The sequence below is a fragment of the Peromyscus leucopus genome, chromosome 16_21, assembly GCF_004664715.2.
Source record: "Peromyscus leucopus breed LL Stock chromosome 16_21, UCI_PerLeu_2.1, whole genome shotgun sequence".
NCBI lineage: Eukaryota > Metazoa > Chordata > Mammalia > Rodentia > Cricetidae > Peromyscus > Peromyscus leucopus.
Genome location: NC_051084.1, coordinates 66,172,877 through 66,317,055, shown reverse-complemented (window position 1 = coordinate 66,317,055; position 144,179 = coordinate 66,172,877). Strand labels below are relative to the sequence as shown.

General features: G+C 42.2%; 2 protein-coding genes and 1 long non-coding RNA gene across 8 annotated transcripts in view; all 3 read left to right on the top strand.

Annotated features, from left to right (window-relative positions):
- Adgrf4 (adhesion G protein-coupled receptor F4) overlaps positions 1-25,053 on the top strand; it is a 30,621-nt gene extending 5,568 nt beyond the window's left edge. For 2 of the 6 annotated variants that reach the window (XM_037199661.1, XM_037199658.1), the window contains exons 2-10: positions 3,887-3,986; positions 5,359-5,413; positions 9,032-9,183; positions 10,955-11,230; positions 13,013-14,389; positions 18,440-18,481; positions 18,907-18,966; positions 19,937-19,993; positions 23,786-24,192. In XM_037199661.1, coding sequence (XP_037055556.1) covers positions 3,909-3,986; positions 5,359-5,413; positions 9,032-9,183; positions 10,955-11,230; positions 13,013-14,389; positions 18,440-18,481; positions 18,907-18,966; positions 19,937-19,984 — 2,088 coding nt within the window. In that variant the 5' untranslated portion in view covers positions 3,887-3,908 and the 3' untranslated portion in view covers positions 19,985-19,993; positions 23,786-24,192. Of the gene's footprint in view, positions 1-3,886; positions 3,987-5,358; positions 5,414-9,031; positions 9,184-10,954; positions 11,231-13,012; positions 14,390-18,439; positions 18,482-18,906; positions 18,967-19,936; positions 19,994-23,785; positions 24,193-24,380 lie in introns of those variants that run through there. The other 4 variants (XM_037199662.1, XM_028887254.2, XM_037199660.1 and 1 more) reach the window with 4 other exon arrangements.
- A 4,739-nt stretch (positions 25,054-29,792) lies between these two features.
- LOC119086755 lies at positions 29,793-38,721 on the top strand. The gene is made up of 2 exons (XR_005090108.1): positions 29,793-30,011; positions 37,834-38,721. It is a non-coding gene; the product is annotated as an uncharacterized LOC119086755 (long non-coding RNA).
- Positions 38,722-74,060: 35,339 nt separating this feature from the next.
- Positions 74,061-128,046, top strand: Opn5 (opsin 5). The gene is made up of 7 exons (XM_028887279.1): positions 74,061-74,194; positions 78,094-78,213; positions 88,031-88,201; positions 91,638-91,972; positions 105,098-105,339; positions 108,488-108,545; positions 127,276-128,046. Exons 1-7 carry the CDS (start codon positions 74,065-74,067, stop codon positions 127,351-127,353), a joined length of 1,134 nt encoding a protein of 377 aa, XP_028743112.1. The 5' UTR covers positions 74,061-74,064; the 3' UTR covers positions 127,354-128,046.
- The last annotated feature ends 16,133 nt before the right edge of the window (positions 128,047-144,179 follow it).

Sequence of the window (144,179 nt, the reverse complement as noted above, 5' to 3'; positions counted from 1 at the left end):
TAGAGTGTGTGTGTGTTGAGGGGGATGTTTTCATCATAATAAAATGTTTAAAGTGGAAAATTGTGTTTTTTCAGTTTCGTATATAGAAATCTGTATTTGTATATGCATACTGACTCATATGTATGCTGTTTTCTATTGTGCCATGGTAACAAAATTTGAAAGTCAGGCGTGTCTGTGAAATGTGTGGGAACTTTAAGAGGACTTATACAGGTTCTTCTGGTATTTTGTTTTGTGATGGTTAGCTAACCATCACAATGTCTTCTGTGGCATTGCTCAGCACAACCATGCACCAATCAGATATCGGGGCCTCTTTCCACCCACACTGTAAGATCCTGAATTCTGTGCACAGAATCCCCATGTCCTTGCAAATTCACTGCCATTCCTCAGCCGCTGTTCCTCCTGCTCCTGTATCCCTGCTCAGACTTCCTTTTGATTTTTTCCTTTTATTGAAAATAGATTTTTTTCCCTCACGTAATATATCCTAATTACTCTTTCTCCTCCCTCTACTCCTCCCAGTTCCTCCTCACCTCCTCTCCCATTTAGATCCATCTCCTTTCTGTCTCTCAGAAAGCAAATAGGCTTCTAAGGGACAAAAATAAGATAAAATATAATAAGGTAAAACAAAAACTAACACACCAGAATTGGACAAAACAAACAGAAGGAAAAAAGCCCAAGAGAAGGCACGTGAATCAGAGACCCCCTTGTTTGCACACTCAGGAATCCAATGAAAACACTAAGCTGGAAGCCGTGATGTATACACAGAGGACCTGGGTTAGACTCTCTCAGGTCCTGTGCATACTGCCTCAGTTTCTGGGAGTTCATGCGTTCTTTGACCATGCTGATTTAGAGGGCTTTGTTTCCTTGGTGTCCTCCATCCCCTCTGGCTCTTACAGTCTTTCTGCCCCTTCTTTCACAGAGTTCCTGGAACCCTGAGGGGAGGGATTTGTTGGAGAAATTCCTTTAGGGTTGAGGGTTCTAGGTCTCTCACTCTCTGCATAATGTTGGGTTGTGGATCTTTGTATTTGTTTCCATCTGCTGCAGAAGGAAGTGTCTCTGATTGATAGATGAACAAGGCACTGATCTATAAGTGTAGCAGAATGTCATTAGGAGTCTTATTTTGCTATTGTTATTTTTTTAGAACAGTAGTATTTGGTTTTACCCTGGGTCCCTGGGCTATCTAGTTTCAGGTTCTTGGCCACCTGAGCAGAGTCACATATGGGTTCTGCCTTGTATTGGGGAGCAGGCCTTAAGTCAAACCAGACATTGGCTAGTTACTCCCACAAGCTTTCTGCCACCATTGCCCCGGCGTATCTTGCAGGCAGGACAGCATTGTAGATCAAAGGGTTTGTAGCTGGGTTGGTGTATATGTTTCTCTTTTGATTGCATGCAGAGTACCTTCCTGTACCAAATACACCAGCATGTAGGGATGAAGGTTCTATGTAGGCACCTGCTTTACTTCTCCACGTTCAATGAGTTGTGTAGACATTATCTTCAGCAATGGGGCCTTGCTGTCAGTTTGTGGAGAGCAACCTATAGTCTTGGAAACAGTGTGGGTTATTTGAGGATTCCCATGGGACCCTTTTGTCTAACAATTCAGTTAGATATAACCCAATCTCAGTACTGGAAGCTTCATTTGGTGACAAGTGATGTCCAGTTGTGGCTCTGTCTCCCCCATTATTTGTCGATTTCATTTAGAGTGCCTTCATGTATGTATATATTTTAGGAATCTTCTGCTGTGTTAGGTTTCCATACTGCCCCCTCCAATGACCCTTACATTTTGTAGCTTTCCCATAGTCTCTTCTTCACCCCTCCCTTCCAACTCCCCTCTTGACCTTCCTGTTCCAGCTTCATGCTTGCAATTGAAATGTGAGTTCTCAGCTTCATGCCCCTGCCCCAGTGCCTGCTGCTTGTTGCCACACCCCTCTGTCACCCTCTGCCATGGTGGGTTTGGATTCCTAGGAAACCATAAACCAAAATGAACTCCTTCTTCTGTTGCCTTGGTCATTGCATTTCATCACAACAACAGAAAAGTAAGTGAGACAGCTAGTCTCTTTGGTTTTCACTTTCTCATCTGGTGGCAGTTTCTGGTGAGTAAGAGCCACTTGGTCAATGCTGGCTGTTAGGATGGAGCTGCACTACCTTTAAAGAGATGAATGGGAAAACAGGCTTGGGAAGATCAGTTTATAAACAGTAGACAGGAAACTGGAGCCCAGCTCTGTCTCCAAAATCCAGGCTAGTTTTGCTCTTCTGTATCTGCACCTCCAAGAGAAAAATTATAAGGAAAGGGGTTGGGATTGTTCGTATTTCACATGGACGTGCTACGGTGATACCTTCTTAGGGATATGACTTTGAATGACTGTTAAGGAAAAGGCGAGAAATGCAGACATGGCCACAGAAGAGATAATTACTCACAGGACCTTCTGTCTAGGTGCACAGTAGTTTATTCGTCTACTACAGGGAGTCTCAGCACTTGATCTAGTAGCAGACAAGTATGCACATTAACTTACCTCAAGCTACTTGTCTCCAAGTGACTAGAAACCTGGTGCACAGTATTTGGACAGCCCCCCCCCCCCACCCGTGTGCACATGTGTAGGCCAGAGGATGATATTGGTTTTTGTTGTTTTTCTGTCACTTTGCACCTTATTTTTGAGCAGGGTCTCTACTAACCCAGAACCGGCTGATTTTGAGCAGGGTCTCTCACTAACCCAAAACCGGCTGATTTTGAGCAGGGTCTCTCACTAACCCAGAACCGGCTGATTTTGAGCAGGGTCTCTCACTAACCCAGAACCGGCTGATTCGGCTGGCCTGGCTGGCCAGTGAGCCCCGGGGTTCTTTTCGTCTTAGCCTTCCTAGTGCTAGGGGATTACAGGTGTGACTGAACCATTTTCCCAGACTCCCTAGAAAATTTGATAAATGTTTCTTTCAAGAGATTTCTGAAGTAAGTAATAGGGACTGGAGTTTTGCTGAACATGCATCTTTCTGGATGATTCTTCCATTGTCTTCTTCAGTAGAAGGATCAACGAGAGAAATTTTTAATTTTTTTCACTTTAATTAGACTGAAATTAGGTATTAGAGTCCTCTCCTAAGGAATGTTGTTTTGGTGTGTGACCTAGTGTGCTTTCTATTGTTGTGATCAATGTTCTGACTAAAAGCAACTCTAGGAAAGGGCTTATTTTGCCTTTCACATTCCAACCATAGTCTACCATGAAGGGAAGCCTGGGCAGGAATAAAAGGCAGGAATAGGAACTGAAGCAGAGGCCAGGTAGGGATGCTGATTTCTGGGATACCCCTGGTGGTTTATTTAGCCTGCTTTCTTATACAAGCCAGAATCTGCCTGGGGTGGAGCTGCTCACAGTAGACCGGGGTATCTTTACAGCAACCATCAATCAAGAAAATGCCCCAGACATGTCCCTAGGCCAACCTCCCCATGACTCTAGCCGCACCATTGTGACTTTCTCTGCTATATGTACTAAGTGGTTCACCTTGCTGTACACTGAGTAGGCCAAGGGAAGTTGCTAGGTGCCTCTGCTGCCAATGTAATAAGCCAATCAAGCCGAATTAATAATTCCAGGTTTAATGAACAGAGCAAAGCAATCGTGCGTGACCCTTGAAAAGGCAGTGGAAGAGTCACATAGCAAATATAGCTACCAGGCCTTAAGTAATCTGTGGGCGTGGTCTTGAGCAGCCCCAGGAAGGGGCTGCCTTTTGGTGGGTTTTGAGGGGACCAGTTTGAGAAGGCAGGGCCTGGGGAGAGAGAGGTGGGGCTTCCACCTAATCATCCCAGACTCTTTGGGCATATGATGTGGATGACAGGGGCTGATTCGGAGCTTCTACCAGAAGAGTCCTCACCTTCAGCTGGATCTATCTTCTTGCTTTTCTGTTGCAGGTTCAAGTCTTCATGTGTGAAAATGAAGCTCCAGGTCACCATTGTTTGCTGTCTAGTGTTTTTTCTGACCACAGAATGTTTTCACTTTAAACCCCAAAAAGTAAGTTTGATCTCTTCCTGTGTGATCGATCCCAAGAGAAATCCCTCCGTTACCTTAGATGTCTAGGTATCTGATAAGTAACATGCTAATTAAAATACATCTTTGAAGGATCCTAACTTTACTCTTACTGACAGTCTTTTCCCAGGGAAGGGAACAACAACATCAGAAGTTAAGGGGTGGCAGGAACCAGCCTGGGAGGCCACAGTTCAGCGTGGCACTCACCTTGCATGCCACAGAGATTATATGCAGGTAGCTCTCGAGAGAGGAAAGACCTAAACAGGCAGCAGAGCAATTCAGATTCAGATCTTACTTTAACTTTGCTGCCTCTGGGAGTTGTTTTGTTTTACAGAGCCTTAATTTCTTTATCATATGTCATATCTTTATTATATCGAAGTTTATATTTTAAGGGTATACTTATAATCCTTTACTTGCAGAACAGATTTGTGATTCAACTATTGCAACCCATTCCTAGTTTCTATTCTTTTCTTCCTAATAAGGATGTATTTATGGGACCCGGGGTTTCTCCTTAGCTGTATTCCATCCAGGCAGTCAGTATAGGCAGAGTCTAGCTTGATGATGTAACTGCCATTTCTGTGTTCTTCCTGGATCCTTAAAACTACAAGAGATCCACCCCATCCTGTAGCAGGAATCTTAAGTGGTCTTATTAATAAAAACAAACCTGGAGCCAGGTATTGGGGTGAATGCTGGAAGATCAGAGAAGCAGAACAAGCCACAGCTTCCTCACCTTGACAGTTCCTCAGCTGATCCTGTTTCCTCAGACTGGAAGCTTCTGTGTCCTCATCCCAATGGTTCTCAGCTGAACTGTTTCTTGAAAGCCTGAATGCTTAACCAGCCAAATGCTTCTAGTTTCTGGTCTTCATGCCTTATATATCTTTCTACTTTCTGCCATCGCTTCCTGGGATTAAAGGTGTGAGTCACCATGCCTGGCTGTTTCCAATGTGGCCTTGAACTCACAGAGATCCAGAGGGATTTCTGCCTCTGGAATGCTAGGATTAAAGGCATGTGCCATCACTGCCTATCCTCTATGTTTAATATTGTGACTGTCCTGTTCTCTGACCCCAGATAAGTTTATTAGCATGCACAATATTTTGGGGGAACACAATACCACCACACCATCCACTAACTTGACCTTCAGAACTCGTGATCTTCAAGGTTAGCACTCAGAGAACAGTGTGTCCTCACCTGTGTCTTCTCCAGCAAGTTCCCTCAGAACCATCACTGGAGTCTGCCACTGTTTCCTTCCTGGTCTTGAACACTTTTCCTCTTTACATATACGTGGATCCTCTAAGTTAAATTGAGAGAGTACATTACACAGTAAATTTTTTGGGAATTTGGTTTTTTTTTTTTTCAGGATAAAGATGAACTTCAAATACCTCCATGGAAGCGTACGTTTAGTCATATACAAGGTATGTATGACTATAGAATAGTCTTCATTCATTTGGAGATAGGGCCAAAATAGAGAAGGAGGTGGATGGTGCAAGCATGTCTTCAGACCTCAGGCTTTCCAATGCAATAATAACCTCTCATGAGCTTTCTGTGTTTATCAGCATTGACATAGTGTCTTACAATTTGTTTCTTACATAACTAATCAGGCAAGTTGATAAATATTCACACATGCTCTAGAACAGCAGACTGATACCCATTTTCAAACTTAAAAGGGGAAATGAATTTGTTAAACTCAGAACAGGCCAAGAGCACACTGTTCTTCTTTCCTCCAAAGATATATTCAAGGTTTTTAAATGTATGCAATAGTCTTGTACTCAGTGTTCTGGTAAAGCCAAGCAAGGTGATTTGATGGTGGTAAGACTGGTCATATTCCTGAAGAAGAGGAACAAGAACATTATCATTACTAACATTTTAGCATCATGTGACTTCACCCAAACATTCCAGGTCACTGTGAGGTTTAAGGCCAGTGGCACATGTATCTATGTAAATATGATATTGGACAGGGAAAGAGGACAGAAAGGAAGCTGGCCATTGGTGGGTAAACATTAAGTGTTGTGCAAGATGCTGCCCCATGGCACATCTGCAGCAACACCATGGCACCATCTCCAACGAGTCGGTAGACAGCCATTGTGTTGGTCCAGCTAGACCACAGCCTATAAGCTATTCTAATAAACCTCGTGTGTGTGTGTGTGTGTGTGTGTGTGTGTGTGTGTGTGTGTGTGTGTATGAAGGAATAGACTTACCAGCAAGAGTGAGGACATTCAGGCAAAGAACAAAAGCTTCCTACTTCCCTGTCTTCTATATAGGCTGCCAGCAGAAGGTGTGGTCCAGATTAAAGATGGATCTTCCCACCTCAAAGATCCAGATTAAATGTGGGTCTTCCCATTTCAAATGATTTAATTAAGAGAAAAATTCCCTCACATGCATACCCAGCCACTTGGGTTTTAGTTAATTCCAGGCATCATCAAGTTAATAACCAAGAATAGCCATCACACAGTTTTAAGTTATTTATAGCTTATATTTTACATTTGATCAACCAACACCAATACAGGATTATGAGATTAGTCCTGATATATGAAAAATATCTTCAACTGTTCACTTCACTAACATCAAACTTTATGGTTTTCAGCATAGTCATGATTTCTCTCAAATTTGTTTTGAACGTTAGTACTTCAGTAAGTTTAAAATCATTGACTTCATTTGGCCGGGCGGTGGTGGCGCACGCCTTTAATCCCAGCACTTGGGAGGCAGAGCCAGGCGGATCTCTGTGAGTTCGAGGCCAGCCTGGGCTACCAAGTGAGTTCCAGGAAAGGCGCAAAGCTACACAAGAGAAACCCTGTCTCGAAGAAAAAAAAAATCATTGACTTCATAGCAACGTCTAAATTTGGGGGTTGGGGAGTATTGCTTTGCTACATTCTACACTGTTACTTATGATGCAACTCTTAGCTTAAGTTTTCCTGTCTGCGTGCTACAATTCAGAATGTAAGAAATTATGTTCTACCTGAGATGAAATTTAAATAAGAATGTAATCCCTCTTAAAGTGTTTTACCTCAGGTAACTGAGAACAGTTACCTTATTTTACCAGAGACGAATACTCCATAATTTGATAATATACCATTTTTAACATATCTGTGAGAATAAACACTTTTAGTGAGAAATAAGGGATGGCTGGTTAAATCTGAATTCCAGGCAATGTATAACATTGTCCCTGGAAAAGTGTTTTTGTTTGTTTATCTATACATTGATGACTCACCCTCTCATTGCAGAGTCTGTATTTGCAAATTTGCCTATTCACTGAGAAATACCTAAACCAGAACCCATGGTATCCTTTCATACAAAACAACCATTGTGTTGCCTGGCACACACATGCCCAGTTAGGTTGGGATAAGGTATTGCTCTTCCTTATCACTGCAATTCCCACACTATCCATGTGTCGTCATGTTCTGGTAGGCTTTCTGTTGCTATGGTAAACACTATGACCAGAATCAGGTTAGGAGCTGAAAGGGCTTATTTCAGTTTATACTTCCAAGTGACAGTCCACTGAAGGAAGTCAGGCAGGAACTCCAGTAGGAACTAAAGCAGAAACCATGGAGGAGCGCTGCTTCCTGGCTTGCTCACTAGCTCATGCTCATTCAGCCTTCTTACACAGCACAGGCCCAGCTCGTGTGTCCCCACAGCAGGCCCGCCTTTCCCACATCAATCATCAATCAAGATAATCTCTCCCAAACATAAGCACAGTCCAATCTGTTCTGGACATAAATTTTCAAAAACAAATAAACCAAAACCCAAACAAATAAAATAAAACACCACCACCACCACCACCACCAACAACAACAATAACAAAAAACTAATCAGGAAACATCATTTTGTGCATTGGGACTTTCGGGTGGTGATTTTTCTTTTCAAGCAATCCTCTCACAGGAATGCTGGAATGCTGTTTAGTGTTTTTAGTTCAAAGAAGGCTGTGTTGGTCAGCATTGTTCAGGCTTGAGTAAGAGCACTGTGCGCCGAGAGTGCTGTGTACTATGAGCTCAACTTAAGGAATAAACAATATATATTAAAGACGATGTCTTTATTCGGAAATAGACATAAAGGAAGGCTACAGATGTTGAGACCATCTCAACAGTTGTTGAGAATATCATGAGCAGAAATTCTCAGGAATTCAACTTTATATTCCTCTGAGAACAGTAGAGCAGTGCTTGCTAAGTCAGTATTCGTGGGGACTATAGAGACAGTGACCCCAGTGAATCATGACAAGTGACTGTATCTCAAACTATGCAAAGATTATGCGCATTTCCTGTGTCTTATCCACCCACTCTGCACAGAAAGGTTCACTGGTTCCTGCTCTCTGCACCGGCCAATTAGCTTTCAATCACAGGTGCAATCATGTTTTCTGCTCAGCATTTGTATTAGTTACCTTTCGTTGCTGTGATAAAACACCATGGCCAAAGGCAACTTCAGGAAGAGAGAGTTCATTTGGGCGTCCAGTTCAGGAAGGGGAGTCCATAATGCTGGTGGAGGCATGGCAGTAGACAGCCAGAGCAGGGAGCCGAGAGGTCACATTTTCAACCCGAGAGGGCAAACTGGAGTGGAGTGAGGCTATACACTCTCAGTTCCTCCCCTGAGTGATAGCATTTGTCCAGCAGCACTTGGCAGCCTAAAAGTTCCATAACCTTGCCAAACAGTGCAACCAACTGGGGACCAAGGTCAGATCCATGAGCTCATGGGGGCCATTTCTCACTTGAACCACCAGAGTATTTAAGGCTCTTGTGTCCCTTCCTGTTTTCTCTTCCTTTGCTCCCACCTCAGGGCTTCTCAACAGGGATTTCTGAACACCCTGAGGTCCCTTTTCTGCCTCTGGCTCACTCCCTCTGGATGCCAGCTTTACCATGGATCATGCAGCTTTTTCTTGTTTCTGAGAATGCGGTCCAATGTCATCTCCTTGGCTAGCTGTTCATAAAGTCCCAGATTGAACTAGATGCATTTGTCAGTATGCAAATGGTAATTTGGCCTCTCAATTGCTGATTTTTGTTTTTTTCTTTTCTTTCTTTCTTTTTTTTTTGTCTTCTTGTTTTCAGATAAATGCAACGGATCTTGCATCTCACCTTCCAAATGTAACCAGAGCTGTGATCTGAATTTCCATGGAGAAATAGTATTCACTTGTAATCAAAACAAATGGCAAAAAACAATTGAAACATGCACAAGCCTCTCTCTGGACACCCTGTTTCAGGTGACACTCTGGTACACTCCTGGTGATGGGAGCTGTCTCTCCCTGATTGGAGTAGGAGGGGCAGGCACTTTCATTCTTACCCGTTCTAAATGCCAGTCAGTCTCAGGCTGGGACTTGGGCAAAGCTACCCAGTGGCTTGCATCATGGCTGTCTTTCCTTACCCATGCTCTGATGTACCTGCCTCTCTCCTCCTTTTCCCTCTTGGTAAAGATCAATTCCAGGGTTGGGTGAGAATCCAGCTGAGAAATAGAGATTGTGCTAACTCTAACCTTGGAAACAGAAGGTTAAATAAATCAAGTAAAAGTTACTTAAACTACATGCAAATGATGGCTTAGGATTTTCAACGTAGCTTTATGGGTGGATTTGTATGTTCCTTGTGTTTGTTAACTAATTAATTAAATATGCTGTGAATTAAATTCAACATAACTTCCTTTCTATGCTTTCAATCCTTTAACTAAAGCAGAGAGAATCTAGAAGGAATCAACGGCCCCTACATGTCTTAATCACGATAGAAATTGATCTTGTATACTTCTCCTCCTCACCCACTTCTTTGTGTTTCCCTCCAAGCCCACCAAAGGACACAGATCTCCATGTTTTCTTTTTTTTTTTTTTTAATTTAATGAGGGCTTTATAAAGGGATTAAAATGTTGCTTTTACAGTACAGGGAATTATGGCGAAGTCTCTGTAACTATAGTGACAGACACAAGAGAACGGACATGCTTGCTTATTCAAAGTCACTTTCTGAGGGGGTATAGGTAAAAAAAATAACAGGAAATGGCCAACTAACTTACAATTGGAAAAATGTACATTTTTTTCCCCTGAAATTGTGATTCTTTAGTTTTGAACAGATAACCTCCCCAAACAGTTCTCCTTTGAAATTCCACCTGGATTTTCCTTCTCCCCATTTCTGTAGAATTTGTCTTGTTATAAATCTTGAAGGGCTGGGGAGGATGGTTCAGTGGGTAAAGCGCTTGCTGTGCCAGTAAGCACGAGGACATGAGTTCAGAACCCAGCACCTCTGTAACGGCCACGTGTGCCCGGAACCCCAGTGCTGGGCAGATTCCCGGTGCTTGCCATTCAGCCAGTCTAGCCAAAAACAGTGAGCTCCAGGTTCAGCAAGAGACCTCATTAAAAAACAAAAACAAAAACAAAAACAAAATAGAGATCTGGAGAGATGGCTCCGAGATTAAGAAATCTTGCTGCCAATTCACAGGCCCAGGTTGGTTCCGAGGACCCAGGTTGGATGGCCCACAACTGTCTGTAACTCTAGCTCCAAAGGAATCCAATGTCCTCTTTTGGCCTCTTCAAGAATCTGCACTTATGTGCACACACCCGCACACAGACACACACAGTTATCTATAATTAAAATAAAATAAATTTCTGAAAAATTAATAAAGTGGAGAGGCTGATTGAGGAGGACCCTCAACATTGACTCTTGATGTCCACGTGTACATACACCGGGGAGGGCACCCTCCACCATGACATGTATACACATGCACACACAGACATACTTATAACACACACACACACACACACACACACACACACACACACACACTTCAATTCAAACCATTATTCTGAAAGCAAATTCTAGAAAGGGTCACTAGCGTGATCTCTGGGAATTTTGATGGCGGCCAGGCCTCCTGTGACTGCCTTAAATTACTCTTAGCTCCTTCTAGGACCACCTTGCCTATCTGTTTTTCCCATGGGGGTTGTTTGTGGTTTAGTTCCTTTCATCTAATGCATGTTCGATTATTATTTTTTTACACAGGGCATGAATCCTCCACCTAGCCTTTCTGTGGCATCGTCCTCTGTTTTTCCCATGAACTTAGTAAGCGACACGGTGGTATCAGTCCGCACCGGGAACCTATTTCAGAGAATCCACAAGTCCTGCCCTGAGGACTACGTCTGCATAGTTAATGCTGTGAAATCCTCTAAAGTTACTTCTGGAAATATTGCGTTCATAGTAGAGGTATTAAAAAATATCTCTGCAGGCTTGCAAACCTATAATGGAATACATGGCGACGTGACTCGCGAGAAAATGAAGGTACTTTAAAAAAATTAGTTTCATTAAACACGGGCAGGAGTTTTAAATCTTGCATTTTTCACAGTTTCAAATGTTCTTTTCAGGTTAAAATGTACAACAACCATCACAACAGCAGCAGACGTTTCTGTTCAGCTTTCTGTTTTGACACATTCTTCTTGATGGAAGTTAGAGTGGGAAGACATAGTGATGGCCACACACCAAGGCTACCCGAGTAGATCACATTGACTCTACATTTTTGGAAGGGAGTTGTGCATCACAACAGTAGTTGGTATCTGCGTGTTAAACAAAAGTTAAATGTGCTCCGTTAGGATGGGTTTTTTGGTTTCAGCTTTTGAGACAGGGTCTTATGTAGCCCAGGCTAGCTTCAAATTGCCTATATATCTGAGCCTGACCTTGCACTTCTGATCCTCCTGCCTCCACATGCCTAGTCTTGGGATTTCAGATGCACATCACTCCATCCAGTCTTTGATGTGTTGGGAAGGGGACCCAGGGCTTCATGTATGTTGAGAAAACAGTCTCCTAACTGAGTCTATTCCAGAAATCCCCAGGCCATCTTCTCAGGGACTTGAGTGTGCTCACGAGCACTGGCATTTATTATTAAAGGGAGGGATATAGGGATATAGTATGTATGTAATATTTCTCAAACTTATCATGGAATACACAGATACTTTCCTCCATAAAACAATCATTCACACTTCATGGATCTTGACTTCTACATTCTGTACTGTGAGGATCTTCCTTGGATGCAATAATAATATTTAGATAAATATATACATACATATCATATATATTTTTGAAAAGATTTATTTTTTTATGTGCATGAGTATTTTGCCTGCATGTATGTTTGTATACTATGTGTGTTTAGTGCCTGCAGAGGCAGAATTGGAACTGGAGTCACAGATGGTTGTGAGCTGCCATGTGGGTGCTGGGGACTGATCCTGGGTCCTCCAAAAGAGCAGCCAATGCTCTTAACTGCTGTCTTACTTAGGGTTTCTATTCCTGTGATATAACACAATGACAAAAAAGCAAGCTGGGGGAGAAAGGGTTTATTGGGCTTATACCACTTTCATATCATAGTCCATCATTTGAAGAAAGCCAAGACAGGAACTCAAACAGAACAGGAACTTGGAAGCAGGAACTGATACAGAGACCATGGAGGGGTGCTCTCTACTGGCTAGCTTCCCCTGGCTTCCTCAGCCTGCTTTCTTATAGAACCCAGGACCACTAGCCCAGGGATGGCACCACCCACAATGGGCTTGGCCCTCCCCATCAATCACTAACTAAGAAAATGCCCTACAGAGGGATCTATTGAAGCACACTTTTCAATTGAGGTTTCCTTTTTTCTAATGACTCTAGCTTGTGTCAAGTTGACATAAAACTAGCCAGGACAACTGCTGAGATTCTATTTTTTATTTTTATTTTTATTTATTTATTTATTTTTTTGAGACAGGGTTTCTCTCTATAGCTTTGGTGCCTGTCCTAGATCTCGATCTGTAGACCAGGCTGGCCTCAAAGTCACAGAGATCAGGCTGGCTCTGCCTCCCGAGTGCTGGGATTAAAGGCATGTGCCACCACTGCCCGGCAAGATTCTATTTTTTTTAATATTAAAATAATATTCTTTATATCCTTTTAATTTTCTTCCATTAGTCTTACTAATGCACAATTGCAATAAGTAGTGATTTGAAGAGGCAAGTATCAAATGAGGTGAAATAATTAGATCTGCCAAACTTTCAGATTTTAGAAATTCACTTTTTTACACTAACAGGCTTGTTTCCATTGCAGAACTATGGAAAAATGGCCAACCACATCCTTAACAAGACTGCCATTTCAAATTGGACTTTCATTCCTAATAAAAATGCCAGCTCAGATTTGTTGGAGTCAGTGAACTCCTTTGCCAAGAGACTCCAAATCCACGGTGAATCTGAGAACATTGTAAACGAAACCTTCTTTCAATCGAAAGGCGCTCGCATCTCTCACAGTACCTCAGAGAACAGTTTCAACCTCTCCATGCCTGTGCACAGTGACAAAGAAGATGTCTTAGTAATGATAGCAATTCCCAGACAAGCACTACGCGAGCTGCCGTCCCCTGCCTCCCAAGTCATTGCCATAGCTTTTCCGACCTTGGGGACCATTCTGAAAGAAGTCCATGGCCTGAATACGAATCTCTCAAAGCCCGTAAGTGGTCTGATCCTGTCCCTGGTTTTGCCAGAAGATCTGAAAGAAGTCATACTCACCTTTGAAAAAATCAATAAATCCCAGAGCACTAGCATCCAGTGTGTCCGCTGGCACTCTGAGAAGAGGCAGTGGGATGAGAGCCCGTGTAGTACAGTGTTGGAGACCAACGGCACAGTGAAGTGTCTCTGTAACTACAGCAGAGCTTCGATGTCTTTCTCCCTTCTCATGTCATCCAAGCCTGTGAAGGACAAGGTTCTGAACTATATCACCTTCATTGGGCTCAGCGTCTCCATCTTTAGCTTGGTGCTCTGCTTGGCCATCGAAGCTGTGGTTTGGTCCCGGGTGGTCGTAACAGAGATATCGTACATGCGCCACGTGTGCATCGTGAACATTGCAGTGTCCCTCCTGACTGCGAACGTGTGGTTCATCATTGGCTCCAACGCAAATGTCCTGGAGGACCACAAGTGGTGTGTGGCTGTGACATTTTTCAGCCACTTTTTTTTCCTCTCTCTGTTCTTCTGGATGCTCTTCAAAGCACTGCTCATAGTCTATGGAATACTGGTTGTTTTCCGAAGGATGATGAAGTCTCGTATGATGGCCATTGGCTTTGTCGTTGGATATGGGTGTCCCCTGGTGATTGCTGTCGTTACAGTTACCGTCACAGAGCCTGGAGAAGGCTACATCAGAAAAGATGCCTGTTGGCTTAACTGGAACCAGACCAAAGCCCTTTTTGCATTTGCCATCCCAGCCTTGGCCATTGTGGCCGTGAATTTCCTTGTGGTGCTGGCAGTTGCTGTGAATACACAGAGGCCTCTGATTGGCAGTTCAAAATCTCAGGACATGGCCATAGTTATCAGGATCAGCAAAAATGTTGCCATCCTCACCCCGCTGCTAGGACTGACCTGGGGTTTTGGTCTAGCAACCTTGCTAGAAGGCACACACCTGGTGTTCCATGTAATCTTTGCCTTGCTCAATGCTTTCCAGGTAAGTTCAATAAGGGGGGGGGGTTTGCTTTGTGTTTCTGGCTAGACATCAAAGGATGGCTGTGATTTATTTACCATTAAAGGCTACCAAGTGTGTTCTGTCCACATTTCAGGGATCTCTAAGTGTAGCATCTTCCACTTAGACTGATATGTTTTTCCACATAAAAATAACTATTTATTGTATGCACACTGTGTCCATGTATGTGTGGGTGCGTATGCATGCCACGGAACATATGTGGAGGTCAGAGGACTACCTACAGGAGTCAGCTCTTTTTCGCAGCCATGCAGATCCTGGAGACTGAACTCACGTCATCAGGCTTGGTCGCAAGGGGCTTCACCCACCCAGCCATCTCACCTGGTCCCCTCTGTTCCCCCTCCCCCCTTTTTTAAAATAAGGTTTTTTGTTTTGTTTTGTTTTGTTCGAGACAGGATCTCACTTTGTAGCCAGGGTGGCCCCAAACATGTAGCTGTCTGCCTGTCTCAGCCTCCTGTGTGCTGAGAATTTGGTGTGAGTATCTATGCTTGACCACCGATAAGGCTGGAGTCAGTTGACCAGGCTGTGGGGAAGGGGCGGTCCTTTTTCTCTCACTGACCCTGGGTCCTTCCTATTACGTCAGAAGTTAATCTTCTCATGTTAATGACTGTGCATTGGTCATGGATGTAAAAAGTTGGTCCCTGGTCAAAATAAGCGTAACACTGTCTTCCAAGGAAACTCAGCAAAAATAGACATTTCGGTAGTGTAGCGAGAGGACTTTCACTTTGGAAATTGAACAGCCAGGAATTTTTATAATTCTTTCTCACTATTTCCTGTGAAATAAATGTTAGTTACTATTTGTATATATATCTTATTCTATGTTATCTGGTCTTGGGAAGGCCATTTCCCCCCAGGCCCAACTTTCTTACCTGTCAAAATAAGGATTTGGACATAGAATGATTTCCATTGTATTTTTCCCACTCTAGCATGCATGCTTTGACAAGGTGGTCCCTCTGAATGTTCCCTCTTGCTTCTCAGCTTGCATTTTGGGGATACTATCGTTTAGTTGGATTGTGTTCTCTGCCTATGAATAATAGAAAACCTGGCAGGTTTATAGTCTTAATTATACTTTTAATCGGGCCTTGGAGAACAGCCTTCTGCCTGTGTGTGTAAATAGGGTTTTACTGGAACGCAGGCATGCCTGTTTGTTTATGTTTTCCTTGTAGCTGACTTGGAGCTGTAATGACACATTTGAGTAGTTGCAGCAGAGGGGTATGGCTGACAAAGTATAAATATTTACTATCTGGTGTCTGGGAGAAAGTTTTCCCACTTTCCCCTTAGACAGTGTAACTATTCAACAAAACAGTGAAGCATGTCTGTTGACCTGTCACTACGACTTAAGCCACTGTACAAAGTGTAAACTTACCAGACTTTTTAAAGAAATGCCAGCTTTGGTCCCTTGTGTATCTTACTCATGCTTTTTAATAATTATGAACAACGTCAGTTTCACCCTTCCTGTTACATGGCTTTAAAGAGACAACACTGGATGGGTGGCAGAGGCGCACGCCTTTAATCCCAGCACCCCGGAGGCAGAGCCAGGTGGATCTGTGTGAGTTCGAGGCCAACCTGGTTTACAGAGCAAGATCCAGGACAGGCACCAAAACTACACAGAGACACCTTGTCTTGAAGAAAAATAATAATAAAAATAAAAATTAAAAAAAGGGAAAACACTGACTTTAGCCTTTGTTTTCTTGAACTCAAAATCTCTTGATTGACGTAAATTTCTCTATTCTTTTTGCCTTAAGTAAAAAAGTTTTTTCCTTTATTTTTTATTTTATGTATATGGATATTTTGCCTGCATGTGTGTCTCTATGTTATGTGTATACAGTGCTCAAGGAAGCCAGAAGAGGGCATCAAATCCCCTGGGTTGGAGTTACAAATGGTTGTGAGCTACCATGTGCCGTGTGGGTGCGGGGAACTGAGCACAAGGGCTTTTAACTCTGGACCCCTGTTGTGATCTCAGTTTTTGAGGAAAGATCTTACTCTTTAGCCTAGGCTGGCCCCAAACTCATAGTGATTTTCCTGTCCCAGCCTCCTGAGTGATGGGATTCAGGTGTGAGCCACCATATTTGGCTAATTTTCCCACTCTGGACGTTACTCTTGTGACAAAACATTTTGTTGTCCTCTCCTCTCCTCTCCCCTCTCCTCCCCTCTCTCCTCCTCTCTCCCTTCCCCTCTCCCCTCTCCTCCTCTCTCCCTTCCCCTCCCCTCTCCCCTCCTCTCCTCTTCTCCTCTCCCCTGCTCTCTCCCCTCCCCTCTCCCCTCTTCTCCCCACTCCTCCCCTCTCCCCTCCCCTCCCCTCCTCTCCCCTCCTCTCCTCTTCTCTCCTCTCTTTCCTTCCCCTCCTCTTCCCTCCCCTCTCTCTACTCCTCCCCTTCCCCTGTTCTCTTCTCTCCACCCCTCCCCTTCACTGTCCCCACTTCTCTTCCGGTGCTGGGAACCAAACCAGGCTTTCATAAAGCTCTGCCAGGGTTACCATGGAGCTGCAGTTCCAGACCTCATCTTTTTTTTTTTTTTCCTACTATTTGCAACTTATTTAAACCCTAGGAATCTTCTAAATGTATTTCTTCTTCAGAACATTTATATTTGTCTTTTATTCATTGAAAATGCTAAAAAAAAAAAAGACCAACCTTTTTAAGTTAAGCTAAATCCTCTTTTCTTAGCTAGCATTCCCTGTGACTTACATTTAAGATTTCATTGTCACTTGATCAGATTTTCTTCACAACAAAACTGCAGATAAAGAAAAGATCCTCCCAGCTTCCTGGTCTTTGTACTTTTCATTTGCTTTTATTTAAAAAAAAATTACCATCTCAGAGTCCATGGTTGACTATTTACAAAATGCTTGCTCCAGTTGAAAACAGGCCAGGACACAAGTTTCATTTCTTTAAAGATAACTTCCATGGTTCCCTAGTTGTGATTTTTGGAGGACCAAGTTCCATGTCATGTTCAACTGTCATCATGAGAAAGGTTGGATATGTCAATATTTGAGATGAAATTACGGGATGTTTTAGTGATTGCTCTTGTCTCTGGCATACGATGCCAAGCCTAAGAAACTTAAGAAAAGAAGGGATTTCTTTTTATTCTTAGTTTCATGAGGGGGCAGTACGGGAGCTGGGGCTAAGGTCTTGATGTCAAGAGCTTGTGACATGGCCTTCTATACATCTTCTGTGATCAGGAAGTAGAAAGCTCAGGCTGGAACCTGGTTTGGCTACAGACTTCCAGCCTCACCCTTACTGTCCTACTCTGTACATTAGGCCTCATGTACAAAAAGTTCCACATTATCCCACAGCAGCTCCAGCAGCCAAAGACTAGGTGTACATGAGCCTATGAGGGATACTTCTCCTGAAACCATACAGTAAGGCTGAAAACTCTTTTTCTACATCAGTGGTCATTGAATAGGCATCAATAATCTATGTGTACAAGTCCATGAGGGTGATCCTCATTGCCAGGGAAGGAGGTAGATTAAAAAGAAAGACCCATCAATGCTCATTTCATTAATTAATTAATATATATATATATATATATATATATATATATATATTCTCCACCCCTGTTCATTTATGTGTGAATGCATATACACACATCCTCTATGTGGAGGTTAGAGGACAACATACCAGAGTTATTTTTTCTGCTTCCACCCCTTGGATCCTAGAGATCAAGCTCTGGTCTTTAGGCTTGCTGGCAAGTGCATTTACCTTCTGACTCATTTTGCTAGTCTATCTTATTTTATTTATCTTAGAAACACGTCTTGCTCAGCTACTCAGGCTTGTCCAGAACTCATTATAGACATAGTTGGCCTTGAACTAGAGATCCTTCTACCTCTGCCTCCCAAGTGTTAGGAATACAGATCTGTGCCACCAGGCCAGGCTCTGCCAATGCATGTTCATCTGCATCAGTGGAAATGGATTGCCAATGTCCAGGTGCTGTCCAGGGGTTACCCAGAGGGGTGGGATTAAAATAACACTGGTATGCTGTGTGGGAGGCCATCCCTAATGACTCTTTTGACTTTTACAACAGGGCTTCTTCATCTTGCTGTTTGGCACGATTATGGATCGCAAGGTAATTTTAATTTGCTTCCTTCATTGCCAGACAATTGCATGTGGCTGAGGGAGGCAGGAGGGTGAAACAGTTTTAAGTGGATTCTAGCTTTGCTGAGCTCGTGGGCACAGCTCAGGCCGCCGTGGTGAGGAAGAAAGAAGAGCGCACTCTACTCTCTGTGCTTGCTTACCGTCAAGACAAGCAGAGGTTGCATGAGGATATTGTTTGGAAAAAAGAGAAACCATGGCCATGATTGGAAAAAGTTCTGTGGATTGTTAATAGCACTTTCCGACTTTTATCCAAGTCCCATTGTTTGCTGGGTGCCATGCTGAACCACCTAATGTTGCTCTGGCCAGACTCCCTGGTCTTAAAGTTCTAGGACATGTGTCTGGGCTTTGGAATGCTGCTACTTCCTCTGTTGACCACTGACTGTCATTACTTTTCAGATAAGGGATGCTCTGAGGATGAGAGTGTCTTCACTGAAGGGGAAGTCAAGGGCAGTAGAGGTGAGGTCCCTCCTTCTAATGACACACTGTGGGCCAGTGTCCTTGCTCATGCAGAGAGGGGTGCTGTAGCCCAGGACTCAGAATTTCTTAGCAAAAATGAATTAGTCTTTTTTTTTTTTCATTTCATTCAGCTGAAATGGAAAGCTAGCAGAAGATATCTTCTGAGGGAATTTTGCATGTGTGTACATTTTTAGCTTGACATGGGGCCATTGGGATGAACCCAGAACCAGAGGTTTATAAAAAGTTGGAGCTAGGAAATGAGAAAGTTTAACCCACTCATGTTACCAGAGATGAGTTTAGTTGAGAATTCAATGGAGTATGTGCAAAGTCGCCCATCTTGTTAAAAGTAGAATCATAGCCTGGAGGAAGTGCCAGCCAAAGCCTGCCCATCCTCCATGTCTTGGTCTCTTTCCAGTAGACCACACTTCCATTGACTGGAAAAACCACGTATGTACTGTAAAAAAGACTTTGGAGTTGGCAATCTGTCTTTGAAGGCACTGAGTATCAAAATTTCTGAATCTGCTAAAATTTATTTGTTCAACCAGTATGTTCTTCCTCTGAGCTTTAAAAACAAACTTTCTAGATGTATTGAGAAGCACTATCGATGGCTACTTCCAAGCATGACTTTTAGTATCACACCTCATCAATTTTAAGACGGAAATTTTTTTTACCATTTAACATTTCTTAAGTTAAAATGTACCGTCTAACCAATTAATATACCATGACTTAACTGACTGGTTTTGCTTCTTTATTTAAAAAAGCAAAACAAGGACAATGAGGTGCTCATGATGTTACATTCAGTGAAATACAGTCATTCTATTCTTTGTGGCTGTATCAATTTGGATATTTCTCTTTACAGCTTCATTTTCACATGGTTATCTCAGGGCAGCCTGCACATTAATCTATAAATATGCATATTTTTGCTAGTATCATTACTCATTCGCAACTTTGTTGTCCTCACCCCATTTAGAAGGCATCCTTAAGCCCAGCCAATGGATCCAAAGTGCTGAACCACTGAGACAAAACTGTGAGTACTGAACATGCCAGTAGAAACTTGACTTGCAAGCACAACTGAAGCATTTGTGAGAAGGCTGGTGCCCACTGTGTGGTACCGGGTTGAGATGAGAGGGAACAGGATTGCAGGACTATCATGGGAGGGACACTTCACTATAGCGCAACACAGAAGGGAAGACAGGGCAAGTGTCAGCTGAATTTCTATGACCAGACCCCAGTGTTATGACCTTGGTGAAGACAGGCTGGGACCTTACTTGTGCTAATACATGGTACACTGAGCTATCTGCCAAGCTCACACACCTTAGTTCCTTTCTAAAGTTTTTTTTTTATTAGCTAAATCTGTTCTTTGACAGTTTTATATGTGTAAAGAATGAATACCCACCACTGTCATCTCCTAACTACCTACCCACCTCCCATGCCCACCCTCATTTGTCCCCATGAATTTCTCTCTCATGTTCATGTCTATGTGTTTTGTCTTCTGACCCACTAAGTTCCACTAGGGCTGACTCTGACAATGAGTTTGGAGCTCATCATTGAAGACTGGTGCGCTCAGCAATGAGCACACAACTGAAGACAACAATTCCCTCTCTTGAAGAATCTATTAACAGCTAGTTGTTCAGAGGCAAAGGGCAGGGCATTGTGAGCCCCTCCCCTTTCCATGACTGATTGTAGATAGGGCCTATCCACATGCAGGAAACTTCACAATGTAGGTATCTACTGCCACTGTGAGCTGATGATGGCACTGGACTCCAGAGAGACATCCAGACTGCAGAGAATGACATTTTCAAGACCTCCACTCCATCTTCCACAATGTGCCCCAGGCCTTAGAGATGGTGGTGTCCATGTCTTTTTCAGAGCTGAGCCCACTCCTGATGCTTATTTTGTGCATCTTGGGAGCTGGGAGTCTTTGCCTTCACTGCTGTTCATTGTGAAAGAAGGGCTTAGTTCCTTCTTGTGAATTGATTTTGGCACTTACGGGAACTTCACTGCTGAGACAAAAGCATCGATTGATTCAAGTCGCAAAGCAACAGACAGGCTTGCCTCTCCCCAGTGAAGAGGGGCCTAGAATCGTTCCTAAGAGGGTAGGGGTAGACATGTGGCAAGTGCCTGCTTATCCACCGTTGGCCCTTGAGACTTATTTCTACACAGGTGAAATTGGGGGGAACAAATGTTAGGCAGTGGTGATTAATGTTAGGCAGAAGAGGTGATTAAGTCACAAAACAGCAGCTGGAAACTGGGCCACTGGTAACAGCAGGTGCAGGCTAGACATGCTGGTATCAGACCTTGGCTTGGAGACATTTCCATGGCCCTTCCACATGTACATAGCTGAGAGTTATGTACTCTTTACTCCATCACCAGGAAGTGTCCATGTCTTCTTTTACATTTATTTTTCTTTTTGAGGTTTGGCCCAGGTAAGGGTTTGAAACAATTTAGTGGAGGAAGCAAAGGCACTGTGAGTTGGAAGAAATCTTGGGAAGTTTCCTGCATGACAAACCCCACAAACTTGATATGCTGGCATGGGACTTTGATGCAGGGTCCCAGGAAAAGGAAAGGAGAGAGGGAAAAAGGGAAAAAGTCATCTATGCAGACTAACAGGTGTGGGGTACTGGGACAGCAAAAGAAGGACTATGCTGTCATGTGATCTGGTCTAGTTTAACTGTTGCTGTGATAAAATACATCAATAAGAACACAACTTAGGGGAGAAGTAATTTATTGGTTTACAGATTTAGGTTATGGTTCATTATTTTGAGGAAGCCAAGGCAGGAATTTTAAGACTCAGATCCACAGTTAGGAGCAGAGAGACCAAAGCACATGGATGCTTGCTTGCTTGCTCTCAGCTAGCTTTCTGCCCTCTTACCCTGTTCAGGATCATGTGCCTACAGAACAGTGCAGTTCATAATCAACTGAGTATTTGTACATCAATCAACAATCAAGACAATGCCTTATAAATCTGCCCACAGGCTAATCTGATCTAGATAATACCTCATTAAGACTCTCTTTTCAGGTGATTGGTTGTGTCAAGACTTGACACACCTAGTTAAAACTAACCAGCATTGTCTTATGTTTTTCTATTGCTGTGAAGAGACTCCATGACTACGGCAACTCTTATAAAGGAAAACATTTAATTGGGGCTGGCTTGCAGTTCAGAGATTTAGTCCATTATCATCATGGCAGGAAGCATAGCCATGTGCAGGCAGACATGGTGCTGGAGAAGGAGCTGAGAGTTCTATCATCTGGATCTGCAGACAGTAGGAAGTGACTACCACTCTGGGCATGGCTTAAGCATCTGAGATCTCAAAGCCTACCCCCACGGTGACATATTTCCTACAACAAGGCCACACCTACTCCAACACAGCCACACCTCCTAATAGTGCCACTCCCTATGGGCCTGTGGGGGCCATTTTTACTCAAATAACCACAAGCATAGAGTCCTTAAGTGATCACATTCACATTTGGATTTAATATTCAAGTGTTTAAAAGGTTTACTTTTATTGGCTCTGGCCATAAAATCCCTAGGCTGTGGGATTCATCCACAGTAGAACAGTTTGTGACTTGTCCCTAATTCAGATGAACTACTAAAAAGAGAGCTGGTGAAAAGGGAGCATTAATTGGGGAGATCAGCAGAAGTAGGAGAGAAGTGTCAGGTGTTGTTGTGCAGGCCTTTAGTCCTAGCGCTCAGGAGGCAAGAGCAGTCAGATCTCTGTGAGTTCAAGGCCAGCCTGGTCTACAGAGTGAGTTCTAGGCCAGTTAACACTACATAGCAAGTCTGTGTCTCAAACAAACAAACAAAACAAAAACCAGACAAACAAAACCAGAAACGCTAAAATCCAATTAAAAAATAAAACAGCAAACAAAAGAAGATATTGGAGAGGGGCAAACAACAGTGAATGGGGAGGGTTGAACATGAGAAAAATATATTATATGCACGTACAAAATGGTGTAATGAACCCTATTATATTTAATTAACATCTCCTAATAGAAAACCAGAGCTGGCCTTTCCAGCAAGGCCTCAGTTGCCAGTGACACTCTTAGATTATGTCTGAGGGAGGAGGGAGGCCTGCCTTCTAGGGATAATTTATCCATCCATTCTGGAGAGGAGGGCCATTGATGAGGTCCTCTCTCCTGTTGGTTGAGCACACTTGGTTAGTTGTGGGAAAGTGACAGATTGTGAGACAAGTGACGCACTATACTAGAGTTCAGGAAGGCTTAGATCTGAGCTGGAGGAAGGCTGGGAAGTTGGGCATGTACCTGTCAGCAAAGCCCACTCCATATTGTTATTTGATTTTCTATTCTATTTTTGAACTTAGGTAGATGGTGAACTGAGTTTTGCATCTTTTTGGCTCTGTATGCTCTGCAGGTGCCTCTGTCCCTATTGAATTTTCTCAGTAATTGGGCCTGTGAATTTACACCTACATATACATGGTATTAAGAGGGCTCCGGAACAGCAGTTGGCACTGTGGCAGAAAAAGTTGGGGATCAAATAAGCATTAGTATAGAGATATGAAAGTCACAGTAGGTGACATTTTTAAGTCCAGAATGGAGATCTGGTGGCACAGGGGAGGTGGGTATCTTCCAACAGAGGGGGGTTCCAACACTGAAACACTCTGAGTGATATTTGGTACATGCAAGGCGGGCGTGCAGACGAGTCATGGTGAAAGCAAGCCGGAAGGCAGTATTGCCGCTCTTAAACCATAGGCTAGGTCACAGAAAACAGTAAGTCGAGCTCCAGCTGTCAGTGATTAGGACGGGTTTGGGGATGAGATAGCAGCTCCTACATCATGGACGCTCCTTTCATCCCACCCAGTCATCTCAGGTCAAGACTGCGACAGCTCTGTCCTGAGGCCCACAGTGAGGAAGGACTGCAGAGATCTGAAACTAGGGTACTTGGTTTCAGTCGTGATTCTGAATGGCAGATCCTATCAAGGACCACGCAGAGGTGCACCTCATTCCTGTGGAGGCCACAGCTGCACAACGCCCTCTGCTGTTCACACCTGAAGCAGGCCTACAGCGCCCTCTGCTGTTCACACCTGAAGCAGGCCTACAGCGCCCTCTGCTGTTCACACCTGAAGCAGGCCTTCTGACACAGTGGTCATTTGCCCTCAGTGAGATTTCCCCTAAAGCAGTGGTTCTCAACCTTCCTAATACTGCGACCCTTTAATACACTTCCACATGTCGTGGTGCCTCCCCCCCCATAAAATTATTTTGTTGCTACTTTGTTACTGTAATTTTGCTTCTGTTATGAACTGTAATGTAAATATCTGGTATGTGACCCCCAAAGGGGTAGTGACCCACAGGTTGAGAACCTCTGTCCTAGACTATTGCTTGGTTCAAATTAAGCTGTCAAGACACGCCAGCTATCATTCTTTGTACTAACAAAGTGTTCTGACCTCGTCGTCCAGATTGCTTATTCCTCAGAGATGTCTTGCTTGCAGGGATGGAGAAGGGCTCCACGAGAAGGAACGAAGAGTTGGAACGAAGCGACATCCTCTTCCAGCCGGGAGCACTGCCTCAGTTGGAAGTCTAGCTGAGGCTCACAGTGGGCTTTTCAAAAGACTGAGCCGCTAGCTCTGATCTAACAAAGACCGGGTTTTTGTTCACCTTGTCAAGATTCACAATCCATCTGCAAGGCATTGTACGGTCTCCTTGCGAGCCCCTGGCTGGCGGGCAGGCTGTGGAGTTGTCTGCTTTCACTCCCCAGGATGCTCTGTGGCTCTGGACCCAGACACCCTCCCACTGAGGAGATCCTTGGTGTCTGGAGGACTCAGGTCAGATTCAGTGACGGTGGTAGGGTTGGAGGTCAAATGTGAAGGGTACTGTATCTACTTTGCCGTCTGTCCATGATAGGTTTCCCTCAAATAGGAAAGGAACATCGGGTGGGTGTTCTATGTGCTTATTATTTTAATCCTTGAGTAAAACAACCTGGCTTGTAGGATCTTAGTTTTTTCATTTGTGAGACAGACACATTGCTGTTACAGGCCTTACTATTTATATGTGTATATGTTTCTGATTGTTTCTTTTTAAACAACTGTAAATAAAGAAAATTTTGGGTGTTATTTTAGAAATAAAAATGAGATACACTTACTTTCCCTAACTTGCTCATGTCTGTTGTCTGTCACTCAAGATGGGCTTTTCTGATGCTAGCCCAAAGTTCTTGGATATCAGAAGTGTTATCATCTCAGTTCATGGGCTAAGTCTGAGAAGGCTGACCTGTCATGTGCCCTTGAAGTGCAAACCTGCAAAGGTTTGGTAGATGGCATCCCCCTGGACTGGCCTCCAGACTCGTGTCATCATTAGGATTAGAGATGGCCCTATGTGTCGACCATTTGGCAGACATATTTTGCACAGAACAAAATATTTAGTAACTACAAATGAGGGTGAAGTGAAACCACTGAACTGGACCTCTCCTTGGTTAGAAAGAAAGGTTACTGAGGTTCTAACTGCCGCGGCTGTCTCTTGGGGGGTCAGAGGGAGGAGGAAAATGGTGGAAAGGCAAGCAGATTTTATACGACAGTCAGCAGGGTCCCTGAACTGATGCAGGCTTTTGGGATTGACCAGGAGCTAGAGGCCCTTGCCCAGGGAAGTTACAGATTAAGGGAGATTCCTGGTGGTTTAAAGGGGTTCAGGACGCTGTCCCCAGCACTGCCATTTTGGGAGCTTTTTTGGATCCAGAGGTAACTTTCTCTGCAGGACCACAGCCAAATCTTTTAGTTTGGGTTTAGAAACAAAATTGGTTTCAAAACCAAAGGGTATTATAAAATTATAGACCATTCCTTTCTGGTGTCATTGAAACATCCTTTAACGAGGGCTGGAGAAATAGCTTAATGGGTAAGGACGCTCGTCACCAAGACTGACCACCCGAGTTTGATTCCCAGAACCCACGTGGGGGAAGGAGAGAAGCAGCCCCAGCAAGCTGTTCTCTGACCTCCACATGCGTGCACACACACACAGACACACAGACACACACACACACACACACACACACACACACACACACACACACCCTAAATTAAAAAATAAAAAGCACTTTTAAAAGGTCTTTGGTGAGATATGAATTTAACGTCTATGTTTGTAAGGTTCCCTGTATGTCAATTTATTGATTGACATTTCCGCCCTGAGTCCTGCTGCCATGGGAACAACTTTTCTTTCAACATAGAAATCAAGATAGTCATGTGATTTCCCACCAAATTTATTAGGATGACCTTAGTCTGGCAAACTTCTTTGGTGCGTAAATTCCACAGTAAAGGTGGCCCTTTCTTTTGGAATAGATCTGGAGTTTGCTCTGGGGAGGGGCTGCTGAAGGTCGCCATCATTGTGAAGGAAGGTCACCGACATCGACAGGAAGCTGTCATGTCAGGAATGAGTGGGGTGGCTTAGAGCGGGTGCTGGACTGAGGGAGCTCCTTGTATGTGTCTCTGCGTGTGTGTGTATGTATGTTTACACACTTCTGCACATGCATGTGCTCATATGTATGTGCATGCCTATGTGTATGTATGTGTATTTGTATGTATGATAAACACATGTATGTACATTTGTGTGTCTTTGTGTATGCATATATACAAATATGTGTACACATGTATGTGTGTGCACCTGTGTGTGCATGTGTATGTGTATGTATATATGTGTGTATCTTATATATATATATATATATATATATATATATGCATGTGTGTATGTCTATCTATGTGTAGGTATATGTATGTGTATGCAAATGCATATGTATGCATGTATTACATATGTACAAATGTGTATGTGTCTATGACTATGCAAATGTGTGCATAGGTATGTATATATATGTATATAGGTATGCCTGTGCTTGCACATGTGTATTTGTATGTATGTATGTGTATATGTGCACATATGTGCGTGGTATGTGTGGTGCATGCATGTAAATGTGTATGCATGATTTATATGCATGTACTTTGTGTTTTCCTCCATGGATTGGTTTATGCATGTGCAGTTTTCTCTGTTCATCTGATATCACATATGAACAACAAAGAAAAATCATGTTCTATTCAAATTAATCAGTAATATCCACCCAGCTACACCAAACTCTAGTATTTGAGAGCCTTTTAGCTGAACTGACCCTGTACTGTGCAGGCACCACAGACAACAGCCATTCACTGAATGCCACTGGGAAAACCTTAGGAACTTTTTTTTTAAAGATTTATTTATTTGTTATGTATACAGTATTCTGCCTGCATGTGTCCCTGCAGGCCAGAAGAGGGCGCCAGATCTCATTACAGATGGTTGTGAACCACCATGTGGGTGCTGGGAATTGAACTCAGGACCTTTGGAAGAGCAGCCAGTGCTCTTAACTGCTGAGCCATCTCTCCAGCCCCTTAGGAACTTCTCAAGCCCCTCTCTTCCCAGAGATTCTAAGTCAGCCGGTCTCTTATCAGAGGAAACAAAAAACCTTGATAGAATAAAGAAAGAGAAATAAATTGTTGCTTAGTAATTTTAACTCAAATAAATATTTATTGATTTCTTGGTATATGCTCCTATTTTGAATGGAACAAGTGAAGGGGGTTAAAAACCCCACAATCTGTCTTGCTAATCTCTGTTTTGTGACCAAGTGTAAAAACTAAGGAAAACTCAAAATGCTATGACGGGAAAACTGGGCCCACACTGAGTTCTTACACAAACACCTCCTGCAATGAGTGCGTTGTGTATCAGAGCACACCCTAAGAAACGGATGTGGAGGGAAGTCCCGAGGCACAACGGTTCAGAAACGGGGCAACTGCGGGTCTAACGGCTGGAAAGGATGTGAACAGATGTGGGAGGAGTTTGTTTTATGCAGGGAGGAGCATCCAATCTCTTCAGAAAGGGAAATGAGGATCAATCGTACCTCGGTGGGTGACCAAGAACAGAGAAGCCTGACCCGTGTTTGCCGGAGAGAATGTGTCAGACTGGAAAACCAAGGTTTCTTGGGGATTTCGGGGTTCTGTTAATATCTAGACAGAGATTGGTAGCCTTGGAGGCATCCAGGATCGACCCCCCTCTCCAGATCAGCTTTGGATCCCATCTCCTGTTTCCCTCCTAACCCTGGAACAGAAAGCATTCTAACTGCCCTTCCTTAGGCTTCCTGGTCAAAAGAAAAGACCCTGTTTCTGGTCCTGGGTGGAGATAGATTTTTGATCTGCTCCAAAACTGGGCCTGTCAGTCACCTGGTGAGGAGACTGCTCCTGAAGACAGCTTACTCACCCAAGGACATTCTAAAGAGATGGAAAAATAATTATCCATTAATGAGATGATAATGTACGCCTCCTTCCAGAAGTCCATATTCCATGAAGCCACTTACAGAGCCTCTGGCACTCAGCTGGCTCACTTTTCTTTCAAACTCAGGAAAGCGTTAGCTTTTCTTCTTCGTCTTATCTTCCTCATTTTCTTTCTGGTCCCGGTCAAGGGTCTAAGTCAGTTTCCCCGACTCTCACTTTCTCTAAAGCCCCAGCCCCTTCCCTCTAAGCTGCTTGCTGACCTCCTTTGCTGAACACGGATGCTATCCCACACCCTGACCCCCAAAGCTTTCTCTCTTCTTCATCTCCACACCCTTCCCCTCAGTCTGGGTGTGCAAACCGAGGACATGGCCATTCCAAGGCCTGGTTTGAGGGGAAGGTTTTTTTTTTTCCCTCACTTTTTTTAAAATTTTATTTTACAATACCATTCAGTTCTACATATCAGCCACGGGTTACCCTATTCTCCCCCCTCCCACCCCCTCCCCTTACCCCCAGCTCACCCCCCATTCCCACCTCCTCCAGGGCAAATCCTCCCCCGAGGACTGCGATCAACCTGGTAGACTCAGTCCAGGCAGGTCCAGTCCGAGGGGAAGGTTTTTATTGAGAGATGAGGGAGTACAGCCAGGGGCATCTGGAAGAGTCCAGGGCAGGGAGAGAAATTAGTACCCTGAACATGGCCAGCAGATGGGACCCGACTGTGGGGGAGGGGTGGCCTAACAAGAGAGGAGGGTCAGGAGAGAGGGGCAAGAGAGAGAAGGGGGCCAGCCGGGCGGTGGTGGCGCACGCCTTTAATCCCAGCACTTGGGAGTCAGAGCCAGGCGGATCTCTGTGAGTTCGAGGCCAGCCTGGGCTACCAAGTGAGTTCCAGGAAAGGCGCAAAGCTACACAGAGAAACCCTGTCTCGAAAAACAAACAAACAAACAAAAAAAAAAAAAAAAAAAAAAAAAAAAGAGAAGGGGGCCAATAGAGAGCATGGCCAAAATGGCAGGGTGATAGAGCATGAGAAGCTGGGGGAAGGGAAGCCCACGAGATGAAGAGTTTAGGGTAGGAGGCCTGGTGAGAAGAGCTGAGAGGAGCCACAGGTACTGAGAGGGCCTGGAGGCCTGCAGACACTTTGGTGTGCTAACAGGTACCACGGTTAGCCATTTGTCCTGAGTTTCTTTTGGATCCGACACTGGGAATCTCGGATTTCCTACCCTTCTGCTTTTTACTCTAATGAAATTGTCCTCAAGCTTCCTTCTAAGCCATTTTCTAAATTCTTTTATTAAGGAGTCCAAGAAAACGTGAAAGGGAACCCCAAATTTTCCTGGTAACATTTGGTCTTGGTCATAGGATAGATAGTAAAGAGTTCAGGACTAATTTCTGTTTTCGAGAAAAAGGGTTGATTATATGTCACTGTGATGGCTGTTCGCTGTTCTTGGTTGTCAACTTGACTACATCTGGAATCGACTAAAACACAACCAGCTGGGCACACCCGTGAGGGTCTTTTTCTTAATTAAGTAATTTGAAGTGGGGAAGACACACTTTTAATCTGGAATTTTTTTTTTTTTTTTTTTTTTTTTTTTGAGGTGGAAAGATTCACCTTTAGTCTGGGCCATAACTTGCTGACAGCCTGTCTAACGGACATGGAAGAAGGAAGCTTGCTCTCTTTGCTGCTTGCTCTGGCTCTCACTGGCAAGTCCATTCATTCACTGGCATTAGAGCCTACTTCTTCAGGATCCTGGCATAAACTGAGGGCTAGCTGAGACATCCATCCTCATGGGCTGAACAACTACTGGATTCTTGGATCTTCATTCTGTAAGTTCTGTTCCTCTAGAGAACCCTGACTAGTATATAACCAAGCAGAAAAAAGTGGAGGGGCCAACAGGGTGGACTAAAGGGGACATTCGTCAGGAGTGTGCTGCACAGACTTTTGAATAAATATCCTGCTCTGACTCTAGCATCTATGCATGAGCTTCAGACAGAAATATCTCATCCCTGATCAACCCAGTGTGAAGATCAACTTTCCAGCCAGGAGTTTCTCCCTCCTGGCAATTGTTATCTTTGTGTGTAAGTCAGTGGTGGAGTGCATGTGGTTCCATTTCACTCTTTAAAACCAAATCCATTTTAACCAACCCATTGTGGCTGGAGAGTGTGCCATCATCTCCCATCTCTACATTTAATTTTTTTCTTTAAGAGGTGTGGTTGAAAGTTTGAATTACAAGTACAGATATAGGAGACAGCTTTTATTCAATGTTTGGTTTTCCACCCAGCTCTTCAAGAGATAGCACAGTGATCTGCCCAGGCAGTGGGGAGCTGGTTTGCATAGACCGAGAAGACTGAACCAAATGGATAGCTCCCCTGAAAGATACAATCAGGGTGTGGTACTCACACCCTGCTCACATCCTACAGCCTCCTTGGGGAAGGACCTGTTGGGATTTCATGCTCTCTGGGCTGGATAGGATGAGTTGCCAAAGAGCAGATTGTAGCTGATAAGCAAACAAAGAATACTGAAACTCATTCATCAGGAGATGATCAGGTGTGTACAGAATGGTATCACCCTACTCTACATATGAAAGTATCTTAAGACAGTGTCATAAATGGGGTGTGAAAAGCAAGGAGTGAACTGAACCCCTAAGCTTCCGGGGCTAGGGATTTGGGGGAGGGTAGATGTCAATTAAACAACACGAGCCAATGGAGAAGAAGCAAGGATCGAAGACATAGATGTGCGTGTCAAGTCTCTAATGGGTGACTTGGGCAAGCTAATGGGTCTACTTGTGTCTACTATTTTATCCCTCTATAAAATGAATAGTGTGGAAAGTGAAGAAGGTGATGGCTATGAAAATGCCTGCTCATGTGTATGACAGGTGCTAGAAGCTTCAGCAGGGTGATCTTTCCCCATCCTTGTTTGAGTGCGGAGGAGGGTAGAGGACACTGCTTTTCCTTTAGGCCTGTTGGCTTTGCATAGTGAGTGAGATGGTAGTTGGGGCACTCTCCTTCTTCTCCTTCTCCTTCTTCTCCTTCTCCTTCTTCTTCTTTTTCTTCCTTTCTCTCTCTCCCTCTCCCCCCTCTCCCTCCCTCCCTCTCCCCCCTCTCCCTCCCTCCCTCCCTCCCTCCCTCCCTCCCTCCCTCTTCCCTTCCTCCCTCCTTTTCATTGCTGTGGATTGAGCCCTAGGTCATGCACATGCTGTGATGGATTGTATTCACACCCCAAGTTCTGGTATGGGAACTAGAGAAAGGAAATTGGTGATTTCTATGGAAGAAATTTTATTAGGCCCAACAGCAAGAGATAACCAGGGATGGGGTTTGGTTTTCTAAATAGTCTTCTGGTATTCTGGCCTGGTCACAGGGTTTGAGAGAGGATGGTGGTCCCAGGCACAGGATCTGTCTTAACAAGGCAAACAAGAGCAGTCTGGACCCCAGCATACGCCAGTGAATCCACCGTGGAGCAGCAAACAGTGGGGGTAAATTCCGCTCTCTAGTGGGTGGCTTTTTTTTCCTTCTCACTGCTATGACCACACACCTGACAAGAGCAAGTTAAGGAAGGGAGGGTTTGCTCTGGGTCAGAGTTCAAAGGTACAGATGGTCTTGGGGGTGGAGGAGTCCTTAGGGCAGGAGCAGGAAGCTAACTGGTCACATTTCACCTGCAGTCAGGAAGCCGAGAGAGATGAAGCCTGGTGTTCCGCTTTCTATTATTAATGTCTTAAAAGTCACATTTACATGAGAGCGGTTCAGCCTGGGCATAAAATAAAGAAAAAAATTTAAAAAAAAAAGAAAAATCACATTTACTTTGTGTGTGTGTGTGTGTGTGTGTGTGTGTGTGTGTGTGTGTGTGTGTGTGTGTGTGTTGGAAGAGAACATTTCAGGGGCCAGTTTTCTCCTTCCTCCATGTGGATCCCTGAGACGTAAATCAAGTTCTCAGTCTTAGCAACAAGGCCCCTTACTGATGAGACACCTGACAGGTCCTGAAAGAATGTTTTTATGCCAATGCCACTTTAGATTATTTTCTTCATGTTTTTAAAAATGTCAGAAATATGGCAGATTTTTGTTCCCACTAGTTGCGGTTTCAAAGTCCATCAGAAAGGCTAGTGCAGTAGATACAGACAGACAAACTGCAACACCACACTGTGTAGTGGCTGAGAATGCAGTGATGTTGCAGAGCCTTTCCTTGATCAAGGACCAAGGAGCACCTTCTCCCAGGTCTGGGGAGTGAAGGCGGTGGAGGCTGGTGGCTCATCACTTTGCTTTGTCCTCCCAGGGCCCAAGGAAGCTTCTTCTTTCCAGAAGCAGCTGATCACCTGGCAGAAAAAGAAAAGGCTTGCTCAGTCTTTTCCGAAGGACCACATGGCTACAGAGCCTCCCATGAGATCAGTGGACGGTACTGTTCTGATGATGCACAGCTCAACCCTCCTGTCCCCTCATCCCCCCCCGACTGTGCTTCACTTCCCCAAAACCCTCCTGAAAAACAACTGGTTTGCTCATTTGCTTGATGTTTAGTTGTGTGGGTTATCTATCTATCTATCTATCTATCTATCTATCTATCTATCTATCTATCTATCTATCTATCTACCTACCTATCTACCTACCTACCTATCTACCTATCTATCTATTATCTATCTATCTATCTATCTATCTATCTATCTATCTATCTATCTATCTATCTATCTATCTATCTATTTGTCTATGCTACATACTTGTCCTCTGTGTGATGGTAACTGGTAAAGATGTTTGCCCATTCTTTAGCCTGACTCTTCCCTCACTTGATGGTGTCCTTTGCTGACAGATTTTTTTTTTTTTGGTTTCATGATGTCCCATTTATTGACTGTTGTTTTAATGCCCATGTCTGTTCAGAGAGTCCTTTCCTGTGCCAATGAGTTCAAGCATATTCCCTACCTTATCCTCTAGCAGATTCAGGGTATCCAGTTTTATGTTGAAGTCCCTGGTCATTTTGGAGTTGAGTTTTGTGCAAGGTGAGAACTAAGGATTGCATTTCATTCTTCTGCGTGTAGCTATCCCATTTTTACCAGTGCTATTTGTTGAAAATACCTTTTGGTCTCTTTGTCAAAATAAATCAGGTGGCTATAGGAGTGTGGGCTTATATTTGGGTAATCAATTCTATTCCATTGATCAATGAATCTGTTTTCATGCCATTACCACACTGTTTCTATTATTATAGCTCCGTAGTATAACTTGAAATCTGGGGATGTTGATACTTCCAGGTTTTTTGTTCTTTTGTTTTGTTTAAGTGTTCAGGATGGGTTTGACCATCCTGGGTCATTTTTGTCTCCATATGAAATTTAGATTTTTTTTCAATTTCTGTGAAGAATTACAATTCAATTTTGATGGGGGATTGTATTGTCAAAGGATTAATAAAAGTATAATATTAAAAATTAATTCAAAATTTAAGAAGACTTCTAAGGATAGAGAAGAGTGAAGGAGGAGAAAGAAAGAGAAACAAATACACATGCATTTATTTAAACATAAATCTATGGGATAATGAAAATAGAAAGTAGCTGTCTGGTTAGGACAGGCAGGCGCAGGCAAGGCATGTGGCAGTGGGTAGGAGGCATGTGAGCCTCTTAGTTCCTTTATGAGAGTTAGATCACCATAAATTAAGTAGGTTAGAACACAACAAATTTATTATGTTAAAAACCTAGAGGTTCTACCTGGGTCTCACTGGATGGATCAAGGGGTAGGCAGATCTGAGTGTGTGTTAAGAGGCTGTTGGGGAACTGGTTTCCCTCCTTACTCTGTCTTTTTTTTTTTTTTGGTTTTTTTCGAGACAGGGTTTCTCTGTGTAGCTTTGCGCCTTTCCTGGAACTCACTTGGTAGCCCAGGCTGGCCTCGAACTCACAGAGATCTGCCTGGCTCTGCCTCCCAAGTGCTGGGATTAAAGGCGTGCGCCACCACCGCCCGGCTAAAATATTTCCACTCTTTTTTTTTTTTTTCAGAGCTGAGGACTGAACCCAGGGCCTTGAGCTTGCTAGGCAAGTGCTCTACCACTGAGCTAAATCCCCAACCCCCCCCTTTTTTTTTAAAAAAAAATTATATTCATTTTACATACCAGCCACAGATTCTCCTGTCCTTCCTCCTCCCACCCCTCAGCCTTCCCCCCCACCCCACCCCCCCATTCCCACCTCCTCCAAGGCAAGGTCTCACATGGGGAGTCAGCAGAGCCTGGTACATTTAGTTGAGGCAGGTCCAAGCCCCTCCTCCCTGCACCGAGGCTGCACAAAGTGTCTCACCATAGGCACTAGGCTCTAAAAAGCTGGCTCATGCACTAGGGATGGGTCCCCCACCCCAGGCCACTGTCACTGGTCCACAATCTTCAAGACCCATAATGCACTGAGTCTGCCCTTCACTTATTCGGAATGACTTCTGTAGATAAAACTTCCATTGTCTCATTTTTCTGCCTCCTCTTTCCTTTTTCAGGATTCTTGTGATTACACAAGGCCAACCTAGAACAGGCAGAGCAATTGCTCCATATCAGAATCTTTAATTGCATCTGGTAAAATAACCTCCCCTTCCAGGAAAGAAACTTATTCACAGTTTCTGGGAATAAGACATGGACATTTTGTGGGAGGGAGCTGGAGGCTGATATTTCTCTGTCTCTTACAGAGTAGAATTGATATTATAATTTATTTCTTTTTTACTTAATTTTTTTACATTTATTTACTTAGTTTGTGTGTATGTGCATACACGTCTCAAGAGTCCTGTATGTGTCATGGAGCACATGTAGGGGTCAGAGGACAATTTGTCAGAGTCTTTTTTTTTCTTCCTCAACTGTGTGGGCCCAGGGGAAGGAACTCGGAGAGGCAGTCAGGATTGGCAGCAAGCACCTTTACCCATTAACCCATCTTACTGGCCCTGTTTCCCCCCTTTGACCCATATGAAATCAACAAATCAGAAAAAGGAAAACAAACACAAAGGCAATACATGCCAGATACACTTTGTGTGACTCTGGACATCCGGGCTTCAACACAACGTAGGATCAGTGCTATCATTTACAGGAGGCAATGTTCTGCTGTTTCATAACTCGTGTAAGATCATGAAGTCAGTTGGTCATAAAACTGATTCAAGTTATGGCCCATGGTCAGCTGTAAATGTTGTACAGATTTTTTTTCTTCTTTTTTGATTTGTTGTCCCTAATGACTAAGAGTAAAATGTTTGGTATTACCACATGGTTATCAAGTGTTCCTTTCAAGTTCTTCAAGCTCCTTGCAATTGGCAAAGACTAGTAAGAACCATGGACATTTAGTTGCTCCAGGCTGTGAGCTAACACTGCCAGGAAACAGGTGACTTCAGACTTTATCAGCTATGGAAACAAGTAGACAGCCAGAGTCACAGGTCGTGGTGGGTGGGTAGTAATGATGGGCAGTCTCTAGAAGTTCGCTACCAGTAGCTTCTGTTGTCTTTAAAAAAAAAAAAGAGAATAAAAACTCATTGGTTAAGACAGGATGGTGGGGTTGGGGGGCACTGGATTGGGGAAGAAATAACTAAGAGAAGATAACTAAGGTGAAGAGCTGTCTTTTGTTCTTCTTGGGGAAGGGGAGTGTTAGTTATTGGAAATCAAAAAGACTCATGTATCCCAGGCAAGTGCTCTACCATTGAGCTACATCTATCCCAGCTACCTTTTTATAATGAGATAGCCTCTCACTGGGCTGCCCAGGCTGGCCCTGACCTTGTGATCTTTTTTGCTTCAGTCTGTTTCTTGTTTTTCAAGATAAAGTTTCTCATTGTAGCCTTGGCTGTCCTGAACTCCCTCTGTAGCCCAGGCTGGCTTCAAACTCAGAGATTCTCCTGCCTTTGCCTCCCAAGTGCTGGGATTAAAGGCGTGTGTCACCGCCACCTGGCTTGTTTCAGCTAGGATTCCACGTTTCTTTTATCAGACGAGTTTTAGAGTGACATTTTGGAGGCCGTAGTACCTTGTGCCTACTGGGTAACCTAGGAGGGGCATCTTGATTTTGAGGCACATATTTATTTAGAGACTGAAGGTGAATGTGATGAATTGGATGTAATGGAGCTTTTGGTTTTTAAAGCAAGAGGGATCAGGACATACAAAGGATTTACTATGATGTGTTAGCTGGGGAGTATAAACATCAAGAATGACAGGATTAGAAAGGAGACCCAAGAGTTCATGAAGCTGTGTTCCTGGGTCATGGTCACTCATTTTTGGTTTAGAATAAACTGTCTTTACTACCTTTGAGGTGAGATGTGTGTTTTGGATCAGCAGCTTTGAGATTTGAATACGGGGAATGGAGTAGTCTTGTCAAGGGGAGGTGTGTTTATAGATTGATGATACAAGTCCTTTCTCACCATGCTGGCAGGGTGAGGCATAACTCCAAGTGTGTCTCTCCCTCCCAACCCATTTTTTCCTTCCTTCCTTCCTTCCTTCCTTCCTTCCTTCCTTCCTTCCTTCCTCCCTCCCTCCCTCCCTCCCTCCCTCCCTCCCTCCCTCCCTCCCTCCCTCCCTCCCTCTTTCTTTCTTTCTTTCTTTCTTTCTTTCTTTCTTTCTTTCTTTCTTTCTTTCTTTCTTTCTTTTTCAAGACAGGGTTTCTTTGTATAGTTTTGGTGCCTGTCCTGGATCTCGATCTGTAGACCAGGCTGGCCTCGAACTCACAGAGATTCACCTGGCTCTGCCTCCGAGGGTTGGGATTAAAGGCGTGCGCCACCACTGCCCGACCCCCATTTCTTTTACTGATGGCTTTTGAAGCTTTTTGTAGATGGAGATGTGGTGCCGACTGTGCTTCTCTTCATAACAGTGAACTCTGAAGCTGCTGTCTTGTTCCCAGAACATGGAAGTGCGAAGTTTAAATAGGAACTGTGTTACATTACCGTAGAGGGAAACTATTTGGGTGCCTTGAAAAATAAAAGGGGGACAAGCTTTTATATCGCTGTCATGAGAAATATCAAAGGCACCAAGCACAGCAGGCTTTGGAGTCCTCTCTCACCAATAGGTAGTCCTTGGGTTCCTACTACTTGCTGAACTCTAGGGTAGCCTGTACCCTTGGAGCAGACTCAGAAACCAGAGGCAAGTATTTAATATGCAAATGATGGTGCCCCAAGGGATAAAGGCTGTATGATGGAGAACGTTGAAATTTACCTTCCATTGATGTAGACTTTAACTCTCATAGCATTAGGAAGTGAGAACATATAGACTGATTTATTTCATTGTGTTATTTTCCTGTAGGCATTTTGAATTTTAAAATTTATTTTAAAATGAAGATTATGTATATACTACAAGCAGGCCCACTAATGTCCTACAGTGATAGATTTTTTTTTTAATGCATTAGTATTGGAAAAATATAGAGGGCTGAATGTTTGTGCTTTGTATTTCTGTTTTCGTTGGCAATTGCAAGAACCGAACACAGGATAGGTGAAGGGTTTAGATACAATGACTCCAGAGCCCTTTGGCCTAGTTTTTCTCCTGTGTGTAAGTCTTTCTCTGTCCCACAATTCCTTTTGATACCAATTATACTGTTGATTGACTGTCAATGGTATGGACCCATACGGGTAGGCCATCTAGCTTCATTTGTCCTATTTTAAGAACACATTATAAGTTGTCTCAGTTGGTGGTGTCTAACTCTTCAACTTCTCAGAGAGAAAATATTAACAGGAATCAACTCTGCTTATTTAACAGGTCAAGTTGGTCTCTGGTGTCCATGGGGACGCTTGAGGAGAAGCCGATTGCATTGAGATGTGTGGAAACAGGATCAATAATGCTCAGTAACTGAGGAAGATTACCAGAAGTCGACAAAGTCTATAAGAGGGGCCATGCAGATCCACACCCGGGACTGTCGACACTTGGCGGGTGATGGAGAAAGTCTAATTTTGGCCAAAGATGAATCACTGTGCGTGGCTGTCACACCTCCTTTCGCCCTGTTCCATTTTTGGATCAGGATAACTTGCCCAGCAGAGACTTGTCTAATTTAAATCCTGACTTACCTGAATCAAAATGAGTCAGAACTTGTAAACAAACCTGCCCCAAGGACAGGAGCTGCCTCGTTCTCCTCATAGACTCTCTTCTCAGAACTGAGTCCTGTATCTGGTATGTGTGTCAGGGAGAAGGTACATGCGATAGGACTGGATTTAGGTGGCCAGGGGAAGAAGAAACATCACGAAGTTAGAGCATTTTCCTAGCCAAGAGGATGCAGAAGAGGCCACTTAAGACTTATGTCAGTATTAATAGTCATGTACTGATTCTTTAAAAGGGGAGAGAACGGGGGTTCCAGAGACGGCTCAGCCCCCAGGAGCATTTGTTGCTATTGCAAAGGACCCAGGTTTGGCTCGAGAACCCAGATGGTGGCTGGCAACCAACTGTAACTCCAGTTCTAGAGGAGCCAAAGCTTTCTTTTGACCTCGGTGGGCCTTGCGCACATGTGGCGTATGTCCACACATGCAGGCAAAACACTTGTACATATAAAATACAGTAAATAATTAAAAAAAATAATTTTAAAAGCAGAGAGTTACTCAGTGGGTTAAAAGTGGACGAATAAATAAAAAATTCTAAGAGGACATGAACTTGAAAGGAACATGTGATGTGAAGTCTTGGGGGAGTAGGAGGAGAGGAAAGTAGGGGAGTAGATATGATACATTAAGATACATTATATACATGAATGGCATTTTCTAAGGCTAAATAATGAAATTAAAAAAGGGAGAGAATGGTTGAATTTCTAAACATTGGCCAATAGCAACAGAGGGTGTACATATGTGTGGTCCCTGACCAGATTCAGTAGGCCCCTCGTTCCAGTAAAGGTGGCTGAGAGGCTCTCTCAGATAAGATGAGCTGGCGTGGGAGAAAGAAATAAGCCCATCTTCCTGGAGGAGCCTCAGACCAACTGAGCTACCTGCAAAGGGCATGCTTCAACCCATTGAGCTGCCTACAGGTTGTGCAGTGTGTTTGAGGTTTTCAGCTTTCATGAGCTGTGATCAATGGTGGGATAAGGTTTGGTGATGCAGCTGTCTTTACAGTTCTGCTCCTGTAAGCAACCCCCAGTAAAACTCATTGGTTCACCAAGTTGGACTTTGGTGGTATCTGTACCTCAGTCTCTTCTTGATTTCCTGTCTTACATTAGTAGATGTTCATGTCTCCCCAGGTATAGTGTCTCACAACAGTGTCATAGTTAACTTTAGCTGTCAACTTGACAAACCAAGAGTCACTTTGGAAGAGGGAACATCAACTGAGGAACTGCCTAGATCAGATTGTCCGTGTGGTATTTTTCCTTTTTAATTGATTTAGGAGGGCCCAGCCTACTATGGTGATACCATCTCTAGGAAGGTGGATCTACAATGTGTAAGAAAGGTAGCTGGGCAAGCCAGAGGGAGCAAACCAGTATTCAGTTTTCCTCTGTAGGATAATTTCTTTTGGGCCACCAACCAGATCCCAAGTCAACACACGGAGACTTAATATTGGTTATAAATGGTCAGCTTTATCTAATGCTTGTCCGACTAGCTCTTTTAACTTAATTTAATCTGCTTCTCTTCATCTATGTTTTGCCTCAGGGACTTTTTACCTTTCTTTCATTCTGTATGTCCTACTCCATGTCCTGCTGGCTGGCAGCTGCCTGGCTAGCTGGCCCTGAGCATCTCCCTCCTCTCATTTTCTCTCTTTTTTTTTCTACTTATTCTCTCTGCCCACCAGTCCCACCTGTCCCTCTACTGTCTAGCTATTGGTTGTTCAGCTTTTTATTAGACCAATCAGATGCCTTATGCAAGCAAGGTGAAACAGCAACACATCTACATAATTAAACCTGCACAGCATAAACAAATGTAACACATCTTTACATAGTTAAACAAATGCAGCATAAACAAATGTAACACATCTCTGCCTACTGAAAGTAATATTCCACAACATTCCTTCATGGACTCTGCTTCAGTTTATGCCTCCAGATTCTTACTTGAGTTCCTTCCTTGATTTCCCTTGATGATGCACTATAAAGTGTAAGCTGAAACAAATCCCTTCCTCACCACATTGGTTTTAGTTAGTGTTTTATCACACACACACACACCAAATAAAAAACAAAACAACCCCCCCCAAAGAACCATAAAACAAACTAATACAGGGCTTGTTTAAATCTTAGTTGATCTGAGGTCCTAAAGAATGCTTGAGAAGCTGGAGGTGGCTCAGCAGTTAAGATTTTGTGTTGCTTTTCCATGGAGCACCTAAGTTTGGTTCCAACTGACACATGTTGATGGTTCATAATCTTCTGTAACTACAGCTCCAGGGGATCAGATGGCCTCTTCTGACCTCTGCAGGCACTCACACACATGTGTGTAACCCCCCTTGATTTACACATAATCAATAATTAAAAAGAAATTTAAAAAGAATGGAGCAAAGCTTTTTAAAAGCATGTCCTTCCTTCTGCACTCTGTGTGGAACACTGAGAAAAAATGTGTATAGAAGTCTTGATTGCAGAACACGGAATTATTAGGGTGACTAAGTGCATAATTCTAGCAAAACTCAGAATTTCCCAGTTAGGATTTTATCATGCAGCACTGATCCTGTACTGCCATTGCTCACCACATTGTTGCTGGCCTAGTACAAGTTGAGGATATTCCCAGAGCACTCACGTGACACTCGTACGACCTCTCCACAATTTTGACTGCAACACCCATTTCCAATAACCATTTCCTGACTCTAAGTCAACAGCAAAGATCATTTTCTTGACTCCCTCCAACCCTTTTATGTCATGGACACCTGATTTACTTTGTTCTCTGATGTACTTTCAAGCACAGTAGTGTTCTATGCTTTGCTGACTCACTGGCCTATGATTTTCAGGTCCCTAAGTCTAGCTGTGGTGACTGATAATTCACAGGGCCCCAGCTGATGCTTCTTCTGCCACCTAATCCCTAAACCCTGAGAGCAAGGGACAGTGAGTGAGAACACACAGTATCAGGAGGGAGGCCCGAGCAGGCCAGCCCTCTCCACAGCTTTCAGTCAGCCTCCCACTTTTTTGTGAGTAGAAAGCAAAGGAGTCAAACCAAGATGAAGATGGCAGCCATTACTGTACCATAACTAGTCTCATGAAGTCATTACACATACTGTCATTCCGTAGGAAGTGACCCCAGGAACCTGGGCAAGGAGGTGCTGAGCTAGACCTCACAGGGTGTGTTGTGTTGAGCTAGACCTCACAAGGTGTGTTGTGTTGAGCTAGACCTCACGGGATATGTTAGGGATACACTAGCCAATACAATGTCAGTTTAAGTTTCAGTTTGGAAGCTGTTTTTTTGCAGATGATCACGCTGACTTCTGAAAGACAGAACAGCTTTAAAAGGCAACAAACTACCACTTAGCAAAAGTAAAGCCATGACAGATGTTTATACAAATAGTAAACTCAGACAGATAAAATAGAGGGATTTTTTTTTTTTTATATTGACCTTCCTGAAGCTATGGATAGCAGCTCTACTTTGCAGAGAAAAACAGACAGACAGACAGAGGTGTTCTGTGGTTTCGCCTTCAATTTCTGTCTTGAAACACATTTATTGGGAGCACAGTCCTCTGAGGAAGGTAATTTGCTTTCCTCTCCCTGGCGAGCCAATTTAGTCTTTTCTCTTTAAGTAAATATCACTTTCTGAAGGCTCCTCGCTTATTATCGTTTTACTTATAATATTGAACTTTCTGATAACTGCAAGTGATTTTTTTTTAGCATCCAATTAAAAGTTGAGGCTACTAGGGATGTTGAGAGCATCTCTAAATCTGCCAAGAGGTGGACAACATTCATACTTCTTGGTCTTTACAAAACAAGAACCGAGTGTGCAACTGTGATATGAGTGTGAGCCAAGTGTGCACCCGTGACACGGAGTGTCAGTGTCGATAATGTTTTACTTCTCTTCCTATTTCTTCCTGTATTGAACCCAAACAACCTGAACAGCTCATTTCCCCCCCTCTAAAATTTATTTTATTTTATTAAAAAAAAAAAGAGGAAGAAGAAACAGGCAAAAAAGACAATTTCTTTTCATTACCCAGGAAGTAAAGGAAATATGTTTATATGTTTATTAATTGTAATAGTCAGATTAAAGAATGTTTTACAAAAAGTCCTAGCATTGCACTAAAGTGGTGGGAAGTTCTTTTTCTGTGTGTGTGTGTGTGTGTGTGTGTGTGTGTGTGTGTGTGTGTATAAATGTTGAATAATCGTTGTGAATTACAAATCAGTGGAGTGGATTTGTAATTAAGAAATTCACCTGGAAGTTTCAATATTTCACTACTCATCAAAGTACATGTTTGTCTACTTTTTGTTATTCCAGGAATATTATTGGAATAAAACTCCCTATTTTGAAGTTAATAGGAAGCAGACTAAAGGTAATCTTCAACAAGTTTACAGAAAATAACATCTATAATACTCTCGAAGCAGGACAGCAAGATGACTAAGCTCCTAAAGCTGCTTGCTGCCAGGCCTAGTGACCTGAGCTTGATCCTGGAACACATACGGTGGAAGGAGAGAACTGACTCCCACAAACTGGGTCCTGAACTCCACATGTGCTCCGCGCGCACACATGTGGAGATATTTTATTTGTGCTGAAATGTGGTGATATTTTATTTGTGCTTTGATAAATGAAGCTTGCCTGGAGATCAAGGGGAAAAGGTCAGTCATTTAAAGTAAACAAAGTCAGTCAGCACACGTCCTTAATCTGATCACTTAGCAGGCAGGGTCTCTGTGTGTTCAAGGCCACACTAGGGAACAGAGCCAAGTGTGGTGACACACGCCTTTAATCCCAGTACCAAGCATAGAGACCTGGAGGTCTGTACAGACAGGCAGTGACGAGGAAGTGAGGTAGCTGGGCTAAGAGCCAATGAGAGGGCAGAAAAGCAAGGCATATAAAGACGTGGATAGTCAGGAAGTAGCTCGCATTTGGAAGCTGCAGAGTTGGTGAGGTAAGGTTGGCTGGTGGCTATTCCTATTTCCCTGATCTCTAAGGCTTTCACCCCTATATTTGGCTCCGTGTATTTTATTTAATGAGACCACTTAGAAATTCGTCTACATTTGGAAGCTGCAGAGTTGGTGAGGTAAGGTTGGCTGGTGGCTATTCCTCTTTCCCTGATCTCTAAGGCTTTCACCCCTATATTTGGCTCCGTGTATTTTATTTAATGAGACCACTTAGAAATTCGTCTACACACACATGCACACACACATACACAAACATGAATAAATAAATATAATAAAAAATTTAAATGCTCTCTAAAGGTTCCTTCTAAGGAAAAATATATTAATTTATCACTTTTTATATGTATGGATTTATAAATTATTTGGGTGCTAGGTTTTCCTGTGATATTATTTATCATATGTAAATTTGTGGGTTTTATACTTCCTATTACAACCATTACAGAAGACACAACCAGCTGCTGCTGCATTTTTGTATGCTTGAGTATTGTATTGACATTGAACAGTTCTTTTGCTTCTAATTTCTCTCATTATTGTGAATATGCATTAAATGACATCGTTCTGTTTCGAAGGCACCTTTGGAAATTTCCATCTTTGAAAATTATTTAAGCTGCTTTGAAAAAACGAGGCCACCATTTTCAAACCATATCTGTCCAAATTAGACAGATTTAATAATTGTGCCAGCTTGGTACTCTTAAAAGCAGTATCAAAGGAAACCACAAAGGCTGAAAGACATCCTGATTTCATGAATATCAATAAAACATTAATAACAATTTCTGGAGGGCTTGCAACACATTTACATAGTATTTCCACTATTGTTAAAACCCGTATTTCACTTCAAGTTAGAAAATTTGTGAAAATCATTATTATTAATTTGTACTATAAAAATGTCAAGGTCAACATAAATTCACACAGCACTGTGTAAGTTGATTATGATAAGCTTTTTCTTTGTAGCTTGAAAATTAAGGTTATTTATATGTAGTGGGCTACTAGTGAGGAGATATAAATCAAGCTACTGGGTTTTTATGTTGGATTATTGGGTATTTGACAGGCATTCCTTTTGGTTCAAGAAACTTACATTGAAGTAAACAGTCCAGTAAATACTTGTGAAAATTCACCTGCAACTCAACCAATGAACATTAAAACAGCACTGGACAACCAGATTCTTTGTCTTCTGTTTCCTTATTTTATAAATTAGTGTCACCAGAAATTTTCAGGAGCTCTGTTGTTGGCTAGAGAAGTTGGTGCCCATGCTGACTAGTTTTATGTCAACTTGATACAAGTTGGAGTCACCAGAGAGGAGGTAGCCTCAGTTGAGGACATGCCTCCATAAGACTGGGCTGTAGGCAAGCCTGTAAGGTATTTTGTTGTTGTTTTGCTTTTTTTTTTTTTTTTGATATAGAATTTCTCTGTGTAGTTCTGGCTGTCCTGGAATTCACTCTGTAGACCAGGCTGGCCTGGAACTCAGGAATTTGCTTACTTCTGCTTTCTGAGTTCTGGGATTACAGATGTGTGCTACTACTGCCTGGCTTGGGTATTTTCTTAATTAGTGATTGATGAGGGAGGGCCCAGAAAATAAAGAAATTGCATTTAAGTGATGGGAAGTTCTTTTTCTAGTGCCATCCCTGGGCAGGTGGTCCTGGGTTCTATAAGAAAGTAGGATGAGCAATCCACTTAGAGCAGGCTAGTAAGCAGTACCTCTCCATGGCTTCTGCATTAGCTCCTGCCTTCAAGTTCCTGCCCTGTTTGAGTTCCTGTCCTGAGTCCCTTCAGTGATGAACAGTGATATGGAAATGTAATCCAAATAAACCCTTTCCTCCCCAGGTTGCTTTGGTCTTGGGGCTTTATCACAGCAATAGTCACCCTAACTAGGACAGTATCCTATCACTTGGATTTCAGTCTTGCTGGTAAAGGAACTTAAAAAAGGGACTCAGAAGGAAGTTTCAGAGAAAAACAGGAGGGCAGGCAAGCTATGAAAAGGGATGGAGAGGGGCAGAGGTGGTGATAGGAATTCCAGCCATGCCCCCATGATTGTGCATGGTCTGGCGAGACACTTAGTCATTTCTGGGTCACATGTCCTATGTAATCCATGAACTGTGTGGTCATGTCAATTGCTTGCTGCGTGACCACATGATCTATGCGTATTTGTGGAGTAGCCACGTGGGCCCAAGTTCACATGTGCAGGGTGGTCTTTAGAGGATGAATCCCATGTACCCTCCCTCCTCCTCTTCACTTGTTTTTCCAGCAGGCCTGATCATACTCTTTCTCCTTTTCTCAATAAAACTCTTGTTAGTGGGTTTTTGTTGTGTTCTGTGACTCTTCCTCGAAGGGTAGAAGCACTGAGTTAAAACCAACAGGTGGGGCTTCAGAGAAAGAGCAAGGAAGTCCTAAGTGTTAGGAAAAGCGTGATTAGGAAAGAGACAGAAAGAATAACAAGGAGGAATGTGGTGATATTTTATCTGTATACTCCAATAAAGTTTGTCTGAGGATCAGAGGAAAAAGCCAGCCACTATAGTAAACATAGAAGTCAGGCAGTGATAGCACATGCCTTTAGTCTTATCACTCAGGAGGCACAGATTCGTCTGGATCACTGTGAGTTCAAGACCACACTGGGAACAGAGCTAAGCATGGTGGCACTTTCCTTTAATCCCAGCACTAATCATAAAGGTCTGGAGGTCTGTACAGACAGACAGGAAGTGACAGAGCTGGACAGGAAGAGGAAGTGATGTAGCTGGCTGAAGAGAAAATGAGATAGCAGAACAGAAAGGCATATAGGTGTGGGAATACAGGAAGTAGGTCTCTTTGGAGGAGGATCTTCAAGTGGGTAAGAACATGGCTGGCTTTTTCTGCTTTTTTGATTTCTCAGCTTTGCACCCTAATATCTGGCTTTGGGTTTTTTATTTAATAAGACCTTTTAAGATTCATGTTACAGAGGAATTAGAAAACAGACTGACTCTGTGCTGCTACACGATGGAAGCTCTGCAAGGAGACTGCACAGAGTGGGGTTTCTGGGAAGGGAAGCACATTACATCACTAAGGAGGTAATTATTCCTCTCACATCCTACCATGGCAGCCTTCCTAAGGGGTGGTCTCTTAGCTAGTGTTAATGGCAGTGGGCAAGAAGAAGACCACAATCACAATTTTGAGTCAAACTTGAAGCAAGCTTTAATTAAACACAGGCCAGGAAGATGGACTTTGGCCAGGTCCTTTCTGGGGTTCCCAGAAAATGGCAGATGCTTTAAAAGGCACACCCATAAGGCGATGCATTTCCCACCAGGTCCAATCAGAGGCAAGCATATATCTGGATGTACTTCCTGCCTATGTGCTTCCCGCCTCCATGTGATCAAGCACATCTGTTGCAGCTGGGTGAAACAAACTTGTTTAGGGGAACAAAAACATGTGGCTTGTTATCTTACACAAACACTAGCCCCAGCATTTCAGGAAGTATCTGTCCTTGGGCCAGGGCCTTACAGGTACTGGCATTTTGTTTTATAGATCTCTTAGGCACAGTAATTAAAATTAAAACATAACTTTGGCTCTCACACTAGGTGACTGACAGTCCCAGCTGGATTGACTCTTAAGGAAGGAAATAGCAATATTCAGTGTTTTAATCTTTGGAGCAGATGGGATCATCCTGTCACCACACAGCACCAGAGGTAGATTCCAGGAGGGAAGGGTTCATCACCAGGGATGGCCATGCAGGCTCCTGTAACGTCAGTCCCTCAAGAAAAGGGCACTAAAAATCATCGAGAAGATGAGCTGAAATGGGGGAACCTTGAAAACCCCAAGGGCCACTTCCAAAACTGATTACCAGGAGGGATTAGGTTCTGGAGAGGAGTTTGAATCACACACATACAATCAGAGGCCCTCTTTCCAGAGAAGGAATAACAAGGAGCCAGGACTCTCTTCTGGCAATCTTTCCTCCAGCAAGACATTCCTGAAACTGTGGCTTTTTTGGGAGGCAGATGCCATGGGGGTAGGGTCCTTGCCTTAAACTGTCTCAGCAGTTTCTGCCTCCTGTCCTGAAGTCGTTATTGTGACTTTTAGCATTTGCATATATTGGCTGGATAATTCTCACAACCAATCAAGACTTTTCAGAAAAAAAATATTTTCAGAAATAAAAAAAAACCAAATATTTTCAATAGGATGCACATGCTGTAATGAAGTCATGAGAAAACATGTTTCTTGTTTAAAATTCCAGTAAATCTGAAGTTTAAATCTAAAATAACTGAAATACCCTTTGTTGCGATAATATGCTAAATTATTCTTTGGCAATTAAAGATAACTAAAGAACATACCCCAAGTCCAAAATTTAGGCTGTGAAATAACATTATTTTTTATTTAGAAAGTCCTTTGAGACAACTCATAATTATATTATTCATGTGAAATTAACTAAAATATTTTTAAGGATCTTGGAATCCCTAGTCAGTGGTATGATGACTTAATCTTTCTTTGTTTCTTTTTCCTTCCTTCCTTCCTTCCTTCCTTCCTTCCTTCCTTCCTTCCTTCCTTCCTTCCTTCCTTCCTCCCTCCCTCCCTCCCTCCCTCCCTCCCTCCCTCCCTCCCTCTCTCTCTCTCTCTCTCTCTCTCTCTCTCTCTCTCTCTCTCTCTCTCTCTTCTGAGATAGGGTCTCTCACTAAGTAGTTCTGGCTACCTGGAATTCACTATATAGACCTGGCTGTCCTTGGACTCACAGAGGTCCTCCTGTCTCTGCCTCTAAGATTAAAGGAATGCACCACTGTTAGTTTATATATTTTATGTATATAGTGTTTTCTCTGATTTTATGTCTGCACACCAGAAGAGGGCATTGGGTCACATGAGTTTACAGTTACAGATGATTTCAAGCCACCATGTAGAGGCTGGGAATTGAACTCAGGACCTCAGGAAGAATGCCCTAATGCTTTTAACTGCTGAGCTACCTCTCCAGCCTCTAACAAAATTTCTATATCGAAATTTGCAATTAATGTTTTCGCATCTCTACTAAAAATGACTTTCTCTTTTTACATTTAAATCCAAGCTGGTTTCTCTTTTTACATTTAAATCAAGCTGAGCAAAGTTACAAGATTCCTTTAAAGATTGTCCCAGGTTTTTATATCTGAAGAGTTAGTTCTGAGGTTGGGTGGTTCGGGGGCCTTTTTCTTTTGGGTCCACCACAAGCAAACACCCAACTGAATGTATCTCACTAGTCCCCCCTTTAACCTGAAATATATATATATATATATATATATATATATATATATATATATATATTTGTGCAATACATATTTCACAACACTTTTTCCATTGTTTAGAAAGAGCTATTTTATCATGGGAACACTTTTTCCATTGTTTAGAAAGCTATTTTATCATGTCTCTAACATACTTTCATTTTCAGTTTACAAAATGTACCTTGACTTATTACTCAAATTGGAGGACAATTTAATTACATCGTAATTAAGTATTTTAGTTAATTCCTCAGACAGTCTAGTTGTCACAGTCATTCTTGCTGGCTGCATTAAATATTCAGATAAACACATACAATGTTACATTGATTTGTAGAAAACAGAACACTGTAAATCGACCAGTCTCTTGACATTTGGTAGACTGATGTAGGACTTGTCCTTGAGATACTGTGGGGCTGGCTGTAGGCCTTGTTTGTGTTCTCACCCTTGGCCCTGAAGGTAATTTGTTGACAAATGGCCCTTTGTTGGGAGAGACACCTGTTTGCCCCTCTCAGAGAAATGAAACCTAAATTCAGTTGTAAAAGCAGGAGAGTTTAGTCCCTCCATTGGTATTAGCAGGAACCACAGGTCACCTTCAGATGCACTGAGTCCCTCTGCACCTGGCTCCAGTCCTTCCCAACTGCCCAAGACTGGACTTTTCCAGCCTTTCTCTGCTAATTTGCTTTATTTTACCAAGTGCTTTCTTTTATATGTGAAATTTGCAGCTTCTTCAACCGCTCAACTGCCTTAGGAACTTGAGGTTAGGCGGGGATACCCTATTTAGGTTTTCATTTTGAGCTGAGCCCAGGGCTTCCAGAAGGCTCCTGAAAACAGTCACTAAAAAGTTTCCAGACTCAAAGTCTGCTTCTCAGATGAAACTCTGAGCCTGTTCCTCAAATGAAGGTAAGCCTAGGGCTAAACTCTTGGAAGACTTGGGTGATGTAAGGCAGGTAGGAAAAGCCGCATCACATGAGCATCCAGTTGTACTGGGCTGAGCTTGCTATGGGGTTGTCATGATTTTCCTTGTTCTGGTGGCTGGCTGCCTTGGGTTTTCTGCTCCTGAAGAATAATTCAGGCAGGAGCTGTCAACAGTTTAATTTGAGTGAACAAGGAAGCAAGCAGGCACTGTGGGCCATAGATGATTATTCAGTTTTTTGTTAACCTTTCCAGTCCCATACCTTCTTCTAGGATGGGCGCATCTAAAAAAGGGACGCGAGCCGGGCGGTGGTGGCGCACGCCTTTAATCCCAGCACTCGGGAGGCAGAGCCAGGTGGATCTCTGTGAGTTCGAGGCCAGCCTGGTCTACCAAGTGAGTCCCAGGAAAGGCGCAAAGCTACACAGAGAAACCCTGTCTCGAAAAACAAAACAAAACAAAAAAAAAAAAAAAAAAAAAGGGACGCGTTCTCCTTGGGAGCCCATTTTACCCAGAATTCAGTTTGCTATAAATTGATATGCAAGAATATGTAGAGATACTGAAATAGAGAAGCTCACTGGGTAAAAAGGCTTAGCGGCCGCGGTGGGGAAATTCTCTGAGGCTGCTTTGAGGTGATCTGGTGGCTAGAATGGATCATCACCACTTAGGATTCTTTATGTGCTTGGTGTTTTTTGGGAGGGGGTGTGAGAGGTTGTCAGTCCTACCCAGAGCTGCCCGACCTCCTGCCGAGCATAAAGAGCTGAGACTGTTCCAACAAATGAAGCCATCATCTGTATCAGCCTGAGAGAAGGGATGAAGGGGAACTGCAAAGAGTCAACAGAATCAAAGCACCAGGACAAAGGAGAAGCACCAGAGGAAGATTGGGCCGGATACACACACACACACACACACACACACACACACACACACACACACACACACACACGCGCGCGCGCGCGCACGTCAGGGTAATTTGCATGATAAAATGAGAAGAATTTGGGGTTTAGGGTGCAAATGTGGCTCAAAGACATCTGCTTTTTCTGCGCAGCCTTACTTGAGAACGTTCTTCATTTTGGCGGTCATTCATTTTACTGTGAGTAGCTCCGACACCCTTCTTTCCAGCAAACACACTAACTCTTCACAAAATGGGACATCTTACAAACTAACGAAGAAATCACATCTCCAAAGCGCTCTCGTAGTAGCTTTGTTCCTCGGGTAAAATCATTGCCCGTGCCGGGGTATCAGGTGCATGTTGAGGTCGGGTAGAGCATGAGGAAAAGGTGTAATCAAAAAAAGGCAAAGTGCGCTGTGACAGAGACAAGGGGATGGATAAGGGAAACATCTCCAACTGATTGGGCAAACTGAAAGACTCCATGTAGGGAATGGAATGGCTGTGGAGAGGAGTGTTGGATGTCACGTGGGAGCATCACGTGATGCTGGAATGGCTTCCAGAAGAGACTCCGTGTGTCAGGCCTAGAGGCACAAAAGCACATCAGTGGCCAACAAACAGCGGAAGAGCTGAGTGGGATCCAACGTTTTTTGTGAGAAGTGGCTATACGGTACATCTCAAGCTGCAAACTAAGGACTTCCGGGCTGGGTGGCTGGAAAACCCCTCACACTAAGGAGTCAGCTAAATAATTTCGAGGAAATTGCTTTTCTCTTCCAAATTTCTCTGTATGATAACAGTCATCATTTTTCTCTCTAAATATTTATTAGATTTAAAGACCAGTAGAGTCATATTCAACATTTTGGGGAAAGAGAATAGGAAAAAATGATCAACTATAATTTAAGCACCTGGAAAGGACTTTTTGAGACATTTGCTTCTATAACTATTTATTTGGGTTCCTAGCATCCACAGAGCTTTAAAGCATTTACTTATATATTATAATGCAATAAACATTATACATTATACTGTAAACATTTTTGAATGCTTTTATCATGCATTTATTTACTTTTTCTGTATGCATGTGTGTGTGCATGTATGCAATGCATGTATATGGGCACATACCATGGTGCACATGTGCAGGTCAGAGGACAACTTGCAGGAGTCTGTTCTCTCTACAGACCACGTGGATTCTGGGGATTGAACTAGGTTATCAGTCTTGGCAACAAGCACCTTTACCTGATGAGCTTTATCACCAGTTACATGCATATATCAATAATTTTTTAAATATCTATTACCAGGCTTCAGCATTCTGTGTTAGTGGTGGCTCCGTTACCAGGGAAATCATGATTTCCTTTTGAGTTCTTAGTCTTGTTAGTAAAGGAAAGTAGAGACAGGTTTGAGAGGAAGCATGAGGGTAATTTTTTTTTCAGAATTTGAGAGAAATTGCAGGGCATACCAGGTGTAATTCTCAGCAGCTTCCAGGAGGAGGGGATGGGGCAGAGGAAGAGAGACAGCCACACCTTTGTGAAGAAAGCGGGTATAACTAATGATGAAGTTGGTAAATGGCTGGATGGCTGACGCATTAGATCACCAACACTTGCCTCTCCTCTCCCAGAAAGTGGGCCACCCTCCCTGCAGCTGACGGGTCCCCAATGTGTGTTAGAGCACCCAGATTTCAGAGGGAAATTGTGAGCCCAGTCTTTTTTTTCTCACAGATGCAAGATAAATGTATGGTCCTAGCTAGAACCTGGTTCCTTGGCACATAAATCATGTGCTATGAAATGTCCTCCATCCTGTACAAAAGCCACGGGAGTCAGCTATTTGTCTCGGTGGTGGCAAGGGGAGTGGGGTCTCTTCTCTGAGGCTCCTCCTCCTTAAGACCCCGGCATGTTGTACATGGGAGCTCTCTCTCTTCTATTTCATGCTCTCTCCCAGTGAAGCTTCTCTCTTCAGAGAGAGTTCTGTTCCATCCCTCCTAATTGCTCTCCCACTTAAATGACCAACTATGCCACCCTCCCCATTGTCACAAGGCTCTCTCTCTCTCCTAAGAAAGCTGACAGGGTAACTTTGTGTCGGCTTCTTGCTCTATGAGCCTGCTGTGTTTAGCCTTCCGCTCTTGAAAGGACCAAACAGATGCCATAACAGGCTGCTCAGTCTTCTCTCAGAGATCAGGCCTCAATTTCAGTTTCCTGAGACTGAGCAAGCAGTCTCTGGGAGGGCCGTGTTTCTGCACGTACTCTGACTGCTCAAAGTTCAGCCAGATGTTTACTGTCTGGGACCCCTCACCAACTTAGAGTTATGTGCATGAGTCAAGGACAGAGCTTGGACTACTGAGTCAGCCCCCACAGTCAGTATGTGCTAGGTCAGCCAGCCCCCATGGCAGCTCAAGGACAAAGCCTGGGACTTGTGCCAGACTGCCCCCAAAATGATAATTGTAACCCCCAACCAGTAAATTCAAAGGTTACATAATAAGAGAACAGAGACCTTCAAAAATAAAAATAAACCAATCCGAGTTACACCCATGCCAACCCCCCACCCAACCGCCCTGAAGGGCTTGCAGTTTTTGCCTTTAAATAGCTAGCCTCACAAAGAAAGAGCAACTCCTCCCTGCCTCACTGTATTGGGTATAGGAACGAGTTCCCTGTCTAGACTTGTATCTATAGAATAAACCTTGTTGTTGCATTCTGGACATCCACCATCTTCAGTGGTCTCTTTGGGGTCATGATCTGGGTATAACACTCTGACCTGCCTTTTCCTTGTGATAACAGGGAGAAGGCTTCTGAGAAAGAAGCCCAGAGTTAGGTTTAGAGTTAGAAAAAGGAAAAGGAGAAAGAGAAAGAGCTACAGTCTCTCCTGAGTTATAAAAGTGCACAGGCTTAGCAATGTGGCATGGCAGAAGTTCCCCAGCGGCTGCACCAAGGGAGGGGCTTCTGTGAAGGAGAAGTACATTATCTCTGTAAAGGGATAACTAGACCTCCCTTCCCCCTAGCAGGTCTTCAGTGGAATCAGATTTCCTACAAGAGTGGTCTCCTGGCCAGATGATTGGTAGGCAAAGATGGATTAACTATGAAGGGAGACAACAATAGTATGTAATGGACTCACTTTGGAGCAGATCAGAATTTCCTGTGTGTATCCAGAGATCCCATTCTTTGGACTAGGAGAAAGTAGCTTTCCCTTAAAGGGCCCCAGAAAACCCCAGAACTTCCACATTTTCACACAATAACTTAAATCTTAAGGGGCAATTGTGATCCACCCTCCCTCCTCCCGCCCCTCTTTCTAGGGTTACTAGGGAAATAGGAAGTAAGGTCCAAAGCTGCCTATGAAAAAGGGGTCCATTCTCAATGGTCTCCAAGCCTGATGATGCTTTTCTGGCTACTTATAGTTCCATTGCTCACTCACCCACTTTTGATCGGATTTATGCATTATCTCCTGCTATGGGGAATGTAGTGGTTCAGCAAACCAGAGTAAAATTTTCTTTGCAATTTAGAGTGAGAGCTAGAAATAAAGAAAATGTAATATGGTTAAGTCCATCATTCTTTCAACAGATTTATCCATATTTTAGTTGAGAATGAACAAAATGTACCAGTAAGCTATCAGAAGAGTTAATGTCAAAGAGATTTGTGGCCTTACTTTAATTGGACTTACATCAAAAGGTAATTGTGAACAAATGTCTAAAGTGACCTTGTTTTTAGTGTGAAGCATAGTTCTATGATAAAACTCAGGAGAAGTCTCTTCTTTAAACTTTGGTAAATTTACTTTGTGAAAAAATAATCATTTGGCAATAAAGGATTTATCTTGGTTATTTCTCTATTGCTGGGAAGAGACACCATGACCAAGGCAATTCTTATAAAAGAAAGCATTTAATTGTGGGCTTGCTTACAGTTTCAGAGGTTTGGTTGAGAATAAGACCACTACCACAATTTTGAGCCAAATTTAAAGCAAACTTTAATTAAATCCTGGTCAAGAGGATGGGCTCTGGCCAGGACCATCTCAGGGTTCCCAGAGAATGGCCATGAGTCATATTTGGCAGATGCTTAAAAAAGCAAATCCACAAGGACATTGTATTTCTAATCAGGTCCAATCAGGGGCAATCATATATCCTGATACTCTTCCTGCCTGCGTACTGCCCACCTACATCCAATCAGGGGCAATCATATATCCTGATGCACTTTCTATTTTGGTCTCACATTTCTCCCTTGAGTGGTATCCTGAGTCAAATCCTTGACTCTGTGATGGGTACCTGTTTATATTGGGATCTAACAGCCATCAGTTTAATGGTACCCAGACAGGAAATACCTAGTTAAGGCATTAATGATACAAGAGCCAACAGTAATTAGGAGAAACAGAAGGGGCAAAGGCCCTGCAATGGCTGACATCAGAGTTGCTATCTAGGAGATACCTGGAAATGAGACTGGGAACATTATTTATTTCATCACAAGTCCCTTTCTTTGAAATTCTTTTTAAGTACAGCCAGATTATTTCTAATGATTCCTGAGTGGTTTGTATAGAAACATCAACTTTCTTTTAAAACTATATAATAACCTCTCCGTTTTACATAGAGTGTGTCAAGTATACTATGATATTATGGAACTATTTCTGCTAATGAATCTATCTGTTGATAGATCTGGGTCTATCTGTTTTTTAACAGGTACCTTTCCTGGTAGCCAGTAGGCACTATGGTAGCCATTTTGCCCACTACTCCAGGGAGTTTCCTTTTGAGCTAACATTCTAGCCTACTGGTGGACAAGGGGTGGTGTACTCTTTTCTATCACTTCCTGCTGAAATTAGGGTGTTGTTATCAGGGCCCAGGAAGGCTGGAATACTAGTCAAAAGTTGGGAGAGGATTCAGGCAATGAGGTATTCATCAGAAGCATCTGTTTAGCTGACCCAGATGAAGAGACAGGGAGTAATCACATTGGCTGGGCTGGTTCACATCAGCTTTCAGCAAGTCCAGGGCTCACAGTCGTTTGCAGTAGGTTGTAGTCAGCAGCTGATGCTTGGATGTGTCTTTCTGGCAAGTGGAAATTTGCTGAGACAGATATAGACTAGAATCATCAGTTAATGTTTAGGAACTTAAAGGAAGTTCTTACATTTGGAAATTTCAGGCCCGTAGTCCTAGTAATTGGGGGAGGGGAGGAGTCCCAAGACAGGGGAAAGACAGATCCCATCCTCAAGATGGTGGGGGAATGTAGATTGAACTTATCTGGAGTCCATTTGACCTGTGAGAGGTGGATCCAAGTTTTCTGACTCCCTGAAGCTTACATGAAGTTTTTGGTTTACAAAGAGATAAAAGTTTTAGATATATTTAGATATATTAGCATTTATATATTACCACTGTTTATAATTTGTGCTGAAATCCGCATTGTACGAAGCTGGAGTGGATTCAGGCCTTTTGGCCCCAGCAAAAGCTGTAGCTTTGGGTTAAAAAGCATGTACATTTTTTCTCTGTTCAGAGAGCTAGATATATAGATTGGACAGAGATGTTTTTTGCTCAATGAGCAGCACCTTTAAGTTTATACTTAGAAGCACTGAAAGGAAGTTTAAAATCTTGAGCTTGTGACTGAATAGTAAGTAGTCAGTGTGCTACCAGCTTATTAGAACTTCATTAATCAATGTTAAAACTCTGAACTTTTGCAATCTGAATATAACAATAGCACAGGAAGGGAAAGGAATCTGAAGCATTTCCCATTTTTTTCCCACATATCTTAAATCACTCTCTTAGACCTTTACAACTTACATTTATATACCTTAAATCATTTTCTCAGACCCTCAGAGTTTATTTAAGCTTCCATATCTATAGACCTTTACACACCTGGGATCACTTTCTTAGACTTGCATAGACTTTAAACCTTTTTCTTTCCATCTAATCATTTACTAGAGACACAGGTAGTTGTTACTGAGAGCAGTCCTTCCAAAGCTGGTTCTTAACCTGTTTATCCTTTAATATGAAGGCTGTTAGGAAGGCAAACCTGTCTGCCTTTTCTCAACAGAAGACCTAGTACCTCTAGAAAAAGCAAGTCTTGATTTTTACACACAAAATGGACTAACAAGGTGGCGTCAGCCTTGTGGGGAGGAGCTGTTTGCCTGCTGCTGTTAAGCTGACAAAGCTATGCTTGGCCTAGCTGCCAATGCTGTCAGAGGTCTGAGAAGGATAAGTTCTGTGAGGAAGTAGAATTCAAATAACCTACGTATTAATTAAAATGACAGAGATTTACCCATTACCTAGACAGTCATCCCAGGCTCCTGTGGTTTTCATGGCTTCATCTGGGTCCGAGGTAACAGGATTATCATCAATCTTTGGCTGCCAGGCCTAGGAGACCTGACAGACTTTTCCTGTGGAGGAGGAACTTGGGGATTGATCTTACTTTAGGCAAAGTGGGTTAATCAACTTCTCCAGTGTCCTGCTTGTCCACAGTTGGGCAGAGTCCTGGCAGTGGGTGAGGCATTGGGGCAGTCTTGCCCAGTGGTTAGCATTACCAATCCAGGTGGAGTCATCATGCTCCATCATCTTCTTTGGAGACCTTGGGGTCACCGCTAGGAGCTGGTATCTGTCTTAGTAAGCCTTTTGCATTAAACATTTTAAATACCATATTCAGCAGATCTCTGAAGAGTTTGAGGACCATAATCTGTTGAGCATATCTGAACTAAACAAACTTTGTTTTTAGTTACTTGCTTTAGGCTTAACCTTAAAAACATATACAGGAAGCAAAATAAAGCTTTTTTTTTTCCTATAATAAATCACATTCACACTCATCATGACTACAAGTACAATTCTGAACACATAAAGAATTTGACCCTTTATAAGGTGACTGGCCATTCATTTGCATGTCTTAGTTATCTTTAACAGTTTACGAATAGTTAATAGTTTTTTTTTTATATAAGATTAGGATTTTACAGATTTATCTCTGTTAAATTTGAGCCTTAAACAATCATTTCTGAATTGAAGCTCCTTTAGTATCTAAACAAAACTTTAACTCATAAATATGGTCCATAAGGAGATGGGCAACTTTAATTTCCTGGTCCTTTCATAGTGCAGCATTACAGAATATGACAGTCTTTTATGTTACTCAGTTTATCAAAATAGCTAAAGCTTAACAAAGTCAGCAAAGACAAGGAAGCTAGACATCTGTTTTTAAGCCTGAGTAGACCTTAGGTAAGGAGAGATCTTCTCTAAGCCAGTGGATCCCAACTGTCCCAATGCTGTGACCCTTCAACACAGTTCTCCATGTTGTGGTGGCACCCCCCCACCATAAAATCATTCTCATGCTAATTCAAAGCTGAAATTTTGTCACCGTTGTGATGAATCACAATGCAAACATCCACATGCAGATAGTCCTAGGCTACCCCTGTGGATGAGTCTTTGGACTGCCAAAGGGTCTTGATCCATAGGTTGAGGACCACTGTTCCAAGCTCTTTGCCAGATTGCTTAGTCATTGTATTGCTACATCATAAAATAGAAACATCCCAGTTTCTGATGTTTGATATTTGGTGCCCATAGCTGTGACCCGAATTTTTAACCTTTTTATTTAATTTTTAAAGATCATATACTAATAATATAAAACATTTATACACTTAAAATGTCCCATAGTCTTACAAATTAAAATATTTTAAAAGCTGTTCTTCTAAAAATATCCATTTTTTTAAAATTTAAATTTCCCATAAAATCCCCAAATTTCCTCTTAAAAAAGTTTAAAATCCCTCAACTGTGTGCTCCTGCAATATAAAAAATAAAGTACCATTTTTATTTCAAGAGTGAAGATTCAGGGCACAACCATAGTCTGCACCAGGCAAAATCAAGCTCCAACAGTGCAAAAAAAATTCAAGGCTCAGTATCTGTGATCTGTTCATAATCCTATGGGCTTGGGTCACCTCTCTGGCCCCGCTCGGCAGCAGACATAGCCTGCTTACTAGGTCCCAGCTGACTCCACTTAATTGGGGCTGGCATTTCTGGTGACTATCACATGGCACCCGAATCTCCCAAACTGCTAGGGTGGGTTCCCAATTGCAACTGTGTTCTCTTTAGGAAATCCAGGCCTGCCACACACTGGTAAGCCTCAGCTGTTCTCCACGACCCCTTCATATCTTTAAAGCCAATACCACCCGGGTGACTCTTGTTTTACAAAGTTTAGCTGCCAGCACAAGGTACTTTCTTGCATATGAACACTTGGAGGTGCAGCTTTAATACCTTATTAAACAAGCATTGTTTTTAAAAACCTACCTTTCATAATCATCAAGAACCATCATACAAATATCGTGGAGACCTGTTGTTGCCTTCTTGGTTGATCCATGCCATGTGGTCACCTTTAATCAAGATGGCAGTGAAGCCATATGACATCCGTCTTCTCCAACCTTAGTGAAGATGGCTGCCAGCCACATGACTGCTTAAAGGTGTGGCAAACTACATGTTGTTTATATCCCCAAATAGAATCATGCTACATGGTTCTTTTAAGACTACATTGGAGCCCAGCGTGGTGGCGCACGCCTTTAATCCCAGCACTCGGGAGGCAGAGCCAGGTGGATCTCTGTGAGTTCGAGGCCAGCCTGGGCTACCAAGTGAGTGAGCTCCAGGAAAGGCGCAAAGCTACACAGAGAAACCCTGTCTCGAAAAACCAAAAAAAAAAAAAAAAAAAAAAAAAAAGACTACATTGTTGGTTATGCACCTGTGCTCGTGGCTGGCTGCCACAAAGGAAGGAGAGAGAGAGAAATGTTGGTTACACTGTGGAGCTCGTGGATGGAGGAGAGTGCTGGTTGGCGGAAAAATCACAAGCCATGGTTACTGTTTTAGAGCTTTATTGGGAGAGAGAGGGAGAGAGAGAGAGCGAGAGAGAGAAGAAAGGACCGCACAGAGGGTGGGGGAGTACAGAAGGAGAGAGTGTGGAAAAGAACGCACAGAGGGCATACCCACATTTTAGGCTGGGATGCCATCACAGGCTGGTGACATAATTAAGGACATAATCATACATGTGAATAGATTTTTTAGCTATCAACCCTGTGTTATGAGTCTTAAATTAACTTTATTCACAGATTTTACAGATTTTTAACCATACCCAATAAAATAACCAAGTCTAATTTTTTTTCTTTTTGGCTCTTCTGCTTTGCTCTCTTTTCCCTGTCACAGTGTCAGGTGGCTCACTTGACATCAGGCATACAGAAAACTTTTAAATATGCTTGAGTCTAGCAAAGGGCGAGCCATAAACCAACTCTAGAGTCAGCTTTCCAATAACGTAGAACAGCATAAAACACCTTTAATGTCATCCACACCCAAAATCTGAATTCCTGCTAACCTGAATCCAGTGACCTGATATCTCAGAAATAAATTCTGAGCCCTGGCCATAAAAGCAGCTATGGTAGCAGTGGTGGCTGGCAGCAACAGAGACAGCAAAAATATCTGACCCATATCTGTCTCCACTCTACATTTGCAACAAAACGTATGGACACACCAGAAAACACATATTCATTCACAGACACAAAACAGACAGACAAAACTTTCCAACAAAACAGATGGACAAAAAACCTCCCAACCCACCAGAACCAGGCAGGCAGGCAATGTCTCACTATTTGCCCCAGGCAGGAGAATATCGGGGTCCCATTGAACCCCCTCCACATCCCAGGTAGGGATCCCACAGAACAGAACAGACCATGATTCACCAGGAGGCCTCTGGAGATGCCTGCTGCTTTTCTCAGCTTGTCAATTCACTCTGTCTGTGAACCTAAGGCAGCCTTAGAGCTTTGGAATGTCTCAGGGCACACATCTCCTGAACAGCCCCTCAGCCCCAGAATTCCTGAGTGAAGGTTTGGCTTTAGAATTTGGGTAGGTAGTCTGAATATTGCTGGGGGCCTCCAGAAATATTAATCCCATTAGTTGAGAATAAGACCACTACCACAATTTTGAGCTAAATTTGAGGCAAGTTTTAATTAAATCCTGGCCAAGAGGATGGGCTCTGTCCAGGACCATCCTGGAGTTCCCAGGGAATGGCCATGAGTCACATTTTGCAAAGGCTTAAAAAAGCCACTGAATTTCCAATCAGGTCCAATCAGAGGCAAACATATGTCCTGATGTACTTCCTGCCTGCATATCCCTGCCTATATCCAATCAGGGACAAGCATACATCCTACATCCTGACATATTTCCTGTTTTGGTCTCCCATTAACTTGCAAGCTTTTTTGTTCCTGTTCCTGTATTGGTCTCACATTATCATGTGGTGACATGCTATCATCATTGCGGGGGAGCATGGCAACATGATAGCATTGGAGCAGAACTTTACATCCCAATCTGCAGTCAGGTGGGAAGGAAAGAGGGGAGAGAGAGAGAGGAGAGAGAGAGAGAGAGAGAGAGAGAGAGAGAGAGAGAGAGAGAGAGAGAGAGAGAGAGAGAGAGAGAGAGAGTGTCTTGCATGGGCTTTTGAAACCTCAAAGCCCACTTCCAATGATACATTACTCCAACAAGTGTCTCTGAATCTTTCTAATCTTTCAAACAGCTCCACTCCCAGTGACCAAGCATCCAAATATATGAGCCTATGGGGACCATTCTAATTCCACCCAACACAGGGTCCTTCTAAATTCTGATCTTGAGGCCCATTGATTAGTGCTACTCTGTCTTCATCAGAGACTCTTCTTTTCACAGTGTGAACAGTTAATGCAGAGACTTACAACTCATCCAGGTACTTGGAGAGAGTGGCTGTTGAATGTTCAGTCCTCAGTGGAACATCCATACCAACCATTCCAAGGCTCAGAGAACGTTTGGAAGAGACACTTGAAAGAGTGTAAAAGCCAGAGGATGAGACGTGCTGTGAAGTACGGTCTTCTGGACATGGCGCAGCCTTTACACACGTAAGAACTCACTACAGCTGTGGTTATTTGCACAAGATCTGCACAATGCTGCGTCGGTCCATCAGCATTGCAGCAGGGCTGGGGAGGGTCCTAGGAAATGAGGAGTTACCGGCAGTTAGTGGTTGCTGGGGTATGTTATTTTCCTCAGTGGTATAGTCACCAATAGGTTTCCCATGTTCCAGCGAATATCCTTCTAGTCATGCTCCTGCAGACAACCCTAATGCAATTCAGCGGGACACACACAGAAAACCTTATGGGAAAGAAGGGGAAGACTTCAGTGGGGAAGGGAGGAGGATGAGAGGATGAGAGGCATAACTTAATTTAATTGAACCTACCAACAGTTTATGTAAAACTCAGAAGGAAAAAAAAACACACTCAAGTATCATTATAAAGTGGCTCCTGGTACCCACAGTTATTAGCTGATTAATTGTCATATTTGACAAGAGAGAGATAAGCAACATTTTGTTTGCTGTTAAAATAAATTGTGAAGGCTGATAGATTTAAACAATTCTATCATCCTGCCCACCCACCATTAAAATGCTTCCTGAGGGGTTCATAAATAAGATCCAAGTCAAAATTTTAGTCAGAACTGAAATAATTGTGTCTTAAAATACCATTTATTTCACCTTACTCACTTTTCTCCTTTATTACAAATCTTTGCTGAAGGCAAGTATTTCTGACTTGTTCCTGCACATCTCCAGAAAGCTAATTGACAAGAGCTTAAATAAATTTCCTTTGAAATATTCTCACCCACACTGTCAGTCTATAGTCTTTCTTCAAAAAAAAAAAAAAAAAAAGACTTACTTTGCCCAGCACTTGGAAAAGAGGTGGAGGAAGGTGGATCTCTGTGGGTTTGAGGCCGGCCTGATTGACATAGTAAGTTCCTGCTGTCTCAAAATACCGAGAGAGAGAGAGAGAGAGAGAGAGAGAGAGAGAGAGAGAGAGAGAGAGAGGAGAAGAAAGAAAAAGACAATTTTATTTTAATTTAAAGTGTGTGTGTGTGTGTGTGTGTGTGTGTGTGTGTGTGTCTAAGTTTATGTGTACCACATGCCAGCAGGTGACCGAGGAAGCCAGAAGGTGTCAGATGTGTTGGAACTAAAGTTACAGGTAGTTGTGAGCTGCCCAATGTAGGTGCTGGAAACCAAATCTGCATCCTCTGGAGGACAGAGAGTGCTCTTAACTAATGAGCCATATCTCTGGCCCATATTTTTATTTTTAATTATGTGTGTATGTATGTGTGTTTATGTGTATGTTAGTGCAAATCTTCGCAAACACCAGTGATATCACATCCTCCTGGAGCTGATGTTACAGGCAGTTGTAAATGTCTGGATTTGGGTACTGGCAACTGACCTCAGATCCTCTGCAAGAGCAGTGTGTGCTCTTAACCAGGGAGCCATCTCTCCACCTTTCTTATCCCATATACTTTATGTCTTGTTAGACACTATATTTAGCTATTGTTTGGGCGAGTCTCTTCCAAAGGTCCATGTGCTGAAGTCTTTTTCCTCAAGTTAGACCCATCAGGAGACTATAGGACCTTTAGGGGATACAGACTTTGTGAGATGTCCTTAGGTCATTAGGTCATGGGGGGTATGTTGCTGAAAAGGATTGTGGTAGCCTATCCCCTTCTTTGCTTCCTGCTTTGTGTAAGACTTTTCCTGGTGGATAAGACACCCACACATGGCTGCTCACCCCAGAAATGGAACACACAGCAGACTAAAGAAGCAGTTACATTGAAGTCCAGTTTAGTGACCGGGCTTGCTAACAGGAGTACGGGAGACAGATTACTTAAATGTGCAGGGATGACTCAAAAATAGCTACATTGCCAAAAAGTCCACCTCATCATAGGTGAGGCTTGCAAAAACTGCAAAGCCAGAGCTCTCTGCATCAATTCTGGTCTAAGAATCTCCTCTTTGCCACTTCCCTGGTTAGAGTCTGCCTTCAGAGGTTGTATACAGCGTTTATAACCCTGGAAAAGTTGCCCCTTTCTGAGACATGCAGTTTGTTTATCTCTTGAGCATCCCTCTCCCTCCTGGAAGGAATGTTTCAACTCAGAGGAACTCCTGGGTCATGAATACAGTGTTTGTTTTTTTTTTTTTTGGATCTACCATATGCTTTCTGACTGACATCCAGCACATCCATCACAACCTGGAGCAGTGAGCCCACCTGATCTTGGATTGGAATATCCTGTAGTGGTATTTGCTCTGCCAATGACCTGGGGCCATCCAGCCCCAATGAGGCGGTGCTTCTTGCCTACGTACATGACTTCTTGACTAGGCATGTGACCTCTTGTCTGGGTAGATGATCTCTTAAAAGGAAAGAGAGAGGGGTCACTTGCTTCTTCTTGGTATGATTGAACACCAGACAGCCAGGAGCATTCTCTCCAAGGGAAGAACAGAAGATGACTCCAGCTATGTTTACTCAGTTCTGTATTTGTGAGTGTATTTCCCCAATTTATATCTTAATGAATCCCAATTGCCCATTAAACAGACTCATAAGGATTGTTCATAACAAGTGGTGTTCAATGTGGGGCATAAGATTGTAGTAGGAAGTTTTTCTGTGTCCCAGCCAGCTGGTAGTCTGGAAAAATCTCTCCCAAGTAAACACACAGAGGCTTATATTAATTATAACTGCATGGACATTACTGCAGGCTTATTACTGACTAGCTCTTACACTTAAATTAACCCATAATTCTTATTTATGTTTAGCCATGTGGCTTGGTACCTTTTCTCAGTTCTGCTTTGTCCTCTTGCCTCCTCTGTGTCTGGCTGGTGACTCCTGACTCTGTCCTCCCTCTTCCCAGAATTCTCCTCTCTGCTTGCCCCGCCTGTACTTCCTCCCTGGCTACTGGCCAATCAGCGTTTCATTTATCAACCAATCAGAGCAACACATATTCACAGCATACAGAATGACATCCCACAGCATAAGATTGCTTGTAACAATATCCAATTCTAGAAACCAAAATCAAAATTTCCTCTTTCTAAAATATTAACCCTAAGGCATTTCATTATAGTCATGGGAAACTGCTAAATGCATTTGGTCCTTAGCACCCTTTCTAGAGACTTACACCAGAACTGAAAAACATGCTTTGTAGCATTTCCACAAGTTAGGAGTATTCATCTTCCAGTTGCTTCATTTGAGCAGGAAGTTTTGCTCAATAAAGATCTGTGGCTGAGAGGCCGATAATGTTTAATTTCTATGTGTGATTGTAGAAATTATGGGTTTCTCAGGATAGATTTTTAGGTAGATGAAACACACAAGCAGTACTTTCCTTCTCCATTCCACCCCATTACTAGGTTTTCAGTGAATAATTCAGGGTATTTAGGAGAAGTATATGGAGCTCAAGAAGGAGTAAAAGCTTTTTTGTATTTTTGGTGTTGAGGATGGAATGCAGGGCCTTACGTATGCTATGCAAGTGCACTACAACCAAGGTATACTTCCAGCCTCTTGGGTACATAATGACTTTTGACAAATTAAAATATAATAGTGATTGGCATATTTTGCTTGTTAACATAGATAAAAATAATCCTTATTGATATAGGTTTTAGGATGAAGATGTCTCTACTTATAAGGTAAAGAACATGTCTAGGCCAATACAGTCATTGTATCTATATAATCTACACACTATTAGGTGCACATGTGTATTTACATTCATTAGTATAGATTAAGCATTTAGTAGCCACTTAAATGCCAGTTATTATCACCATCATCACTATTGTTTTTAAATTATTGTCCTAGCTAGGCATTGGGTAAAACAAACAAACAAACAAACAAACAAACAAACAAACAAGCAAGCAAACAAACAAACAAACAGTGCATTGAGGGAGTAGAATAAATCTTTTCACAAGGTGGTGTTTATTTAGTCTGTGTTGCCCAATGAGAAATCCATCCTCACTGTTCTAGAGTATGTAGAATTTTATTGATGCTTGCTAACATATGTAGCTAACTTCTGTTTTCCCAGTTCTATATTTCATTGAATTTGTGGTAATTATCCAGAGGACACCGAGCTGTCATGAATGGCATATAGGAGTTGTAGCTGGGGACATTCTGGTATGTAGGGAGTTGCGTAGCCTCCATTTTCACTCTCCCAGTGGTTTGCTAGGGTCCATACTCATTCATTTCTGAGGAATTCTGTTTTCAATAGAACTCTGTCTCATGACCTCTTTATATATAAGTATGAAAAATCAATACAAAACAAATATATTCTCATATGATGTAAGCAAACAGTTTTAATTATGGATGTGTACTCATCAGGGATACTAGAGAGGTTTTAATTATGTGTGACTAGACAAGTTAAAATTCCCAGTGGATGACAGGAAAACACATTTTAAACAAGTCCCATCAGTGATTCTAATACCTAATATTTTAATCCATTGACCTACTTACAGAATTAAAAATGGATATATTCTTATTGTTTGGTCATTTTTTCAGTTTTCAGTTTTGTTGTGTGCACATTTCTGTGGGTTGCTTTTTTTTGTTATTGTTGTTCAGGAGATGTTTTCTCTTCCTCCCTTCCTTCCTTCCTTCCTCTCTCCCTTCCCTTCCCCTTCCTTCCTTCTTCCTTCTTTCCTCCCCCTCTCCCTCTCCCTCTTTCTCAAAGGATCTTATGCTTCCCAAGTCACTATATAGCTGAAGATGACCTTGAACTTCTGACCTTCCTGATCCCACCTTCTAAGAGCTAGGATTACAGGAGTGTGACATTCCTCTTGGTGTATGTTGTGCTGGAGTTCAAACCCAGTGTGTGCACAGCAAACACTCGACCAAACAAGCTACGTCTTCAGTCTACTGTCCAGGAAACATTTTAAGGCCCATTTGTAATTCTGTGATTTTTCTTTATGTTCTTATGTTTATGTTTTTTTTATTTTTTTTATGTTTTCATTTTGTTGACTTGTATCTTTTACATTTAGCATTTCATTTCTTCTGTTTACATTGCTTGTTTTCCATCTTAATTTCTCAGGATGGAATTTTAGGTCACTAATCTGTGAACTTTCTTCTTTCTATACTATGGTTGTGTCCTTGCGATGAGTATTGCATTGTGTGTATGTGCCATGTTTCCAGTATGCATCCATTTACTGATGGGCATGTAGGTTAATTCTGTCTCCTAGCCGTTGTGTTCATAGAGCAGCAATGAACAAAGATGAGCAAGTGTCTCGGCAGTAGGATGGGGAGTCCTTTGAGTCTGGGTACAAGAGTGGTACAGATGGGCTGCATGGTAGATCTATTTCTAGCTTTTAAAGGAACCCCCACACGGATTTCCATCGTGGCTGTGACAGTTTAAAAACATTTTGACAATCTTTCAGAAAATGGGATCTTATCATATAAGATGCGGTAAGTCTAGTCTTGGTTGGTTAGGCTATTTAAAACTGTGTTTATACAGGAATATCTAGGAGTGTTTCTTCAGAAGGTTGGTCTGAAAGACTTTTATATTTTCAGGACATTTCTCCAAAATGATTATGTTCATTGTCATGTAACACTTTTTTCTCTAATAGAGAAATAATACTCCTTTTCTTCATAAAAATATTATTTAAAACAATGCTACATGTATCCATCACATTTCTAATCCATGAACAAAATATGTGGCGTAAACAGCTTAAAAGAGGGAGGATTTATTTGGACTCAAGGTTTAGGGGCCACAATTCATCATGGCAGGAAGGCCCGGCAGTGGAGGGATGGGGAACTGTGCTCAGAGGAGTTTGCACCTCAGTTTGCTTAAATCCCTGCAAAATAGGAAGCGGGGTGATCCTTGCTCTAACAGGAGGAAGGGGATGACTATTGTGTTCAAGGCCTGCCTCCTGGTATCCCACTTCCTCCACCTTAGGACCCACAATTTCCTGGAACAGCGCACCATCAGCTAAGGATCAGACAATCAAATACATACATGACCCTATGGGGGCCATTTCACATTCAAACTATAATGCTGGTAAGGGTTTAGTCATTCATTTTTGCCATCAAGTCTACAGTGAGAAATTGCTAGGGACCACAGAGCTTGACCTATTATGAGCTGTGTAACCTTTCTGGATCCGATGAAATGGGCATGTATTTGGGTAACTGCAGCCTTAGCTGTCCACCAGCGTTCTTTGCAACTGTAATGTTCTTAATCCACAGAATAGTGACAATGACAGCCAGGTTCATCTCAGTACTGTTGTGGAGCAGAAATGGAACACTGTCTGTAAACCACCAAACCCCAGTGCCACTCCCAGGGAGGTATCCTTTTCAGATGAAGAACTGTGGTTGCTTCCTATAAAGGAATGAAACTTCACTTTCAATCCTGACACACCACTAAAGGTATGAGGTGGGCCTGGGTAAGTCTTAACCCTCATGCTTTTAAAATTATCTACATGCTTGTTTTCCTATGTTAGTAGCCCCCTCTGGCAATTCTAGTAGGCAATTGAGGAGAATCTGCCTTGATTGAAAAGATAGCCTCGGGAGACAAATCATTTAGAAAGAATTTAAGGTTTAATCCTCAGTTATTTAAAAGATTATGTGGAGGCTTCAGTATCAGCAGAGCAAAGAGCAGGTATATGGTGTTTTAAAGTACAGTCTGCAGACAGCATTAGTCCCCGACTTTTTTTGATCAATATAAGCGCCAAGTAGCTGCTGCTGTATTTTTTTAATCACCGATAAATTAAGCTTCCAAAAATTGCATCTCTGCTCATAATTCAATAACATGAGCTCCCCCCCAAAGGATATGATTGGTCTTTTCAATCAAGGGGTGGGGAGAACAGCGACATCTCGAAAATGAGTACTTTTATTCAATAATGTTTAACATCAGCGGAGGTGAAAAGCAAGTGGAGCGTTGCTTTGGAAAGAACCAATAAGAAGATGTGACAGATCTGAGCAGATCCAGCTAGAAGCCCAGGAAGGAAACTTCTGGTTTTGGCAGGCCCTTCCACACACGGTGAGTTTTAACAAAGGGTTGGAATAATTTAGAAAGGACACATTCTAATATCTACTGTCTAAAATTGGACTTAGAGTTGAACAGTCAGTGAGGGGGTCTATTCAGGTATTATGATTCATAGGGCAAAGAGATCACGACCTGGATTTGATGGGGATGGCATGGGGATCAGTGTCCTTCTTTCCTCTTCTTCTTCTTTTTTACTTTGTAAGAACGAGGAACCAGGTAGAAACTGATCAGAATCCTCATTCTTAATAATGATGTGTAATTGAAGAGTTTTTTTTCCCCTGTTGAGTTTTGGCCCATATCTATCAAGTAATGCTTAAAAATGGCATCTAAAAAATAGCATTTCAGATCATTTCAGATTTTTTTCCTGAAATATCCATTGACAAAATAAATATGTGTTTAGCCTACATATTCCTCTTTTGTAGTTTTTTAAACCTTGCATGATGTACTTCATTTTTGAGGGGGAATGAATAAGTTCTAATGTTGAAAATTCCACGTTTCACACTGACTATTACTATCAGTTCAGATTGTGTTTCCTGTTGATGGTTACTATTAGCCACCATTATTTGTAGTTATTCTGTGGCTGTAAATCAAAGTTCATGATCTGCATAGATCTGTGAGCGCAGAGCTGGAATATTTGAATGCGGGGAGCAAGCTAGGGGATTCCTGGCCCCCTTCTCAAAGTCCTTTTCTCCCCTCGCATTTCTTTTCCCGTGATTGGAGGGCTGAGGAGGAGATGAGGTGGCTGCAGTGAGGTTGAAGTCGATGGTGCTCTGTAGGTAAGGATCCTGGGTCCTGTGCTCCTTGATGATGCTGATGAGAATTCAGAGGTCGCTGCTCCATAACTGGGCTCTACAGCATCCTGTGTGCTTGTAGGATAGTCTTAGGCCAAGAACTAATGTCATTGTTGAGGACAGAGGGTTGTGGTATTTGACTGCTTTCCCAGGAGGGCTCTTGGATGTATGCAAGGTTCTCCAGGAGAGATGGAGAACGTATGCTTTGCTGGAGATGGGCAACACTGTCTGTCCGTGTAGTAGGAAGTCCCTCTCATCCTTTGAATAAAAGTTATTGAAGACGAACAGTCACACTAATAATTGTTTTGCAAGATGTGTACCTTGTGGATGTGTATTTGTTTAGGGGAGATAGGTTGGAGACAACGTGGGCTTAAATTGATTTGAAGCTTGCTGCTTGGAGTTTCAGAGGAGATGGCGGATGAAATAAACACTGGCTACATGAGGCATGACACTTTAAGACAATAGTGACAATCTAAAAATATTCAAGTGGCTCCTTCTATCACTTAGGATTTTCTTTCTGCTTCAAGCTGAAATTGTTGAAAATAAATTGGCATAAAGGTTGTTATTCTCAACAGATAACACGGCTCTATTTCTCACACGGCTTAGAAGATATTGAATTTATTGATTACTCTGTTGCTTGCTTGGTTATGCACAAAAGCATTTTTTTCTCTCCTCCCCCTTCCCCCCTCTTCTAGCCTTGTCGGCTCTCTTCCTTATGCTCCATGGGTTCTCCTATATATCCACTTAAGTGGGCTGAAAACAAATGCTATTCTTTTGCTTTATTGTCTAGGATCATATTGGATCATATATAGAGAGCTGAAAGAGTGTGTGTGTGTGTGCATGTCTGTATGAGACACACCCTCAGCCAGTTTCTCGCTTTCCTCTTGGCTGTGAGCATTTTGCTGGTAGAAAAGGCAAAGAAGTCATTAGCAGTCTCTAACAGATAAATGTTACCCTGGCTTCGGGGATTTGTGCTCCACAACTATTTTATTTCTTGATTTCTACTTCATATGTGGCCATGATTTCTGGCTGTTTTCGTTGTATAGTAGGAGCATACTACATCTTTATGGTTGTCAGAATAATCCCAACTTTTTAAGACCATCAGATTTGACCTGCAGTAAATTAGGACAGTGTTGACATTATCATGGCTGAAGACCTTTCTGGAGCATCCATAGTTGCTCACACAGAAGAAAAGCATTACTAAGCCCTGACTTAAGCTTGCTAATTTATAGGACACTCAGGGAGCAAGAAAGGACACAACTACTAGGGAAGAAATCCTCTCCACGTTACACGGGAGTTAGATTTCTGGTGGAAATCCACCCAGGGCAGTGTTGGCTTCAGAGAAAGCACAGCTGGGAACAGCTGCCTGGGTGGTAAAATTCCAGGGCTCTCAGAAGGTTCCATGCAGAAAATCCAAACCCAAACAACAATAACAAAACCTCTTCAATTTCAGATCCTGCAAAGAACCACATACTCAGCAAGGGCCTGCGCATCATGTATGGTAAATAAATATTTATATGAATGAATAATTTGATGGTTTGAATGTTTCACTAATATAACCACTAACAGATCTTATGTTACAATTCACACAATTAATATTTCAAAAAGTGACATACCATTGGCAGTTAGCTGAGAATTATGGGTATCATTAAGAACCTTGTTCGCCAAATGAAATGTAAAGAACTATCATTAAGCTGCATATAATAACTATGGTATATATACATGTGTATATGTTTATATATTTACAAAACATATGTGTATACACAGGTATGTGTATAAAACACAAATCAATTTTAGTCCTTGAAACATGTGTTTCTATATTGTTTCCCTATGTTTATATTCACTTAAAATATTTATTGGTATATAGTGTTTTTCCCTCAGTTATAATAACATTATCATTCTATAACAATGGCATTTCTCAGCACACTTTTTGAAGGGAAGAATTAGATACCACTGTGGTGGTGCGATGAGGAAGACCCAGATTGAAGCTGTGCGGGAGAAGAGGCAGACTAGGAGTTCAAGGAGGTCAAGTGAGCTGCCTTTCTTCCTGGTCTTTAATGAGCTAATTCCTGTGCAACCCTGACCCATCCTGCCTGACTTGCTGGGTTTGGAGAGGAAGGGAAAAGACAATTGTTTCTGACCTGCTGGGCTGGGCTTGAATTTTTGGAGTTTATATAATGATGAACAATTTTTTGTTGTTGTTGTTGTTAAGATAATAGGAAAAGTAGGCCTCACTTGATAAAGACCTGTGCAAATCAGCAATGTGAGTGAAATCTGAATCAGACTTAGCACTCAGCAAATTTGACCCCCAGGCTCGACAGTTTCAGGGTTTACTGTTCCTCTTGCTTTGATAGGCTTCTTTGTTTTTAGACTTCCATCTTCTTTCATAGCATTATTTACAGTTCCCTCATCCATGACTGATAGAACCTGTATCATGCCACGCTTCCCAATGGTAGGTCTCTGTCATCAGCTTCACAGACTCTATATGGCAAAACTTTCACAGGTGCTGGTGGATTGAATTTAATGTTCACAGATAATTTATCACCCATGGGAATTTTTGCCATGATGATAAGAACTTAGGCCTAGTTATGACTCAAGTTAATCACTTAATTTTTAATATGGATCCGTAGAGGATAGAAGATATATCTATACTGTCACATTTATTGTAAGGCTCCAAGAGCTGTTTAAAACTTGTATGCACGATCAGGAGTGGGAAGTGATTTTGGCTTTGTGTGTGTGTGAACTGTTATGAGAAAACCTTAGGTGCCTTTATTTAGGGTCAAAGAGTTCCTGACTAGGCAGTGGGAGCAGTGGGGTATATTTTATTGCTTAAAGGTTTATGCTAATATGAGCAATCAAAAGTTTGTAAGTCTGGGAAAAGTAGGTATACTGGCATGTAAAAATTAGATAGGGCTTCTCGCCTCTATGTGTTTGCAAATTTACTGTGTTGGGCTGAGGATTGGCTCAGCAGCTAAATTTCATACCCTGCATGTGTGAGGACCAGAGTTTGCATATTCAGAAATACCCAGAAAATATCAGGTGGGCGTGGCGTCACTGCAGCCTTGGGAGGCAGAGACAGGGACAAGGGACTTGCCAGCAAGAGTGACATCTGCAAGCTCGGGGCTTGATTGACAACAACGTGAGAGGGATTAAGGATGATCACCAGCATCATCCTAGGCTTCCCTCCACGTGTATGCCCTACACCTGTGCTCCCACCCAAGCAAACGGGCACGTGTAACCCTGACAACCACACACATTGGGAAAATCAGAAACAGAAAAGAAATTCACTATCTAGTTGATAATGGGCTTCAGATGTGGTTTTCAAGAAGTTGCCGTAGATCAGAATTCAAGGATTTGCTTGAGATCTGAGGGTGAGTGCCAGATCTGACAGCCCTCATCTTGTGTTTCTGAAGCTAAGGGATTAGACAGCCAGAGTGCCTGGGGAGCTTGGGATGGAAGACTTTACCTGAAGGAGGGCAATCAGGAGCTTGGCAGATAGAAAGAAAACCCCTGGCTTGGGCAGGGCTGGAGGAGATGGAGTGGGCCTGGCAGCCAGGATTTCCAGTTCAAGCCCTCTGTAGCGCCTGGGGAGAATGGGAAGGGATATTAACTACCAGGGTGTCCTCAAACTGCAGTAGCATCTGTCACATGCCAGTTCTCACCGAAAAAGCCCTGTGTGGGCTGTAAACGGTCCTTCAGAAAGGGGTTAAATCTGTCCTTCCACAGAAACTGAAAATACCTCTGTGACATCTACGGATTGCAAGTCACCCTGCGTGAGGCTGACTCCTGACGCTTCTATCGTCTCAGAGGGCGGCGCAGCGACACCTACTGGTTCAGTTTGAAATGAGCTAGCTCCGAAGTGAACCCTTGGAAGTAATAGTTCTCCTCTTCTATACTAGGACTCAATGACTGTCCCACAGGACGTTGTTATCTCAGCAGTGTGGGTCACTTTCCAGAAGTACCAACTCCTTCCTTACCAGGGAGGGGCAGCGTGGGACTTGAGTTTTTGCAGAATTTTTTTTTTTTTGTAAACCTTTCAAAATCAAAATTCAAAAGATCAGTAGCACAAAATTCTGTGTGTTTTGGAGGGTTCCTCATGGCTCAGTATCTTGTCCCGTGCTTGAAGGAGGGTGGTAGTATTCCCTGTTTTAGGAAAATCTAAACCTTCCTAAGCCTGAACTTTGTGTGCCTTAAAAAGACCCAATTCTTTTCTAAACAGCCTCATTTTCCCCCTAAGATTTATTTCATTTTTAAGCCTGTGATTGTGTGCATGTGAATATGTATGCTAATGTATCTCTGTGTGAGTGCGTGTATATGTGCATGTATGTGTGTGCACGCATATGTGTGTCTCTGTGTGTGTCTTTGTGTGTCTGTATGTTAGTGTCTGTGTGTGTGATTGTGTGTATGTATGTGTTTAAGTGTGTGTGTGTGTGTGTGTGTGTGTGTGTGTGTGTGTGTAGTAAGTGCCAATGCCTAAGGCCAGAGGAACCAGGTGACTCTGAGCTACCCAGTGTGGATTCTGGGGACCAAACTCGGGTGTCCTATAAGAGTGCTGTGTGTTCCTAACCACTGAGCCAGTTCTCCAGCCCTTAATTTTTAAATATATATGTCTTTAACATTTATTTTTTGAGAATTTCATATACATATATCATTCCTCCCATTCCACTCCAGCTCCCCTCAGATCGCCCCCCATCTTAATTTTATTTTTTTAAAAATAGCACACTGAGTCTAATTTATGTTGCCTCTATACACACAGGTGCATGGCCACCCACTGGACCATGGTTAACCCACCAGAGGCCACATCCTCAAAAAAAAACCTGCCTCTCCTTCCCTTAGCAGCCATCAACTGTCAACAGCTCCTTAGCTATGGACAGAGGCTGGTGCACCCCTTCCCCATTTGTGAACAGCTTCAACTTTTAGGTTAACCTGGTCAGTCTCTGACCTCTTAGCTTCATTTAGTGAAGTACCCATGTTCCTTTGCACCGAATGCTCTGTTTCTCCGCTTAGCAGAACTCTACAGCTCACCAAGCATGTAGGGAACGGAGACGATTGGGCTATCACTGTACTCCTGACAAGTCAAACAGTGTACACCCTGCCCACATTTCACACAGTAGCTTCTCTTAGTTCAGATCTTTACAAAGTTTGCCAAGGAGCAATAGCATAAACCAGTCTTCGGCCTCTTATTCACTGCAGGGAGGTGTGAAGAGGCTCAGAGGAAGCCTGAGGAGGAGAAGATGCAGGCTTACCCAGACTGCAAATTGAACAACGGAGTCTTGGTGTGTTTACGTCACTTAAGAAAAGCGCTGAACTTTTTTTCTCCCTAGGCACTAATCACCCATAGGGCCCCGGAGTGTGCCTTTTGTTTTACAGCAAACGGCGCATCTGTGAGCAGATCCAAAGGGACATATTATTCCGTCTGTTAAGATCTCTGCTGATTTGCTTTACAGACCCCTGGTGGCGTGAGAACAGCATGGCCTTAAACCACACGGCCCTGCCCCAGGACGAGCACCTGCCACACTATCTTCGAGATGAGGACCCCTTTGCTTCCAAACTTTCCTGGGAAGCGGATTTAGTGGCTGGCTTTTACCTAACAATAATCGGTAAGCTTCCTTAATGCTCTGTGTCAGAGGCTGCATTGAGAGAAGTCACAGGCTGTGTTGATTTTGCAGAAACGATTCTGATACTTACATGGATATTAGCGGAGGTGGGAAGGCGGGTTGGCATTATGGCAGTCAATCAATGTTTCATCAAAACCACGGCTACTGTCCTCAGGGAAAAATACTCCGGAGAGCTTTCGTAGTGAATTCTTTAGAGATTATTTCATTTTGGTCACTTAAGTAGTGGGTTGGCTTTTTGAATATCAACACTGTGATAATGAATATATGTCTGTCCTAAGAGAGAGGCCCTTAGACCATTTGCTGGCCCTGTGTTTCAGCTCTCTCTTCTCATAACCGAGGGAACTGTGGCCCAGCACAGTGGTGACAGTGGACACTGCTTTAGAAATTGCCCCTTATCAACACTGCTAAGATAGAAATTACACTGGTGATCAATGGAAACCAGCCTAAGGTGGAAAGGTTTTTGTGGAGCATTCACGCAGGGTTGCTTCTGTCTGTGGTTAGACTGTATTATCCAACCCAGCAGCCACCCGGGGCTCCTGGGCACACAAACTATTACCTTTCAAATGAGCATACTGTAGTGAAAATGCATGCTTCCTAGTGGAGGTTTAGTACTGGAAAAATAATGTACAAATATCTCATTAAGAATTTGCAATATAAAATGTCTGTTGAACTAGTAATTTCTGGATTAGATGACGCATCTAATTGCTAAAACTAATTTACTTATGTGCTTTTATGTTAATGTGGCTCCCAGAAAAAGTGAAATGTATGTGTAGCTCATGTTTCTGGTTTATATTATTATATTTCTGTTGGACTGCACTATGGCAGACAGTCCAGATTTATAACATTTGCCTGAGGGTGGTGACACATGTCTTTAACCCCAGCATTTGGGAAGCATAAGCAGACAGATCTCTGTGAGTGTAAGGCCATTCTGGTCTACAGAGAAGAGTTCCAGACCAGCCAGAGCTACACAGTGGTACCCTGCTTTTAAAATAAATAGTTACAACATTTATTTAATTTAAAGTTTGGGTGTGCGATGAGCAGCTGGCTTCCATCTTTAGGTTTATATGTCTTTAATATTTTCAGATGTTGGTTCAAGCCTGGTTTCTCAACCTCTCTTTCTTTCTCTCTCCTTTTTCTGTCCCTTCCACTATCCCTCCCTCCCCTCTTCTCTCCCCTTTCCGACGTCCTTCATCTCTCTCTGACTGGCGAAGAAATTCATGTAATTCCTGAACTTAGAAAAACTCATTAGAAAGTTCTCAAGATCCCTCTATGGTCAGTGCTTGAGGCAGAAAGAATTTGTGAGATTAAAAAACATGCTCTTTTGCAAAATAATTCCCAGGGTCATTGCACTTACCATGAGCTTTCAACTACTTTTCATTTAATTCAAATTTGTCCTTTCCAACACAAATATATGAAGTGGTTGGGAATAGAGTAACGAAAAGCCCTTTGCTGGAATAGAGACTGCTTCAGAGTAAAGTCCACATCATGTTTTTATTTAACTGAGCGATTGGAAGAGGCAGACGAGCAAGCATTTCATAAATTGAACTAAATTTATTTCAGTCAGTTTCAAGGGATGGTTTGAAAACAGCATCTTTAACCAGATAAATGGCTCTAGGCAATGTAGCATTTGGAGGACTCTGAGCTCATTCCTTCCTAGCTTGAAGGATTCTAGCAAGAGAGTCCAGCAGTGTGGGCGGGAAAATGAGAGAAGTTCTCACTTGATGCATGATGGGTTCAAGGGAATCAAAGGCAGATGTAAGTCCTGAGTCAAGCTTAGAAATTAGGTGTTGACCAAAGGGTTCCCCAAGTGAAGGAGTGTCAGATGAATCGGGGAGAGAAATTGAAGTCACAGACAGTCATGTGGGATGAGGGAAGAAGGGTAGATTTGGATGAGGATGGAGGTGCTTGGCCTCTTTCTAGACCCATGTCTTGTCCATGTGTGGCGGTTACATGTCTAGGTCCCCTTTAAGGAGCCAGAGTGGACAGAGCAACATTCTTGGTCATTTTTGTTAAATACCAGCAATTGTAGGGGAAACTGCAGAATGAAACCCCAGTTTGTCAGGCAGGAGAAATAAATGTGAGACCCATTTTCCACTCTCCACTTTTTCACATTCACACCTGCTTTATTAACTACCCACAGAGGAAGGCTTTTCATCCTTCCTATTTGCAAAACATACAGGATTTTGATGATCAAAAATGTCCACCCCATAGTCTCTCTTGTCTTAATGTTGGTTTCCTTAGTGTTAAAAATACATGTGATTTATCTTAAAGCTCATCTGCAGACAAGGTTGCTTGTGGAAACAATGGAACATGGCATTTAATAGAATTCATTATTTTTTAAATCACCATGGGCACTGGGTGAAACCCTATGAAATAGGGTTAGTAAGAATGTAAGGAAACGCAAATAAGAAATATTCTCAAGAGATGCTGGCAGGCAAAAGGGCATCAGACAAACCTTCTAAATTGACTGCATGCGAATTCTTAACTGTTTTTACTCTTTTTTTTTTTTTTTTGGATATGACATGGATGGATTTTGTCTTATTATTTTTGAGCTGCATTTTTGCACTTTCTTTTCCCAGTGTGCCTTGCTAGATGGTTTCTTATCAGGAGACAGGAGTTGCCTTTCATCTGCCTTGCTTTAGACCTGTACAATCCCTTCAACTTTTCTGCCCTTTGGCTTTAAGAAAGCTAAAGAGGCTTTCACGGACCATGAAGCGTCTTTGACTCCAGAGAGCCAGCATCTCCTAGGAGCACAATGCAGTCAGGTCCTGGTGGCTTCGTACCATCAGCAGAGACACACATTTTTCCCCCTTGTCCCCCCCAAATGAATTGTGGTGGAGAACTTAAAATAGAAATTAAAGCAGACAACTCTGGGTCTCTCCGTTAATGCTTTCCTTATTCCTTACTACTGAAGGCAGCTGTACCAGATTCCCATTTACACACAGCTACACTATGAAGCAAGAATTCCTGAGGAAATCTACTCTACATGTTAAGCTATGGAAGTAGGTGTATTCTTTTCTTAAATACAGTCAGTAGATAATGGGTCTTTTTTTTTTTGAATTTTAACTGGGTTTGTAAGAACGTTGGAACAGTTTTATTGTAATACCCAAACCAACCTGTCATTAATAAAAGAGTATGCAACCTTGGGAACACATGTATGTCATTGTTGTTAGGTCTGGTGGGTTGAGGGTCACTTTCTCTCCCCTTGGTGGGAGGGGGAGTGCCCATGTTATCCGTTGTTACACACTTGCCCTTGACACCTAGACCAGTGAGTGCTAGCTGAAGGCATTCTGTGTTCCAGATACTGAGGGTTCATACCACCTCAGGAGTCGACGCCCTGGGGTGTCCAGGAGATGACCCCTTCCTTGCAAGGGGTCACAACAGCCACCCCTGACCACACCTTTCCCGCATGCTGGTGCTCCTATGGAAGCCCACAGTGGTACTAAAGTCACCCTCTTGGTTGACTTTATCTTCAGGACGTATAAATAGTTAAGGGGTTGATCCCAGTTATCCAAGGGAGGGAGTCTTATAAAGCCAATACTTTATAAAAATGGCCGAGGAAAACACTCTGCCCTGGGGGCCGGTACAAGAACTGACCATTGGGATTCCCACATCCTCCTGAGCCTAACTGGGAAGTTAGCGGTTCCATTGTCTGGGTAAGTTCAGTCCTGCAATCCCTGACTCCTATTCCTTTCGAGGCAACCCATCCCTTGCCTGTCATTCACAATTCATGCTTTTAATTTCATCTTCTTAATTTAGACTTTTATTTAGTGGCTTCTCATTACCCTCTGAACCTGTGGTATCCATTTTTGAAAGTGTTTCATGTGCAAGTGAATGCTAATCCTCATTCTAATGATGGGACATTTTATTTTTCTTTGTAGGGATTCTCTCTACATTTGGAAATGGGTATGTCCTTTATATGTCTTATAGACGCAAGAAGAAGCTGAGACCTGCTGAAATCATGACTATCAATTTAGCAGTCTGTGATCTGGGGATATCAGGTAACACGACCTTGCTGTTCCTTCTTTGTGGGGTTAAGACCTTAGTCATTCTAAATCACTCACTGGCTCAGAGTTCAATCTTGTCACCACCCACTTCATTTCTACCTTCACAAAACATATTTGCCGTGTTTGTCGACAGTCAATGAAACATCTGTTAAGGACGTTTAGAGAGAGAGCATGGAGTTGGGTGAGTAGGAAGGTCGCAAGATTCTGGGAGGAGTTGGAAGAGGGCAAAAACATGACCAAAGCACATTGTATACAAAATAAAAACAAAAATTCTTTTCTTTTCTTCCTTCCTTCTTCATTTCTTTCTTTCACTTCCCTCCTTTTCCTTTTGAGGCAAGGTTTCCTGTAGCTCAGGCTGTTCTCCGCCTTGCTGTCTGTGAGGATGACTAGACCCTTCATCCTCCTGTAACGAATTACCTCCACGTTCCTGCCATGAGGGGATTTCTATCAGGGTCCAGAACAGACGCTACAAGCGGCTAGGGATACTAATCTGAGAGATATCAAATGAATCTAAGTGCACTGAGTTAATCTTTAGTCCATTCACTTCACTCTTCTCAGGCAATTCTTTCTACATCATTTCTTTTCTGTTCTCATTCTTAGCTCCTCTCAGTCCCTCCTGCTCTCAGTCCCTTCTTCCATTCCCTCATGTCTACCTAGTTCTTTCCATCTCCGTCCTCATCTTTGTTCTTCTAAATCCATTCCCCCAGTGCTCTCAGAAAACCAGTATATACATCCAAGCAGTAATTCTTTGGCAAAGCCATGTGGGGCTTGGAATTTTCAGGGTCACAGAGAGAGGTGATAAGCAATAAATGTCAGCTTCCAATTACAGCTCAAAAGGGGAGTGACTAAAGGGGAGTTCTCTGGTAGGGTCAAATAAAGGCTAAGATCAATTAGGGAATCTGGGAATAGCACCTGGCTGAGGAGGAATAAAAGCTTAATTTGCACAAGAAAGAAGCTTGGCACCTATCACCTGCCTGGCCTTGAGGGCAATCCCCTTGGGTCAGTGGGAAGTAACCACCTTAACTCAGTAACTAGCAAATGGCTAAAACATCATCCCAGGAATGTGAGCAGTAAATCTTTTAAGTTAGGGTCTTGTGTAAATAACTCAGGGTGAAGGTAAGGAGCTGAGGATTTGATTGCCAGTGGTGATTTTTCTCTTATCTGTAAGTGAGATGAGCTAATGTTATCTATGTGCAGTTTTGTCCTTGGCAAAAGTGATCTTTGCTGGAATACTTTTGTCCAGAGAATGGCCCTGGCCAGGTACATGTTATGAAAAATAAACACAGCTGGGGACCGTTCTCCAATTACCCCAAATGAATAGGGAAAGTTGTGCCCAAGACTGAGATGCAATCATGAGATGACATGTACATATAACATGGAAATGCATGGTAAATGGGGAGACTCATAGCTGTTATTGCACAAGAAGTTTACAACAAGAGACAGCCAGTTCATTCAAAAGGCAGTAATTCCATAACGCCTCGAGTCATGGTTTCCTCTAACAGAACCCTCAGTTCTGATAGGTTGACCTTCTGAACTCTAGTTGTCACTGCTGTATACGCCATGGACTTTTGCTACCAGCGGCTCTCAATACTCCTGTCCTTCCACATAGCGCAAGAATCCCAGGCACACGGCACTATGGCTGGATCTTTGTTGTTGTTGTTGCCGAATATTTTCTTTCTTCCTTATTTATTTTTTTTCTTGCACATATATATGTGTGCATATGCATTTTCACATATTTGGACAAATTTGTATGGTTACACATTCATGTGTATGTGTGTGTGCATGCATATTCACCTGTGTGTGGTGCACATGCAAGTGTGTGTGTGTGTGTGTGTGTGTGCGCGCGCGCCCGTGTGCGCGTACAGATTGGGAATCTAACAGCCCACGGCTTTGTACTCCATGACTGCTCTCCCACTATCATGGAAATCTGGTGCAAACAAACTGTAACAGGACAGCATCTTGAAGGGAAAATACCAGCCAAAGACAGTGACAGGTCACCATGAGAATCCAGGAGAGCTACTGGGCCAACAGTGATCTTTAATTGCAACTTAAAGACAAGCTTCAGCTTCCATGGTCCTTCAAGTGGTCTCCACAAAAAATTACTGGGGGGCACTTAAAAGTACTTGTGTCAGGGAGTTTAATTCAGGGGGTTGAGAGGCTCAGTGGGTAAAGGGCTTGCTATGCAGCTATGCACGCATGGAATCCTGAGTTTGGATCATCAGCATCCATGGGTGGGACAGCATGTATCCGTAATCCTAGCACTGGGAAGTGGAGACAGGAACCCCCAGGGGGCTTGCATTCCAACTTCAGGGATAGACTTGGTCCCCCAAATAAGATGGTAGAGAAAGACACCCACATTGACATTTGGTCTACGCACGTGCGTAAACAAATGTGTGTACCTGCTCACACACGACACGCGCAGACACACACACACACACACACACACACACACACACACACACACACACAGATACAGACATACATCAACCCATGTGGCTACCTCCATGCATTTCCAGGCAAGTAACTGTGTGGACAAAATTGAAAATTGGATGTTTCCCTTGCTTCTTAGACTGTTCAGATAGCCCAGCAAAGAGGAGCTGTAATGTTTTTCTTTAACTGTAATTCATTTAAGAAGGAGTAATTCTGCATGTGCGTCAGCCCTTCTATAAAGTGCCAAGGTTACCTAGCTGATTTGGATTCAAACATCGGCTAACCAGTTGTGGTTTCAGGCTGTTAGTGAAGTGTTTGTTTTTACGTGCTCTTTAAAATAGTATTTCTCTCTTCATAAACAGAATTTTCTACTATCACTAGTTTATAAAAATTAAGTTTAATACTAATCCTCGACCTGTCGAATTGCTACAATATTAAACAGCGGATGGGTTGTCCTCAGAGATTGCCTGCTCCCGGTTACTTGGGGAGGCGTTACTGGGTAAGGATAGACCCCAGAATCAAAAGCTCCTATGTGGTAAATGTGCGTGTTCAACAGAAAGGAATGTGGCACCAAGCCCCTTTCCGTGGGTCAACCCCGGGGTTTGAGTCTGCAAAGTGGCTGACATTTGGGCTGTGGCCACGTGATGGCGCTAGAGCAGCAGGAATGGTTTGGTTTTTCTCCATCTGCTCACCTAAGGCTCCCTTGTTCTGAGTGTAAAATGTCTGTCCTAGTGAACTCTGCCATTTCAGCTGCATCCTTCACCAGTGAGTAATACCTGACTGTTGCTGAAGGCTGATGCAGATCAGGCTCAAATTAAAACACGCTCTTAATTGGTCTGATGATGCATTGAAACTGTTCCCAGCCTTGCCAGCCTGCCCTGAGATAACAGAAACTGCCTGGCCTCCCACCTTCCCCTGCAAATGCACTTACAGGAATCCACCAGAACGCGTTTTCTTCCACCTGAATTTTCTCTAGTTAATCTAGGTCATGTTGAGTGTCTGTAATACACTTTCTTCCAATACATCCTAGAATTTTCGGTCTTTTTCCTTACCCAGATGCATTCTATTCTAAATACTGAAGCACATTCTAAGTCAGACGTGTTATGTATATGCAGCTAACGCAGGTTGTCATAGGCACAAAGGCTCGTGCTGAAGGACATGCAGGAGAGTCAAGTGGAGAGTCAGAGAAGGTAAGGTGCTGCCTGAGTTCCCTCCAGGCGTACTCTATCAGCAGATCTAGGGGTTGGAAGTCCTGGACATTGACAGCAAAAGCAAAGCCAAGCAAAATACAATGAAAACAACAACTGGGGTGACTCTTAACAGCAGCCAGGCTGAGGAGTGTTCTACTACGTGGAAGAGACAGACAGGCAGAGCAGACAGACAGACACATACACACAGATGGTGGATGGATGGATGGATGGATGGATGGATGGATGGATAGATACTCGTTGTAGCTGACCTTGCCAACAAGACACGTCAAGGCTCCATTGACTCCAGGCTGAGCACAGACGTATGCTCATAACTCTAGCACTTGGGAGGTGAAGACAAGTAGATCAGGAGTTCAAGGTCATCCTGTATCTTCAGCTACAGAATACATTTGAGGCCAGTGTTGTCCCCAGATCGTAACCCCCAGGGAGACCACCAAGGACGAGCATACCAGAATGCAAAAGCACGGTTTACTTCTGCTGCAAGTCATGACAGGGAACTCATCTCAAGCCATCTTAAGTGAGGCAGGGAAGAGTTACTCTTTCTTGGGAAAGTTAGTTTTTATAGGCAAAACCCATAAAATTTCTTAGAGGGGAGGGTTAGTACGGGTCCATCCTTGATTGGTCCAGTTTTTCCCGGGCCTGGACTTTATCTAATTCTAGCTTATCTGTTTGCCCTGTCAGGAGTTTTACAACTCATCTTCGGGGTCTGGTCATGTTATCTCTGGAGAGGGGCATCTTGTGGTTAATTGGTTACCATCAGACATCCTGACTTTGTTCTTTTGAGTTCCTGGGGCTGGCACCATCATTTCTGCGGACTTGAAACTGGCCTAGGTCTATCTATATTGACATATCTTTGTCTAAGGCCCCCTTTTTGAGACAATAGAGTGAGGGTCTTGTTGTGCCTAGATCTCATCCCCAAAGCCGCCACTGGAGACTTTAGGTACAGAATGCAAAAGTAAGGTGTATTCTAAGTTTACAAGCCTCCAGGGAGGCTCTTCCAAAGGTCTCACTCACAGCAGGGAGGTTGCCCTTTCTTTGTGAGGCTAGTTCTTAAAGGCACAGGCCATATAATTTATTTTAACCTGCTTCCCCTTTTTTAGTCTTTTGGTCAAATATCCTGACTCTGTGTTTTCCAAAGTCCCTGTAGCAGATACAGCCACCTGGGGAAAGGGGTCTAAGTTCTTATCTACACTTAGGAATCCTGGTTTAAGCTTCTCTTTGTCTGTAGGGGATAGAGTGGGGGGTTTTACTGAGGTATCACAGGCAGTTTGGGCTACATGAGACCCTGTCTCAAGAACCAACCACTACACACACACACACACACACACACACACACACACACACACACACACGCACGCACGCACGCACACCAAATAAAACTTCACTATGGATGGAGACCTGGCACAGATATCAGTTTTGGTCTGCAGGCCACGTTTATCTTCTCTGCTGCTTTGGCCTCCACACCAGGGGGTTCTTTACAATTTTGGAGTCTACTGTCTTCTCTGCCAGAAGACTCTTCAGTCCACTGGTTCTGACTGTACCTAAATGTCACTCCCTATGTGAAACAACGCTTCCTGTCTATCTTGGAACTCCATTTCTCCTTACCCCAGTGGTTCCTATCTGTCATCCTGTCATATTCTCTCCCTGCTGGCTGGGCATGGTTGTAAACACAGTGAACCTTGTATTTACTAATAGATATTTTGCATTTGAACTTTACATTTATTAAAATGCCTCTCTCGTATTTGAATGAGCAATAACTCAACAGAACAAGTGAGACAAAGAATGAACAGAGGAGGAAAAACTGCAAGAGAACATGGAAAATCTGGTTTTAATCTAAAAATGAAAGAGCTTAAAGAAGTTATCGCTGAACAATTTTTGCTAGTTTTTTAGAAATAGTAACCACAGTAATGAGTTTTCTTACAGGATTGTCTCCATAGTTTTTGTTATTTCTCTTCCCCTCCCCACCTACTCATTCCTGGTGTTATCCTTCCTAACTAGCCCTGTGTTCCTAAACATTTTCAAACATCAAATAATGTCATAAAATGGCCATAAATAAGATGATATTTTTTTTCCTGATTGAAAGGAGGTTGGCTCTCTGTGTCCAGTTTCCCCTCACCCACACAGAGTCATGCACACACAGATGGCACAGCCTTGCACACACCCATCCACATACCTGTGTACATGCAGACATGCACACATACTGAGCCATGCACAAAGGCACACATATACACATAAGAGTGCATATATGTATACATACACAGAAATATGTGTGCTATCTGAGGAGCCGGAGGGAGGAGCATTTGAGAATTACTGTAGTGGTAAAGTTTCTTCCAACTTCAAGATTCCTCCCAGTTTTCATGTCCTGAATCCTTTCATTTCCCTGGAAATACCTGAATTTCTGTTTTGTATTCATTGACAATAACCACAGAAAATAGTAAAATGGAGATCTATCTATCTATCTATCCATCCATCCATCCATCCATCCATCCATCCATCCATCTATCTATCTATCTATCTATCTATCTATCTATCTATCTATCTATATCATTTTATCATACATATATATAGTAGATAAATTCAAAATTGAGCAAATATGTGTGAGACTCACACCTCTGCAGCCTTCCAGTCTCCCATTCTGAATTCAAGGTATATAATGTCTATGGTTTCTCAAAATAGGCTTTCCCCATTTTCTTAGTTAGAATTTCTATTGCTGCGAAGAGACACCATAACCATGGCAACTCTTATAAAGAAAAACATTTAATTGGGTCTGGCTTACAGTTTCAGAGATTTAGTCCATTGTCATCATGGTAGGACATGGTGGCACACAGGTAGATATGGTGCTGAAGAAGGAGCTGAGAGTCCTACATCTTGATCTGGAGGCAACAGGAAGTAAACTGTCACACTGGGTGTGGTTTGAGCATATGAGATTTCAAAGCCCACCTCCATAGTGACACACTTTCTCTGCATCTACCCAACAAGGCCACACCTCCTAATAGTGCCACTCCCTATGGGCTAAGTGTTTAAACACGAGTCTATGGGGGCCATTCCTATTCAAACCACTACACCCATAGATACCTCCCCCTTTCCTCCCCCAAGTCCCCCTTTTCAGGGCTTAACTCTGAGTGTATGAAGTTACATCTGATGTTAGAAACCATGTTCACCCTCTCACTGCAGTAGTGATTGTATTAAAAGGTTCAATGAGAATGGGAAACTCATGATCAGTGCATAAAAATTCATGAGCTTTTAATAAAACAAGATGTATTTCTGGTTAAAAATCCTCAACAAACTAGTGTGACAAAAGAGTGCCTTTGATTAAAAAGCATTCAATAATAAAATATTAAAACTAGCTTCCTTCCTTCTTTTCATCCTTTTTCCTTCACTCTTTTCTCCCTTCCTTCCTTTCTTCCTTTTCTTTTGAGTTGGGATCTGGTGGGGCCCAGGATGGCAGCAAACTCACTATGTAGAAGAGTTTGACTTGAACTCCTGACCCTTCAGTCTCTACTTCAAGAGTGCTACAGTTATGGGAAGTGCCACCATGTCTGATCTGTGTGAACTGAGGATTGAACCAGGACCATGTGTACACCAGGCAAACACTCCAACAACTTATTACAACATCAACCAAAACCTTTAAAAATATTTGTTTTAAAATTTGTCAATTCATGGAAGCCTACTATGATTACTTGCATTTAACATTATTCTGTAAATCTTCGACATTACAATAACAGAAGAAATAGAAATCAGATGAGTTGAAAGCTCTCATTACGTGTCATTCATGAGACTGCACAGTGGGTGTCAGCAGGCTTGGAAAGCCAGTGAACTGCACACATGAAGTTTAAAATTCCTTGCATTGAAGTATTTCTTGGTCTAAGGGCTATTGTTTTTTTTTATTATTGAAAATAGGTTATTTTCTCATATAATACATTCTGACTACAGGTTCCCCTCCCCCAAGCTCCCTCCCATACCCCTCTCACCTCCCCTCTCCTCCAGATTCACTCCCTCTCCATTTCCTTTCAGATAAGAGTAGGCCTTCAAGAGACAACAACCAAACACAATTTTAAAAAAAGGCAAGAAAAGGCAAAAGCCCTTACACCAAGGTTGGACAAGGAAACGCAACAGGAGGAAAAGGGTCCGAAGAGCAGGCAAAGGAGTCTTACTTCAGGTTCTTCTTCCTCCCTCCATAGATGAGAGGCCTACTTCCCAATCTGTGGAGTAATTGGTCCCATCAGCAGGGTCCATGGTCAATACATTTGGGCACAGAATATTTTCTGAACTGGAAGTTTGTAAGTGTCTTGAATTTTCACCATCAAGGACTAGAGCAGGTACCATTTGTTGGTTATTGTTTGACTGGCTGAGTATGGTTGTTTCGGAGGCCATGTTACAAGTCTGCCAATAAGGTTGGTGTGTTGAGTAGACACTTGAAGAGCACTGTAGAAAACCCTGTCCCCAGGAGCATTCGTTGAACACTCAAGCTTGGACATCCAACTTCGGATGGGAGCAAAACAATGGAGTGTGAGGGCAGTCAAAGAGGGAACCCAGTTTAGAAAAAAAATGTGCTTTATGAGAAATTTTCTCTCAAATATTTTAGTGTAAATATAGTGTCATTCTTGCTCAGCTTTGAAATTAACCATTTTAATAAAAGATTACAAGTGACCACATTGTTGTCATTGCCCCCTGGGGTCCCATGTCCTGTAATTCCTGAAGTGAGTCTCTTTGGGACAGTTATGATAGTAAGCAAAGTGATAATTATTTTACAAAAATTCTTTGGCTATTGGGAATGAATAAAAACTTTTCAGGGTAATTTCAAACCTGGTTTATGAAAAAAGCTTCCCATTTTTAAATACTTGAAAGGGGTTTTCAGATGGCTCTATCAGCATATATTAATATAACATGACACTTTCATACATGGATGTAATATATTTTAATAATATTCACTCCTCTGTTATCCTCTCTCATTCCCACACCTTATCCCTTCCCTAAGAGCCTCTCGTCTAATTTCATTTCCCTTTTGTGTGTGTGTCAGTGATTTTTTAAATTAGGGTTGCTTACAGAAGCACGGGCACCTTATAAGTGTACACCATTGAAGGATATACCTCTCCCTCCCTCAGTAACCATTAAGTAACTATCGTCTCCAGGGAGGGATGGACAGCCATGAGCCGCTTCCCTCCCACGTCAGGGTGTTGACAGGCCTGGTACAATCTAGCACAGCTCGCGTGCAGGTAGTCACACTTGCAGTGAGCTCAGCACTGGGACAGTTTGTCACCATGTCAGCATCTCATGCTCCTTCCCATCCCCTTCTGCCACCCTTACATTCAACATGCTCCATTGGAGTTGTTCTGAGAGAGAGAGAGAGAGAGAGAGAGAGAGAGAGAGAGAGAGAGAGAGAGAGGTGATGGCCTGACATTCAACAGTCATTTATTTTCAGCACTTTTGCCAGTTGTCTCAGAAGTCACGGCAAAATGACATTTCTCTGGCCAGAGCTGACAGTGGCATTAATCTATGGACAAAAACATAGTTATTTAGAAGGCATATAGTGCCTCTTTAGCAGGTCTTCAAATTCCCCGGGGCTTCCCAAGCCATCAGCGTTTGATTGGGTTTACAGTTCCAGATGTGAACTCTACTTCTGGAGCAGGCTTCACATCCAATCAGAACACAGTTGGTTATGCCTACAACAGCTGTGGCATTATTCATTATTGCACAAGTGGACTAAATGTATTATTACTGAACATGTCATCTACACTGATTAGGATTGCTGAGGACAATTGTCTTTCAGCAGTCTGCAGACCACCTTCAAGCACTAGGAGGACTACCCAGCGTGAAGCAACTTTAGTCCCAGTTCCAGCTTGATCATTTTATGTCTACCACTTTATGTCTATGACCAAGATCTGTTGTGTCTTCAACAACAGGGTTTTATTGTTTAGTTGTCGTGGGCCACTGATGAACTGTTGGAATCTTACTAATTCATCAGTTCTGTGTAATGAAGTGTGTGTGTGTGTGTGTGTGTGTGTGTGTGCTCGCGCACGCAAGTGTATAGTTATATACACATCTTGTATATACAAGTGTATACTCACATCTTGAAATGTGTTTGTGGGGAGGAAGGGCCAGGCGAGCCCAGTGAGCAAGTGGAGAGGTTTTAACAGCAAGGGACTTCCTTTGACAACTGTCTGGTGCTCTAGTTGTAGGCAAGCCGTTCACCATCATCTCCTGCTTCTGCCACCGCTGGGTGTTTGGCTGGTTTGGCTGCCGCTGGTATGGATGGGCTGGATTTTTCTTTGGCTGTGGAAGCCTTATTACCATGACCGCTGTTAGCCTGGACCGATACCTGAAGATCTGCTATCTATCTTATGGTAAGTTGGAAGGTTCCTTGTTCCCTAATAGTGACAGTTAGATGATTTGAATGTTAGAACTGTACATATTCTTCACAGTAAATAAAGGTTGTTAATAACTTCAGTGACCAAGGATACTTCTACTCATAGCCTGTCTTGTTCTATATATTTTGATTTGACCCGTATCAATGTATATTTCCTTTAGTACTACTTTCATAATAATGTTTATAACTTTTAAATGTCTCACTTTTTTTGTATAAAGTATGGAAATGTCTACCACATTTCCTCATGCAAAAACAAAAACAAAAACAAAAACAAAATGCATGAACGTGATCAGGTCTGGGATATTTAGCTGATGACCTACTCCTTTATTGTAATTATAAGAAAAATTGTCTGTGATTCTCCCTTAGGACTCAGGTTCCCCATGTTTTCAGAGATGGGGAATTCCAGAATGTTCTCCAGGTTTAGAGAGCCATACAGATGTTCCTACCTGAAAGGACACACACTGAAAGACTGCTCTGCTGGTCTCTTTTGGTATTGGTAGGTAGAAGAGCAGCTGACTAAGGGAACCAGTGAGGCAGGACTAAGGGGGGTTTTCAGAGCCCTGCATTTTCATGATTGAACTATTCTACTGATTAAACTTTTAATACTTTTGGTTCTGGGGATTCTGGGAATTTATTAAACCAGAGCAAGAGAATTTGGGAGCACTTAATTTTAATATTGAGAGTTGGACCTACCCAGGAAGTGGTTCTGACTCCCCTTGGATAAAGCTGTTTGGACTGACAGTCAGTCAGTTAGGTAGAGTAGCTAAGGCCGTAGGACAGAGGACGACCAGCACGTAGATGTGGCAAGAGTTTACAGTACCGAGACTATAGAGGAGACTGTGCATGGGGCAGGAGGAGGGTAGCTGTAAATGTTTTCATGATTCAAAACCCATTAAAAAATTGCATCTCTTTTTTATAAACATCCGAAACTTTCAGTAGAAACAGCCTGAGTCAGAATGTAAAATTATACAGTTTGGATGACACCAGAGTCTAATTCTTACCATAATCTTATTTTTTTTTTAGCACAGCAAGCTTATTTGTAATAAAATCATAGATTTTATAGACAAGAAGATAGAAAGCTCAACTTCGTGGGGGTATTTGAGGAGTACTAAACCTTGATCTCTGTTTTAAAATGTCGTCTTGAGTGTAAATTTTGTATCACCTAAAGAGAGGATGCTATTCTATCCATAACCAGAATCACGTCAGGGCAAAAACTCAATGAGAAATGTGTATATTATCTAGATTCTTCTAAGGTTGACCCTCCGTGATATTTCATCATTTAATCTGATTCACTATTGGACCCTCCACACAGTGTTCTCTAGCATATTGAAATTTAAAAGGTCACTTGGGGACATGCAGACCTTCCCACCATGTAAATGTTGTAAACGGTCATCCCCAAGAGATGACTTTTTGGCCTCTTGACTAATTCCAGTGACCAGTGCCGGGGAGCTTACTACTGCACAAGGCAGCCCATTCTCTGATTGGTCTGCTCTCATTGTTACAATGTTATTCCTTATATTGAGACAAAACTGCCTCCCAGTAACCTCCACCCATTGGTCCTAGTTCTGACTTCTGGAGCAACACAGAACCCATCTACTAATCTACTCCTTCCTGTACTTGACAGCCTTTCACCATACTGGAATGTAAGTACGAAAGCATCTCACTAAGTAACCCTCACTATCAATGCTTATCTGTATGCCTATGCAATCCTTATGAGTATATGTCTATGATCTCTGCCAGTGTTTGATGCGTTAAATGGATAACCAAGAGCTGACAAAACCTTTGTGGCTACCTGATCGCTACCCTTCTCAGGTTGGGCTTGAGGAAGTCTTGTGCTTCATGATGTGTGATGTCGCGGATTTGAGAAAATGTAGACAACCGAGCATAGAAACAATTTATTCTGTTTTTTTTTCTTCTTAGTGACGAGACACACGCACACAGGAGTTAATGTTCAAGTTTAGAGTTTGCACAATTGACACGATTTCATTTACTTTAAACCATCCAAACCAGTTGGTAGAGGTGCTCCCCTAGCATGCACAAGGCCCTGGATTCTACCCCCCCAGCACCGTATAAACTCGTCCCTGTGGGAATGTACACTTGTAATTCCAGTTCTTGGGAGATGGGGGCAGAGGATGAGAAGTCCAAGGACATCCTCAGCTACAGAGCCAGTTTCAGGCTAGCTTGGGCTAGAGACTGTGTCTCAAAACAAGCCAGAGAATAAAGAAAGCGACAACAAACCTACAAGCCACATGTCAGCACATCTCCCCTTCCTGTTAAGAACGGTGAGCCTTTAGAAAGGCCACATGACCTACCACCCTCAGAAGGATTGTGATCTTAGTGACTTAACTCTCGCTTGCTCATAACAAGCGAAGCAGAAGCAGACTCGAGTGCACGTGGAAGAAATCACTTAGCTTCACTCCATGTGTGTTCATATTTCTTCCCTGCTACTGTGCAACCAAAGCAGCGAGGAGCCACTTCCCTGGCCTCCTGCAATGTGACGGATGAGGTGCAGAGAAAACTTCCAGGCCGACTGCTGCCGACCCAGCCTTAGTGACTGCATTGCACTTTGGGAAATGATCACTAGTCCTTTGCAACCTTTAAAAAAAATCATTGTAAATTACTGCAGCATTTCTTCCTCTTGGAATTGTCTTTTGCTTAAAAAACTAGGGTTGATACACAGAGCTTCCCCACACCCCTCAGCCTTCTGGAAGACAGTTTTTTTTTTCTTTTCAGAGTTACTCTCACAGCATGTGTGACAACCTAATCAGATTCTCTGCCTTTCTCCCACCCTGGCTGTGTGTGCTTGGCCATCCTGTCCCATGAATAACAAATAAACAAAAAAAATCTGCATGAATTTCCAAGCACAGTCACCCTCCTCAGCATCACCAATGGGGGGGGGTGTCAGGATCAAAACTCACTCAAAGAGTAGACAAAGAAGGGGCGGCATAGGCACAGGAAAGTTTTCAGGAGTAAGGGTGTTTGAAAGACACAACCAATCCTTTGTGGTTTCTCACCTCCTGGGAAGGACTCTCCTTTCAATGCTTGGACCACTGGCTAACATACTCTTGAGATGTTTTCCCAAGCTCCTCCATTGTCTTCAGCGTCCTCTCCTCCTTCTGCTGTCTGCTTCCCCACCCCCTCTACCCCGTGTCACTTCTCCCTCAGGAAGCTCCTAGGTGCCTAGAGAAAACTGTCCCTGTGAATTCTCTTCAAATTGCATCCTCCTGGACAAAGGCTCCAGCTCTGGAACTTTCCCTCCCGTGACTTCACTCTCCCCCAGGCTTCAATTATCTGTCCACGTCTCCCAGAATTCAGTGGAATAAATCTTTGGAGATGGAATTTGACATGTCCAGGGGAGGTATATGGGTGTAGGGCAGGTTCCATGTGGGTAATGCTCTTTTTTCCACCTCCAGGGGTCTGGCTGAAGAGAAAGCATGCCTACATCTGCCTGGCAGTCATCTGGGCTTACGCTTCCTTCTGGACCACCATGCCCTTGGTGGGCCTGGGGAACTATGCCCCCGAGCCCTTTGGAACCTCGTGCACCCTGGACTGGTGGCTGGCCCAGGCTTCAGGTGGGGGTCAGGTGTTCATCCTGAGCATCCTCTTCTTCTGCCTCCTGCTCCCAACGGCTGTGATTGTTTTCTCTTATGCGAAGATCATCGCCAAGGTGAAGTCCTCTTCCAAAAAGGTAGCTCATTTCGACAGTCGGATCCATAGCAGCCATGTGCTTGAGGTGAAACTGACCAAGGTAACTGCAGTCACTTTATAGATGTAGTTTTGAACAGTCGAAACATCAAAGGGTGAGAGGGATAGGGACTGTTGGGACCAGGAAAACCTAGAATCCCTATTGATTGTTTACGTGCTTCTGAACCTTGTTGGGTAGGCTTGTCTAACTTCTGTTCTCCAACAGTCTCTCTTCTGTTCCCTAACTCATCACACAAATATTTACCAAATTAGTATAATGGTTTCAGTGGGGCTTATTTTCTCTATTGGAATATCTGTCTGTCTATCTATCTATCTTGCTCTATCTATCTATCTTGCTCTATCTATCTATCTTGCTCTATCTATCTATCTATCTATCTATCTATCTATCTATCTATCTATCTATTTATCTAATTGAGCTATCTATCATCTCTAGCTATATATATATCTGTCATGACACATAATACTTCCCAGCCTGTACCATTTTGCTTGGACTCTGGTAGGCATTTTACGGGCATTCTACCATCCACACTGTTTACTGAAGAAGTTCATCACAGATTGTTCCTGAAAGGGTTGTATCTTTCGGTAAATGTGAAAGAACACAGATGGCAGTTCTTTAGATACTGTGGTAAAAGGAAAAGAACCCAGAATTTGACAACAGATAAGGGTTTGAATTCCAGCACAAACATTGCCCTGTTTGTAACCCAGCACTAGACACACTAGCTTCTTTTAAAATTAATTAATTGATTGATTTTTTACATTGTAATTAAGATATAATTATTCTTCCTCTCTTCCCTTTTTACCCTCCAGCTCCTCCCATGTCCTTTCTCTCCAATCCCCTCATGCCCCCTCACTCTCAAGTTGACATCCTCTCTTTTTTGATTATTATTGTTACACACACACACACACACACACACACACACACACACACACACACGTTGACAAATCTATAAGAACAACTTGCTGAGTCCATCTTTGTTCTGTGACACCCAGCTTCTGTGAGTCCATTTCCTCCTCACTGTGCAACCAGAACAGTAACATCTGGGCTTGGAGAAACAGCTTAGCAGTTGGGAACACTGCTCTTGCAGAGGAACCCGGTTTGGTGTCAAGCATCCACACAGTAGCCCACAACTCATCTGACACCCTCTTGTGCCTCCTGAGGCTCAAACTGTACATACATGAAGGCAAAATGCCCACACACATACATGAAAATAAATTTGGAAAGAAAAGCAGTGCAACTCCCCATCATGATATTTTACATTGACACTGTTTTTGACCAATTTCTGCTGAAGAAAGAAGAAACAATCTCACAGGGCCCTTTCTCTGTCCTCCATTCAGCTCTGCTTAGAACTGCTCAGCTTCTCACTCATTCAGAGCTTCTACTCTCCACAACACTAATGGTCCAGAAGTTTGCAACTGCAAGGCTACAGGCCAAGTTAGCATCAAAATAAGCTCACTTTCTGTGTTATTATCTTGATCTGCCTTCTTTTGGTCTGATTTCATCTAGCAAACTATGAAATGGGCATCTGTCTATAAACCTGTCAGCTTCTCTCATTATTTTTTTTTTATGATGGTTTCTCTGACTCTCACAGTAGTCCAAATTTCACAGATTACAAACAGAAGTATAGTGTGTACTTGTATATACATACATGTATCGTTCACACAAATACACAATCTGTATGTACTCTCTGTTTCTGTGGCTCAACATAACCTCACCTTTCTGTCTACATTTGACCTTGTGAAACAAACTTACTTCATTATTGGCCAATAAAAATAAATTCAGTAGCACCAGGGCTTCCCCTTCTGTTCTCAGAGCTGCCTGTGAGTGCTGAGGAGGTCTTCAAAGCGTCATGGTGGCAGCTGGTTGGAGATCCTGGTCAGGTCTTTGTTGCTCATGGGCCTGCCTTTGCTGAGGTATCTAACTCCTTCTCTTCTTGCTGTGCAGCACACTGCATGTTACTTATCCTAATCTCAAGGCCTCAGTAAGCAGTGTCTCACCTCTGTTCCCCTCTCTGCTGTAACCCATGCAGCTGACACTGAACGTAGCTAAGACCCTGATGAAGGAGGCATGTGCTTTTGGTTTGTCCCTCCTCACACACGCAAAGGGCTCTGTTGTTTTTCTCACGCAGCCCTGATCTCTGGCGCTCAGCTCAGAAAGGCCAGTTCAGGACTTGCTCTCATCTCCTCTGAGCTCCTTTCTGGCCTCTGGACTATAGCCATTTCACTTATTGGAGTGGAAAACTGACTTGTATTTTCTTGTGCATTCTCAACCTCACATAGGCCTCTGACTGTGGACACTCAATTGTTTTTACCCCCCCCCCCCAAAAAAAAAACTTTATTCTCAACTATTTTTCCCTCATGTAGGTTTCAAGTTTTCTTCCTTCTTCCTTCACTATCTCAGATAGCCCAGAGTGGCCTTAAAGTCACTATGTAGCTGAGGCTGGCCTTGACCTCCCAATCCTTCTGTCTCTGGCTCCTAGGTACTAGAATTATAGGCATACTCTACTGTGCTATTAAGCTAAGCTTAAATTTCTGTTTTGATATTGAGATGCCAAAAAATGAATGTTTAGTTATTACATTTCTGCTGGTAAAATTATTCACACAGAGCAGCAAACCTCTTGCGGCTCATCTGATAAGGGATAGCGCTGTGGTTGGAAGACGATGTCAGGAAGGGCACAACAGTTTTTCAAACATTATCACGTTACATCCAGACCTGTAGTTAATCAAGACCCTGGCTTCCTCTTACTGTCCCTCTCACTCTCATTAACACCCCTAGCTGTCCCTGGATAGTTTAAGTCCCCCACTGCAGGGCACAAGACAGTTTGGTATTTTGTCTTTAGTGGCACCTGTCATGCTGAGCCAAATAATAATCTCTCTTTCTTTGCAAGAGAATGAATGTAGTACAGGCAAGTGTCACATTCTGTTCGGTTTTGCATTCCACAGCCCGGCACTTGCTAGACGGTATCCATGATGGATGGCATCATTGAATACATGGTTAAGGCGACCCAATTACCTTGATAACTGTAAAGTGGTCCTTTGACTTCAGGCATGAGCATCTCTTTCTTTGGGGCATTGGATTTTGCCTCATTCTTTCCCTTTGTGACTGGCTTCATTGTTTTACCCATTGATTATTGCCTGTCCGTGAGGTATCAGGTTCAGGGGACTCCCTTTGTGGATGCTAAGGGCAGTTAGTAGAAACGCTTGCTCTTTTTAAAAACCAATTAGTTATTTCTCTTTGTTCTCTCTAGCTTTTCCAAGCTTAAAGGCCACTTCTCAGGGAAGGATTTTACAAATGGAATTCAGGTCTTCCTATTAGGATGTTTCACTGAAATGCAATTACTTCTTGGGAATGATCAAATTTTTAATTCGTTTGCAATTGCACACTCTACTCATGGCTGCTTGTTCAATGTCCTTCTTTACTACCATTCAACAGGGCCTGAAGGGAAACCACATCCTTCTGTCACCTCATGTCCCCCCAAGAACCCAACATATCACATCTAGCATGTTAAGTGCTTAATATATATTTTCGGAAGGAAAGAAAAACTAGTCCAGAGAGACATAATAATAAAAAAGGATTTCAAAGCAGTGGTCATTTCCATTTTTTCCACTAGCCCCATGAGAGCACGGATGCACACTGTTAACATTTATTATTGATATTGGTCGTCAAGGCTCGAATCCTGTGCTGAGAAATCTCCAACATTTTTAATTGTTGTGGAGGAGTAGGGGTGCCAGCTATGTGACTCAAATTAAAAAATGCCAGAAAAGCCAACAGTTTACTTCCTAGTCTGTCTGTCTCTGAGCTGGGACACAGCTCCTGTCACCAGTCATCCAGTCTTGAGTATCAGGGTCTAGCAAGGGTGGACCCAGGGCCAGAGGCTTTCTCACCCTAGGTGATTTGTTCTAATCAGAACCACTCCGTGGCTGTGGCTTGAGTGTATCCTTTCCTGAGCCTCAGTTCCAAGTTACAGCCCGAGTTGAATCTTTTGATAAGTTCTACTCCACTCAGCGGAAGTCAGTGTTGTAACTTACAACCCAGATTCCGGTCTGACCCCGCCTTGTACAAACCATTCAGTGCATAAGGCCTTAGTTTTTCCTCATCTGTGGAAGGGGTGTGAGACAGGGAGAGGGGAACATAAAACCAAATGACACTGTCATTGACTTTAAAACTCTGTGATTCTGCCAACATGGTTATACACGCCGGTTCATTTAAAGGCCTGTTGCGGTAGTTTGGCAAAAGTAATGCTAGCTCATCCCTGTAGCTGTTTGTCCTACTCTAAGCAACAGTGTCCCATCTAAGGACCTTGGCTCACCTTTAATGAACACACCTCCACCAGGTCCCTTACTCTGTTGAACAGGCACTTATTAATTATCCCCTGTTCATGAGGACAAGCCATGGCTTAGGCTGGGGATATCATGTTCAGTTTTAGACTTAAACTCCCAAACACAGATGGGCAAGATGAGTGACCTAATTTGTCTCCTCTCTTTCAGTCTTGGGTTTTGCTTGTTTTTAGAGTAGCGGTATTTTAAGGTTTGAGAAAATTGCAACTGGAAAGTGTGGATTTTTTTTTTTAAAGCATGAGCTCATATTTTCTGCTTGGCTCATAGCCAGGGCTCGCAGATGGCAGGCGCCCCAAAGACTCCAGAAAACTTTCTTTGCAAGTTTGTGGAAGAGGGTGAGAGACAGTTGAGCTCAGTTGTTACTCTGTGGGTAAAACAAAAGGAACTCAAAGCAGACCTGTGTAGGTGGAAGTTTCTTGGTCCCGCCTGGCCCCATGGTCCGACAAATCTCTCCCACCTGTGGTCCTGCAGCTGCTTATAAAATAACTACACAGAGGCTTATATTAATTACATATTGTGTGGCCTATGGCTCAGGCTTCTTGCTAGCTAGCTCTTTCATCTAAGTTAACCCATATGTATTAATCTATATGTTGCCATATAGCTGTGGTGTTACCGGTCTGCTGGCATCTTGCTGCTCCTTGGGCAGCAGGCTGGCATCTCTTTACCTGTCTCTTTCCTGTATCTCTGCTTGGATTTCGTGCCTGCCTCTAAGCTGCCTTGCCATAGGCCAAAGAAGCTTATTTATTAACCAATGAGAACAACATATATTCACAGTGTACAGAAAGATATCCCACAGCACTCCCCCTTTTCTGTCTAATCAAAAAGGAAGGTTTTAACTTTAATATAATAAATTATATGTAATAAAACAGTTATCAAGCAAGAATTACAAGTTATGATAGCTAGTCTATTTGTATTTGATAAAATTAAAGAAAATATTTATCATCTATCCTATATTTGTGAGTCTAAAGTTTTGTATCTCATTTACCTTTTATCATAACTAAGGAAAAATATAATTATAACTATCTAGTCTTCAACTCCATCAAAGACCCCTGAAGGGTATAATTATTATTTGAGTAAACAGGAAGTACATTATAAGTGCATGTAAAATTCTAGAAATGACAGAGACATCTGATTGCTTGGACAGTCACCTAAAGTTCTTCTATAACATTGGGGCATCCATCTTCAGTCTACAGGCCTAGAGTCTCTCCAAACTTCTTAGTGAAGCAGGAAAATTTGAAGGACTGTCTTCCCTATTGGCAAAGTTCATCAGTCACTTTCCCCTGTGTCCTGCAGAATGTCTGGCAGTATCTTCTGTGAAGCAGGAACATGAAGGACCATCTCACCTTGTTTTGGCAAAGTTCAGTGGTCACTTTCCTATGGGTTCTGTATGTCTAGTTTATACAACATATTGTCAAACAGTCCAGGCAAGAGCAGTTTCTTGTCCAAGTGGCTAACTTTTGCCATAAAGAAAGCAAACTCCATATGGAGCTTCTTCGATGCCCCTCATCTCTTCTGAAGTAGATTGGTGCTGCCAGGAGCAGATGTATCTCAATGTCCAGAAAAGTTTAAGTTCTTACAACATTTTAAATGCCACATTCTGTAGGTCTTTGAAGTGTTTAAAGATTACCTCCCTAACTGAAATATACCTTTGTATACCTAAAAAACTTAACTAAACAAGACTATAAGTTTGATTATCATAGATGACTATTAATCTGTATTTCTTAATATATTACAATTTTAAATGAGTTACATAAACGTAACACCTTAAATAAGAGTAGAAATATACATACAGTATAACAAAATCAACTTTAAATTTTTATCAATAGACATAGCAATGTAAAATATTTCATTCAAGCTATTGCTTTTAAAAAGTAGATTGAATAATCTACCCTTTTATCCTATCATATGTATATCCTCTTTTCTTCCTTAGAAAAAGATTGCATTTATAATCAACCATCCTTAAATAAAAATAAACATTTGTAAGCTATACCTTGGGAATTTGGGCGTAGCTTTTCATACTACTTCCTGCTGATTGGGGTGCTGGAAATCTTATGGGGATCCTGAGAAACTTCGAGATAGTGGTCAAGTCCTGGGAAGATTGACTATAACCTTTGCCAATAGATACCATCTGTTAATGTTCAGGAGGTCTTATTTGATCAAATCTGATCCATCTCAACCTGAAACAAATTTATAGCTTCTTGCTTCCTATGGAAACAAAAGCAGAGCCTCCTTCCAAAGCAACATATCCTTAGATCCAAATTTTGAAGTCAAGATACCTTTAAAATATATATATCGGTTTAATTTTGCAGCCTTTACAATCAAATGTCTTTCTGCAGTCAGCTCATTAACAGTCAAGAAATTTAAAGAAAACACAATATACATAATCCAGACTCTCTATATAATTTCCATCTTTATGTGGCTATTTCTTTTTTTATTATTTCTATTGTTTCTTTAAAGACTTTATTTTTTTAAAACTATTTATTTCTTTATATAACTGCCTATCCTCATTTTCCTCTCTCTTCCAAGCCTATGTACATTTTTATATACACTGTAAACTGTTTAGAAGGTTATTCCATCTGAATCTGTTTTACTGTATATCTGTAATCCTTTTCTGATCAGGAGAGATTTTAAACTGTTAAGCTGCATGGCTAGGATGAAAGTGGCGGCCCTGGCCCCTGAAAGTTCAGCTTCCCAGCATGGAGGAGGTACGTTTATCACCATCTCTGGGAGTCATGCTCACTGCCAACTCTGGGAGGCAGTGGGTCTATTCCTCCACCAAGCAGCATGTAGTCCAGAAACCTTTTTTTTTCGTCTGTACTAGCAAAAGCTAAATCTGCCACACAGTGAGTTGCACAGCTTGGAGATGCCTCTGCATAGCTCAGCAGCAGGAATCTGCCATGCTGTACTCAAGCTTGAGTGCCGTAGCGTCTCTGTCCCTTGGCCTGCATGAGAGACACGGACTAGGAAACTGCTCTTGGCTCTGTTTTAGAACCCCCTTTTAAAGATTTCTCAGGTTTTAGGTGGAAATTCTTGCTCCATGTTGGAACACCAGACGTAGGCAGAAGTCTCTTGGTCCTGTCTGGCCCCACAGTCTGGACAAATCTCTCCCACCCTCAGTCCTGCAGCTGCTTATAAAAGGATTATACAGAGGTTTAAATTAATTGCAAACTGTGTGGCCTATGATTTCAGCTTCTGGCCAGCTAGCTCTTTCATGTAAATTAACCTGTTTCTATTCATCTATATGTTACCATGTGGCCGTGGCATTACCGGTCTGCTGGCATCTTACTGCTCCTTGGGCAGTGGAGGACTGGCATCTCTCTTCCTGCCTGTCTCTCCCCTATATCTCAGCTTCAATTTCCAGCCTCCTTCTAAGCTGCCTTGCCATAGGTCAAAGCAGCTTATTTATTAACCAATGGGAACAACATATATTCACAGTATACAGAAAGCTTTCCCACAGCAGACCTGCTTCTGTTGTTGAATGATTTAAGCTCTAAGAATGTAGCCAGAGAGCACAGGTATCCTTACTCATGTTTTTACATATGTGTGAGGGAACAGAGGGACAAAAAGCTATGGCACTATGCAACAGTCAGGTTCCCCACCTTTTTACTTATTTTCTTCCCCCTCCTCTTCCCCCCTACTTCTTACTGTTTTTCTTCTTCTTCTTCTTCAAGAATATACTGTATAGTATAAGCTGGCCTGGAACTCACTCTGAAACCAGTACTGGCCTTGAACTCATGGCCATCCTCCTGCCTCTGCCTCCTGAGTGCTAGGGTCACTGATATGCATTCATACTGGCTTTTTACTTTGATAATATCATTTAGTAGCAAGCGTACTCTCTCATGGAAGGCAGCTGTCTCAGAAATGGCATTATTCTCTTTTAATCTGATTTTCACTGGTTGTGGGCAAATCCATATACTTGCTAAGTAGATCTATGATAACATATTTCAGTCTTTTCATCCATCCCATACTTAGGTCAATCTCACACTCTCCTGCAGGGGGCAGGACCCTCTACTACCCCCTTTTCTTGGTGCACTGATTTTACCGTGGTCACTGACTTAGCATTGCTATCACTTGTTTGGTGATGTAATTCCAACAGTGATGTTCATTCCATCTCCTTGGCCCTTCTTTCAGGCTTTTCCTTTCACATCAATTCAGTGGCCTCCTCCCATCGATTTCATTATTCAGTGAAGCATGCAGCCGAAGCCTGACTCAGATCTGGGCAAAGGAGCTTGGTGGGAGGAAGTGGACTCCTGGAATGGCTGTGCACAGGGCAACAGGGTTTTTGTTCTTCTTAGAGACAGTGGTTGAGACCATGGAGAGACACAGTATCTCATAGCCAAGGACTCTGCATCCTTCCACCAGGTCCCTCACACTGAGAGGATGGGACCTCCCTCCTTAGAACCCTTGCTTGCTCTGATGATGCAGAGGCATGTATCAATTCAAATATTTAAGCTCATCCCCATTACCTTATGATTGTGTTAACTAGTTAGTTCACTGGCATTGAGCACACGTAGGCGACATTACTTTGTAACACTTACTGCCAACTTGAACTAGAGCTGGGGAATACTGACATCCTTGGGTCTTCTGCAGCAAGACTTATTTAAAATGAACCGAGTTGCAGATGTGTGATTCTTTTGTACAAGCTAAACACGAATCCTGTGAATTTCCTCCCACAAAACTGTCTAATTTAAGAACTGGAGGTTTTAGTGCTTTGTCAGTGAACCAAGAGACAGTGACGGGAGTGAAGTCATTAAAAAATAAACAAGCTAAGAAGGGTGATGGGTGCTGAGGCCTCTGTTATCACTGGCTTAAGGATATCTGGGAAATAAATATTGGAAAATTGAAATGAGATTGAATTGGGTTAAATGAGGGCTGAACGGATGAAAAGTTTAAGCCCAGTCTAAGCTTTGGAAAAATGTCACGACAGTTTCAGAAAGTGTGTGGCAAATATATTAGAAAAGCTTAGACATTAATTTAGGTTTTTTTTTTTTTTTTTTTGGTGTGTGTGTGCCCATATTTGTCACATTGCATATATGGATGTCAAAAGACAGCTTGCAAGAAGGGGTTCCTCTCCTTCTCCCACATGAGTTCCTGGGATCAAACTCAGGTTGTCCAGCTTGGTGGCTTTACTTTGCTCTGTGAATTATCTCACTGGCCCAGACATAGTATCTAAATGATTGATGTTTTATGTAATCTAATTTAAAATGAGGCCAAAGGAAATGGATTTGCCTCATTTTGACTTTGCATGCACACACAAGCACCACCCTTTCCACACATCTCATCCTAACACTTTCTCTCTGTGTTAGACTTGATTTCTCCTGATTGTGCTTTATTCTGAAGCCAGAAGCACCATAGTACTTAATTGGCTGTGTAAAAACAAAACAAAACAAAAAACCCCAAAAAACAAAAACAAAACCGAAAAAACCAAAACCCAAAAAACAAAACAATAACCCCACAGTATATCCAGGTCTTCTGTATCTTTTAAGAAAGGATAACATAGCACAAATGTTATAAACCTCTCTTGTTCCTCTTGAAATTCCCATAAAAGTAGAAAATATTATGGGCTTTGTGAGAAGTCATTTTTTTGTCAATGACTTTGGCAGCAGCACAGAAAATGGCTTTTGAGATGGCATAAAATCATCCTATGACTCACCCTCGCATCCCAGATGGGGGCTATCCAGCTGCTAACACAAGCCTTATTCATGTCACTAATGTTTATCTGGGCATTTAGGAAAAAAGAGGCCTCACTGTGCGCCTCGGGGCACCTACTCTTTACAAACAAAAGTCCCACAAAACCAAACAGAAAGAACTCCTGTGTATGTTTCTGTGGAATGATGGAAAAGCAAGTTGAGAGAGAGAGGCGGGGTGTTTAGTCAGAATGGGTTAGAAGTGTTGAGCACAGAAGAGAAGTTTTTGTTTTTTTTTCTTTTTTTTTTTTTTTGGTTTTTCGAGACAGGGTTTCTCTGTGTAGCTTTGCGCCTTTCCTGGAACTCGCTTTGGAGACCAGGCTGGCCTCGAACTCACAGAGATCCGCCTGGCTCTGCCTCCCGAGTGCTGGGATTAAAGGCGTGCGCCACCACCGCCCGGCCAGAAGAGAAGTTTTAGCTTAAGATGCTGAAGTATGGTTGCAGGCCCTGGAGCAGGAGTCTTGGCTACTTTGGTTCATCTATTGGGGATTCACAGTCTCCGAAGAGTGGAACAAACAGCGTTACTGAGGTTTTTCTTGCCTGCCATTAGTTTTGAAGATGAGTTTTGAAATTCTTTTTTAAAAAGATTATTTTTTTTTGATCATGTGTATGTGTATACATCTATGTGTGGATATGTGCAGCTGAGTACAGGTACCTGCAGTGATCAGAAGAGGCACTGGATTCTTTGGAGCTGGAGTTACAAGTGGTTGTGAGTGAAAGCACAGGCTACTCTCAACATAGATCCATCTCTGTCTCTTCAGCCTCCTGAGCCTTGAAATTCTTGAGTGAAGTTCTGTACCCTCAGAACATATTTTGCAGCTCCCTCTCTCTCTCTCTCTCTCTCTCTCTCTCTCTCTCTCTCTCTCTCTCTCTGTTTGTGTCTTTGTGTGTGTGTTTCTGGGAATGGAGCACATGCTAAGCAAGTTCCTTATCACCAAACTCAGCCTCATGCTTCATTCTTACATATCTCACAAAGGTACGTTTCCATGGCAACTCATCTCACATCCATGCTGCTCTCTAGGTTACAGACAGACAAGCTTTGGATCATTCCCATAGTAGTTATGCTCCTACTAATTCATATGGAAATGCACATACATCTGTATGTGCTCAAACAAGACACATGCACATAAGCGTTATTATCAGAAAAATAACATCCAGCTGTGCCACTGAAACAAAAGAGCCTCTATAAATATTTTTAACATGTTTGTACAACATATTGGTTCTCAAGCCTCTTCATAGCACATCATGACCAGGACATCGGGAGCAGTTGTTATCTTTTTAAGTCAAATGATGGGAGACAGAAGCAATGAGACCTTTGTTAGCACATCTTCCCTAGATCTGAGGATGCTCAGAGATAAAAAGTGAGCATCACTGAATCTCAAAGATGAATCTGATGAAGAGCCTCATTCTGTTTTTGTAATCAGGTGATTTTAGCACTCCTATTGGTCAGTCAGATCTGAGTCGTGTGCTACCCATTATGCCAACTTCATAAAACCAGGAGGGGGAGAGGTGCTGGGAATTCTAAAGTTGAAGATGCACCAAGAAAGTGAAAATGAATGCAGCCAAACAAAAGGGGAAGCATACCAACGTGCTGATTTAAATATAGTTTCATTATTTATCTCAGTGGAAGAACAGCAGTGTAAGAACGCTTAGAAGTTAGTAATGCTCTCTTTCAAGTGGAGCCTGAAATAGCTCACTTAAAATAAAAGCCAGAGCCTGGACCTCATCGTCTGGTGTTAGTCCTCTCATGGAAAATCTTATTTCTTGTTTAGGCATTTGTCTAAACAAATCTGTTAAGAGTGGGGATTCTAAGTGGGCATGGTGTGTTTGCTTTTCTTTTCTGTGTCCTCCACACAAAACACAGATTCTTAATACTGCTTGTTGGCTGAATGGACCAACAGTGGTCTGTCTCTGCTGTTTTCTCCAGGCAGTTTCTTCCTACAGGTTAATCTTCCATGTTTCTGCTCATAAACCTCTGAGAGCTGCATGTGGGGCTAAAACTCAGTAATACGTTTTCACAAAACCCTGAACATGTGTGTATTCTCTGCCCTCCTGACCTTACCTCCCTGTGCAGCTTCCTCACGTCCACACAACTTCCTCATTTGCAGATGTACAAACTCCACTCATACATGGGGCGCTGTCCCCAGAGCTTTTCCCATTTCTGTCTCTCCAACTTGCCCAAGTCAGGGTCTCTGCAACACTCTTCACTAAGCTCTTACTTATTCCAGTAGGAAACAAACTTGCTCTCCTCTGAGCTGGCGTCAAAACCATATCCAGTTGTGTTGTGTTCTGCTGTTTATTGTGCTCTAGAGGGAGACAATTCAGGAACTGGGGCATGCTGGGATGTCCCACAGCACTCAGTTTAAGTGTCTTGTCCAAAGCGTTTGCTAAAATTGTTTGTTTACTTGAACTAAAATAACTTGTTAGGATCAGCAGCTATAGGGTACTCGTTAGGGTGACACTATTAAAGGGACTGAGTTTGGGGTCGTGAAAACTCGTGAGGGTGTTTTAAATTGTATTTCTAATTATTCTATGGCCTGAACATTAAGAGATTATTTTAATTTTGTGAGAGAAAATCACTTTCCATATTGCTTTGGGTGAAGCTCCCCAAACTCTTTTTGTGGGAAATTTCTGTGACCTGAGCCTCAAACTTGTGAAAAACTTGGACCAGAAGAAACAACATTTAATAAAAATCTCTGAAGAAAGCACACACTTGAATTTCAAACCAGGGCAACACTTCTCAGTTTCCTGAGGCAAATGGAAATGATTTAAGGTTTCATCAAGATGAACTTATTTTCTGTGAGGTCTTTAAGTGAATGTGGGCTGAGAACTCCAGCAAGCTGAAGAGAACTGGCATCATTTTATTATGATCTCTTGCCCCAAATGTAGGCAAAATCTGACAGCTATTGTAGGGTTACATTTTGGGTCTTTGGGTACATTCAAATTCTAAAGTGGACAGTGGACAGGATGTGGCAAATGGGATAAAGAATTGTGCCAAGTTCTCAGAAGTCATTGGGAAGCAATCTCTGTGACCGAAAAGGGACTTTTTCGGAGTGAAGGGCTTGCCCCTCCTTCACGCCTGTCACTCACTCTGGATTGCTCATGAATTCTCTTGACCCCGCTGTCTCTCACTTGCCCTGTGTCAGGTGGCGATGCTGATCTGTGCTGGCTTCCTGGTTGCCTGGATTCCCTATGCGGTGGTCTCCGTGTGGTCAGCTTTTGGAAGGCCAGACTCCATTCCCATACAGCTCTCCGTGGTGCCGACTCTTCTTGCCAAATCTGCGGCAATGTACAATCCGATCATCTACCAGGTCATCGATTACAGATTTGCCTGCTGCCAGACTGGTCGCTTGAGAGCAACGAAGAAGAAGTCTTTGGGAGACTTTAGGTAGAATTCAGAAGCTGGAAATGAATTGCATGTTCTTGGGCTTAAAATGCTTGGCAGTTGAAGCAGACACTTGGGTTGAAGCTGAGTTCCCAAAGAGCTGGGTTAGGAGGACTTTGTTTTCAGTTCATCACAATTTCTAAAACCAAGTCATCAGATGTATATGGGCTAGATGACGAGCAGAGAGGCATTCCATTTTTGATCCTGGAGCCACCAGAGGCCAGGCTGCATGTATTGGAGCAATCACTAAGTATCAGTGGTTGTGAACTTCCTTTGGGGGGTGGGGATTAAATCCATATCAGTCCGGGAGCACCATTCTACGTGGCAGCAATAAATTCTTGTGAAAGAATTATTGGCCACTGTTGTTTGGGGGTACCAGCGCTCTTAGCTAAAATCAAGGGGCTGAGGCAGAAGTGAGGGAGCAGGGTGATGAGCCCGTTCCCTTCTCCTTGTTTCCTCTGTCAGGCTTTTTTAGTTATGTTCTGAGGGAGAGAAGTCATTCTTTCTCTGTGCCCGTGAAGGAATGGGTTCAAGGACAGTGAAGGCTGGGGGGGGGGGGGCGCTCACCTTTACACAGGCAAAAGGCAGCAGGCTAGGAACTGTCACTTAAACATCGGCCTTTGTCATCGATGCTGCTTCTGCTTCACAGAGTACAACAGAGTCTGAGACTCCAGAATTGTCTTTTCCTAAAGGCCCAATACTCAGAGTGAGTAAAGAGCTAGGATTGTAGGGGTGGGGTTCTCCTGCGTCTATTCAGAGCCCGGCTTTGGGTAGAAGGTAGAAAATGCATATTAAGTCCTGTCTAGACTGAGGAGGGAGGCAAGGCTTCAGGGTCTCCGGTCCTCTTCAGTTATTACCTGGAGACCAGGTATTATTCAACACTTCTTTCCTTTACTAATGGGTATTAGAGAAAGATCATCATGAAGACACGGAATTTTGCCTTCTGATGCTCTGCCTTACAGCTCTTCTGAACTTTGCTTTTTTTTTTTTTTTTTTTTTTTTTTACTCTATGAGTACATGATCAAATAAAAATAATCATGAAATTTATAATTTAACGACAATATTGTCATTGTTGCTGTGACAAAGGGACAGGATCTACAATTTGAGACAGAAAAGTAGTGCTTAAGACAGTGGTTTATAGTAGTTCAACTTTTGAGGGGCGTATTAGTTGCTTAGAGCCTCAGATGAGCTGATAATAGGAAGTTCTAGCAACTGAACCAAAGGGTGTATGGGAAAGGCCTTGTGACAAATGTGGGTGGCCTTTCACACTGGTGATAGTGGAAGTCATCTCTTTGGAAATGAGTAGTTAAACGCTAACATCCGTCTCCTTAGGGGGTAGTAAAGCGTTGTCCTTATCAGCTACTGATTCTTTGTTGTGAATACAGGTAGGGAGAGTAATTTTCACAGAGAATTCTGGGAGAACGCAATGGGACATTTCTTTATTTAAAAATGATGACGTGACAGGGATGGCTGGAGGCACACTTTGCTTAGAATGTTGCCTTGGACCGGCTCTGCAATTTGCACGTTTACTCGCAAGTGTGAGCAGTGCATAGATATTCAACATCCAGCAAGAGAAAGAGGGAGAGGAAGAGACTTTGGAGTCTAAGCCTTTAGAAAACTCAGTCAGGCAAGAGACAGCTCGGTTCACTTGTTCTCATGAAACATTTATGCGGAATACAGGGACTGCTTTTCTGAAGAGGACAAGGACTCTCCCATGTTCCTCAAGTTTCTGCTTCTTCTGGGGAAGCTGGCATCAGGGCTGCAGCGGTGAGGAGACCTTGGGTTCCACAGGCTGGAGTGGAGCTGTGTAGGCTTTAGAAGGGTCTGCTCCAGAGGACTGCACAAGGGTGGAAGGCATCTCTCAGCGTTTCTCTGATGAATAAAGAGAACAAAATCATTTCTTGTTTATCTTTGTTGTTGTTAAGAGACAAAGTGCTTCTCGGGTGAGGTGAAGGGATGTGAAGCCAGTTCAGAACAAGTCAGTGGACTGAAATGGGATTAACCGATGATATCTTTGCTCTTCTGTTTCTGAGAGCTGAAATGTATTGGCTTTGAAGAAGAAAAAAAAATTGAATTCCAACGGAAAAGCTACTGTGTAGAATACGAGCATATGAAAATAAATTTTGAGTTAATTTTAACAGTCCTAGAAAAGTAAACCTCAACCTTCCACAGCCAAGTTCCCTGAAGTTTTGGCAGAAGGTAACGAGCCAGACAACAAACACAAAAGACCCCAGAATTCCACACATAGAGAAGACTCCTATTTGGAATGGCACTGCACTCCTCATTTGGGTGTCGAGATGGAGTCTCTTGTGGATGTGTGACTGAGATATCTCAGGAACTCTGAAAACTCCATCAGCAGAGATTGGCTATTCAATGGTCCAGGCTATTCAACCATTTGGCGGAATCACTTTCCCAGGTGGTTCTCATCACAGCCATCTTTGAAAGCAGAGGCCGAGAAAGGAAAATATTGGTGATGGAGGGCAGAGTTATAGCTCTTCATCTCAGCCTCCATGGAGACCTACGAGGTCATCTGAGGCTGATGACGGGGAAAGAGACTTCCATTGCTTGGGTAGAAAACAATGTCCAAAGACTCACTGGGCTGTGCTATAAAGGACAGACACATTTCTCATTTCTAATACGTTAGAAGATGAAGCCCAGGGAAACCCATACCCCAAGTTCTGGGATGGCTCTTAAGCATTCGCTCTCCCTGACTGCCCTAGTTTACAACCTGCCTCTGCAGGGCTCCAATGAATGACTGCAAGAAAGTACAGATTTCACGGGATTTTATGGAATTTGTGGTAAAGAAGCAGCCTGCATGCAGAAAGCTTTGCCCAAGAGACTTTTTTTTTTCATTTTGAATATTCTGGAGTTTTAGTTTTCTTCTTTTTTGAAAATTTGAAGTTTTTCGTGCCTAGCCTTTTTTTTACAAGTTGTTTTTGTTTCTTTTTCTATTGCTTGATATAAAATCGCTTTTCTTTAACATCTGAAAATTTTATAGATGTATACAATATATCTAGATCACATCTATGCTCTCCTACCCCAGGCTTCTCTGAACCAGTAGTGATGGTAGTTCAGTTGACATGATAACATACTCAGGAGTGTATGGATGTGTGTATCTAGATGTATTTCCTTGTCTCTTCTCTGTTTCTAGGCTGCACACTGTAACCGCAGTCAGGAAGTCTTCTGCCGTGCTGGAAATCCATCAAGAGGTATGAAGATGGACACAGCATCACTCATGGACACACTTACTCACATGCTTGCCTTTCCACTGTTCCTAACATTCAGTCGTGGCTTCACTCTTGTCTTTAAATTATATTTTTATATTTTGTATATTCCCCTTCTTTCTCTTGAAGCCAGGGTTTGTTGGGAAATTGCAAATGGAAACTAGGCTAGGACTTGCTGAATATTAGGAAGGAAATCCCTGATACTCTCTTTTCCTTATGCCAAACCTATCCCACACCAAGTAGGATTTGCCTAAGACATTAAGAAAAAAATGTTTACAAGTTTTATTTTTAGGGTATTGTTTTGCTTATACCATCATGATATCTTCTTTATCATCGTCATCATCATCATCATCAGTCTTCATCACCTTCATAATTTCTGAGTGTAGGACCAGGCATGGTGTGCCTGTGGTTCACCTAGGCACCTGATCACTGGGACAGTGTGGGGCCATGGTTACTTGGTAGGCACTAGATTCTCACAGCTCTTCTCTTCTATGCTGGCTGAGGGTCGAACTCTATGCTGTTGGTGATTGGAAGGAGTCCTCAAGGGAAATCAGGATTGTCTGACAAACCCTGAATGGTTTTCTTGTATCTTTGAATTTGATTACAAAAATAATTCCCATTGATGGCAGTTTCATTCTCCTGGGTTTTCATTAGGTTCTAGCTAATTATATACAGGGAGTAGGATAGGGCATGACTAGCCATCAGTACCTAAGGAAGGGATTTAGTGGCAGTCCTGTTTGTAAGTACTGTTTCTTTTCTTTGCTTGCTCTTTGTGACCTTAGTTCTTTTTGGTATTGTTCAATTTATCCCCACAAGTATCCTTTGAAACCCAGGGTTAAAGAGTTAATGAGAAGGAAAGATTTCAAAAGCAGACTTGTGTCCTTTAAATGCTAAGGAGACGAATAAGACATGCAAATACTCAACCAGATAGGCACTTGTTTCATCAGTGTCCATCTGATTTTTCTCTCCTTCTCGGGGGAATAGGCCCAAGAAGGTATCCTCCATGCTTGTGTGTTCTGTCTACCACCAAGTCTACTGTGAACATAGCCTTGTTTGTCAACCTTCTTTCTACTCTTTCGATAACTGCTAGAGAGAAAAGCAAGAAGTGAGTGGCCTCTCCCCTGCACTGATGATCTATTTACTCCTTGCATTTGAAGGTTTATAGAGAACCAGCCACTCCTTCAAAGGCTCAGCCCTCTGAGTTTATTTTCCTTGAGGGTTGCAGTAGGGATGAAGGAGGAGTTTGTGCAAGTAGTTGGCTTAGGATAAGTGTTGAGAAGATACAACAAAAGAGCTGTGTGATTAAAGCAAAAGTTAGCATCTCTCTCTGGGACTTAGAGCTACTAAGTTGGGATTTGAGCAAGGACACAATTGTCATTAGAAGGGAGAGGCAAGCTGCTCATAGACAGATGTGTAATTATAGAGACATGAGGGTGAGGAATCTAGATGGAGGGGGCCAGAGGTTTAGAGCACAGATCCAGACTGCCTAGTAGTTTGCAACCTAACTCTATGCTTCTGGCAAGCTTGCAAAATGGGGAAAAGAAACAATATCAAAGGGTTGTTGTGAGGTGTAGATGAGTGACTATGAAAAAGCTACTCAGCACTCTACCTATTAGTGAGGATGCACTCCCAACATACAAATAACAGCTCTTTCTATTAAAGTAGGTGGCAATGCTCAGTAGAAAGGTGGGCAAGAGTTGTTCTGCACAAACCCATTGGGAAGTTACGGTGTTTGCAATGTCTAGAATGACCAGTCTGGTGGTATGGTGGAGGGTGGATTTCTTGGTGAGGATGGAGGGTCATGACTATACATTCTCACACTTATTGGAGACTTTGTAAAGGAAGTACAATTTATGAAATCCTGGATGAAGGGATGGCAGTGGCCCTGGAAATGAAAACAGAGCTTTCAAACGTCTTAAGAAGTAGGAGTCCTTGGCAGTTGATTGCATGGTTGCATGGTGATAGAAGAGTTCTGACGGGCTTTGAGAAATCTGCCTGGGAAATAGTATGGATAGAGAAAGAGTGTTGATTTCAAAAGACCCCAAAGGATTAAAGCAAAGGAGGTGTTTGGAGGAGGTGATGTTTAGATGAGGGGGAGGGGGAGACTGCAGAGGTGAGTCCACTCAGTCTAGTGTAGTCTAACAGTGAAAGCTAACATTGACCTTTACAGGAGTCCCTAAACATAGCGTGCACACTCTCATTTATTAACTAACTAAACTGTGGACTTTAGCACAGGTTTAAAGAGCATGTACAAACCAAGATTAGCAGAGTGAGGAGGGAAAATAGAGTTTAAATATTAGGAGCTTTGGGGAAAGATCCTAGTGTTAGTTTCTCCTACCATTTTGAAATATATGATTTAAATCCTCTGTGCTCTAAGTCCATGAGCTCCTGCTAGCTCGGGTCAGCTGTCTCTGTGGGTTTCCCCATCATGATCTTGACCCCCCCCATATAATCCTTCCTCCCTTTCTTTGCCAGTCCTCACTTTAAATTGCCTTCTTTCTATGGGCAGCCATTTAAATGTAGCTTATTCCATTAAAAAAAGAATGGATAAATGAATTTGTGAGAAGAGATTGAGAGCTTAAATGCCCTATGAAGTTGAAAATTTGATTTCATTTCAACTATTTTCAGAGGAAGGCAGCTGGGATATATCTTGTAGTAAAACTCTATTTGATCAACCAAATGCAATTTTCTTAAGACTCAAACATTAAACTTATTTACAACTTGGTTAGTAACTGCATACTTCATTCCATCTACTTTTTCCTTTAAAAAACACCATGCTCTTTGATAATCTATAGTGATGTGAACCAGATTCTGAAGAGCAATAGACAGTCAAGGAACATGAGGAAGGAAAAATGGCAGCAAGTTCTCTTAAGTGTTGGGAAGGGCTAGAAGGTGCCATCATGCATCAAAAGACCAGAGGGCATTCAGTGAAGATATGTAGGAAAAGGCTAGTATGCAGCATTCATCAGCTTTGGATTCATAATTATTTTAGTTGTGATGGAGCCAGGTCTCATTGTCCAAAGGGTTAAAGTGGTGACCATTATTCATTCCACTTTACTTTTGATTAATGCATATTCATCGTGCATATTAATGGAGTTCAATCTGATATGCCTATATATATATATATATATATACACATATGTACACACATATTTATACAACAAGCAGTGACAAATCTTACCTCTTCCCCTTCTCAATTGCTAATTATCACTGTTTTGTTTTCAGGTCCACTTTTCTCTTAACTTTCACACATGAAAGATTATTTAAATTATTTAACTCAATGTAATATACACCAGTTGTAGCTATTTTGTTGCAAGTGATGGAATATCTATCTTCTCTATGGTTAAATAATATTCCATATGCACACCATACCCCTTCTCATATACTGTCTTTCTCCATTCATCTGTCTACAGGTATCTAGGTCACTTCCATTTTAGGAAATGGTAAATAGCTTTCATGCTTCTGGTGAAAATTGGCAAAAGGCAATAGGGAATTCAGTAAGAAAACATCTTCAAAAGTATGTTCTCAGTCAGCATGAACAGCCTAAAACTTCAAGGCATTAGTGTACTCCCTAGATAAAACCCTTGCTCACCACTGTGACTCTTGTGAAATTGAATGTTTTGCTTTTGAAGGATTGTACTACTTTCAACGTGTGTGTATTCACAGGTCGTAGTAATGGGTAGAATAATTCTTGAAATTATTCTACTGCATAGGTTTGAATCTTAAGTGACTTTTCTCAGGTATGTGAAATATCTGTTCCTTATCTCTGATCTCTGCTGATCATGTCTTAAGTACACCATGATATTTGCAGTAGATAGATGTTTATTACATAAAACATAGCTGAGAGAAAAAACACTCCACACTGTACAAGGATTTCATTGGTTCTGTTTTGTTTTGGTTTCAACGTTGGCCAACTCTACCCACATAAATATTACATTGGCTCATTCACTCTAGCCAGGAGTTTTTATTATGTGTTTGCAATATACAGTGACCTAAAGGTTTTGGGAAATATAAAAGAAGGAGAGTGTGTGTTTTCATTCTCTTAGGAATTGAGTGTCAGCATCAGAAAATATTGCCAACTCTCTGTATGTTTATATAGCATCTTTATCTCTCTATATGTCTATATTATCTATATCTGTGTCATCTTAACAAAAGGTCACAACTGTAGTAGTTTCATCAGAGTTTGATATTTGAACTTCATGAATTATCTATGTTCTGGGGAAGAAAACTAATTTATGGATTTTTTTTCTGGAAAACAGATAAAGTATAGGAAACAGAGCATAGGAGTTTATAGCACAGTTTGGGAATTGGCCTTATGTAATACCAAACACATGTCACCCAGGAGATATGTGGGTAAATGACCTTATTTCTCCATGGTCCTCAGTTGTCACAGCTGATGAATAGGGACAGCCTTACATTATTACAATTTATTTAAAATTCATGCAAAGTCTGCAAGGTTATTAGGAACTGTTGGGATCATTGAAAGGATAAAATAAATAGAAGCATCTAGTGTTGTCTTTATTAGAACTACTTAGTCAATCTGCATGAGACTCATAGGGCTATCATGAGGTCTTCTAAATGTGCTAGAGGGTATCTATATCTGTAGATCTAGGAGATTCTCACTCTTCTTGAGAAGGTTAAAAACAACAGGACTCTGTGGAAGCAGCTATTTTTAATCCTTCCACAGGGCATCACTAGTGTTAGGCCTTGGACCAGAGAAGATGTTTCCTTTGTAAGGGACATTTGGGGTACAAGAAGTGCTTCAGAGGAGGCTTTGTTCATTCCAGTAAGAGTCTCCAACAAGGATAAAGGGGTTGTGTGGCATAGTCCTGTGCTGTTGTTCCCTTTAGGGGATGGGTCATGTAGGTGCAGAGTCAATGACACAGACTCTGGGAGAATGTTGAAACCACAAGCTCAGTTTATTCAGAAAGAGGCAAGCATTATATACCCTCCACCCCATCCTGGGGGAAGGTCTGATGAATATGCATCTGCTAGTGTGATATGAGTGCCTCACGTTGGTCCAGGTCATCTCCAGATCATGTCTCAGCTGCTGTTGCTAAGGCCCTTAGGCAGACCCAGGTTGGCTCTCAGAAAATATCACAGAAACAGGTTTGGGCCAGCTGGCCCTCAAGCCTGTTAGGGATGAGTCATCCCACAGGGTTGGACAGTCTTGCCTGGCTCTGATAGAAGACCCATGCTATTCTGGTAAGTTTTGTGCTACCCTGGGCTTTATAGTTAATATGAAACAAACAGACAACAAATGAAAAGCTACCAAACAACAACAAAATATATCAGAGATTGTGTTTGGAGGGCTATGCATGGACTTTAATCTACCAGTCTCTATGACAGTGTGCTTTAAATTCTTGTCACCCCAAATGTCAACAGCACACCCAGGATTTGAGTGCTTCCTAAGAGCTGATTAGAAATGTAGAAACAGGATCATATAATTGACTGATCCAGGATGTGTAACTTAATAAGGATACATGGGTACCCACTGGCATTGGTTAAATCAATGATTCTCTTAAGAACAGCATGGTTCTAAAACTTGTCCCACTGTGTATGTGTGGTGAGGATCAGAACTCACCTGAGCATCTTAGCTGAAAGTCAGGTGTGTAAGAAAGAGAGCTTGTGTGCTGAAAGTGTTTCTGGATCCCAGGGACAAGTGTTCTGTGAGCAGAGCACTTTCTTTAGTGTGTTTCATTAGGACAAAGGGACAGAAGAGCATCAGGTGTCTCAGGAGAACCTTTGTGAAGACCTTTGCAGAAGGCTGTAGGCAGTCTGGTCACCTCACAGAAGCAGGGAAGGGAAGAGTGAGTTGCATGTGTCAGCCTTTTTTTCATAGACAATTTTAACAATGGGGATTATCTACTGCTCCAAGCATTTGTTCAGAAAGGGTATTTTTTCACTTGATACCCAAGGTTATACTTTCCTGGCATTTTCTACTTTGAAAGTGCTATTTGCTTCTATCACTCACCTGATCCACATACACATACTCCCAAATGACCAAAATCTAACTCGTTGGAAGAAGAGTGAAGCATCCGGTCCACTTGGAAAAAAAAAAACAACTAGATTTGCCAGGGGGCAATTTTGACATTTTATGTGTGTAGAGGCAAGTCTATGTGACAGCACAGGCTGATGAAATATTTTAAAGGGTTTGGAGGGGAGAATAATGTCATCAAGGCAGTGAGTTACAGTCCACATTCCCGGAGTGGATTAGTTGGCACCTTTCTCTAAAAAATGCAACCAGGTCTGAGACTTATACAAACACTTTCAAAGGCCCGTGTTGTAGACATTTGCTACCAGTGAAGGATTTGCAAGGTAGCCAAAGGATAATCCTAGCTCGGGTTGAGCCTGAGTGTGAGGTACTTATGAATTTGTTCTCTTAGGATGGGGAAAGAAGCAGACACTCTCACAAAGAGGATACCTCTTCAAACTAGGGAAGATTTTATTCCAGGATGAGAGTACATCCTAGTCCTGTCTTTTAAGCTATTTTCTGTTACCAATATATGGAGGACCTGAGCAGATCTAGAGGTTAGCAGTTGGGTCAGCCTGGGAACTAGACCAGATAGGCACCCATAGAAAAACAGCTGGCGCATAGATGTTCTCAAGAAGAACTAAAGCAGCTGAAGTGTATATGAGCTGTACAAATTTGGTAGGAATTAGAGCGAGAATGGAAATGCATGTCCACATCTGAGAGCCAGCAGGCAAGACTATTTCCCATCCTTTTGGGTTGCAGTGGCTGCTATTGGTCAAGGCTTTGCCAATGAAGACAGGCTTTAGAGGACTCAAAGTTGGTGACTATGTGGGCAGAGGAGGGCAACAACTTGTTCCAGAAAAATATGGAAAAAAGTTAGCTTATAAATGCTGATATACAAAGGTTGCAGGTATAGATTATTTAGATTTATTTTTTAAATACTTGTTTTTGCCTTACTCTCTAGATAAAAACTCTAGCAGTGTTTATTATACCATAAATTAGCAGGCACAGGATCTGTGTGTTATCTCATGCTAGAGAAACAGTAAGTTTCCTTTGAAGTCACACTGATGTATGTTGAGGGTCAGAAATACCTAAATAATTCTGAAGGCTGGGGGTTTTCATTTTGGCCGTCATAGTCAGGTGATAGGTGAGGGAAAGGTGGGAACAATGGAGAGCATTCAGCAGTTTAGTATCTTAGTTTCATTCAGCATTGTCTGGATTTCATTTAACACGGCTCTTAGTTAACCGTTTAGCAATCAATACAAGCAATTTTCAAGTAGAAGAAAATCATTCTTATCAGTGAGGCTGCTGCTGCTGCTTCAGTGTCTCACAAAGAATTTCAGATTAACTTCTTTGTGGCAAAATGACTAAAATCGTAGCAGAAACTATGCTTTCCCAGGCCCACCCCACTGTTTTTACTTCTGGTGACAAATATAGATTACAATTATGGGAAATATGAGGTAGTGAGTCCCAGATGACAGCCTATGTTATATTGATTCAGGCGAGTACACATGGTCATTGGTGCAATCTCATTCCAGTGGGGACACAATTAAAGGCTGTATAAAAGGTTGAAACTCAGAGTGCTCACCAAGTAGAAAATTTCTCCGAGGAAAATATTAACATCTTCAAATTCAGCACCTGCTGTGGTTTAGTCTGGTACAGAAGTCTGCAAACCCCAGCCCTTGGGCCAAATCTGGCTCACTGACTATTTTTTTCAGAAATAAAATTGTATTGGCATGCAACCATTCCTTTCTATATTGCCCATAGATCCTTGTCCTTTTGAATAGTTGAGAGATTCTATGTTGCAAAAGGTTTTCAACCCTTCAACCTTTATCTTAGGTTTCATAAAATATGTACTTTTATACTTTATAGAAAAATCTTTGCCAAGATCTTCTTCATTGTCTTAAAAAACCAGGGGACATTCTTCACTCTCTATCAGAAAATTAAGACATAGAGAATTGGTGTGGTCTGCTCATGGCAGAGCTGTGCTTCCCCTCTCTCGGTCAGCCTGTAGCACCATGCTCTGCTCCGTGACTGACAGAGATTCATCTGCACTTTTTTTCTTTCCATTTGCTTGCTTTAAAATCTTTATCAGTGGCCCTGACAACACTTTCCTCTTTGTGCTGTAGTTACAAATGCACTGGAGAACTAAGAGCTTAAGACCCTGCACACCAAGCTTTAACCGTATGGGATAAGGAATGAGTTGTAGGGGCTGCCGTCACAGTAGAGAATGACTTCAAATAGACAGCATCAGTTGAGTGCTTTCTTTAGAGGAGGTAGGCACAAAACGAGGTGTGCTTCCTGTGTGGAAAGAGGTCATGATGTGGTAGAAAAAACATTAGTAAGTAGATGGTTGCATGGCATCATGGGAGATGCTATGATTGACGTTACCGAGGGATCTGTAAGAATATAAAGGGATTGTTCTGAACCACACGGTGTAGGGAGGAGTTGGGACCAGAGATAATCTTGAAAGAGGAAGTCTCAAGTTAAGAGCTGTTCAGAAATAGTCTTTGAGAGGGTCTTAAAATAAGAGAGTTTTGTGAGGATGAGCACACCACATCAATATTCTAGAACAGTATTTCTGGAGGCCCTACCAAAGTGGGTAGTATCCAGGGAAAGGGGTCATAAAAGTCTTTGAACATCATACCACTGAGGTCAAAAGCTTCCATTGTTCTTAGTTGGTGTGGGAAAGCATAAGTTTTAAGTAAGTTATTTTCAGATTTCCATTTTAGATGACAGACACATTGGTCCTTGTTCTGGCCCAAGCATGGCCCTCTATCAGAATTGCCTGCCAACCTTATTTAACATGTGAATTACCTGGGCCCATTCCACAGTCTGTGGACTGGTATCTGTGTGTCTGTATTCAAGTGAATGTCCTAGCTAATTCTTATACAGTCTATGATTTAGAAATTGATGTCAGTTAAAGACTGATGAAGGCCCAAAGAAGGCCTGTAGGGGAATGATAGTTAAAAATTAAAACTATTTTAGAAGTAAAAATGAACAAGTGTTGACAGTGGGTTGAAGCCTGGGTATCAAAAAAATACCATTTGTTATTTAAAGATTCTAGGCTTCGGTTATTGACATGGAGTAGAATTTCTTCCCCTCCCAATTCACAGACTCCCCCAAGAGCTTCCCTTCTGTTCACTCTGAAATGAAACATGCCAGTCAGCTTGGAAACAAATGCCCAGCTTATTTCCCCAGGATTCAAAACTATGCCCAGAACAGTAGGATGCAATGTGTATTTATACATATTTTCAGTCAAGAGTCTGATACACAAGGTGGCCTGTTCATGAAACTGATTTAGCAAATGTGAAATGGAGTCTGGCACAGGGCAATTCAGTTTAATTAAGAAATCTGTTCTGTGGGCAGATTGTCCACTAAAGAGCCAATGAGGACCTGTTCAGGAACCACCATCATAAAGATGTGCCTCCATGGGAAAGTGTTATTTGACTAATTTTTTTCCCAAAAATTATTCCATACATTTGTTGATCAAATGAAATCCATAGACTACACAGTGCCCCAAGCTCACTGTCATTGAAAGTGGGACAAATGGTCCCCCATATGGGTTCAAGGGATAAGCACAAGGACACAGACTTCTTTGATGGTTCTGAACTGACAGGAGAATAACACAGAGCTTGTCCGAACTCCAGCACAGTCTTAAGCAGCATGCATACTGGAAGAAAAAACATTACTAATACATTCATCAGAACTAGTTTCTGCCCCTGGTTAGTTACATCGTCTTGGCTCCATTAGCAACTGGCTTGTAATGTTGAGTAAGACACGAGTCTAGTCATCGGGGCACTTACTGTCTAACAAGAAAGGCTGAGTTAGGGAGTGGAGAGAATTGGCCTTCAAGGAGGAAGTTTGGCTTCTTCAGACTCTAAAAGAACAAATTCAACTTCTAAGCATAGGTGGAGGGCAAATTCAACTTCTAAACATAGGTGGAGGGGCAGGAACTGGCCCCAGAGAGGCCTGACCAGAAAGAAGGTGGTGAACTCCCTGTACCCAGTGGATTCAAGGGCACATCAGAACATCAGTTGGTTCAAGTGACCAGGGAGGAGGTTTTGGACATATCTGTAGTCGACTCCAGGAAGGGTGAGTTTCATTCTGGGCAATGATTAGAAGACAAGGAAATGATGAAATGATGAAAGTGGCGTCTCGAGAAAAGGGGCCTGAACGTATAACTGTGGTCATTAGAAGGCCCAGAAAGGGAGTTGGATGAGACACACCTACGGATCAGAGTCTGCCAGACCAACTGCCTGTGCGCAAGAGGGAGGTTCTGAGAGAAGCTGTCCTTGAGAACTGGACCCACACAGTCCTTGTCCTTTTGGTATCTATATGGGACATTTAGGGCTGCATTTAATTTTGTGCTTTTTGCTGAAGCCTAGTTTTTGCTTCACTATAAGGGGGATAATCAGCTTGTCCACTGAAAAAGGCACAACCAAAATACTCATCCCGGGCCTGGTATCTGCTGAGAAGGTGGCTTACTAATGTTAGCTTTTTGATCTTCTACTTCTATTCTATTTATCTTGCTAGGAGAAAGAAACTAATAAACAATGTAAAACAACGGTATGGCTTTGCAGCATCAAAGCCCATTATTTTATTTTAAAACAGTGACAGTTACTGAGTGCTAGAAATCCATCCTTCTATGGCCAGCAATGAGCAACCTGACTAGTGAATAAAGGCCCCTGTGTTTCTTTTTCTTTTCTTTTCTTTTCTTTTCTTTTCTTTTCTTTTCTTTTCTTTTCTTTTCTTTTCTTTTCTTTTCTTTTCTTTTCTTTCCTTTCCTTTCCTTTCCTTTCCTTTCCTTTCCTTTCTTTCTTTCTTTCTTTCTTTCTTTCTTTCTTTCTTTCTTTCTTTCTTTCTTTCTTTCTTTCTTTCTTCCTTCCTTCCTTCCTTCCTTCCTTCCTTCCTTCCTTCCTTCCTTCCTTCCTTCCTTTCTTTTTAACCAATATAGTCTTGTGAAAGCTCATTTGGGAAGTCTGACTAAGGGTGGCAGGCTGTGTGTGTCTATCTGGAATACGACTTGTCTTTATTGTGTAGATGTGAATGTGGATTGGTGAAAATGTGTTTTTGTGACTGGAAACGCAGTGTGGGTTCACGTAGGTAGAAACATCCACTTTTGAAAGTTGAACTACCTTTTCTTAAGACTCCCCCACCCCCAAGGATCTTCCTCCTTAAAGACTTAGGGGAATTTGCAGTCAAAGCAGGTCAATTTATTGTGATCTTGGTGAGCCATTATCTCCATGACTCAATACAAGAGCTTTTTTAAAAACAAAACAAAACAAAACAAAACAAACAAACAAACAAAAAAACGTAAACTGGAACAAAAGTGATGACCTTACATTCTTAATTTTAGAGGTAACTCTTAGGTGAAGAAGAAAGTTGTTGTGCCTGGCGGGGGTGAGAGGAAAGAGGAACTTTAGAGGGTGGAAACACACCCAAGTGCCTTATAAATTTTGATTGTATTATAAACACAAACTAGTTGAATGAGAATGGCCCTCCCGGAGACCATGAAATTGGCCAGTTGGGAAATGACTAATGCGTGGACACAAACCTTGGTGACAGGCAGGTGTGTGAATGCCCCAAAGTGAGTTCAAGCAATAAAATACACAATTCACCTATGCAAGGACCTTAATTGTTCATAATTAGACAGGACGAGGTACATTTTAAAACAATAGCATTTGGAAAAAAAGAGCATTTAGAGAGAATTTGTCCAAGAGGCCAAATGTGATCGCTGCTTGCTGATTTCACTTTTAGTGGTAAAGGTAAAGAATTCTTACAATGTATTAGCATTTTGGCACGTGAAATGGATTCTGGCCCAAATGAAACTTCCTTAGGATTTTCTGGCAGCTGGAAACCCCAAAGACCACTTCAGTTAAAATGAAGACTAGACTGTGGTTGGTATGTAAAATAAACGAAAAGAATTAATAATAAAAAGGACCCCCCCCCGAAAAAATGAAGACTAGACACAGTTCTTCAAGTCAAGTCCACTGTCGCACAGGAGATGATTATGTTATTAGTCCTGTCAAAATTTTACTTGACTGAATACAGCAGCATATCTGACAGGCAGGAAAGAGAGAAGACTCATTTAAAGATGTAATTTATACTCTAGGTTGAAAATGCAATATCTTGGCTGAAAGGTTGATGCTCCCATACCTCCACACACCCCATGTGGACTTGGCTTGAATGTGGTCACCATGAGTGACCTCTTGGGGTTTTGAAGTGTGAGAAGAGTCTCATCCCCACGCTTGGTAAAGAAGCCAATTACTTACCTCTTCTTGAATAGGAGTGTAAACCCCAGTACAGTAGCCATTTTTCTTAGATTTGTTGTTTATTTTAAAAGATAGTCTGGGGCTTGGTGAGCTGGCTCAGAGGAGAATGACGTCTAGCCCCAAGGCTGCTCAGCTGCGTTTGATTCCTGGGACTCACAGTGGAAGGGGAGAGCCGACTCAGGCAAGTCTTTCTCTGCCCTCTGCTTGTGTGCCATGGGACATGTGTGCTCCCCTCACCCCCCAAAGCACACAAAATAAAGAAATAAAATGTAGTACACCGAAGAAAGTTACAGTCTATCTGTGTGTACATATGTACTTTTTTTTTCTGGTTTATTTAATGTGTTTTCTAACACTTCCATGGAACTTTTTAAACATGCACAAAAGAAGATGCATGGTGTGAATGCTATAACGACATATTTTATATTCATCACACAGCTTCAGCAATGGCCAACTGCACTCAGTCTTTCTTCTTTCATAAGCCTGGTGAGAGGGCAAGCAGAAATAGGAATTTTACCGGGAGGAAACAAATCAATGTGCCCTGAAACTCAGTCAGCTAGAAATAAAAACTAGGTGCATCCATCCAATTCTTTTCTTTCTCATCTCGTATTAAATTCTTTTCTAAATTGAATTGATTTATTTGTGTGTTTCAAAGCAGGGAAGCACATTGCCATGGCACGTACGTAGAGGTCTGAGTTGGTTCTCTCCTTCCCTTTTGCAGGTCTCTGGGATTGAACTCAGGTTGTCAGGTTTGGTGGCAGGTGCCTGACCCTCTTTCTCATATTTTGAGGAGCTTAACATCATAGTGTAATGAATATCTGACTTTGAGAGCAATATTTCTCAAAGCATGACCCCTTGAATCCAGCCCTGAAAAGTTTCTGCAGAAAGAAAGTGTTTTAATCTTCAAAGACGTCATGCAAAGTGTAGATAACATGCCTCCATTTTGAAGAATTGGCCTATGCACGGATGGTTCTGAGTACATTTACGTCTCCTCATAGGAATTTATCCATTTCTAAACTTAACTGATTCTGGAAATCCTTATTGCTTGGAGGTTCTATTCTTGTCATAGGAAGACATTTGAAGCGATAATATTTCTAGCCCTGATCAGGCACTCACTGGGTGCTGAATTCTATGTTAAATCCTCTTATATGGGTTAGTTCCTTCATTTAATCCTCACTTAGATAGTCAGATTCATTGGGATTTACCCATGAACATATCATCCCATTTCAGAACAGGAAATGGAAACTCAGAAAATGCTTTCATAGCACCTGGACCAGTGCAGGGTTTTCTGGGGGCTGTGTGACACCCCCTGAGCCTGAGTTCTTCTCAAGCACCACACTGCATGTGACAGGGGAGTTAACAGCAGCTGGTGACCTGAGGGACCTTTGGTGGTTCTGACATACTTCAGGTTCCTTGTAGTGACAAGACACAACAAAAGACATTAGGCTGGAGCCACTAGGAATTTATTTAACAGTAATGTTTTTGGTTTCCATTGTACTGTGTGCTCTTGTTAAAGCTCCCTTGTCTTAACCAAACTTTCCGATGCTTTGTGAAAGGGAGGAGAGGATGGACTTCTGTTCAGCAGGTAAGGTACAGAATGTGTATGCCTCACCCAAGGTCATAAGCACATCTTGGGACTGGAATTAGAACCTTTTATATCCGGGACAAGTTTCTTTTGGATGCATAGTGAATTTTGCATTCATAAATATAATGTACTCCCCAAGCCTGTATTGTTCTAGTTGATATGACTGGGGAGGCTGAGGAATAGGACATGGGATGTCACTTTTATCCAGACCCACTGGACAGAGGTAAATGTTCTCCTGGGAACGCTTTTTCTCAGAATCTCTTAGAGGCAGGAGCTCATGCTTCTATTAGCATTTAAGGAAACCTGGGGCTGACCTATAAATGGCCATGGCATCCCTTCACTCCTTCAGACCATGGAGACCTGTTGATGCTCTTTGTGATGTCTACCACCCCTGCATTGTAAACTCTAGTCCTTGTCTCTTATGAGTGGCATTGTCTCTGCAGACTCTACCAGTAGCTCATTAGTGGACTTATCCATGATGTCCTTGGGTGAGGCTAGAATAGAATCATGAAAGAGACATGTGTCACCCATATCATTCATTCTTTAAGGTCAAAGTGTTGCCTCCTAGGTAACATGTTAGCTTTATTATCTAATGAGTACAAACTTATGCAAAAACTTACAAGTATACAATTCTATTCAGTGCCTCATGGGAAGCAGGACAGTTGTGTAATGGCTACAGAGAATTAAGCACCGACATTAGCAGAGCTTTTGCAAAAGCAAAACAAAACAAAACAAAGAACAGCAAAAAAAATCCCCCAACCCAACCTAAAACAAAACAAAACAACCCCCAAGCCTCTGATTCACGGGCTTTTATTCAGACTGAGCTACACTTGCATGGAGATAGGGAACATTTGGCTAGATGGCTGCTAAGAATGAACATTATCAGTTCATTCAAGTAGGTCAAGGTAAGCAAATGTGATTTTTTTTTCCCCCCACGTGCTATAATTACCAAGGGCAATTCAGTCAGCTTTAGTGTTGCATGTATCTGGGCCATAAAATTATGTAATAAGCAATCATTCATTGCAGGTGATTAAAAGGGAATGTCTCTAGGTAGATTAAAAGAGGAAAGATACAGAATGAAGCATCTTGATCCCATTACTTGTTATATCCACTCTCATAATTACTAGGTGGTGTAAACTTAGAGCTTGCTGTTAAAAAGGCTGTGTCACTGACATACAGCAGATAGCAATGATGCTGCCGTTGGCTCGCCAGGGCTGGGGAGTTGCTTCTTATGCTTTTACAGTGAGTTCCTGGGAGAATAACTCTGTGAGCCTCGGTGTGCTTATCTGAAAATTGGGATATAACCCTTAAGTTACTTTTTGGTGATCGAATGATGTAACACACAGACCTGCCAAGTCCTACAAGTAGTTTAAAAATGGAAACCACAAAGCCAGAGCAGAGAAATGGCCACAAGTACCTTCTCCTAGGACTTGATGAATAGCACAGCAAGGCAGCAAGAGACCTGGAGAGGACACCATGAGCTCAGGCTTTCCCTCTTGCAGAACTCCTGGAGACTGATTGGATGTTTTGTAAAATATCCCCCAATGGCTGTCATTCCACATTAATATTTTTGAGGGAAAGGGAACCTTGGAGTATAGCGTGAATGGGTAACATGCTGAGGGTTTCTTCAGATGGATTTCTTAAATAGATAGAAAGTTGGCAGCGACAACTTCATAAATAAGAAGACAGGGACTGAGGGGCTGGGTTGGTGAGTAAGGCATTTGCTGCCCACATGTGAGGGCTTGAGTTCAAATCCCAAGTATCCATAAAAAAGCCAGGTGTGTTTGCACACCTGTAATCCCAGCACGGGGTGGGGTGGGGTGTTCAGGAGGACGGCTAGGGCTTGCGGGCTACCAGCTTAGCTCTAGGTTCAATGAGAGAGCCTCTCTCAAAGGGCAAAGAATGACAGAGCAGGACCTCTGATTACTTCTCTGGCTTCCAAGAGCAAATGCAGAGGTGTGCAATCAATCCCTGTACGGCATTCCCACAAACACTGTACTAATATACACACCACACTCACACACATAGCTTCCTCCCCCCCCATATAGTCCTTCCCCCCCACAAATAAATTTAAAAAAGAGGAAGAGGGAATATATCCTTTTTACAAACCAAAGGGGAATGCATGAGTGGAAGTTGGGGACACAGACTTGAAGATGTGTAAGTATGTGGCTTATAGTTTGTTGGGGGAGACTGAAAGGGGAAACCAGCAGAAGTGAAGAAGCGTTCAGCACAGTGAAGTGGAGAGGGGAGGAGTTCAGCCTGATCTGAAGATGATCTCTGTAGTTCTCCGCCTTACGATTTTCATGTGTTGTCACTGTACCGTTCTGGACAAACTTGTGATTTGAGAATTGCTAAATGTCCAAATGCAGCATCACTACTCATTTACTTCAGAGTAATGCAACAGGCTTTCTTGGACCACTAGCCCCCAAATCACGACATGGAGACTTATTATTAGTTATGAATGCTTGGCCTTAACTTATGCTTGTCCCACTAACTCTTAGAGCCTAAATTAGCCTATTTCTCTTCATCTATGTTTTGCCTTGGGGCCTTTTTACCTTTTTTTTTTTTTTCATTCTGTATGTCCTACTCCATGTCTGATTGGCCGGCGGCTGCCTGGCTGGCCCTTGGTGTCTCCCTTATACTCTTCTCTTATTGTCTTGAGCATAGATCCCTCCTCCTACTTATTCTCTCTGCCCACCAGTGTAGCTGAAGTTTTTGGGTCCCCCCCGAAAATTTCAGCTATGCACCAGCCCTGCCTGTCTCTCACCTTACTAGCTATTGGCCATTCAGCTTTTTATTAGACCAATCAGGTGCCTTAGGCAGGCAAGGTGAAACAGCAACACATCTTTACATAATTAAACAAACACAGCATAAACAAATGTAACACATCTTTACCTAGCTAAACAGATGCAGCATAAACAAATGTAACACACCTTTGCCTAGTCAAAGTAATATTTCACAACAGAGTAAGATATATAAAGATTATAAATATTTTGAGTGACAAATTGAATTCTTGGTGGAAAACTGCTTCTTCTATAATTAAGGTTGCTATAATGTCAAAAGGAGAGCAAATACAGACATGGGATAGTTCACTCTAAAGAGGCTAAAGATACTTCAAAACAATCAGGGAGAATTTTTAAACATTTTATTAGTAATACAATTTTATTGGCACAAATAAAATAATACTACACATGTAAAAAAGGTAAAAATAATCCATCATTCTCCTTCATTATTATCTTGGTATGAAGAGAATGATGTGTATCTGTCTATAAAATACCTTAACTTATGTATAAGCAAAACACTTTAAAGAGCCAAAACATCAGATAAAACTAGGGAATTTCAAAAATGCTTCAGACTTTTCATCCTTAAAAATAACAAAAAGTGGGTTGAATCAGGATAGAAGAATCTGGATTGAAGGCTTATGGGTAGAGTCTAGGGGTGGTCATCAGAAGGCATTGAGAAAAGCATATTTGCAAGATATTTCTAGAACTATTGCATTTGCAGGATCCTAGATGCTAATTAGACTTCTTCCCTTAACATCCCCATTTCCTTAATCAAGCTTGACAGAGAAAGGTATATGATGGCATGCCAGTCACTGATTATCACATAACATTAGCTCTTATCAGAAGAGTGTATTTAATAGGCATCCATGAAGAGAGTGACAGAAATCAAGGGAGAGAGACATGGTCCTGCTATCAGAGCATAGAGAGTCAAGGACGTGGGGTTAGGTAACCAGCAAGAGAAGCAGTGGAGTGAATTGAGAACACGGTATACTTGCTGTATATGGTTTTCTCTCTGTGGGATAAGGGAGAGATGTCTGGAGCGGATGTGCAGTCAGACAAGCTGGGCCTGAAGAGGTGATCTTGCTTCAGACATTTATGCTTCTGTCTGGTGAATATAGTATAAAGGAGCTGGGTTAGAATCTTCAACTTGAAATACACCGGAGGCACAATTCTATTACTCCAAGTTTATTTGTTTTAGTCTTTTTAGGGGTGGTATTTCCTTGATATGTAGTGAATATCTAAATTGTGAAATGATAAACTAATACTATCATAGATATACAACATATCTTTCTACTTCATGGGAGAATTGAAGGAAAAAATCTATTTGTTTCTCTATCATCTATATCCATTCATCTACCTATTATCCATTCATCCATATAAACACATGCATGTATAAACATTTGCATACACATGTGTATTTTTGGGTGCAAAAGATCCATCTCCAATCTAAGTGTTTTGTAAAGATATATGGTAATAATTGCTTTATATTTGAGGTTTTCTGAACATGGGTTGTATTCTTGTGGTCCTTGGTTGTACTTCAAAAGTAGAAGAATATCTTTACTCATTTCCCAGAGAGGGATAAGACCATAGTTCATTCTGGTTTTAAGGTTAGCTAAGTTCAGATTCTATCTTTGAAGCTTTCCCTTTCCCATTGGGTTTCATCCTTAGCATCTTTATGGAGTTCCCTAAGGTAAGCATTAAACATTTTTGCTCCAGTGATCATTGCTCAAATATGGGTAAATTCATACAAATCCAAGTCTGGCTTCAGGGACTGTGGGTTGGGGTTGTAGACCGTCTATATCAGTGGTTCTTAACCTGTAAGTCGCAATCCTGTGGGGTCGCATTTCAGATATCTTGCAGATCAGATGTTTACATTACAATTCACAACAGTAGCAAAACTAGAGTTGTGAAGTAGTAGTGAAGTAATTTTATGGTTGGGGGTTACCACAACATGAAGAACTGTATTAAAAGGTTGCAGTACTAGGAAGGTTGAGAACCACTGATCTACACCATTCTGCATCTGTGAATACTGGGAAGCTGTTGAAGGCAGCCTGACGTTAGTAGACATGCACCTCAAAAATGTTGTTGTTCTCTCAAACAGAGCAGTTCCAGATTTACTAGTGCCCATGTTATGGATGGAGAGAGTCACAGTAATGATGGTGACTGTGACAAGAAATAAGCATCTGTGTTCTGAGGCCGAGAAACCCCGCACCTGTCCGTCAGGGCTTCAGAAATAAGTGGCCAGCTTCAATATACTCTTTGAAATGCCGAGAAAAAAAAAAGCTTGTAGTGTATTCTTTGCATTTGTTTTTAAGTTGAGAAAATATATGGTCAGCATTGACTGCAGTACTGATATCGAAGTTTAATTATAAGTACATAGCATGTGAAGTGTCCACTCTTTAGTCTTTATAGATGATTAAAGTGGTCCAAGATGAAAAGCACATCCTAAGCCATGGGAAGGTGCATTGTACCTTAAGCTTCCTACTCATTGTGATAGTAACAGAGCTTATTGATGCATTAACTACTGTGAACATGCCCTTGAAACCATCAACCACTTATTCTTGTAGATGGTTAGAATTTGGACCATTTATCTGGGAGACTTCTCAAAGAGTCCTCTGTCAAGTCAACCTGTACATAGCACTTGTAAGTACTCTCTATGAGAACATTCAGAAGATGTTTTAGCATTTGACTCATTGGTTTTGTCCCAGCTGCGTGTCGAATTGAAGAACAGTTTGTTGACTGTACTGGGGAAGGATGGATTAGTACTTTTCATCTTTGTCCGTTTCTCTTTGCACACTGAAAATCATTTTCTTTTGAAGCCACAGCTGCTGTTCAAGTACATTTTTTTTAAATAAAGAAAATATATTGCACCAACATTCTGAGCCATTTTTGTTTTCTTGGCTTTGTTTATTTTACATCTAAAGCATCGGCAATATTGTACACCTCTGACAGGACTAAAATAAAGGTACCTTATATTAAGGGAACCAGCCCAATTGCACAATTTGGTAATTCTCCATTTGCCCATAATGGTGATTTGTGTTGACTTCTCTAAGAGCATAGAGCTTAAGAAAAAATGTTCAGGGGTTGGGAATATTTCTTTTTCCCCCTTTCTATTGGAAACAGCTTTTCTCTCATATAATATAGAGTAACATAAAACACAACCTAATATATCAAAACAAGATAAAACAGACAGAAGGAAAGAGCTCAAGGAAAGGCACATGGAAGGGGTAGAGATGCAGAGACCCATTTGTTCACACAAGTCCATAAAAAACCAATAAACTGGAAGACATGATATACATGCAAAGGATTTGTAGGGTGAAAAGATAGAAAATCAATATAAATAAAATAAAATAAAAATAAAAACAAAAACTGTGATAAAGTTTAAAAATAGAAATGATAAAAACAAAGAAACCCCTCCAAAACCTTGACAGGGCATTATGAGACATGGGGCCTCCACAGATGCTGCTGAGCTAGTTTCCTATTGGCCATCAAGATGGCCCCTCAACACACTCCTTCCTCTAACCAGGCCACCCTCCTAATGGCCCATTTTATCATTGTATGAACTGCTGATGAAGTGAGCACCCTGGTGATCTAATGGCCTCTCGTGGCACTAGCTGCGGACCAAGCTGTCAACACAAGAACCTTTGTGAGGGACACCATGTCCAAACTGCAGCACAGGGTAACAAAGAGCAAGCCAGAGAGAAGAAAGAGCTCGACCATTGTATGAAATTCATTACTGCAAGAAACAAAAATCTCAACTCCGAACATGTTTTTAAAACTTGATAGGGGTCTGGGGTGGACAGCATAGCCCAGTGATGGAACATTCCCTGAGCACCTGTGAGGTCCTAAATATAATTGCCAGCACTGCAAAATAATAAAAAGTATGATTACTTTTTACTTTTATCAAAAATAGATTTTTTTTCCCCTCACACAATATGTCCTGATTATGGTTTCCCCTCCCTCTGCTGCTCCTGGTTCCTTCCCATCTCCCCTCCCATCTGGATCCACGCCCTTTCTGTCTCTCATTAGGAAACAAACAGGTTTCTAAGGGATAACAAATAATAAGATAAAATAAAATAAGATAAAACAGAAACTGATACATCAGAATTAGACTAGACAAACAAACGTAAGGAAAAGAGACCAGGAGAAGGCACAAGAATCCAAGAACCTCCCATGAGAGAGGGTAAAAATAAATAGTAATAAGATAAAGTTCAAAAAAAAAATAGGAAATACCCTAACAAGACATTGTGAGACAAGGAGCCTCCACAAATGTCAATGAGTTCGTCTTCAACTGGCCCTCTGCTGTGGACATGCAGCCTACCCTTAAGAGTAGTTTGTTTCCAAGGGAGACTACCTTAGATGAAACTGAATTTTCATTTCCAAGTGGTAATCAACTGGAGATAACTTCTGGATTAGGGATGGGGACCTGTGTCCCCTCTTCCTTTCAACTTTAGGACTCCATCTGGTGCAGACCCGTGAGGGTCCTGTGCATGCTGCCTCAGTCTCTGTGAGTTTACATGTACAGGAATCCTGTTGATTTAGAGGGCCTTGTTTTCTTGGTGTCCTCCATCCCCTCTGGATCTCACACTCTCTCCACCTCCTCAGCCATCATTAGAGAAGCTTCTTCCTCCAGCAAATGGGAACTCATACAGAACCCATAGGCAGATGTTATGTAAAGAGAGAGACCTTGAAACACTCAGTCCTGAATGAGATGTCTCCATGGAATCACTCTCCTCAGGGCTCAGGGAATACTGAGGAAGAAGAGGCAGGGTGCAAGAGCCAGGGGGGATGGAGGACAGCAAGGAAAGAAGGCCCTCTAAATCAATAGGATTAACACACATATGAACTCACAGAGACTGAGGCAGCATGCACAGAGCCTGTAAGGGTCTGTACCAGGTCCCCTGCGTATGTGTTATAAATTCCAGTTTGGTGTTTTCACAGGATTCCTGAATATGTGAACGAGTGGGTCTCTGTTTCTTGTGCCTTCTCTTGGTTCCTTTTCCTTCTGTTTGTCTTCTCTGACTCCGATGTGATAGTTTTTGTTTTATCTTATATTTTAGTTTGTTGTATTTTATTATTATCCCTGAGAAGCCTGTTCTTTTCTAATGAGAGACAAAAAGGGGGGTGGATCCAGATGGGAGGAGAGGTGGAGAGGAACTGGGAGGAGTGGAGGGAGGGGAAGCCGTAATTAGGATACATTATATAAGAAAAGAATGTATTTTCAGCTGGGCAGTGGTGGCGCACGCCTTTAATTCCAGCACTCGGGAGGCAGAGCCAGGCGGATCTCTGTGAGTTCGAGGCCAGCCTGGGCTACCAAGTGAGCTCCAGGAAAGGCGCAAAGCTATGCAGAGAAACGCTGTCTCGAAAAACCAATTTATATACGTATATATATATATATATTTCAATAAAAGGGAACACTTTCAAGCCATTTTGAGAATTTTAAAAAGAAGAGCCTGGAGAGAATATGTTTGTGAGTGTTTGTGCTTGAGGCTGGATTAGCAGGAAGAGCAGGAGAAGGAGGAAATGGAGATCAGCATAGACACAGAAGTCAATCCAGATGCAGGAAGTGACAGCTGTAATTTCGGACCCTTTAAAAGTCATACTCTTACCTCAATGCTACGCCATGATAACATTAAACAAATAGAAACTCCTCCTCCAGCCTCTGCTGTTTGTCCTATAAAAGCTTATTTCTTGCTTGAGTCATGATGACCCCAGGTGTCCCCCAGAGGGACTTTGCCTTACACCATCTCCCAGGGTCAGACACCTTTCACTTTGTGGAACACCTGTCTTCAGTCTACCCTCTCTGCTGTAAAGGGTGCGAGGAAAGCAGAACCTCAAACGGTGTGATGCTATGTCATATCGTGTTTTATGTTGCAGTCCCACCACTGTCCATTGGCTAGTCCTGTGACTCAATCCAACTGTGACAAGGTACAGAAAAGTGAGTCTTACTGAAAACCTAAGAAAAAATGCAAAGGTTTTGTTGAACACAGGACTCTGTGGTTTGTTGTCTGATTTTTTTTTAACAGTGAGGGCATCAACTCTGAAGATTTTAAAAGTTTTTATTAATATGTATAAGGGCAATGGATTACTGTTCATTATTTATTTGATTTTAAAAATATCCTTTCTTTTACTTTTGAGATTATATCATTTCCTCCTCTTTCACCCCTCTGAATCCTCCCATGACCCCTTCTTGCTTTTTTTCTAAATTCATCGCCTCTTTTTTCATTAATTAATTTTTAGAAGATGTATTTTTCTTCATTTTTTAAATTACAAGTATGCATTTGGGTCTGTGTATGAGAGCATCTACTCAAAGAGGCCAGAAGGGGGCATCAGATTGGGAGCTGGAGACAACCATTTGTGAGCCTCTCAGGATAGGTGCTGGGAGCTGAACTCTGGTCCTCTACAAGAGCAATATAAGCTCGTAACTGCTGAGCTACCTCCCCAGCACCCAATCTGTATTATTATTATTATTATTATTATTATTATTATTATTATTATCATTATTATAGTTGTAGTAGTTCTCTTTCTCCTTCAGATACTATTTATTTATTTTCATTTTTATGTATGTGTGTTTTCCTGAGTACAGGGGCCCACAGAGGACAGAGGGTATTGGATTACATGGAACTGGAGTTGTAGGAATTGTGAGCAGACAGACATGTGGGTTCTGAGAAGCAAACCTACATCCCCTGCAAGAGCAGTGAGCTATCTCTCCAGCTCCTATGAAGTTCCATTTTAAAAGTATAAAGTGTACATATGGTGGTCAAAGGATGATTCTCAGGACTTAGGTCTCCTCTGCCTCATTGTGGGATTCTGTGACCCAACTCAGGTGGTCTGTCTTCCATGCACATGTCTTGGCCTGCTGAACCATTTTGCCAGCCTTTCATTGAGTTCTTACTATACACACAGAATCTACAATGCTCATTCAACCCTTTCCTCAATGGCCTTCTCTGGATGAGATAGATTTCCTTATTATCCTTCAGCCATAGAAGATAAAAGTGAGATTCAGTCAAGAACTTCTTGGTAAGAGTCAGTCACCTGCTGCTGAAGCCTGGCTCTTACCACACCACATTGTTTCTCCAACAATGTCTCCCTTATATATCTGCTTGGGTTGACTCTTTGTCTTGACTCAGAGCAGGTGTTTTGCCCATCTGTGCGTGATCTCATGATGAACAGGGAGTGGTAAAATACCTACCTCCTACTCTTTTGGCATTTCAAACCAAATGTGGTAACAGCTCTGGTAAATCTAGTACAATATCCTTGTCATTTAAGTGTGATTTTTTTTGAGGAGGGAATAGGTAATATATTCACATGATTTAGCTTTTAAAAGATGAAAGAATCCAGAATGAAAAATCCACCAACCTTTTATATCCCCTCTCCACACATTTTGTAACATGAAACCATCACTGTCTTGTTATGATTTATTCACAGGCCCACAGCTGTGATGGCAGTTCTTCTCTAGAAGCTCAATAGGACCTTCAAGCTGATATTTAAATTAATACCTTAATTACTGACTTTGGTGTTTTGCTGGTTGTTGTAATTTGAGCGTTATGGTCAAGACAGAGATAGATAATATCATCTTGGCCATGTCAGAATAAAGTTGATATTAAAAAACTGAAAATGTGGTCAGTGACATAAAATTCAAAAGTTCTTATTTCAGTCCTGCTTTTATTTTGATACTGGGCCTGCTATCACCCCTCTCAGCTTCTTTGAGCACAGCTCCAAATAAGGACTAAAATTTTTATTCACTGTAACATTGTCGGAAGGAATTATAAATACAAACTTTATGAATTCAGTTTAGATGACATTTTAAGTATATAATCGTTTTCAGCTTATGTTCTTATTCTTAAGTTTGAATTATAAACCAACATCACAGGTTTATACACATAATCATCAAATGTATTTTACAATGTTCATGTCAACATTTAAATTGGAGAATAAAAATAAAATAGTCCAAATAAACCAGAGGTTAATTTTTCTGTTAAGTGGTTTAATGCAATCTGGATAATGTATTCTCTTTCAGCAGAGACCCTGGCTCCCTTCACCTCTGGCTCAGTCATTCTCAGTAATTAAAATAAAAATAGTCTTAATGTTCTACATGGCTGGGTTAACAACTCCTGTCATTTCTGAACTTCTATCACATCCCTGGAGGCTGGAGGGTTAAAAGGATAAGATATCAAGTACATTCTTCCTCAGGACACACCTTGAAAGTCCCATATAGCATCCCCCACAATCGTCTTGCCAGGTCTTAGTCACATAATTACATCCACTTACACTGATGACTAAGAAAAATGTTTTTCCTATTTAGAGGGCATGCTTTTTTTTTTTTTTTTAAGTAGCTAATATATAGAGTTAAATCAATAAGGGGAAAGGAAATGGGGGACAAATAGCAGTTTCTGTCACATCTATCTGACAACTAGTATTAAGCACCATCACACAGGCACACCACCACCTCCCCCTCCACTTTCACAAAGGAAGGTGAGCCTGAAGTCTCAACTGGTTAATAGTTTAGGAGAGGTTAATACATTAGAAGATGTGGATGACATCACTACCTCTGTCAGATTTGGGAAAGACATCCTGGGCCTGGTACCACCATTCACTTCCATCTTACACATGAGATGGTGTTTGGGTTAGGAACTAGGTGACTATGATGCACAGTCTTATTCACAAACTAGTGGAGGATGGAAACACGGACACCACAGCACGCATCAGCTTGGAAGATGTTTTGAAGCTTCCCTGTGTTGGTGAATTCCATCTGATAGTTCTGGGTCTTCTGACGGAAAGAATCCTTGTTATTTGCTTCCCACGGCCTCTGGCTTTGTTCTGTGGGAATCCTCTTTGGCACTGTACTGTCCACAACTATGCATGAACATACTAGTAATAGGAAACCACTGTATACAGGGATGTCAGATGTCCCTCTTAGAAATGCTATCAAATGGAGCAGTGCCAGGAGAATGGTAGTGTTAGAAATGGTGGAGAATGCAGAGATCCATGACCGAGCCCCAGGTGGAGCTCTGGGAGTCCAATCAGCGAGAGAGAGGAGGGATTGTATGAGCGAGAGATACTGAGACCATGATTGGAAAAAGCACAGGGACAAACAGCCAAATTAGTGGAAATGCATGAACTGTGAACCAATGGCTGAGGAGCCCCCATGGAACTGGATCAGACCCTCTGGATAAGTGAGACAGTTGATTAGCTTGAACTGTTTGGGAGGCCCCCAGGCAGTGGAGCTGGAACCTGTTCTTGGTTCATGGGCTGGCATTTTGGAGCCTGGAGCCTATGCTGAGACACTTAGCTCAGCCCTGGTGTAGGGAGGAGGGGTCTGGACCTGCCTCAGCTGAGTCTACCAGGCTGGGCTGACTCCCCAGGGGAAACTTTGCCTTGGAGGAGGTGGGAATGGGGGGTGGACTGAGGGGGATGGCTGGGTGTGGGATGACAGGGCAATCAGTGGCTGATATGTAAAATTTAATTATAAAATAAAAATATTAAAAAAAAGAAATGGTGGAGAAAAGGCAAATGCGTGCCAAGGTTTAAATGTGTTCTTCTAAAAGTCAGGTGGTATTGAAGGTTGGGCAGTGTGATGGTATTAACAGGCAAGAACTTTAAAGATGATGGGGCCATAAGGGCTCCTCCCTATAAAAGACATTAGGTCCTTTGTAGAAAAGGCTTCTCCCAGCATCTGGGCAAGTATTGACTTGTCTTTCTGTCTGTCATCATGTGAAGACACAGTCTTCTTTTCTTCTGGAGGACATAACTTGAAGGTACTAACTTGCAAGTAGAGAGCAGCCCTTATTTATTTGTTTGTTTTTTTAAGATAGGGTTTCTCTGTGTAACAGTCCTGGCTGTCCTGGAACTCAAGACTTGTAGACCAGGCTAGCTTTGAACTCACAGAGATCCACCTGCCTCTGCCTCACAAGTGCTGGAATTAAAGGCATGTGTCACTACCACCCAGTTGAGAGCAGCATTCAGAAAGCTGAATCTGCTGGGTTCTCAGCTTCCGGATCTAGACAAGGTAAGTTCCTGTTCTTCAATTAACCAGTCATGGCTGAGAATGTAGCTCAGTTGGTAGTGTTCTTGCTTAGTACTCATGACATACTAAGCTTGATCCCCAATACCACATAAATGAGGCATGATAATGCATGCCTGTATTCTATCACAGTGAGATAGAGGTAAGAGGGTCAGAGGTCCAAGGGAATTTTTAGTTACATAGTGAATTTGAGATCACTCTGGGCTACACGAGATCCTGTCTCAAGATAAAATCAACCAACCAACCAACCAACCAACCAACCAACCAACTAACCAACCGGTCTATAATATTCTGTTATAGTAATACAAAGGGTACAAGGCAGTGTGAGACACAATAAAATAATGTGAGAAGACAAGAGGTCAGGGTAAATGTATCTGATAATAGAGAGAGTAGAGTCAATGATGCTGAGACACAGCCCTTAGTGCCAAAGCAAATAGACATGATTCTGAGAGTGGATGGTAAATGGAAAATGTGGAGGATCTGAAAAGATGACCAGAAACATTCAACTTTCCAGAGATAATTTTGATGGCCTTTGAAAAATGTTAGATGAAAATATTTATTAAATTAAAAATTGAAATTATCCATAGCAAGTAAAATTGCTACTGTCTTTTGTATAATTGTAAAATGGAAGTAAAATTGATTTCATGTAATTTGAAGATCAAGCCGAAGGGGAAATATAATGCCACATTTTCCTTAAAAAGAGATACAAGCATTTTCTCACTTTCTCCCAGGTAATATCTAAAGATTCGGTAACAGGAAAATTACTTCATCTTAGCAGACAAAGTGACAGGGCTGTCTCATGAAAGTCTATTCACAGTAGTGTGTTTCCATCACCATAAAGCAGCAACACACCTCTGCTGAGACTTTGCACATTAGCAATTCATCACGTCGTGAATTCCTGTTGGTGTAAAATTCCTCTGATTAAGATGAGCTGACAGTGGCAGGAATATGAAGTAATTCTCTTCCTTGCCCCTCTAAACAAGTCACATTTAGTATTTCTTCAAGGTCACGTTCAATGAAAATAGGACAGGGCTACAGCTCCTTAGATGTGTACTGATGACTGGGCGTTCTCAGCAGAGGCCTCCTGGCAGAACAGCAAAGCTAACTTATGAAAATGCTTAAGGAAGCAAAATTGCTTTCCAGACAGGAGCTCCAGAAGATTCATGGCCCATCATAACCCGATTTTTCTTTTAGAATATAACAATAAGCCTAATGCGAGAGCAGCAATTGCTGTGAAGGCATGCTTTCATGAGCAGAACAGACGTTTCTCCTCTCTCTGTAATTTTCAGTGTTTCTTTCCAACTGGCTTCAGTGTGTGTTAGAAAATGCATGAGAGAAGCCAGTCCTTTCCAGTTTGGAGGCAGCAGTTTGAGTGATGTCTGGCAAGCTGTAGTCAAAAGACCACGTTACTTCCTCATCTAAACTTTCAATCATTCCTGGCAAACTGGATTCAGAAGCCCATGTTACTTCCTCATCTTAACTTCCAGTCATTTCAGTCACAGCTGGAAGTGTGGAAAAGTAACTTGGTTGTCTATTGAGTCAAGAGAATGTAGGCAGATTGGATTTACCTGATAGGTATCACAGAAGGGTTCACATTTCCAGAATGAGTCTTGCTTTGAGAGCATGGGGTGAGCCCAGGCTCTGTACTATCCTAGGTTCAAGAAGCTCCGTTTTTTAACCAGGAGAATGGAGGGGATCTTTACTTCACTATGTATTCAGGATGAGTAAGTGAGATGAGCTATTGAAATATTGAAAGCATTTAGGACAATCGCTGGTGTATATCCATTGCTGATGGGAGTGCATACCTGTACAGCCACTACGGGAAATCAGGGTGGTGGCTCCTCTGGAAGCTGGGCAAAGATCTACCTCAAGATCCAGTTATACCAGCCTTGAGCATATACCCAAAGGACCCTACATCCTACTACAGAGACATTTGCTCAACCACATTTATTGCTGCTCTATTAATAGTATCCCAAATTGGAAACAGCCTAGATGTCCATCAGTGGATGAATGGATAAAGAAAATGTGGTACATTTATACAATGGAACACCACTCAGTTGTTAAAAAGATGAAATTCATAGGTAAATGAATGGAGCTAGGAAAAGAAAATCATCCTGAGTGAGGTAATTCATACCCCAAAAGACATACACAGTTATGTATTTGCTTATATGTGGCTTGCTGTCAATTCTTCAAGCAAGATGGTTAGAATCCATATAGTCACAGAAGTTAGTCATAGAGAAGGGACTAGAGGGGAAGGATCTTCCTAGAAAGTAGAAATATCATAGCTAGTTACAAATAGACAGGGGCAGGGGGAGGATCAAATGGGGAGGGGAGGGAAGTGAGAGGTAAGGGAGGGAATATGGGGAGAGACAGCTAAAACTAAGGTTCCTTTGAGGGGTTATATGGAAACCTAATACTGCAGAAACTTCTTAAAATATAGACATATATGAAAGAAAATTAAATGCAATCAGGAAATAACTGGAGAGACAAAAGCCCAAACCAGTCATCTCTCATCACTAAACGAAACCTACATGCCAAGGATGGGTTACATCTACTCGAGCTGTTGGCCAGAGGGGCCCCATGGAAACCTCTGCACAACCCAGACATTGCCAAGGCTCTCCAAGGTTGCTCTCCATAAACTTATGGTAAGGACCTGTTGCTGAAGACAACATGTACATAACACACTGAACATGGGAAAGTCAAACCAGCACCTACCTAGAGCCTTCACTCCCACTGATGGGTGTTGATGGTACCGGAAGGTACCCCACATGCTTCCAGAAAAGAAAGGTAAGAGCCATCCCGACTGCAGACCCTGTGATCTACAGTTGTGACCTTCCTGGAAGATGCATTGGTGTAAAAGTGACAAACTGTGGTGGGAGTAACAGGACATTATCTGATTATAGTTAAGGCCCATTCCGTGAGATGAACCCCATGCCAGATGCTGCTAGGGTAGACAAGATAGGCCATGGGCTTAGGGGAAAAACTATTGTTCTGTTAAAGTAACATAGAAATAAAATGACTCCTCCTAACGACTTTCTGCTATATTCATAGATGAGTGTCCTGATCAACCATCATCAGATAAGCTCCTTCTACAAGAGATGGGAATGAATACAGAGACACACAATTGGACAACATGCTGAAAGTGAGAAACTTTGAAACACTTAGTCCTAAGTAGGATATATGGTGGCTTGAAAAGGATTGGCCCCCAAAGGCTTATAGGTTTAAATGCTTGATTATTAGAGAGTGGCACTACTAGGCCTTGCTGGAGGAAGTGTGTCACTCGGGGGTGGGGTGGGCTTTGGGATTTCAAATGCTCAAGCCAGACCCAGTGTTTCTCTCTTCCTGCTACCTGCCCATCCAGATGTAGTACTCTAGGCACCTTCTCTAGCAAGCACCATGTCTGCCTGTGCATTGCCTTGCTTCCCACCATGAAAATAATGGATTAAATCTGTGAACCTGTAAGCCAGCCCCATTTAAATGTTTTCCTTTATAGGTGTCTCTTCACAGCAATAGAAACCCTTACTAAGACAAGATGACTCCATCAAATCCCTCCCCTCAGGGCTCAGCGAGCTCAGGAGGCAGAAAGATTGTAAGAACCAGTAGGGATGGAGGACACCAAGGAAACAAGGACTTCTAGACAAAAACAGGACTGACGCACATATGAATTCACAGAGGCTGTGGCAGCATGCACAGGGCCTGCACAGGTCTAAGCCATATGGAGTCTCAGTGCCAAAGAGGAAGTAGGCACAGCCCCAATCCTGTACCCTGAAGCTAACTCCAATTGATAACCACTCAAAGAAGGAAAAATTAGTTTTCTCCAATGGAAAACGAGTATACAAACCACACTTAAGGTCACCAGTAGATGGCCAACACAAAATGCACTTAATGGTATTTTTGAAGGCTTTTTTTTTGTTTCATAATGCTTTGTCTGGGCATTTAAAAATATCTTTGTAGCTGGAGAATTTCTCTCCAGCTACCGCCAAGTCCCGCCAGTCCCAGAGCCCACTTATAAAATAAACATACAGACGCTTATATTATTTAAAAACTGTATGGCCGTGGCAAGCTTCTTGCTAACTGGTCTTATATCTTAAATTAACCCATTTCTATAAATCTGTACCTTGCCATGTGGCTCGTGGCTTACCGGCATCTTCACATGCTGCTTGTCATGGTGGTGACTGGCAGTGTCTCCCTCACTCAGCCTTCTACTTCCCAGAATTCTCATCTCTCCTTGTCCTGCCTATACTTCCTGCCTGGCCACTGGCAATCAGTGTATTATTTATACAGAACGATATCCACAGCACTTATAGGTCAAAAGCTTATATTTTAAAGCTTTTGATTTGGCTTTTCTGTGTTTTCTGCATTGTGAAAGTGTGTGTCTCTGTGTCTCTGTTTGTCTTGTTCTTTTGACTCTTTTTTTCTGTTTGTTTTGTCCTATTCTGGTGTGCTAATTATTATTAGATTCCTGTTTGTTTTCTAATGAGAGCAAGGAAGGGTATGGATTTGGGTGGATGGGGAGATGGGAAAGATCTGGGAAGAGTTGGGTGAGGCATAACCACAATCAGAATATATTATATTAAAAAAAATCTATTTTCCATAAGAAAAAAGAGGCATGATATATGATATGAAGAGAAAAAAATTCAACATCTTTTAAAACTGAAACTTTACTTTTTAAAGTGGAATTAATTGCCATTTATCACAAACATAGCACCAAACTATGCCAATATGTTAATTAAAAATACACACACAGTGAGAGCGAGAGCAAGAATAGGGTAGATATAGGTTCATGGTGCAGTTAAGATTCATGGACTCATGGACATTTAGGTACAAATTATCACACCTAGTGTGGACTGTTAGAGGTTGTAGCCTTCGCTATTTGTTGCCAATACTTAATTCTTTGTGTTCTTTGAGTCTGATATTCAGATTTCATTAAATCATGGCCTGCTCTCTCAATGTTATGCTTTCATATTATCAAGGCCCAGAATCCATCTTGACTCCACATGCCTGTGAGGCCTGTGGGAAAAAGAATTCATTGCTCTGTTTGGAAAGAGAGAAGGAGGGGGAAGGAAGGAGGGAGGGAGGGAGGGAGAGAGAGAGAGAGAGAGAGAGAGAGAGAGAGAGAGAGAGAGAGAGACACTTTAGATATTCAGTGACCAGAGAGAAGCTATTTGTTTTTGAAGGACTGAACTAAGTAGATCTGGGAAGTAGACCCTGAGTCAATGTGGGGATGACAAATATCATTTCAAGATACTCAGAGAAGGAGCCACTTACCACAGAGCCTGAGGCTTAGCATTTTCCCTCCAAACAGAGTGCAAACACTGAAGTAAAAAGGACTTTGAGGATCGGCAGAGCTGGAATGTTGTCTGTTCTTCCTTCTCACTCTGCTCTCTAATGAGCTGTTAGATGCAGATCCATTTTCGTCTCGCCTGTCACAAAGGGCATCTCTTGCCCACCTTCCCTGGAGTTCTTCTTGCCCACCTTCCCTGGAGAGGGCCGGACCGTTGGGCATTGGAGATTTGGATTTGTTCTATCCTCCTTCCATACTTTTCTCAGGTTTCCTTGCTTTTGATGATAGGGATGCTTGATGTAAAATTTCCCAATACTTCCATTTACCTTTTTATCTGGGCTGGAAAAACCATGTATTACTTTAGCAGAGGACGCAAGCTTCCTTTCCAACACTAACAATGAGCAGCTCCCAACTGCTTATGAATGCACATCCAGGAGAGCCTGACACTTCCGGCCTCTGCAGCTGCAGATATGCATGTGCATGTACTGACATTCAGATGCTTGCATAAACATATAACTAAAAATAAAATAAATCTTTAGAAATAATTTATATATATATATTTCATGTATAGTAGACTGTCTCTTTCTGTGTATATATACATATATATATATCTTTTATTTATAAATACACACATATATATGTAATATGACTATTGATAATATACAACATACATATATAAAACATAACATAATACAAAACACACATACATACCACTATATAGAAATAAATACATACAATGCACACACACATACATTACACTATATGTAAATACATGCATACAATACATACATATAGTGCATTCATGAAGACTAAATGAGATGATGATATATGGAAAGGGGGAAGAGAAAGGAGGAAAGAGAGGGAGAGGGATAGAGGGAAGGAATGAGTGAGGGAGGGAATTTCTCTTATTCTTTTTTTTTTCCTAGACAGATTCTCACCATGTAGCTCTGGATGTCCTGGAACTCTCTCTGTAGACTAGGCTGGCCTTGAACTCACAGAGATCTGCTTGCTCTCACTTCTCTAGTGTTGGGATTAGAGAGGTACACCACTATGTCCAGCTGGCAATTTTTATCCATAAGATAATTTACAAGTAACTCACCAAAGGGAGACACAATGGCCTGGGAAGGTCACACTTCTATGCCTTTCTGTCATAGTCACTGACAGCACAATGAGATTGTAATGACAAAGGGTCCTGGATTGGGTAGGTCATAAACAACAGACGCTTATTAAGGAAACTCACTGCTAACTAGTCTCTCCTCTCTGGTAAGAAGATCTGGAGGTACATACAGGAAAAAGTGCATCAGACTCCCACAGAGTCTTCTTGAATTCTGTCATGGAATAGATGGCCTGGTTTGGTCCCTGGATTCAAAACCATTTAGTTACAAATTGTCACATATGGCATGGACTGCTGGAGGTTGTGGCCTTGGCTATTTCCTGCCAACAGTTCATTCTCTGTATCCCTTGGGCCTGGTATCCAGATCTCATTAAACCATGGCTCGCTGCTTGCTCAATGTCAACTCTGTATTCTCGAGGCTCAGGAGTGTCTGACTCCATGTGCCTGTGAGGGCCGAAAGGAGAAATGAATGAATTGTCTGGCTGATTTCCAGCATTGTATGTGGTGCAAAGTGGCCCACCATGAGCCTGTCTTCCCAGGTTGTCCTTTCTTTAAGGTAGAACACAGGAAAAGTCCTTGGTTTAGTTCCTCCCCACATCCCCAGCCATGTCAAGGACTTTCCTAGCTAGGAAAAACTGGAAATATTCATGTCTATGACCCTAGTTTAAGGTTGAAAAATAACTGCTTAGAAACTATGTGAAAAAAAAAAGCCCTCCTTGCTTTTAATTTTACCTTGTTATGGGTGATTATGGCTGAATAAATTAGAGCTTTGGATGACTAAGTTGAAAATAGTTGAAATTAATATTCCAAGAATATTCCATTTGGTAGATTTTTATCTAGAATCAAAATTAATTTTGACTTATTTAAAATTTTTATCTATTTATTTATCATTTTGTGAATGCATTCATGTGCATGTTGTACTTGTAGTGTGTTGGTGGTGGCCAGCAGACAATTTGTAGGCATTAGTTCTTGCCTTCAAATATGTGAATTCTGGGGATCTTCAGGTTACATGGCAAAAATGCTTACCTGGTAAGCCATCTTGCTAGCTTCTTGGATTCTTTGGGCAGGCGAAGTATTTCAAATGGGTGAAATTATTCTAGAAAAAAAGAGGACTTACAAAAAGAGAGACAGCCCAATACAAGTTCATGTATCCTGGAGAAAGCAGTTCCATGCCTATCTCTTGGATCAAAAGCAATTTATTTCTTTGAGTTCAATAAGGGAATTTGAGAAAAGCGAAAGGCTTCCCTTGCTAGCTTTCAGTGCCCGGACTCCACCTCTCCTGATGCTATGGCACGCTGTTGTTGCCTACCAACCACTCTAGGACTTGGTGGTGTAAAACCGTGTTCGTCACATGGGTCGCCCATCTGGACTTGGGTTCACAACAAAAGCTGTTCTGGCTAGAACCATTTAAATTGGCATGAGGTACCCATGGAAAGAGGAAGTTGGAAGAAAAGGAAATGAAAACCAAAAATTTGGAGTTGTTTCACTCATTACTCAGTTTCTAAGAACTGATAAAATATATCTCATCATCAGTAATATATAATAAAATAACTTAGTTTGTAACTTGGTCAATACCAAAAATTCCATTGTCTTCATCTCCATAAGAAACTGAGAACAGGGATTTGGTTTATAACTTCAAGGGACTGAAGAAAGATTGTTCCATATATTTAATGGAGTACTGATATTAAGTTTAGGTCCTTATCCCCTACCCCTGGAAACATGAGACAGGTTTAGTAGTCAGGTTGTAAAATACTTCTGATTTCCTCAATAACATAGCTGGGATGCACAGAAGGGGAAAAGCTGCAGGCAAGTTGATGCACTAATGTGAATTTAGAAATCAACATGAGTATATAGTCTTTGTAAAGAAATTTTCCTTTCTCAAGAATGGAAGACACAGTAGCAGTAATAGTACTTACTACATAACTATGTGACAAAAATTCAGGAACTCCACACATTATTTTGTGCAAACATCAGAGCACAGTATGAGAACATGGAATAAATATTTGATGAGTGGACCAATGATGAAACAAAAAGATAATTGTCTCTCAATGCATTTCTGTTGCATCTAAGCCTTCACATTTTTAAAATATTTTTCTTCTTTAATTTTTTAATTCATTTTACATGCCAGCCACAGATCCCCCTCTCATCCCTCCTCCCTCTCCCCCCATCTTCCCTCCCCTCTCCTCATCCCCTTCTCCAACAGGGTAAGTTCTCCCATGGGGGAGGGACAGCTAAGCCTGGTACATTCAAATGAGGCAGGACCAAGCCCCTCCCCAGTTTATCAGGAGAGCAAGGTGTCCGACCATAGTTGATGGGATCCAGAAAGCCGGCTCACGCACCAGGGATAGATCCTGAAGCCTTCACGTTTTTAAGGGCTAAGAAAGTCTAAGCACTGGAAGAGAGAAAAAGCTCTCTGAGTCTCAGTCAGACTCAAGTGAATGGTAGATTGAAGATTTAAAGTTTTTTTTTTTTTTTTTTTTTTTTTTGTTTAATGCAAAGTTTCACTCCCTTCTATGGTAGTTGGGACCTTCGAAAGGATCTAGAAAGTTCTTCAGGTCTGTTCTTGAGAGAGAACAGGTGGAT

Excerpts from the sequence above, each read along its gene's own strand:
- Opn5 (XM_028887279.1), top strand. The coding sequence starts at position 74,065 with ATGGCCTTAAACCACACGGCCCTGCCCCAGGACGAGCACCTGCCACAC. Across the intron at positions 88,202-91,637 it reads GATCTGCTATCTATCTTATG|GGGTCTGGCTGAAGAGAAAG; the intron begins GTAAGTTGGAAG and ends TTCCACCTCCAG. Across the intron at positions 108,546-127,275 it reads TGCTGGAAATCCATCAAGAG|AGCAGTTCCAGATTTACTAG; the intron begins GTATGAAGATGG and ends TCTCTCAAACAG.